Genomic DNA, 121,896 nt, shown 5'->3' on the forward strand with positions numbered 1-121,896 from the left:
GGGAAATGGCACTAAATGGTGGTCTTCACTTGCCCTTCTAGCTCTACCTGTCATCCTTCTCCACTTATGCCATGACCCTCAAAGCTGGTATCTCTTGCCTGTCTCTCTTACCTCCTAGCCTTTGATTGAGTTTGACTGATGATAGACAAGGGAATGAACTGGAGGATATCATGAGAGTAAGGGCAGAGTGCTCATAGGTCCAACTTCCTCCTTGCCAGGACTCTGGTTGGTAGTCTCTGTTCTCTTTGAATGAGGCAGGTTGTGTTTTCTAGCTAGAAGTTCACTGGGTTCTCAGGGTATCTCCATCCTTTCAGCCCTTTGGGCTCAGAGTGGTTGTGGCTTATCCACAACGCTTTACTATTCCAGTTACATCTTTATACATATGACTCATTGGGCTCTCTTCAACTCCTCATGTCAAAATATCATTTGTCTTTGTTCATAGCCCTAATAGCAAATGGAACCAGAAACAGCCTAAGAAAACAGACCTTAAAAGTGGGATTCTGTACTTGGGCGGCTCACATGTTCATTGAGCTGACGTGGGCATATTGTGTGAGCAGTACTGGTTATGGTTTGTAATGATCTCATGATTATGTAAATCACTTCTTGCAGCTTGGGATGGAATTGGATGCACACAGAGAGTACAGATTTTATATTCAATGTCCTTTGGTCTTTAGTCACTCTCTTGACAGTGCTGGTGAAAAAGTGGCAAAGACTGTGGTATGGCCCTGTTATCTACTCTAATGAGTATACAAAGCACATAAAGCAAATGAAAGTGTTGTATGTCCAATCAAGAACATAAGCAGAGAATTAAAAAGACTCTAAGGTCTTCCAGACCTGTATAAGAAAGTGACTTGATATCCCAGGTCACTTTTTCTTTCTCCCTGATGGCTTCCTGAAGAGTTTCTGATGGCTAGTTAAAAAGGTATGACATTATAGATCAGTTTATGGTTGGGTCTACAGAATATTCTGGAATCAACCAAGAATGCTGACCCTTACCTGTACATCTACTTGGCAGTGATCCTAAACAGATGGTGGAGATGGCCAGTCCTCCAAGTGGGTAGAGCTTTTGGAAGTGAAGAGCTTTGAATGAGCAGCACTGAAAAACCTAGTGACAAAGAAGTCTGGAGAGAAATAGAGGGGTGTAGTTCTGGAAATGGATACTGAGTATGAAGGTATCTATATGAAGATATACATACATCTGAGAGTATAACTAACTAGCTTGGCAAAAATGAAGATATTCTAAACAGACATGTGTCTCTCAATCTGATATATCAGACAGTTGAAACAACAGACCTCCCAAAATGAGAATTTCCCCAGGAGTCTCATGCTGGGAGAAGGAAAAGTCTCCAGAAAGAGATTTCACACAGTTCTAACAGCATGCCATGTCATCTTACAGGATAAGACTAAAGTTCGGAAAAGATAGGTCAGTGGGAGGGCAGAACTTCATCTCAACTTGGCCTGCTTAAGCATGCATATATTCAGCCCTCTATTAAAGCTGTGGTTTTACTTCAGGACTCTGAAGATGGACTTGGCATGGCCTCTTTGTCCTTCTTCCAAATGTGGCCACATGGAATAACTCTTTTTTTTTTCTTTTTTTTTTACTTTTAATTTTGCCCCTTTAACTGGCTTATGGAGGACAGGTAGCCAGACCTTACTTGGGGCACAGATTATGACCCCCCCCAAGTTTGCTAACAAGAACACTTGTTACAGATAAAGCTTCAATCAGATTGTCAGGGTGATCTGTCTGAGTTAAATTGGTCTCTTTTTAGTACATACACAACCAAACACTGTTTAGGTCTCATTGAGTTAACCTTGTACTAGATTCATGTGTGGTTACAGTGGTAAAGTTCATACATCTGTTCAAGAAAAGCATTCCCTCACCAAGACTGACCTGGCTTTCACCATTACCAAGACCATCCTGGGGAAAAAGCCAATATAAACTTCTAATGGAAGATCATTCCTTAAAAGACCTGCAACTGTCTGATAGCAGGATGCTTACAATGAACCTTTCCTGTTATGGAAAAGGAAAGGTTTGTTCACAGGAAAATATGCCTGTTTTGTTCATGGAAACTTCTTTCCTTACAATGTTCCAATAGACACTTTCATTAGGGGCCATGTGGACAATCTTATGTAGTCTGGTGCTATTCTATGTATCCTTGGCTGTAATTTATCATTTTATAACAAGAGAAACACAGCATGGGGCTTAAGGCTAAAGAATTTCCTGGTATGTCCTCTCATCCATAAGGAGTTGTCTGGAAGCATGGCCTGAGACACAAACACCACTTCCAGGTTTCTGTGTCTAGTCTAGGTGCTTCAATTTGGCTCAGCTGAGAACTTTTACTTAGGATCTTCCACAAGGCCTCAAGCTAGGCATTGGCCAGGGCTATAAACATCTCAAGACTTGTCTCCCAGGAATAACTACTCCCACTCATATGGCTATTGGCAGAAGATGACAGCTTCTTGCCAGACAGATCTCCCAAGAGAGCAATTCACAACAAAGCAGCTGGATTCCATGAGAGCAAACAAACAAAAGAGTGAAAGAAATCAAATAAGACACAGCTTTTTCTTTAGCCTAGTCTTAGACAGTGACATTACCTCATTGTGCTGTATTCTATTCATTAGGAGCAAATCCGTAGGTCTAGTCCATATTCAAGGGGAAGGAATACACACACACACACACACACACACACACACACACACCTATCTATCTATCTATCCATCCATCCATCCATCCATCCATCCATTTAGATAGATGATGCCAGTTTGGTTATACCTCTATCCAGAAGGCAGCAGCTTGTGTGGGCAAGGTACTATTCTGCAGTAGGCAGAATATGGCTAGAGACCTCCAAGGGGGTACCACGATGCCATCTCCACCATCCAGAGAATGAATAGCTCTGGGAAAATATAGAAGTATCCACACCACTAGAGCAAGAAATAATCTGATTTGGATATGGTTGCCTCTTCCTTGTCTCCTTTTTTGTTTGTTTTGCTTTTTATTTTTTGAGACATGGTTTAGCTTTACAGCCTGTCCTGAAACTCACTCTGTAGACCAGAATTCACAGAGATCTGCCTGACTCTGCCTCCCAAAGCTTGAATTAAAGCTCTTCCTTGTATTCTCAAGCTCAGGGGCTTTGGATGTTGTAATGCCCAAGGATGGAATGTTTCCCCTAAGTACCATAACTATGAAGAGAAACACAAAAGAGAAGGAGAAGGTCACTGTTTTTCTAAGGTACAATGGGTATGCCACCATACAATGGAGGCAAGAAAGACGAAAATTAGGGGTATTGGTGCTTCATACTAATTGTCAACTTGACTGGATTTTTTTTAGTAATCTAAGAGATGAGTGAGGCATACTTACGGATGTGTCTATGAGGCTGTTTCCAGTGAGGATTGACTGGGGAAAGAAGACTCACCCTGAATGTGGTACCACCATCTCATTAGGGGGAGGGTCAGGTGAAATGAAAAGAGTAAAGGAGGAAGCTGGTGGTGTGCCATCACCCCCCTCCTTTCTGGCTTGTCATAACATGAACTGTTTCATTTTGCCTTATCCCACCTAAATGGACCCATACCTCTAAAGCTGAGCCAAACGACTCTTTCTTACATTGTTGTCATCGGACATTTTGTCACAGTAGTGCATCAGTAAGCCGGATGGGACCATGACCTGATAATACTCTTCCTTGGAATCTTGATCATATGGTCTCCAAATGAAGCAATGATGTGGGCAAAGGGGAATATGGAATTGGGTAACAGAAGAAGGGAATGATAGCTATCACTTTAGGAGAAAGGATTAGGTAGAGAAATGGGGACTGTAGAGACTATAATTTAGGATAATTGTATCTTTGCCTCTGTTTTCTCCCACCACCTTCTAAGAAGAGCACATGTTGTGATGAATTGCTATTTCAAGTGAGTTCATCTCCCTGACATGACATAGTAGTTGAGAGACTTCTCAGAGGCAAGGAGGTGAAAGGGGTGGACAGGAACGAGCAGTGGCCACTTACTCCTGTCCATCGCCCTTTGATCTCCACTACCCTGGTGTTCCAGAAGGCTGATGTCTATGGGTCTGTGAAATGGGGATCTGAGAGGAATGGGCAAGACTTCAATTGGTGGAAATAGTTGTTTATTCTTCCTGCTCCTTCATGTTGGTGGATATTAGAAGTTACTCCTTTTCTGTCAATGGTTGGCAACTGTGACTAAGTGTGGGTCCTTTCAAAGGCAGTTTCTACAATGACAATTTGAATTCCAGTAGCTAATTTGGTAACTGACTCGAGGAAGCAGAGGGAATGAAGAAAACCCAATAGAAGGCTTATTAACAATCTAGTTATTGTCATGGGAACCTGGGGTGTAATCACCTTAGGGATGCTCTAAGGGAAGTTTAGTTGTACCTCAGAACAGTTTCCCAGAGCCTAAGAAATTTGAGGCGTTTCTCCATGGACTTCTCATCCACAATCTCCTGAATCTATTTCTGGGGACAACAACTCAATTCATTCTTCTGCTATACCTCTTAAATGTCTTTCCACAACTTTAGAGAAACCCAGAAGCAACAAGGTCAAGAGGAATATTGATTGGTCCCCTCTTGTCCTTGATGTAAGACACAGGAAAGGTGCAAGAAACAGTCCATCATATTATCTGAAGGTCAGGTAGACTGTGGGTCCACAAAGATGTATCAAGATAACCAAGAAGATGCCTCTCATCAGCATCTCACTCTTACAGACACAGGAGTCCCAGGTCTGCTTCTTTTATTTGACCCCTAATAGATTCCTTGTTTGTTTACACTGAGGAGGTGGACATCTTTGAAAACAGCTTCTCCATCAACTCTCCAATCATTCTAATCATTTTTGTGCTGAAACCCTTACAGCTAATGAATGTGTCTATAGAAGGAAGTACACAATGAGCTCAAATCTAGATTATGGTTACAAATTAATGATATGGTCAGCTTTCACGATAACTGACTCATTTGAATCGAGGTTTCTTTTCTCTGTGTCTCCCACCTGATAACATTTATTTTTGAGATTCTAAGGAGTGAACACAAAGCGTTGTGCATGCTAGGCAAGTGCCTTACCACTGACCCATATTCCCAGCTTCTACCTATGACTCTAAATGGGAGGGAAAGAGCCCTCCATAGGCTCCCTTACAGCAAGGTCATTTACATGTGATCTGGGCTCCACCAATCAGATATTGTATCCCGGAGACTCATCAACAGAGGCCCAGGGAGGCCAACTCAGGAATCCTGGTAGCAAACCAGTGGCAGCTTGGACAGCTTCATTTAATCCCTGAGAGTCACAGTATCAGAGGTACAGCAATAATATCCCATGCCTAGCAAAATTCTTGTAGTGGCATTGGAGAAATCACAGTATGGTTTTGGGTGTCATCCTTGGATGTGTAGATTCTAATCTGAGTTCAGCTGCCCTTGCAGTTCTGAAAGCAAATAAATGTTTCTCAAGAGAATCCTCATTCTCATGTTTTCTGTGATAATAGCCAGAATCTGTCTCTGTACTTTAAAAAGTGTCAATAAATAGGATACAGTGCTTTCTGAGTGTGTAGTATCAAATTAATTGGTGGATTTAGAAAGTAGAATCAATGATTGAAATAAAGTCATATAAACAATGGGAAGTGCAAAGTACTAAATTTGAACAAATTTATTGCCAAGTGAATCATTTATATGTGTTTGTCTGTTTGTCTCTCCATATATGTATAATACTAAACTTGAAACTTTGAACAGATTTATTGCCAAGTAAATCCTTTATATGTGTCTGTCTTCTCTGTCTGTCCACACCCACCACGATTCTGTGTCTCCTTGAATTACCAAATCCAACTTTGGTTTCTTTATAAACATGTGCATGTGTGAGTGGTATGTATTCATAGTGTGTGCATTTGTGTGTCCATGCACACATGTTCTAGCTTATTATTCTTTCTAAAACTGTCCATTTGCCTCTATTTAGCTAGGTTTTACTCCTCAGAGTATTGGTTATCTGCAATTCTCTCTTTCTTCTGAAACTTTCCCTTATCTAGAAGTAAAAACTGAGACTGGTTATATGGTGCTATGCCAATACAAAGGCTCAGTAAATATTTACTTCCACGTGTCAGCTCAGAGTACTACATTTTTTTTCTGGCCTATTGTCCCTTCTTCCTGTTCTTCTAGAATATCTTGGCTAGACAGACAAGATAAGTAAACGCAAACTGAATCTGGGCCTTTATATATATATATATATATATTTATATCCCTGTATGCCTTTATTTTTAACTCAGCTATCTGCTTAATTACTAAGTGACTAACACTATTTTTTGACATTATAAGGAAAACAAAGATCTAGAGTCTGCTTTCAAGTTTTGGCTCCTGAACCAACAGCATAGATCTCATATAGGAATGTAGGGACAAGACCAAAATGCTGCCACAACAAGCCCCTCAAGCGATCTCATCTACACTTAGTTTGATGACCCCTGAAGCAGACAAATGGTCCTAAACCTGGACGTTCTGTAAGAAAGCTAGCTGCGAAGTCCATTTTTAAAAATTTTATTTTATGTGTATGGTTGTTTTGCCTGCAAGTATGTCTTTGTATTATGTGCATGCCTGTGCCAATAAAGGCAAGAAGAGGGTGTCAGATTCCATGGGGCTGGAGTTACAGACAATCGTGTCCTGCCACATAGGTGCTAGGAACTGAAACCAAGTCCTCTGAGAGAGTATCTGAGAGAGTATCTTTAAGCTTTGACCCATCCCTTCATCTACTAGAGTTCCTTTTAATTAACAAAGATGTGGTTTCTTCATCAACCAATTGAACCAGATGCTCTGGGAACAAAGTCCAAGGATTTTGAGTTTCTCACAGCTCCAAGATGCTTCCTATCAAACATCTGGGGTTGACACTAACCAAAGTAAACATACTCAGTAGCTGTAATGAAAAACAAGTTGTTGCAGTATTTTAGAAAAGAAACAGCACAGCAAAGGTGTAGATAAATAAGGAGTGATTTGCCAATAATGCTAAGTGCTGTCACAAACTTCCAAAACACTGGGGAATTAGAACTATTAAGTTGATTCTGACTCCTGTAACAGCTCAGGGAAATCATAGACCACTACTTTATGTAGCCACTCAAGAGACCCAAGTTCTTTCCATCTTATGGCTCCATCTTCCCCTATATACTTGTGCATGTGGTAGATGAAAACATAGTAAGGATCTCAGCCCACATGGTTTTACCTAACTACAGAGGAGGGGAGGTCTAAGAATACAGTCCAGACACAAACCCTGAAAAAATGACCATGAGAGGTTATCAGGCAGCTCTCCCTACATTACCATCTGTGATTTTCTCCAAAAGATTGCCAATGACAGAGGAACTCTGCATTCTCATTAGTAATGTGTGGAGTCTCCGTAATTTACAATATAGAGGTAGAAGTCACAACTCACACCTACTGCCCCCCCAAAGTGGGGATAACTTTGGGATATGTTAAAACTACAAATGTTAGGAAGAAAGTCCCGAAAAAGCAAGGAAGAAGAGGTGATTGTTAGAACTGCCCCGAAGCCATGGAACAAATAATTTATAAGTCTGATTAAGATAGGAAAATTACCTGATAAATATGTACATGAATGTTGCATTTATGCACTTCTGCATGATCAACTGAGCTCTCCCTGTGCAGGATGTGCCATACCTCAGTGCACCTGGTATCAGAATCTGCCAAGCGTTTCCCCGTGTCTTGCCTATGGCAAGTTGTAGGGGGTAATGATGGGCCCTGTATTATTCTGTGGGAGGTCAGCAGAATTATTCACAAAACTTGTGCACCCTGAGTTTCATGTAATTTAGGTAAATTTCTTTAAATGTTGATCTTTTCCTGTACTAATAATGATTTTAAAACTAGTCAAATGATGGTCACTGAAATCAGAGCTCATAGTCTTTCTTTTATTCCTGGTTTTAAGGAAAGCAGTGAGAGCAGCCAGTGTTTAGCAGGAAGAGTGCAGCCTTTGAGGATGCAACCAAAATCACACAAGATATGTAGTTGCTGTAGACTGAGCAGCCAGGTGGGAAAAGTGATTGGCTTTTACAGTTTACAGTGCAAGCTCTTTTATGAGCACAGAGTCTAAGATGATGAGACTGTATCTTTTGGAGTAAAGGAGCTGTTGTTTATAGCTGTGCTCATCTACACAAACAGATTCTACTGTAATCTTCACCCTCCTCCCAACATAATAACTACAACAGGTAGGAATTTTAACTTTCGGAACAAAAGGTAGTTGATGGCAATATGGCACAGCTCAAACATGCCAGCAAGGGTCTTTGCACTCTCGAAGCATATGGTGTTCATCCTCATGGTTACAAGATGGCTCTTACACGTCCATTAATCAATGCTTAATTGCAGTCAGGATCAAGGAGAAGAACACATGACAAAATTATAGCTGAACCTGTCAGGTTTTTCAGAATATCAAACCAAAGTTGTCTTATTTTTGGAGCCATAACTGTGTCCTAGTTGGCTCCTCCGGATGTGGGGATGGCAAGAAAGGTAATGTTGAGTGCTAAATTTTACCAAGTCAGAGTAAACTGGAATTTTTTTTTTTTTTTTTTTGCTCATTAGGAAAAAAGGAAGATGGCACCTAAGTGATAATGATAAATCCCTCCAGGGGTCAAAGCAGAGGGAGTAAGCTATAAGCTCCTGTACAGTCACTGCCAAAAGGCTTTCTTTTCTGTCTATAGACCACACCTTTGACATTGTAGGTGACTATAAGATTGTGGCAGAATATGGACCCACCAAAGCCAGGAAATCAAGTCCTTTTTTACAGTTCTATACTATCTCTAGTGGTAACAGGAGGCCTTTCCTTAATCTTTTGGGAGCTTCAACTTAGGTGAAGCCTGATTCCTGACTCCATAAGGAACTGAATTTCAAGACAAGCCAATATGGAGCAGAGCTGGAGTTTCCTGAAAACAACAAATATGGTTAGGGAAACTATTTTTTTTATGAATGAGATGATAGGGTGCATTTAGAGGTGACTTGATGGATGGTATTTTGATGAGATAAGACCTTGGAATCATGGACGCACAGAGGTTAGGACATGTCTTTCACTATAAATGTGGTGTCTGCTGAGGTTCCTGGAAAATTACAGGCTTGCAGCTAGGAAGGGAAGGAAGAAAATCCATATGTACTTAGGCCTTAAGCAGAGCTTACATTTCTGTTAAAACTGTTTTATTTGAGATATCTTTCTACAAAAATAGTCTTTGTGTTCTTGCCTTTATAGTAGATGTTGTTCATCATGTTAAATTGGTTTTTAAACTTTATTCGTATTTTATGTGTGCAGGTGTTTTGCCTGAACATGTCTATGATCCACATTCATGCTTGCTGCCAGCATAGGATAGAAGACAGCAAATCTGGAAGTCGGGTGACAGTGAAGTGTGGGTGATGGGAACCTAACTAAGATCCTCTGGAAAAGCAACTGGTCCTCCTAACTGCTGAGCTGTCTTTCCAACCCTGTGTTACAATTCTTGACTCTCATCTGCTGGCTTCAAGCAAACTCTGGGGTGTGAGGGCTACTTTTCCTTCCTGTGTCTCATAACTTTCTCTTTCTATCAACTTCACTCTCACTATCGCAATTTTAGGTAAACCAACTGCGGGCTTACTAGGAATGTATGCTAGATGTTGACATGCAACAGTGAACTACACCAAAGAGTTCTCACAACTCTTACTTAGTGAGGGAGCCATGAGCACTGCTCGGCCCATGTCATACATTCCCTTCAAGGCAAGCATTAGGGTGAGCAAGTGTGTGGTCCCATTGTATAGACAGGGGTATGGAGACCTAAAGAGAGTGAAACCTGTCCAATTCACATTGCCAGTCATACAAAAAGACTCAGTCAGGACCCCAGCTCCTGAGGGTTAGTGCTTTCTCCTTTGTTTCCATCTCTTGATGTTCTCCAAAGAGGAAGCAGAGCTGTGGCATTAGGTAGGACTGAGTTGAAAACCTGGGTTCCAGGAAGAGGAAGCCCAGGGGGAGAAAGTGTTGTGATGTCCACCAGAACTGCCATTGTTGGCTTTGCCTGAGAGCTGGTGGTCCTGAGCATTTCCTGAAAGGAAAAATCTGGTTCTTTCTTATCACCAGGGACTAGGGAAAAGGCATTTACCCTACAGCACTCCCTTGGAATGTTTCTCTGTCTTCTCCAGGCCAGTCTTGGCCACTGCCCTTCCTCCACACAGTACCTGGGTGGTCATATACCAGACCTGTCTGCTCTTCATTCCCACAGGGCTTTGTGTGTGACCCAGGGGTGGGGGAGTGGCATTTTCCGGAAGACTTTGCTCTGTCCTATTCCAATGGGCCCCACCCAGTCTTTCCCATGCATTCATTCCTAGCTCTGCCACTTATCCAGCTTTCCTTCTTTGCTGTCCTAGGCAGCCATGTACTTAATGTTCAATGCTAAAAGGAATTTACATACTTCCTCTTATGGATAACTCAAGGGCTGAGCTCAGGTAGGAAGCTGAGACTTCACACTGAGTGATGACTATCCCCTGCATAGTCTCTTTTGTGGTCTACCATGTCCTATTTATGTTGTAGTCTGTCCAAGGGGGGCTGAAGAGATTGGGGCCTCTGTGCAAGCTTATCCATGCTCCCTGTCCCCTCTGCCACCACAGTTTCCCAGAGATAGAGGATCCCTCCTGTGATGCATGGATTCCCAAGCTCTCAACCCCTAGCTCTGGGGCTCACATCCTTCAGTATGCTTTTTACCTCCCTCCTGTCTGTGAGGTCCTTGCCCACTCACAGTGCTTGAACTCAAGCCCCCTAGGTCCTATTGGGAAAAGTGAGCTACTTTTTTTTTCTTCTGTATTAGTTACTTTCTTTATCATGGCCACAAAATACTTGTCAAAAGCAACCTAAGGAAGGATGGGTTTATTAGGCTCACAGCTCCAGTGTGAGGGAATCATGATGGAGAAGGCATGGCATCAGCACACCTCACATTCTGATGTAGGACATTACACAAAGCTGTGGACAAAGCTTCTGTCACATTGAAACTCTTAAGCTGAGGTACTTGTTGAAAGGCAGACAAGTAATAACAGCTTGTACCTTTTGAATATTTATTATGTTAAATATGTGCCAGGCACTGTTATAGGCTCTTGGTGTAGTATGTCTCTGGATTCTCACAACTGCATAGGGAAAATGCTTTCTCCAGAGGCCCAGAAAGCTTAACTAATTTCCTCAAGGCCCCACAGGAATTCCAGAGCACAAGCTATTAATCAAATTTTACATATATTGTGTCTCTAGTGTCATCTCTCTACTCCCCCCACCCATCCACATGGGAGCTCATAGCATAGACAAGACACCACTGTCTGTCCTGTGGATCAATTAGACGGCAAGATTGCACCTGCCCCAACCTTCAACACTCAATTATCATCCAAATGTGAGCATGGGAATGGGAAACTGGGGAGAAGTGCTGAGCCTCAGGCAGGCACAGAAAGGGCTTACCAGAGACAGTTGGTCATGTTCTGCCTGGGGTGGGGGTGGTGCAGAATCAGGACCTACCCTGCAAGTGGTGGGATTGTGGGGTAGTGGAAAGGGAGACAGAGCTAATGACAACCTCTGTCAGCTTTCTTCCACGTTGTCTAGAGTAGCCTGGTTGGGTTTAGCCACCGTTTCAGGACTGCTCAGAAAGGAAACTAGCAGAAGAATTAGTCCTAATTAAGGCAGGAGGCACATGGAGCTGACGCCATAGGAAGAGCATGAGCTATTCCTTAGCCATTTCACTAGGTAAGAGTGGGAAGCAGTGGCTCAAAGGAGAGCCTTGGATTAGTGTGGGTGTGTTGGGTTATCAGGAAGCCACCGAGAACAGGCTGTAAGGTGCCTTTGAAAATGGACAGGGATTTCTTCCTTATGAACAGAAAGTAAGGAAGTAGAAATGATCCAGGCAGGACTGGAGGTCACCCTACAAGTGTCCCCTCCCCGTTGAGGTCCCCATTCAGGTACTACTATACCATAAGGCCATTATTCCAAAAGATTCAGATTTGTATGCCATCCTCTTCCTTCACAATAAACCTGCATAGCTATACAATGAGATAGGTGTCTTAAAAGGTGTTCAACTTTCTTTAAGAAAATGGAATAGATGTTTCCCTTCAAATTAAATAGTGAGATGATCAAATGATCCAGCAACCATACTGTTGTGTATATGCATAAAACACATGAAATGTGCATGTTGAAAGAGACATCTGCAGTCTATGGTCACTGCAGCATTAGTCACAACAGCCAAGATCCAGAAACAAGCTGTGTCTGTCAGTGAGTAAAAGGATAGAGAAACACACACACACAGAGAGAGAGAGAGAGAGAGAGAGAGAGAGAGAGAGAGATGGTGACATAAAAATGTGTTATGTTGAAGGAAGTAAACCAAGAAACTGGGCCTCTGACAGATAAATACGTTCCTTTTTACTTATCATGAAAAGCCAAATCCACTTTGTGGAGAGAAGAAACCTGGCTCTTGGTACAATTCTTCGGACGATTTTGGTAATGTGGGATTATACAAACTGTGTCTACCTGGCTGATTCTCAATGGATGAACTTTCCTCCATAACAAGACTCACAGAATAGAAACTCAAATGGTCATTACCAGAGAAGAGTTAATAGGCTTGGACCAACATTGTTCAAAAGGTATACATTCCAGACAAGAAGAGAAAGATCAAGAGAGTCATTTACTATATCATGGATATCAGTACCAATAATATACACTTGAAAATTGCTGCTGGAGAATTTTAAGTATTGTCACCTCAAAAAACACAAATTAACACATGTGGTAAATAGCTTTATTTAGCCACTCTACAAAGTATTCATATCTCAACACACCAGTTGAAGGTGGGTATAGCGGTTCACACCTATAATCCCAGTACTTGAAAGGTTAATGCAGGAGAACCTTGAGTCTGAGTCTAGCCTGGGCCTTGTCTTCTGGGGTTTTGCCCTGAGGTTGGGTGATGGAATAGTTTTCTAACAGAACTGCAAGAGTTAAATAAGTTACAGCTGTGACTAAAACAATGCCTAGCTTTCAACAGGTGATACATAAATGTTAAAATCCAAATAGCTAAAATCCAAATCCCATTTTATAGGTAAGGGACACTTGAACTTAGATAGGCAAAACACTTAACTCCAGGTCACCAGTTAGCAGCAGAATGACTTCCTCTTTACAACTTGATTCTACATCAAACCTAGTGATGATGGTTGCTCCTGGGTACACACACTCCTGCCCATTCTCCACAGCAGTGATAATCTTAGTCAATGCCCTGTCTTTTAGACAAGATAAAAAGGTATTCAGTGAGCAGGAATTGAGAAAAGGTGATCAGAGTCATAGGAAAAAGGGAAGAAATGTTTGCTAACACTTGTGATCCAGAATAAGTCAGAACTCGGCAAATCTTTTTGTAAAGGGCCATACAGTAAGTAGCTTGCACTTTGCAGGTCATGGCAATCACTCATACTAGCCATGGCAAAGCAGCCATAGATAAGAAGCAAACAAATGCTCACTACTGCATTTCAATAATACTTTATTGTAGACAATTAAATTTGAATTAAAACAAGATTATAATTCCTATATTATGTTATTGCTCTTGTCCTGATTTTACCAGCCACTTAAATGTGTAAAATAGAGGGATGAGGAGGTGGCATAGTGTCCAAACACTTATCTAGCATGCATAAAATCTTGGGATTGATCCCTATAAAACAGACACACACACATACACACACACACACACACTGCATGCATACACACACTGCATACACACACTATATCTTGAGAATTCTACAAAAACAAGCAGCAAGCTAAATTCTTGAGGACTTCAGGTCACTGATGCAATTGTAGAGGTCTGGATTCAGTGACTTCCTGCCAGAAGTGCTGAGACTCATTGTACACCCAAGGATATGGAGGTTCAAGGGTCTTTACTGGCCTTAGAACACAGCCCACTGAGAAGCAGACCCAGGTTCTCTGCTCACCTGCTCTGTGATGCCCTTGGATCCAGCTTCTCTAGCTCCCTCTGCAGTTGTCTTCCCATGAGAAAAAGGTAGAAATGGGATGAGGGAAGCTGCTCTGATGATCAAGCCCCTTCTATTGTGCCCATGGTATTTTCTGTATGCAGCTCTATGGGGAGGCAGCATCAATTGCTCAGGACATGGAGCTCTGGGAAACAATAGATCCCAGCTGGAGCATGAGACAGGCATCACCACAGAAAAAATAGGTTTGTGGCTTGGGGAGATAGTCCTGTCCAAACAAAGTTCTGATCTCTACAGCAATCCTGGCAAGATCCACCCTTCTTCACTCAGTATGGTCATCAGCTTTCCATTATAACCACACAAACCCGGGGCAGTCAACTTATGAAAAAGGAAAGTTTATTTTGACCTATGGTTTTGAAGATTCTAGTTGGTGATTGTGGTTTAATTTTGCTTTTAGGCTATTGGGGTGTTGGCGGTGTGATACATCAAAAGAGTTCTTTGTGAGGCAAAACTATTCAGTTCATGGCCAGGACACACATAGAAAGACATGAAAGAAAACAAGCCATGGTCCTATTGCCCCATCAAGGACTTGCCCTCAACCCCATCTCTTAAGGTTCTTACCACATCCCCATACAACCAAGCTTAGGATTAGACCTGTACACGGAACTTTGACGAACATTTAAGACCCAAACTCTAGCACCTCACCTCTGGTCGGCAAAAAGGAGTTGGAAGACTTCCACAGAGGAGTAGCCTCCACGGGATAGGCAGAAAGCTGGGCCTGCCTTGAGGGTCTTGGCATTGTATTAGGCAAGTGGCAAGGAAATACGAATAAGATGTGTGTGTCTGAATGATGACATTTTGCCATGAAGTTTCCTAGATGGGACAGCTGGGGATTCAGAGAGGCTTCTTGCTCTCTTCCCACCTCCTGTACCTCATCCCTCAGCCTTGGCTTCCGCCTCTAGCTATCACACACTCTCGGCTAAGCATGAGTTCAGGCTGGGGCCTGGAATGAAGTCCTTTCCTGCTCAAAGGACACTTCAGAGCCTCAGGAGTGCCCAGAACTGGAGCCACCACAGCCAGGCTTTGACCAAATTGGTGTGGCTTCCTGCCCTCAGGTCTGAGCTTGTTCACTCTTCACTGGAAAAGAAAACACCCCCATCTCATGCAATGGGCACAGACTGTCTTGCAAGCTGCAGCAAGCCAAGCCCGTCTTAGTGGCTTTGAGGGTGACAATAGACCCAAGGCATTTGCCTACTTTGTATTCTTTTAAAATTGTTTCTAATCAAGCAATCTCAAAGTAGAAAATACATGAAAGGCAGTGGGGGAAAGACAAAGACTTCCCTTAATCCTGCCTTCTAGTAGCAACTGTTCTTCCTTTCCTTCCAGTCTTTTTCCTATGCATGGGCATATTCCTTATCCAAATGGAGCCACGGGATGACTTCTTGTGCATTTCCTCCTTTTTCACAGTTGCTGAGCATGCATGTCCCTGCATCAATATACATTTTTCTTTGCCACCCTTTTGTCCACCTGTTTTCTGGCAGGTCCTCTGTCAAGGGTGTGCAGAGCTGGAACAGCTCTGCTGTGTACTGGACTCTCCGGCCTTAAGTGGATCACAGAGTAGCTCCTTACTAGTAAGACCTTTTGGGTGGGCTCGGGTTTTGCAAAAGGAAACAGCCCCAGGCTCACTATCTGAGGTAAAATGTTCCTGCCCAGCCCTTCCTGACTCATGCACCATCCTAGACTAGTCACCTCATCCCTCCAGGCCTCAGTTTCTTTATCTGTAAAATGGAATGTTTCAACTGAAGACTTTGCCAGCTCCTTGTTCCATGACTAAGCATCCAGAGACTCTCAGGCAGATTCTAGGAGCAGCTAAGAGCCCAGGCAGCTGAGGGGGACATTGCTTCTCCTGTTGTATCCTCTGGTTCCAGCTGGAGTCAGGCAGATGATGGCATGTCTTGATGTGGAAATTTGAACACCACTTTGGCAGTCAGCACCCTACCCTAGCTGTGATTCCCAGGGCTCTGCAGGTGGCTAAGCTGTCTCCAGCTTCCTCCCCCCAACTACACACACAGGGAGAGGGAGGTGGCTGCTCCATTGCCAGCCCATAGCTCACTTCTGTTCTGCCTCTCAGCCACGTATTAATAGCCAGAACCAATGGCCAACAGCTGGCATTTACAATCTTAGATGCAGAGCACATGGCTGACCTTTGCCTGGGAAACTGGGATCTGGGGTTGTGGGTAGGATTCAGGCTCTGGGAAAGGTCTTCCCTGTCTCCCTTTTCCCCTTTCCTCCTTTGCTCCAGAGACAGCAGCAGGCTTTGGTCAGTGTGCTTTGAACAGTCCATTGTGAAAACTGGAGACTAAGGCCACTGCTGCTGGAGGATTTAAGGAAGGAGGAAAAGCCTAGAGCACAGAGCACCAGCAGCAGATGACTTTCCCAGAGCTGGCCTGCTAGGCTCTCATGTTCTCCTGGTGGAGCAGGATGACAATAACAATAACAGCAAGAGCAATAAAGCCACCAGGCCACCAGCACTCACTCCACACTGGACAATCAATGGGGTCCTTTATTTAGCCTTGATTGGTCTACTGGAAAGAGCTCAGAAAGGTGAACCGGACTGGCATCAGTCTCATTTCACAGATAAGGGAACTGAAGCTCAAGTAGGGGAAGCTATTTGCTCAGAATTCTCTGTCCAGTGAGCTGCAGGGCTCACTTACAGTGAGCTGAAAGGACTCAGGACTGTCTGCCCCCACCCCGCCCCCCAGACTGATCTTGTGAGGACACCATCCTTTCACCTCCCTGAATTTCAGTTCCTTGGTTACTCAGGAATGAAGGGTCTCCTACTGCAGCACTGCCCATTACACTGAGGCAATCCCAGAGTCTTTACCACTCTGTCAGTCCCCACACATGTGTGTGCTAAGGACCCTGCTCTCCAACAACACATACAAAATGTTGACTTGGTGCCCAAAACAGATGTTTAATATTTTATGGATGAGACCAATGACACAGATCCTGTGGGTTTGGCATATAGTTACTATTGCTCTCAGGAAATGATGAGTGTTTTTGGACCATGCCCTCAGCAGTGTAAGCCCCACCACCATCCACCCTGCCATTTACCAGCTGCATGACTATGAGTAAGTGTCTTATCATGTCTGTGTCTCTTTCCTCATCTTCAACAAAATAATACTATCTCTTTCATAGAGTAACTTTTAAAGGCTGAAGAGCTGGTTGGTAAAATACTATTGCATAGTGTGTGCCTATTCATGTTGGCAATTATTTCACTATCTGGAAGGAAATGTGGCCCTGAGAAACCAACTAAGCTCAAAAAGTTAGAGTGGGTTTTCTATCATTGTCCTGGCTAGTTTTATGTCAAGTTGACACAAGCTATAGTCATCAAAAAGGGAGAAACCTCAATTGAGAGAATGCCTCCATACGATTCAGCTGTATGGCATTTTCTTAATTAGTGATTGATGGAGGAAGGTCCAACCTACTGTGGGTGGTGCCCATCCTGGGGCTGGTAGTCCTGGGTTCTATAAGAAAGCAGACTGAGCAAGCCCTGAGGAGCAAGTCAGTAAGAAGCATCCCTCCATGACCTCTGCATCAGCTCCTGCCTCCAGGTTCTTGCCCTGTTTGAGTTCTTTCCCTGGCTTCCTTCAGTGATGGACTACAATATGGAAGTGTAAGCCACATAAACCCTTTCCTTCCCAAGTTGCTTTATTTATTCGTGGTGTTTCATCACAGTAATAGAAACCCTAACTATGACAGTCATCATGTCCAAATGTACAGATATTGAGCTCAAAAAGTAACCCATCCCGGCCTGGTTTTAGTGCTACTGCACAGTCAGTGGCAAGCAGAAGGAACTGGAACCAAGTTAGCTCATGCCAGGGACAATATTGGGAAGTATTCGACAGCTACACACTTATGTTCTTTTCTTCAGCTTTTCAGAGTAATAAAGCCAAAATTCATGTCTACATCTATGATTCTGAATGTAGTTTTACTGAATTCTAAACTGAGAGAGGTGAAAGGAAATAGTTATCAGATCCCTAAACATCACTCCTAATTACAAAAATTATAACACCAATAAAAAATTAAGATAAAAATGTTAAGATTATATGAGGCTAAATCCCTAGATCCATCTATTAATCAATTGCTCCTACATAATTTTATCATATACAGAATGTGGTTAAGTAGTAATTAGGTTTAGTGAGCCATAGATTAAGTTGTCTAAACTTGAGAATCAGTAGCCAAATGGGCCTTTAAAAGACTCCTAAGAGAAATGGGGGTATGGACTGAGTTCTGACTCCATTCACCAACTGTGTTAGTCAACTTTCTGATGCTATAACAAATACTTGAAATAATCAGCTTATAAGGAGCAAAGGTTTCTTTTGGCTCACCATTTTAAAGGATTCAGCCCATAACTGATTGGCTTTGTGTCTATGACAGCGCAGTGTATCATGGTAGAAGTAAGTATCAGAGGACAGTTCATCTCATGGTCAGGTGAGAAAGAGAGAAGGCAAGACTAGCATCTCACAGTTTCCTTTGAAGACATGACTTGAGAGCTGGCACAGGGCCTCGCCTCTTAAAGGCACCACCACTTCTTACAAGCATCCATCTGGAGACCAGGACTTTATCACATGGGCCTCTGGGGGACAGTCACCTGTTCAAACTATAGCACTGACCTTACAAGGATGAGAAACATGCATGGATTAAGAAGATATGCTGAGCTATAGATTCCAGACTGGACTACACTTGTCTCCAGGAAACATCTTATATGTCTAGAAGAACCCCCAAATAGTGTTAACATTAGTCATAATTATAGCATTGGTAATATTAGGAGGAACCAAAATATTTTCAAGCCTTATGATTTATGTATTGTATTAGCTTTGTTCTTCATTTAAAGCAAATGAGGCTTTAAGAAATTAAATGTTTTGTCCAAACTCACAGAGATAGAAAGGGCCAATTCTGGGACTTTAAGCCAGTTGATGTGTGTGTGTGTGTGTGTGTGTGTGTGTTAGGTGTACCTGTGTGTTCAGAAGTCAACCCCAGGTGGCATTCATTGGGAGACATCTACTTAGTTGTTTGAGGTAAAACCTGTCATAGAACCTGGGGCTCTGTGCTTAGACTAGGTTGACTGCCCTGCAAGCCCTGGGAGCCTGTCTCTGCCTCCCCAGAGCTGAGATTACGAGCATGTGCTCCCACAGCTAGCTTTTGTCAGTACTCTTAGTATGGCACAACTAGTTCTTGTTGGTACTCTTATATGCCCCACTGCTAATTTCTGGAACTCCATTCTTAATACTGACTTTATTGGTTGTGTGGTTGTAGCTATTTGTAACCATCCCCATCCTGAGCAGCTGTCTGAAAAGATAATCTAAGTGACCCTCTAAACTGCATGCATAAATATTTCCATTAAAGTTTTTTATATCATTGTAACTAAAGGAGGAAATTTTAGTGAATATCAGCTAGGATCTATTTAAATAAATTATTCGGTATCTGGTCAGTGGGAGGCTAGATACAAGCAAAAATGGTAATTATAAAACTTACATTGAAAAATAAGTAATGAAGAATAAAAATAAACTGAGTGTGATGGCCTGTAATCTCAACACTCAGGAGGCTGAGGCAGGAAGATTATTCTAAATTTGAGGCCAGTCTTGACTACTTGGAAAATTCCAACCTAGCTGAGATATAGTGTGGTACTTTGTCCAAGTTGGTTCTGTATTTTGTTTTCTTTTTTATTGTTGTTTTGTCAACTTGACACAAGGTTGGATCATGTGGGATGAAAGACCCTCAATTGAGGAAATTCCCTTATTAGATTAGTGTCTAGGTAAGCTTGTGGGCATTTTCTTTTTTCTTGGCAGATGATTGAGGTGGAAGCATCCAAACTACTGTGCACAGGGTTGTTCCTGGACTGGTGACCATGGCTTATATAAGAAAGAAAACTGAGTAAGCCACGAGGTGCAAGCCTGTGGCATATGTTTTAGTTCCTGCCTCGGAGTTCCTATCTTGAGTTCTTACCCTGATTTACTTTTATTAAGGACTTCGATATGGAGGTGTAAGCCAAATAAACCCCTTCCTCCTCAAGTGGCTTCTGGTCATAGTGTTTTATCTCAGCAATATAATCCCTAGCTGGGACAGACCTGTATCAAAAAATTAAAACAAACAATAAAGGAGACAAACAAAACAGTGTGCACACACACACAAATATCTGCCCACATGTAATAAAAAACTGAAAAGAAAAACATGAAAGTAAAACATTAACCTTTAATCATAAAGAGATCTCATATAAGAGTTTTTGTTCTAACAAAGGTATTTTCATCATTGTAGAAGCATTAAGTTGTTAAGAAGAGAATTAGAGGCATGCTGGGGGCATTGTGAATTGTGAATAAAAGCTGGTTGTGTGTGTGTGGGTACCAGTTAGTTCGGTGGTGGCAGAAGAGTGACTGTGTATGTAAGGGAGGATTGTTGTGCCTAGGACATAGTGCAGCTCAACACACTTGCAGACATTAGTCAGACTTTCAAGAAGTCTGAACTGGCCAGCTTCTCCTCATCTCCTCTCCACTTTCCTCTCCTGGGCCAACTCACTTCAATTTGAATCAGGCAGTGAAGCTCTGAGAGCAGTTTCCCATAGCATCATAGAGAAGAAAACCTTGACCCTGACCCTGGCCCACTGGGTAGTCATGAGAGTTTCTGTAGCTTAACCAGGTCGTTATCAGCATCCCCAAGATACAGGCAGAGATACATATTGGACAGGATGGAGAGGAGGTGCAGACACACACCACAAATACTTCTTTAGAGGAAGTGAAGTACAACTGAGTAAAGGACAGAAAGTGAGAAGCAAATGCTGAAGTGTGGGATGGAGAGAACTTGGATGGCTCTGCCAGAAAAAAGCATCACAGTTAGTTTGTCTCCTCCTGCCCTCCATCCATAGGGCATCATTACAGTGGCATGAGCCGGGCTTTCAGAGAAGATCAGGTTCTACTGCTTCTTTCTAGTTGAGTATGGACAAGCACCTTAACTTTTCTGGTCCTCCCATTCTCTAAGTAACTGTAGCCAATCCCAAGCTCAGACTTAATTGAGATGTCCTGTGACAGCTCTTCTCTGGGTGTCTGGCTGGTAACATTAAAACGAACCCCATGCTACCCATTGCTCATGAGATGGGGCTCTGTAAAACCACTAGCCCAGGCTCTTCCCCAGAGTGCAAGGCATTAACAGCATTTATCCTTAACTGCTGTTATTCTTTCTTCCTCCTTGGCAAAGGAGCAAGAGAAGCTTGCTTATTTTTCCCAAGGGAGCAGTGTGAGGGGGCTATCCTGACCCTGCACCAGAACCAGTCGTCCAGACACCAGGTTGCGTGCAGTGAGAATAGAGACACATCTGGGGCCTGAAGGAGGCCACCAGGAGCTGACACTCTGTGGGTGGGGGAAGAGAAAGGGACAAACCCAGGCTGATGAGGTGGCAGGTTGTGCAGCAAGAGCCAAGGTGCAAAAGGGGGGATTTTCAACCCCCCAAGCAGGCATATGCAGTCTGTCACTCATGGGAAGGATTCTAGTCCAGGGAAAGCTCTAAAAGGAAAGTGAGAGGCTGAGGCATCAAGATGAAGATGGAAGAAAGAAAGGGATTGGATGGACTATTCTGATAATCACCACAGGATCCAGAATCACTTAGGAAGCAAACCTCTGGTTATATACCCAAGGGAGTTTATAGATTCGGTAAGTTGAGGAAGAAAGACCCAGTGACTGTAGGTGATACCACCTCACAGGCCAGGATCCCTGGCTGAATAACAACAAGAGAGTTAACTGAGCACTGGCATTTTTTTCTGCTTCAGATTACAGATGTGAATTGACCAGCTCTCCCATGCTCCTGCTGCCACAGCTGGAGCTATTCTTGCTGCCACACCTTCCCAGATACAATGAGCTGTGTGCATAAATCATGGAATATATCGAGCGCTTTCGTCCTTGAGATGCTTTTGTCAACCATGGTCATTGTACCAAGAAAAGTAACTAGAAAAGATGGAAGAAATGGTTGTGTGGTGGAGGAGCAGTTTCTGGGAAAGGGAGAGCACTTGTCTTTTTCCTGCCTTCTACATGTGCATCCACTGATGCTCAGCACAGGTGTGTTAGGGTACCACTTTATGGACCACTCCACCATGTACAGGGCAGTTTGTTCATGGTATGTAGCAAGGATACTTCTGGCTCATTTGTCTAAAGAGACACAGGACCTCCCCTTGAGTGTTCCTGCTTCACAACACCAGAGCACAATAATGTTAATTTTCTATACACAAATAAAAGCAGTGACAGGGCATAGCCTCCTAGGACTGGAAAGGGGGACAGAAGCTAAAGCTTGAGTAAAATTGAGATGAAAGCCAGTTTTGTGTTTGTGGACTTTCCCTTCAGTTTCTTCTAGTTCTCATGGTCTCATTTCTGGCAAGGAAAGATCAGCTAAACTTGTTGACCCATAGGCAAAGGAGACTGGTCCTCTTTAGACACTCTGTGAGGCACCAGCTAAGAGAAAATTATAGTTGTGGCATCATCTGAAGGACACCATGGTAGTAGCCCTTTCACCCTCTTCCCAGGCTTCACCCACCTTCCTCAATTGGGTCACTTGCAGCATTGATGTGAGTTGCATGAGAGAAAGAAGCCATTCCTCAGCTCCCACTTATAGGGAGGCAATCAGTATGCAGGGGCTCCTTCCTTGCTCCTGTAGGCAGCACCATATGGGTCTACCGTGCATGCAACAGAGATTATCTCCCAGGCCAGGCTGTTTCTCCAAAGCTCTATCAGACACCAGTTGTGTCTCTTAAGGCTCAGTGAAGCTAATGTCCATCTGTGGTGGACACAGGCACTGCTCCTGAGCTATCTCAGCCTTTTGGTATATTTTACTTTGAGACAAAGTTTCACTAAGTTTCCCAGGCAAGCCATGAACTTCCAATCCTCCTGCCTCAGCCTCTGAGCTGGGATTAGAGGCCTGCACCATCATTTTTGGCTTTAATATGGTATTTAAATGAAATTGTTTGATTCAAAAGTGCTCTATTTTAGTTACTTATATAGAACCCCTAGTTGAAAAAAATTAAAATAACATGTCATCAAAATGTATTATATATGCATAAAAATGATTAAAGAATGGATTTTTTAATTAATGAAGTGACCAATGATGCAATGATGAGATTGTTGTTATGTGATTTAAAAAAGCTTTTGTCTCACAGAGACACACACTGAAATATTACAGATTGAAAGATGTGATGTTTGTCTCCAGATGTGGAGAAGGAAGCAGAAGACATTTGCAGATAAAATGGGTTAAAAATCATTGTTGAAGCTGGTAGATGACCACTGCGGAACTCATTATACATTTCTCTATCTGTATAATGTCTGAACTTTTCCATACTTACAAGCATTTCTTTTTCAATTTCCATCTGCTTTTGGTGTCTTGTGCACTGTTCCATTAAACTTTCATTTATTTGAGGAAAAGATTTGTCAATAATCCCACTCTGTCTTCTTTCCATTTTCTGTTCACTTGCCCCACGCCCTCCCTCCCAGCCCCCTCCATGTCTTCTTCCTTCATTTCTTGTTCTGGTTTTGGAGTTCAACCCCCAGTTTGTCCTGCACAAGGCTGTGGCTTTGTGATTAATTAGGTTGTGGCCAAGGGTGTGGAACGGGAGCAGTGGTCTCATTAGCAGACATAGCCCATAGAAATGTCACAAAGAGAATCTCAATGCTCTATTTCTTCCACCACATGAATGGGAATGATTTCAGAGAACTTGGAAGCCATGTTGTAAACTGTAGAGACATCTTCAGCCTAAACTCACCTTCCCAACTACTGGGGGGTGGTGATGGGTGTTAGGTGACTCCAAAATAAAACTTCCATATGACAAAGGCATTATACATTATGGAATCAAAATTCAACAATGCCAAAATTAGATCCACCACACAAAAAAAGACAGATATATCTGATAGGTGAGATGAGAGGGGACAGGGAAGTTCATAGAAAGTCATAAAAAGATTGAATTTGGAGAATGTGTCAGAAATACCCACTAGTTTTTGGACCATGTTATATTCCAAATCTTACTGTAGATTGAATATGGACATTGTTACATGGTGTCCTTTGACTCTCACAATGGGTATAAAAGGAATACAATGAAGAACTTAAGCTCAAAAGCAGGGAGTAAATGGCCCAGGTCACTTACCAAGTAAATGATGTTTGAAGTTAGTTGATCTATTGAGAATAATGAGTCTTAAGAGACAGTTAACACAACCTACAGAATGAGGAAAGAGCTAGGCCAGAAGAAGGGGAAGGCTCAAATAAAGAGGCATAGGGAAGTAAACTCTGCTCATCCATCATGACCTGGATCAGGTGCCTGGGCACTACAGAGCCTTTCTGTCCCACACTGGTTAATATCTGCCCTCTTTGAATCTCTTTATTATCTTCTTATTCCTCTTTACTTGTGTATATGTGTTGTGGTGTGTGTGTGGTCTTTGTGTGTGGTGTGTGTGTGTGTGTGTGTGTGTGTGTGTGTGTGTGTGTGTGTGCCACAGTATCTATTGGGAGGTCAGAGGACAATTTGCAGGAGACTGTCCTCTCCTTCTACCATTAGGGGCCTGGAGATTGAATTCAGCTTGTTAGGCTTGACAGCAAGTGCCCTTACCTACTGAGCCCTCTTGCACACCCTATACATTATTTCTCATCCTGTATATTGCAAGCTGCCTTAAAATATTATTGGACTTCTCTAAAGTGCTGTAGTTTTGGCCCTTCTTGCTTGAGGTTCTTGGCTATGTTATGCTAATCTGATGCTTATGCTTCCCTAGTCTACATACAATCTACAATTGCCTTAGCATGGCAAGAATAATCTTCTGTTGTTGTGCTAATAACTGAAGTTTACTGTTGTTTTGAGGCATTGCCAAGACTACTCTAACTAATACAGTTTAATCCTCTGGCATTATCAGATTATTCATTGTGCTCAGGATTTAGCTCATGTTATAAGGCATACCGGGCATCTCTACCTCTGAGCGGCCTGTCTAGGACTCCTCCTACCATTTTGCGTCCTGTAGACCTAATGTACATTATGAATCCACCAAGGAGCTTTCACCCACTGTCTGGTAAAGCCTTAGTGTCCTTTGTATCACTGTGATCTAAGCAGTCATTATGAGCTTTTAAGCGTCACCCATTTAAAGTCATTGAATCCAAACTTCTCCCCATGGTATACAAAGCTGAGCAAAAGCTCATTTCCCAACGTCTGTGCCTCTAAACCAACTAACAGTCCTCATAGAAAGTCTTAGCATTTGCCTTGTACTTTGACAAACTTTTCTTTTACATTTATGAAAATGTTGCTCAAATGGCACCTCTTCAGATCAACCTTCCCAAACAATGATTAAAGTTATCCTAGATCCATTTCCTCAATGATAAAGAGAAACTAGTTTGGGAATTGTTGTAGCACTAGTATCTAGAGTAGGGCCTAAAATATAGAGATGTTTATTAAATACTCTTGAACCATTGAAGGTCAATGACCTGCCAACATGGATCTCAGCCACTCTCTGAGATGAGAAGGCAGGCCATGTTCATCTTTGTCTCTCAGTGTTTAGTCTGTGTGCTGCACACAGATGGCATCTATTGTGCTCCTGGTTGGTAACAGGATCTGTCATATTCCTAATTGACAATTGGAAGGCTTTTTTCTCCCTTCATGCCATGGTGTGTATATTGGTGCTTTTTATCCTCTACCATCATATACAGTCACAACCACACAACCACATTCATTGTAGATGTCTTTATTCCTCTCTATTTTCCCTCCCTGCCCACATCCTCTCCTGATCCAGTTTAGTTCAACAAGCCTTTTTGTGAGCCATGGAGCACCATCTAGAATCAGTCTTCTGTAGTCAGAGAATGGTGGCTAGCCTGGCTTTTCCTACTAGTTCTATACCTGTTCCTTTTCCATGAGTATTGGTGTTAAGCCCCATCAGAATTGGGCTGAAGGCTCATGACTCTGCATTGGGCCCAGAAGTTTTACCCTTTGGGTGTTTTGAAGAGAAGTGGTTACTGTCTGCCAGCTGGAAGGTTTTGCCTTTGAAATAGATTATCAGGCGTGTCCAGGCAGAAAGGGGCTCTCTGACAAAGACTCTGGAAGACAGGACTCGGGAGACATGCTACTCATTTGGATCCGCTCACAACTGTAGGCAAATCACTCAGGAATCTAGTTTCTGTCACAGTACAGGAGATATAATTAGCTTCTTTAGGTAGAATGTGACAATGTTAGGAGAACTGAATGGAGCCCAACTCACAAAAGGAGTGAGAGCAAGAAAAGACCTAAGCCATGCAGTCAGATCCTTAGGTCTGGACCAGGCAGCAGGCATCTCTACCATCCACTTGAACCTCTTTACCATTCTATAGAGTGAAGCGATGGTATTATATTCATTGTCTTTCTGGTTGTAAGTCACAGAAACTATTGTGGGCTAACAAAAGCAAAATGAAGGTAATTAGTGACAAGGGCTTGGGTGCCCCACAGCAGCCAGTGAACCTGCAAAGTGTCAGAAGGTAGGACATATTTTATGCTTGTCTTCTAGTCTCTGACTTATTTGTCCTTCTCCTGCTTTTCCATACAGACAGACAGAGGTATATGGCTGTTCCACAGCATTCAAGTTTGTGTTAATGTATGTTCAGCTACATTCTACTCCCAGCTTTCATGACCAGCTCTAACAGGACTAGGCTTGTATCAGGCTGTGCCAATGGGATCATTTAGTCACCCTCATAGAAAGTGGGGAGTCACATAGTAAATCCATCAAGTCAGGAACTAAATTTCAGGATCAGAGGAGGAATTGTGTGGGTTGGACAACAACAATAACAAAAGCAACAAAAATAAAGGTAAAAGCAGGCAAACAAACAAAAAGTATCCTACAAGGAGTGTAGGAACTGAATAAGCATTCAGGTGCCATGGCAGTGAATAGCGTTCATTTCTAGCCAGAACATACTGCTAGTTCATGCTGAATCCATAGAGAAAAAGAGATAGCACTCCACAAATTCAGACTGCCCAGTGAGCAGTCAATATCTAGGTTTCTGCTATTAAATAAGCCTTCCTCGTTTTAAGAAAACTGTGAATCAGTATGTCCCACCTTCCACCTTACTAACTCCAGTTCTTCTCCTCAGCCAGCTAGCAGCTATAGAGTAACAGCTTTCAAAGGAATTTCTTTCTTATCAGAGTTTCCCTTTCCTACCATCTCCCAAATCCTCCCTACCTCCCCATCAACCCAACCCATGTCCTCTATTTCTCCCCTGCTTTAGAAAACAAGCAAACAAAAACAACAAACCATAGTAAAGTAAGAAAGAACTCAAGAAACACATTCTCATTCTCTCTCTCTCTCTCTCTCTCTCTCTCTCTCTCTCTCTCTCTCTCTCTCTCAGCATAAAAACACAAGATAAGAAACCATAATATATAAGCCAAAAGCCAGGAAGAAAAAAAAGCACCTGCAAAGCAACATGAGACAAAATTATACAATAACACTCAGTTGTTCATTTAGTGTTGGCCATCTACTTCTGGGAAGGGGGGGGGGCTACCCTTATGTATGGAATACCCGGTGTTATTCCATTGTAGAGAACTAATTTTTATCTGTTTTTAATGAAACTGGTGGTTTCGCCAGATCAAAAATTAGGAAGGAACAAAAGATGATGGATGGTAAGGACAATTTTTATAGTGGTTGTGACCTTAGATTTGTCACTTGATAAAACCTACAACTACCTGAGAAGAGTCCCAATGAGACTACATTGATTTGCCCTTAGACATTTTTATAGACGTTTGTCTTATTAAGTCAGTTATGTGGGAAGATCCAGCCCACTGTGAGGGACACCATTTCCTAGTCAGGGAGCCCTGGCCTTCATAATACTGGAGAAATCAAGGTAAGCAAGAGAATGCAAGCAACAAAACTCTGTGGTCACTGTTAGCTGAAGAATAGCTACTTAATCAAGGTTATTTATTTATCATGAAGATTCACTCATTGCTAGTTATCGGTTCCTTGAACTCCACCAAAATGATTTCATCGTGTTTCTCACTAGTGCTCATTTGCATGTATAGAATTCATCCTATGACTGTGAGAAAAGAATGAATTCCATTGAGAGTTCAATTTTAACTGGGATGGTATCTTTACCTTCACCTTGACAGCCCAAGTCTCATCTGTGAAATAGCTCCGTGAAAACACTGAACACTATTCAATGTTTGTACAGTTCCACAATCCATCCCTGGCTCTCCTAGCCTTGCCCTTCATACTTCCATTCGCATTTGGTTTAGATTTTAGATTTTATTTTTCTTTGCGTAAGAAGAAGAGATTTATTATCACCCACCAGAATCCACCAGATCCCGGTGTTTCTGTAAGAACATCTAGTCTGCTCATGTGAACAGGTTGCAGGCTGCTAAACTGGTCATTTTACAGAGAGTACTGCCTAAAGGAGTTCAGCAACCCTCAAGTTGCCTACATGCATCAACTGTGAGCTCATGTGGCTTCTGAAACACCCCACAGGCTGTGATGGGAAAAGAGAGAGCAGCACTCACTCAGGCATTTGTACAGTGCTTATTTATGGATCACGATAGATAAAGCCAGAGACTGGGCTATGTCAGCCACTGCACCTGATACACTGGTGCCCAACACAGTTGTGTCCCTGAACTCAGGCAGCTCATATAGTGATGACTGATCTCTCCACCAAGCAGGCACCCCAGTGGCAGATTCTGATGTCTTCTTTTCCTAGGTATTCCTAAACTATGGAGATGATCCCCTTATCCTCATTTTGAACTCAAATCTTCCAGAGGTTAAGTCACTGATAACATCAGAGCCAATGCTCAGATTTGGGCTTTCTCAGCTCAAGGCTGATGACTGCATTCTGGCTTCTTTCCAAACCCTGTGAGCTCATGTCAAGCCCCACCAATTCAAGCTCTCTTTTCCAGTATCCCACATCCATAGTTTGGCTTACAAAAGGTGACTGATCGAATGCATAATTGATACCAAAAGCCCGAGGTAAATTATTTTAAGGATTTCACCTTTATAGAGGGACGACAGAGACACTGGGGAAGACATTGTGGCCTGTGGTGTGGGCGAGGTGTTTGAAAAGGGGGTGACAGGGGGCTCAGAGATAATCCAGGAATTCCCAAGGACTAGCCTGACTCAGTAAGTCTGTTATTGAAAATGAGTCATTTGTGGCACCAGGGCAAGCTGTCTCAGCCCCTCACTGAACTATCGGGAAGAGACAACAAGAATCCTAATAATAATTTCTAGAGTATTTGCATGTCTTTCTATAGCTTGCAAAGCATTTTCAGTCGGCTCCCACCACACACCTTTGAGCAGTGTTGTTTACTGAACTAATCGCAAGAGTCCAGCTAGGCAGGGTCTGAGGTTATCTAGTTTGGTGTTTCTTCCCCCCTCTAGTTTGTTTAAGAGTAAAATTTTTGTCAGAATGGACTCTCTCATGGTCTTCTACTTATAAAAATGACTGTGTGGAATTTTTATTGTAGAATGAGAACAAGCGAGGAACATAGCTCAGTGTAAATCCTCCACTCTGGACTCTGTGTCCTTTTCTGAGGGGCTCCCAAAGGAACCCCTGAGTTCCACAAAAACAAACATCATTCCTGGTGGCTACCTATTTCCCTCCTGCACCTCCAAAGAGAAATAGACAAAAATCATTCCCCATCCATAGTTCACCAAACCCACTAGGATTTTTATCCCAAATGATGGGGCCTTTAGAATTTGAAGTAAATGGTCGCTGGGTCACAAACAGCAGGGTGACCAGCTCTTTCCAGCTACTGGAAGGTTCTAAAGTGTCTGATATTCACATAAAGCCATCTTCTTCATCTCAGAGAGGCAGATCCTTGAGTCACACCCCTGCAGCCACAGACTGGCTAGGTTCAGTGATTTTGCAGTCCCATCACTGTCTCTGAATATGCTGATATAAGGCTCTCTCTAACTACTAAACCTACAAGGAAGTTGTGAAGGGGCCATGATACTGTGAATCAACTAAATGCCATCTAACTGATAATACATTACATTTTATGGTATGTGTGTTTTCATATAAAAATCATTTTTAGAACTTGCAATGGCTCTTGGCTTTCTACAGGAAAAAGTTCAAAGTTCCTTGCCATCTACAGCATGGCCCCTGCAGACTTCTCTAGTCATCTGTTGTTCTGTCTCCCTTTCAGTCTTTTCATCTGCTCTAATATCCAAGCTGGTCCAGTGTGTGTGTGTGTGTGTGTGTGTGTGTGTGTGTGTGTGTGTGTGTGTGTGCTTATGCACAAACATACATGCCTACACATATCCAGTATTTAGGAGATTCAGGACTTTTCTTAAGTAAATTTTTATTTAAAAAAAAAAACAACTGTATTTTACATACCAATCCCAGTTTCCTCTCCCTCCCATCCTCCCATGTCCCCACCAACCCCTCATCCCACACCCTATCTACTCCCCTGGGACGGTGAGGCCTCCCATGAGGGATCATCAAAGCCTGTCACATTATTTGAGGCAGGACCTAGGACCTCCCCCATGTATCCCTCCATAGGGAATGGGATCCTAGAGCCCATTCATGCACTAGGGATAAATACTGGTTCCCCTGCCAGAGGCCCCATAGACTGTCCAGGCCTTCCATGCAGGACTTTCAAAGCCATTTCTTTCTTATCAATTCTACAAGGTGGATAATATTATTAAGCCCACTTACACTTGGAAATGGGCACAAATATCCTCATTGCCTGTTGAGGCCATAATGTAGTAAACAACCATACAGGACTAAGAGATAGGCATTCTACTCTTGAATCCCAGCTACTCCTTGACAGAACTCCCTATAGGTGACATGACCCTTCAGTTTCTCAAGAATTCTTTCTCATTTACACCTGGTTCACCTTCTTGGGGTGTTTTATTGGTGTTCCCAAGAAAATACCGTGACTTTTTTTTCTTCATATCGCAGGGCAGGTAGTGTCCTAAACACACACACACATACACACACACACACACACACACACACACACACACAAAGCATGCGTGCTTAGTTATTTTCAAAGCATTTCAACAGTTATTTAGTATGTGTGTGTATAGATTTATGCCATGGTAGGCATGTGAAGGGTAGAGGACTATTTGCGTGAGTCACTATGTGAGTTTCAAGTCACATGTTTGGTGGCAAGCACTTTACCACTGAGCCATCTTTGCAGTCCTGGCTCTATTTTACAGTATATTTCATGCTGTATGCAGCAGCTGTCTTGTGATTGTAAACTAGTGCCTGGAGACAAACCTGGTTTGGCTTATCTTGGTACCCTTGGCACCCATTATGTGTTTTATGAATAAATGGATGGACAGGTGGCTGGGTGCATTTCTCTAACTTTTTCACTTTCTTTCAATAAATCCCAAAACATCGTTGTCATGATTCCCTTCAGGGTCCAGCCACAGGCATGTTTCCCATGTATCGCACTCAGCAAGAAGTCCACTCAGATTCCCTTTCAGTAGTTCAGATTAAAAATAAACACGACTTTTGATGTTTTAATTGTGACTCGCGGTGTATTAGAAAAGATAGGGAATTTCGATTTAACATATGATCTCCTCCCCCCCATTCCCGTTTTCAGCCTTGAAATGTCTCCCTTGAAGAATATGACAATGTGCCTCTTTGAGATTTCTCAGTTAATACATAAATGGCAGTGTATTAAAGTTCGCAGCGAATGGAGCGAAGATGCAAACAAGAAAGAAGTGACCGCGTAAGTGGATGCGAAGCTGGATAAAATGATGGAGGGAATGTGTGTGTCAGCGTGTTGGAGGATGGGTGGGGACAATGGTGGAGGGGGGCGAGCTTAAGAGAACTGTAAACAGGACTTATGGGATGGTGGATGAAAAGTTGTACAGATGGATAAATGTAAGATTTGGTGGTGGACGGAGTATGACTAGCTTAGTGCATATAAAGAAAAATAGGTGGACAGGGGAATGGATGGAGGGATGTGTGGATTCCAGAAGGATTTAAGGAATTGGTAGATGGATTAATAGATATTTGAGATCATGAATGAAGTGTGTTCGTGGGTGGGTCGAAGGATAGAGGTACCTTCCTGGGATAAGAGGCTGACACCGTGACAGCATGGACTGGTAGAGTCCAATGTGATCCCCATAGAGTCAGATAATAGAGTCAGATATGATCCCCATAGCTCTATATCACTGTGTTTCCCTGAGCAGAGCCACTGAGCATTTTGAACTCTTAGAGGGAAAAAAGACAAATTCCCCACTTTTTAATCCCCACCCTGGCCTGGAAGGCACAGTCTTCACTCTCAGCAGGATCTCCTTTGTCTCAGCTCCTCCCCAGGAGACTTCCAGCTTCCTGGGAAACCCAGACAGTCTTTCCCCAGCCAGGTTCCCAGAAGTTTAGTGGCACAGGAGAGGCCTGAAGCTGAACTCAGAAGGGTGAGGTCACAAGACTCAGTCATTCTCCTTGTCCCAGGCAATGCTCCCCAAAGGCAGGAGGGCTGGCCAGAGAAGGAAACCTGTGGAGTGGCCTCGGGGGTGGAACGTGGGCGGATGGGGGCGGCAGCAATTCTCAGCTTCCTGGGAGAAAAGGGCAGGGTCTCAGGGTCAGCAGCGAAAGCAGGCTGGTGTATCTTTAAACCTCTGTTGGCTGCTTAGTCACAGCCCCCTTGCTTTGGGTGTGTCCTTCGCGCGCTCCCTCCCTCTTAGGTCACTCTTTTAGCCTGGAATAAAAACGGCAGCCAACTTCCGAGGCGGCCTCATTGCCCAGCTGCCCCCAGCCCGTGACAGGTTCCATCCATCCTCCTTGTCCCCGCTCCCTGCGACCCTCTTTAAGAGGCGACTAGATTCCTCGGTTCCATCCCGCACACCATGGACAAGTTTTGGTGGCAAGCAGCATGGGGACTCTGCCTCTTGTCACTGAGCCTGGCGCAGCCACAGATTGGTGAGTGGCCCTAGCCTGGGCAGCGGGTTGCGAATGCAAAATGCCCACTCCAGCAGGATGCCCCTGGGTTGAATCGCCCGGGAGGGAATGCGGTGAAGTGGGTTCAGAGAAGCAAAGCTGGGGTTTGGGGCTACGCTGTGGGGCAGAGTTGGTTCTTGGGATGCGCCGCTTTGGTGAAAGGAAAAGAGAAAGGGAGAAGAAAGTTGGTTGGGCAGGTTGCCCGCTGCAGATTTTGGGCGAGGTCGCTGGTGCTTGCTGGAGCACATGGTGCAAAAGTAACTGTACTCTTGGATGCACGCAGCCGGTGTCCGGACTAACAGGCTCTGGTGCCCAAGGGCTCAGCAAGCAAGGCTGAGCTTGTTGTGGGTGTCAGAGCAGAGCCAGGGACTGGGGCAGAGCGGGAGCCCGGGACCTGTAGAGCAGTCCTCAAGGTGTCCACAGAGTTATAAGCCAGAGAGCCCCCGTGATGAGCTGAAGAGAGAAAGCCCGGGCTTAGCCTGGTTTTCAGGGATCTTACAGTCCGCTTTGGTCATCAACTGCTTTAGCTTGTGGGAACTTGAACTGGTGCTGTGTCCAAGCTCTGAGCGCCCAAGAGGTTCGATTAAACCAGCTGTCCAGTGCTTACAGTCCTTACAGGTTCTGCCAGCCTGGGCAAAGTCAAAAAGCAACACAGTTCATATTCACTTCCTGGTAGCTTCAGAGCAAGAGAGGACCTGTACCAGGGTACACAAGGACTTAATATCACATCTAAATGAGGGTGGTGGCTGTGAAGGGGAAGAAGCTGGAGTCAGGTATTCAGTATGGCTCAGTCCCAAGTATTCCCTTCCTTTGTCTATGTTTGAACAGATAATTCCGCGAACGCCGTGCACAGTTAATTTTTTTTTTTTTTTAAAGAAGTGTCAGCTAGGGCATTAAGTCAGCTCAGCCTACAGTTGGGTGGAGGTGGTCACCCTGGGGGTTTTAGGCATTCTAGGTAGAGATTATAAATTTTGAATTCTGATGCAGAAGTGATACAAATAGTAAGAATAGCAACATGACTCCATTGGCTGTTTATTTGTACCCCTTTTCTGTGCCATGCTGGGTATTTCACATATGCTATCACTTTTACAATTTTATCTTCATGGTGATTTGGTGAGAAGTGTTCTATTACCAAACCTTTTTTCTTTTTTCTTTCTTTCTTTTTTTTCCCCCAGTAGGGGAAACAGAGGCTCAGAGAGGGTAGGTGACTTCTCCTATTCACAAACAGCAAGGCGTGGTACTGGGTATGGATTCAGGTTCATTAAATTCCATAGCTTAGACTGTCATGGGATATCTGAACACATGTGCTGGACGAAGCCAACAGACTTCAGGGAAAGGGGCGTTCTGGCCAGCTAAGAGTACAGTGGAGGCTTCCAAAGGGAATCAGAGCTCCAACCAGCCCTTGGAAGGCAGAAAGGTTCAGGAAGGGTGGAGGAAGGGCAGGGAGAGCCCTGGACCTGGCCTCCAAGGAGAGGAGAAAGGTTAGACGTCCACACACGTTTTGCTGTGGCTGAGGAGCTGAGCTCCTGTATTTTCCTAGCTTGTCTCCCAGATGTTCAAAAAAGCCTACTCCCAGGTCCTTGGATCCCTTGTGTCCCCGGGAGTCAGGTCCTAGAGACCAGCAGGCTGTCTCTGTTGTATAATATATCCCCAGAAGAAGCAGAGAAGAGAGCCCACAGTAGTGACTGCCTGGGTCTGGTTTTCATGCACTTGTGAAGTTTTTTGGAAAGGAACTGAGACTCGGAAATGAGATGTGACTTAGAGGATGTGGGTCTGGGTAGGCAGAGCGGAGGAGAAAGGGCGGGGCATCCTAGTTGCCCCATTCTGGTAGTGACTGGTTTTGGGAGATGAGGAAGCTTTGAGATTGGGCAAAATTTTTGCGGGGCAGGGGTGGAGTGTCAGGAAAAACTGTTCAATGTTTATCAGAAGTCAAAAACTAGAAATGTGTCCTGAGGTAGCCCAGCGACCCCAGGTACCCTGTGCAGTGGAGGAGAAAGGGGCCCTGGGCAGAAGGGAATGAGTCTCCATGTGCGCATGTCCTTTCCTCTAAGGCCAGAGAACATTGTTAGGAAATTGCACCTCTACTGTTGAGAAAGAGGGGTGCGTTTGAGAATCTTGGGGCTTAGGGGCTGAAGGTGTGTCTCTCTAATCACTCAGAGCATTCTGGGTACCCTTTTCCATTGGCATTTAGAGCCCTGGCTGAGTGTTCCCGTGGGGAGAAATGAGGACTGGAGTTAGACTTGATTGATTCAGTTATTCCCCTGCACACATAGGACATCTACATCCTTCCAAAGCAGTGATGAGCTGATGTGCTGGGGACTCTGGCAGCTGAGGGAAAAAGTTTCTATTTTTCTGCCAACTTCCCACTACCCAGGAGGGGAGGCTGGACCACATGACATTCCTGGTCTATGACAGATCTCCTTCCACTCGTTCCAGAAAAATTTCCTGATTCACCGTCACAGACTCAGAGATGGGGACTTTAAAGATCATTTAGGGGAAAAAAAAAAAAAACCCTTCTTTTTCCCAAGAGGAAACAGACAGGAGTTGGTGACTCCCCCACTCTGGTAGGGTGTGGACACCCCTGAAACACTCCAGTCTCTGGGGATTGCAGGAGTCCCACCCTCTCCCCTACAGTAAGGAGGGTATGGCCAATTCTGGGTGTGGCATAACAACATTTTATCACCTTCAGTACTACCTTACACTCTCACCATAGTTTTGTATTTTATGGCCCATATACCAAGTTTGAATTTAAGAAAAATGATCACTCTATCTTTCCCTAAAGGAAAATGATGCTCAAGACAGCTCCATCTTGTTTTAGGGCTTCTGATGTCACCGCCATAGCATCACTGAGAAGCTAGGAGTATCCCATTTTAAAATCCTGGCATGTCGCTATTGCCACTCACCATCTGAAATCCCTAAGAAGCTCCCACTGCTCAGATTCAGTTGGATTTAGCAGTAAGTTTTCTTCCACAGCCCTGAAATAGCCATACACATTAGTATTTTCCTGACCCCACTTTCTTGAAACAGAAGGCTCAGAAATAATGGGACTCACCCAAGGACATAGGGGTAGAGTTGTGATGCCACATCATCTAACATCACCCCATCACCACTTTTGGAGGATTCCAGAAATAGTGAGTTGTCTCTCACTGTTCCTGTCCTCTGAAGTCAGCAAAGTGATCATGAATAGCTTCTCTTGCTGCCCTTTAGCAGACTACTGTTGGCTAGTCTGCCTTGCCCTCCTCTGTCCCTTTCCCCAGGCTCAGCCACAGCTGTCAGAGATACCAACCTCGTTATTTACTGCTGGAGTAAGTCAGTTACTTTATCAGAGTCCAGTTGCCCCTTTAGACATGCTCTCATTTGTAGGTTTGGCAGAAAGGGAGAGGTTTCCCCTTGCCTAAGAGACAAGTCAGGGCAATGCCCTCTGCCTGCAAATTAAGAAAGGGCCCACAGACACTCCCATGCTTTCCTCGCAGGCATTTCAGATGCAGTGACCCATAGAGAACCGCTGTTATGCACTCTTTGGACAGTTATATATACCCCGTTTGAGGGGGAGTCTTGAAATCCCAGGCAGTGGGTTGACATGGCTTTCTACAGAAGTCATCATGGATCTTGAACCAAAATCCTCTGAGAACCCCCAGGAGACATGTGGCCACTGACTCTGCTGCACTAATAAACGGAATGCTGCAAGAGGAGAGATGGCTTCCCCACAGCCCATCCTGGAACAAGGTGTGAGCTGCAGTCGTTTTCATCAGTACCTCCATTTTAGCAACCCCACCCAGAGCGTGAGAGGGAAATGATTCTTGTGAAAGAGTGATCTGAGGCAGGTGGCAGCTGCTTCCTGGCTCTGTGGAGTTTTCAAAGGGGATCTTCTCTACTTCAGAGAGAAATTCTTGGGGTTTGCACAAGAAGGTGATGACTCAATTTTCTTTGTGCTTCTGCTTGAAGGAGGACACACACTTTTTTTTTTTTTTTTTTATTGAGCCCTCACTTAGCAGGTTGAATTTTTTTCTTGAACATATACTGCTGGGGCTAGTGTGGAATTCAGTGACAGAGTATTTGCCTAGCATGCACGAAGTCCTGAACTCAATCTTGTGAACTAAAACCCCAAAACAAAACAACCAACCAGCAAACAAAACAACCCACCTTAGCTCCAAACTGTCCAGCAAGGGTTTGGGGAGGAAGGGCCCTTAGGGAGGAAGGGGATGAGTGCTTCTGCTATCGGCCCTCTGCAGCCCCATGGATTCCCCTGATGTCAAGGATTCTATTTCAATACTTTTTTGTGGCCCTAGACCCCAGTGTTGACCCACAATGAGAACCACAAATGTTGAACTGAAATAATGTCTGAAATAGAGAAATGTGAGTTTTCATGTATAGAGACATGCTGACTGACACACTGAATGAGCATATGTGTTTATGTGTATGTTGATGACATTGTTGTCACTCTACACAGGGTGAGGAAAAGGCTTGACTGGACAACTGCTTAGAGTAGGGCTTATATGTCCTCTTTCCAAGCAGAGGGTTTGCCTGTCTGTGGTTTTGGTGGCTGCTGGCCATGGGGCTGGTCTAAGGAAAGGGTTAGTGAATGGATGGGTGAGAAGGGAGTAGGATGCTGACACCAAACCCACACTTAAACCTCAAAATGAAACACTGTCCAGTCATGAGCTGCTGGTCTGAGACTTAAGTCCTTGGGGTTGTGGCCCACACAACCGCTGATCCACACTTGCTTCTGGCAGGTGGCAGCAGCAGGGAGAGAGGCAGAAACACTTCCCAGAAGATTCTGGCATTTTCTATGGTTTGTTATCCAAAATGACATTACTATACCCCAAAGTGGCTGATCTGCAGGAAGCCTGGCAGCTACCAAGACACCCCACAAGCTTCCTTTGCATAGGGCTTGCCCAGTACAGAGTTGCTCACAACTGGGGCAGGTCCTGCCTTCCCTTGGATAGATAACTTTCCCGCCAATGCACAGACAGAGAGTCAAATACAGGGATGAGGGGATGATATTGTGGGGGCTAGACTCACTGAGCCACAAACTCCATGAGGATGGGGTACACCAGCTGCCTGGGTGTGCCCTCCTGGGGCAAGTGTCCCTCCTTTGTGCAAGTGTGGGCAGACAGATTCTAAGTGGGTGGGGATGGCTTGAGTCACCAAGGAGGAGATTTGCAAAACTCAGGTCCCGAGAACTTTCCTCAAGTCTTCAGCCTTTGAAAGTAATGGTTAATTGCAACACCTCAAGGAGGAAGGAATCAATCACAGGAGCTGTGATTTTGAGTGTCTATGCCTTTGACAATGGCTGGACATTTGTGCATTTTTGGGAGTCCTTACACCTTCTATATTTGCTTTTTGGTAGCTAATTGCAGGTTTCTGAGATACCATTTACTGATGTTAATAATCATAATATACAGAAGACATTTCCTTTGTCTTCTATATACTAACTTGTTTAAATTATATACCAATCTCACAAAAACAGTTCTTTATTATTCCCTTTTCACATATGAGGCAATGAGGCCCAAAATTTAAGTAAATAGGCCCAGGCCACATGGTTGTAAAGTGAGGGGGCCAAGATTCAAACCCAGATCCTGTGGTTACAAGGTGCTCATATTGCTCAGAAGAGAGTATGGATGCATCAGATCAGGAGTGACAGGCAACTGTGAACCCCTTGATAGTGTGCTGGAAGCTGAACTCTGGTCCTCTGGAAGAGCAGAATGTGCTCTTATGCACTGAGCTAACTCTCTAGCTCCTTGCCTTTCATTTTAAAACATGATGTCAGAGAAGAGGACTGGATTTGCAAAAACTGAAAGGGAAAAGATCATGTAATGAAAACTTTCCCATCCATTCTCTGAGTAGTTCACATATTCTAATACCTCAACAGGAGTTTAGTCCCTTCTTTGTGGTGCGGCCGTTGGGGAGGACATAGGCTTGGGGAGGTAAATTAATGGATGCTGATATGAGTATTTGTTCATGATCACTTCATTATTTCTCACCTGGGCAAAGGTCGACTTTGCTGATATATATATATGATATATATATATATATCATATATATATATAGTAATTATTATTATTATCTAAGACTGTGGCTTGTGGTTCAAGAAAACTGAGGCGAAGAACAAATGAATAGAAACAACACATTTAACTCTCTGCTTATGAACTTCTGCATCCAAGATCTTCACTCTACAAACTGGAGTTGGGGAAGGAGGGAAACTGAGAAAAGAGTATTCCAGGAGTTAGGTTTTACACATCCAGGGCTCTTAGTTCATAGCAGCTCTGCCGCCCAGCTCTATGGCAAACCAGGTGACCTGCAGTCGGCTTGGTGTAGCAGGTGAACATCATTCAGGGAATAAGATCCTTTTCTCTGGGGACCTCTGGCTGAGAAACAAGCCACCTAGGAGAGAGGATGTGAAGCCCTTTGGGCACGTGTGGCTTAGTCTGTAGGAATGGATATAAGCCTTTAGCCTCATGACAGGAACTCATTCAGGATTTCCTGTCTGTTTCAGTGTCATGCATCTCTTTACTATAAAGCAGGTCTTCAGTGCCTCCCAAAAGCATCCTGCCCCCCCCCCAGCCACAAGCTAGGCAGAGCCGTTTTTTATTTTTAAAGGGTAACAGTGAAACATTTTGCAAGTGTTCACTATCTTAACTAATACACAAGGTAGAAGAGTGGTTGTATGCAGCTGGTACTTGCCGTTGGCCTTGACAGTCATTTCCCTATAATCCTGACCCCATCTCTGTGGGTTCCAAAAATATCAAGTATGTATTTCAGGCACAAATGTTGTGAAAGATGACTGTACCCTGTCCAAAAAGCTATGTCAAGCAGAGATGAGTTCCAACTTGAAGCTTAGAGAGAACTATTTACATCGTTGTCATTTATGTAGCTACCAGAGAGTTGTAGGGCCTCCCCACCTACCAAGGGAGGACATGGACTCAGGGAAGCCCAAAGAGTACAGGTCATGCGTGGATGGATAAGGTTTTGAGAGGAAACCTACCAACAGTTTGTCTTTGCCTTGAATTCTCTTTGATGGTGCTACTTCTTTTCACACCTTAGAGGCCAGGCTCATTCTTTTAGAAACTCCTAAGTGCAGTTACTCTCCACTATTCTTCACTAGTAGAACCTCCTGATCATTCAGGATGATGGCTTAGTCTGTAAAATGCTTGCCTTGAAAGCACGAGGCACTAAACTCAGTCCTCGGCTCCCACGTGAAAAACCAGGGTTAGCAGTGTACATTTAGAGTCCCAATGCTGGGAGGATAGGAAGATCTCTGGAGGTTTCTGGGAAACCAAGCAATCATATTAGACAAGTTCTAGACCAGTGGGAGATCTATCTCCAAAAATCAGTGTATACCACTTCTAAGAAATGACACAAGGTTGTCCTCCTGCCTCCGTATGCACATACATGCATCTGAACACACATAGTCATGCACATATACACGTGGGTGTACAATATACACAAAACAATAAAGACTTACTTTTAAAAGAAGCAAAAGAGACTCTCTTTAGTTGTAGCTGTGTATCTTCAAAGTGCCTGATGGAAACTGCATGCCTTATGAATATGTCAGCATATACCATAGCTCCCAGCTGTGGCATATTTCCCCAACTATAGTAAGCTCTCAGCATATATTTAGACAGTTAACTGAGTAAAATTTTGGACTTAATCGGGAAGAAATCACCATCATTAACTATTTTAGATCTTTTTGGTATGTTCTGGCTATCTTTGTTTTCAGCCTTACCTTTTCTTTTCAGTCTATAGAAAACATCCCCCACTTAGTGTTGCTTGTAGCAAATCTCAAACTCCTTGAAGTTTCTTTTCTGGGCACCCTCTTCATCTTAAGTGGATCTTTCTTAAGGTTTTATGTGTCAGGCAAGGCAAGGAGGTTAAAAAGCCCATTAGATTTTGTCCAGTGAAGTAGGCCTCTTGATTTCCTTTAGGTCTGGCTACTTCTATGATTCAGCCCTTACCTTGAAATCTGATCTTGCACATAATTAATTTCCCAGCATCAAAATCCCATTCTCAGCAACACTCTGAGAACAGATGTTGGGTTTTGGGTCCCTGTGTTAAAAATGGGCAGTGGGAAGGAGAGAATAAGTGTTGTTTCTTCCTGTTGATGGTTTCCAGATCAAGGAGCTGCTCCATGTAACTGGAATAAGGAACTTGTCTTTGGGCAGGGTGGTACCAAGACTCCGTGGCTAGGAGAGAGATTTTGGTTCATGCTCCCTCTGTCACATAAGAGCAGGGTGAGCAGTTGTGCCTAGAACAAGTTTCATTTCATGTTTTCTAAAGTTCCAGCAAGCACAAGTGCTCCTAGCATAGAAATGATTCTTCTGTTTGGTCCCTGTTGCTAACTCACTATACAATGCTTCCCTACCTCTTTCCTTGATTTTTTTTTTTCCATGTGTGAAAGGAGACAGTGAGACCTAGGTGATCTCCACAGTCCTTTACAGGACTCTTGCTCTGCAAATTTATCGCTGAGTTCACTGCTACCCATGCTTCATAAAACTTAGGGAAAACAATATATTATACTAGTATGATACCAAAAATGTGGTGCCCAGTGTTGAATAAATGTCAGAGGTAAATTATCAATCTATGCAAGAAACATGCACAATGACCCAGTTACACTTCATAAACACCAGTGAACAAAAGTGACTCCTGGGGACAAGGTACTTCCATCCTTGTATACCACCAAATTCTTCCTTTTTCTTGGAAGTGGGCAGATGCAGGTCCAGGACAGAGAAGCTAATAATGCCTCCCAGCCACACAGCTTCCACTACAAAGAACCAGCCCCAGGATCATGGACAGGATTCGAAGGAAGCACTCATTGCTTCAAGTGTTAATTCAAACAATGTTGTACCAAATGGCCTGGAATTCAGCTTCTGAAGGGAAGACACTACTATGTCCTTTATTCTCAGAACCTTGGATTTCTCAACCTCCCTCAAGGAGACTTTACAGAATGTCAGTGCAAAACAATCCATGTACTCAGTAAAAGCACCCACTATAATATGTGTACATATTGGCTGCAATGATAGCTCAGTGGTTAAGAGCAGTGGTTGCTCTTCCAGAGGATCCAGGTTTTATTCCCAGCACCCATATGCCAGCTCACAAGTCTCTGTAGCTCTTGTTTCAAGGGTTCTGACACTAAGGGTACCAAGCTCAGGCATGGTATATAGACACACATGCAGGAAAACACTCATAAACATCAAATAAAATGGTGTTAATAACATATCTGTACACATTACATATATTATGCATGCATATAAAATATAAATTTTTATATTTATATAAAATATAAATATAAAACAGTTCATTGGTTCTACCAAGAGCTTCCTTGATCTTTGTTAGTTTTTTCTTTTTCTTTTTTATCAATCCAGAGAAATTCTTGCTCAGTGGGGGGAAAAAGGAAATCACAAATATTGTGTTACTGTGGAGGTTTTCAAAGTGGATCAGAGGCTGATCACTCTGTCTTCAGTCAGGTTGCCCCTTTTCTGCTTGTCCCCCACATCATACTCACCTGGGATCCACTAGCTGAAATAAAATCCCAGATGGGTTCTCATGTCATATTTGTGCCCTTAACTGTTAACTATGGCTCTACTGTCTCTGCTTCCAACCAGTAATAGACTTCGTGTTACTCTAAGAGAAGTGAGAACCCACGTGCGGCCAGCAGATAGCCCTTCTCCTTGGTCACAGAATGACTATGGGCATGGTCCTTCCTGTATTATTGCTTCTGTTTCCTCCGTTATAAAAACCAGGGTGACAAACCAATTAGTTCATTCTACAGAATTCAAATGGAGGGAGGCCGAAGAGCTCTTTACTTCAAACATCTGCATGTTTGTAGAGGAGAGCTAAACAAGACATAACGGAGTGGCGATCAGGAAAAGCAAGGTGTGCCCCTGGGATGCTGGTGTGTAGGAAGGTCTCAGGAAATTAGAGAGTAGGTGAAAAAAGGGGATAAATGAGAGACAAAGAAGGTGAAACATAAGCAAAACGTTTAAAGGCATATGGAGAAAAATACAGCTTCATTGGAGTTAAAGGAGTCAGCTATCTACATGAGACAGTTCAAGTTGAAGAGATGCAAGGCAACAACTTCCAGGTGACAGTAATAGTGGCATTGTCTATAGGGTCCCATTCTGCATTAGAGACTCAGAGGAAGCCCTCAACCCTGACAGACAGTGCTAACAGAATCTGGAACAAGGTGAATTCCTTCATTGTAGTGAGAACTTCAATGTCTTTACTTGGTTCCAAGAGTAACAATTCAAGTGGCTGCCAATGGCATCAGTAATGGATTGATTTCTACTCATGTGACATTTATTAATGATCAATAGAGGCTGCCTGGGGTGATGTGTTTTAAAGCCTAATTTTTAAACAAAGAACACTGTGATCTTTTAGTGATGTCTACCATGGACAAAATATACAGTATTTAGCTCTGTCCTGTCACTCCAAATGTTACCATACTAGAGCACCAGACTTTTCTAGTTTATGTTTGTGAAAGTTGGAAGTAGAATCCTCTGAGAGTGTAGTCATTCTTGAGTCTAGATAAAGAGCCATACTGGTGACATCCACCCCCTTCCATAACAGTATAAAAATAGTCTTTTACCCAGAGGACAGGTTCAGTCACTTGTGCCTTCTCTTTTGATTCATGTTCATTCTGTTTTCCCATCACCCCATGTCAAGTTAGATGCTTGGAGCCAGGAATCTCCTGTTTGAACCAAGGCCAGAGTTCCTGGCAAAGGGCCCTTTCTTCACATCACCTTCATCTGCAAACTGAGAAAACAAAACAAAACAAAAAAAAAAAAAAAAAAAAAAAAAGTGATGCCTCACCCCGTGAGGGTGATAGGAAAAATAGCTGGCTAATGGGAAAAAAGCCTTTGAAGATGAAAGAGTTGTATGTGCATGTTAATTACAACTTTTATCAGCCCCAGAGCCTCTGCATTCTCAGCTGCCACTGGGTGCTTCTCTGTGCTTCCCAAGTGTAAAAACAGCAGTGACATTCCACAGACTGGCCCAGCTCATAGCGACCAAGGTCCAAGTCAAGAAAGCTGACTGAATTCTGAGCTCAGGCTATAGCCAAGCCACTCTGGCCACTCAAGTTTCCCACTACTCATCCCCAAGGGAAAAAATAGGCTCCCTACCTGGGAGGGTAAGATAAGATAGAACCAAGGTATAAACAAAAGGCTCCATGGAGAGTCTACTGGAAATAGCCCCTGGGTAAGATTAGGACACTCTGCTCTAATTCCCAACCTGTGAAAGGCTAATTGTGTGACCTTGGGCTATTGGCTTTATCTGTCTAATGCTTCAATATACTGTGTGAACCACCTAGGATAATAATCCCTCTGCCTCCCCTTGACCTCTGCACTTTTGCTTGCTGGTGTGAAAATAGGTTTGTTCCCCCCCCCCCCATAAAACTACAGTGCTACTATTACCTGGGTTGACTTTCACATTTATCTGTGTCTCCTGTTGCTGGTTGACCCAAACCATTGAAATCACATTCTTTGGAATGCTCACCAATCTTCTCAGAGCTTGCACCCGCTTCTTATCTAAGAGGGCTCATATTGGCTCAGGCTTCTTAGTTATGTCATTTCCAGAGGCATGAGAAGGCATCCAGGCTGGCAGAAGACTGAGGTGGCTACATAGATGAGTCTCCGTGCTTTTGGTGGAATAACTCAATCACAGCACTGGAGATGAGTGGGATGGTTACTGTGTGATTTTTCTGTGTGAGAGTCACCTTGAAAGGTGCCAGCTGAGTTAGATTCCCACAGAAGCACCAGCATATGGCTCATAAGATGGAGGAATGGAAAAAGAGAAGGATCTAAGAGAGGAGTTGTTGTGGCCTAGGTATCACAAGCCAAAGCTGCCACCACGTCAGAAGGAAATGTTGGAAAGCATATAGCCCCTGTGACTTATTTGACATCTAAAGGAAGGAAACCTCAAGGTTTCAAATGACTTACGTGAGGTCACACAACTAGTTAGTTAATCAAGGTCTTCTGACTCCTAGACAAGTCTTTTTCCATTTCTCTTCCTTGAAATAATAGAGTTACTAAGCACTGAATGGCTACTTTGAGAATACCTAGACTGTAAACAGGGTGGAAGTCAAAGGAACAGTATGTTAGTGGCACAGTACTGAGTAGTATAGGTGATTATACTTTTTGGGGACCATTGTTGCCTTAGACCTGTGTACTTTCTTGCTTGTCTTATTTGGTGTTCTTTGGATCTATTATGACTTAGGGGGTAACTGGAACAAAACCCCAGAGCAACCTGGCCTGGCCATTGGGATTCTGAGTAGAATCAATGGTCATATGTTCAATGGGTCAAGAGTCAGCAGTGTGTGTGCACCAACAGTGTCTGCTGGACCCTGAGGATGTAACTTGAGATACGAAGCATGTTTTATCAGGGCTTCCTGAAGCCAGCAGGAAGTTTAGGAGATGGACAGTACACACAAATACACACACACACACACACACACACACACACACACACACACACACACACAGCCCTTACTTAGTTACATGTGTCCTGGGCTATCAAAGAGACACCCACAATCTAGTGAAGGCATATTCTAAGGGGAGAGCCCATCGGTTCCAAGCCTCTTGAGCTTGAGTCCCATAAGGTGACTAGCATACTGGCATTGCGTTTGCAGCATCCCTTGTCCTTCCTTCCTTCCTTCCTTCCTTCCTTCCTTCCTTCCTTCCTTCCTTCCTTTCTCTCTTTCTTTTTTCCCCAGATTTCTTAGAACCCTGCCAGCTCTGTGTGAAAACACAGTCTGATGGGTGTGGTCAAAGTTCCTCAGAGTGGTATTAGGCAAACCAAGCCCTACTTTGGTTGCCTCACTCTGGTGTTGTATAAAAGCTCTGCAACAGACCACAGTGGAAGAGAATCATGGGATCTATGAAGTGACTTGAACTTTTAGGAACGTGTGCTGGAGTGACAAAGGAAACCAAATTCTGGAGAAACTGAAGGTGCCACATGGTGTAGCATTGGGGAAAATTCATAATTCCCTTACAGGTTGTGATGTTAAGCCTGAGTGTAGCATTAAAACTTTTGGCTTGGATCTAAGGTTTGATAGCATATGAGTGTGAGGTGTGTTGAGTGACTTCCAGTGTTTGTGCAGGTACATCTTTGCGTTTAGACAAGATGAATAGCTATCCACTCTGTGATATGACTACAGGGTCCTCGATGCTGCTTTACCCTCTGGTGATCATTGACTTCTTGAAGATGACAGTTCTTTCAGAATGGTGACGTGGATGCAGTGAGAAAACAAGCATTCAAACGCAAACACGGGTGATGATAAAAAATATATTTACCAAATGGTATAGGCAGCGGCTGCTCCAAATGGTCCATTGTCAGCAGCCATATGTGATGCAAGAGAGAAAAGTGAAGGGTAACTGCTCCATCATGGTGACAACACCCTTCTCATCATCTCTTATTCAGATGCATCTCCTTGGGTAGGTGAGATAGGGATGAAGTTACAACTGTCACAACCCACCAGAAGCAACACCCCATCGAGGACAAACCTCATGCTTGTTATCCACCTCCTGCATCTGGGTCCACATTTGTCAGGGCATCTGGCCAGGCATCTCTGTGACAGAGCAATCAGCTCTCACAGAATAACTTCTCCCACAGCAAGAAATGTGGGGGTAGGTGATTTCAGGAGCTCAGTGATAGTGCCAAGACTCTGGCACTCTTTTCCTAACCTTGCACCCCACTGTTCTCATTGTCTTCTAACAGCAGTTGGTCTTCCTCATGCTGCCCAACTGACACCCACAGTTTAAAGCATGAAAGCTACACCAGTGTCCATCAGCAAAAGGGATGCTTTATTCACAAGCACCTCACTTTTAAAATGGAGAAATGGCTTTCCCAGAGGGCTTCTTTCACTGGACCAGGGGGAATCACATGACTGGCTGTTGACAGAAGTTTCTGTCCTTCCTTCCCCTCACACCCCGGGTTTCTTAGCCCTTTAGTCTCAAATAAACACACAGAGGCTTATATTAATTATGAACTGTTTGGCTGGTAGCTTAGGTTTCTTATTGATTAGTTCTCTCCATTTTTAACCCATAACTACTAATGTATGTATTTCCTTATGGCTTTATCTTATTGGAGAGTGCCCAGACATCCCACCTTCCCAGTAGCTACATGGCAGTCTCGCAGAGGCTCACTCTCTCTGTGTTCCTCTTCTCAGAATTCTCCTAGTCTGGTAGCCCATATTTCCTGCCTGGCTACATCCTACCTGTTCATTGGCTGAAACAGCTTTATTCATCAACCAAATAAGAGAAACATATATTCACAGCATACAGAAGGACATCCCCCATCAACTGGCAAAGAAAGCTCAGGCCACAGTGACTGACTTAAGCCAATCATGATCCATCTGCACAAGTTCTAGATTTCTGTGCAAATTTGAGTTCAGTTAGATCTATATTGTAACAACATGTGCTATAATGTGTGAGGCCCCAGAAAGTATCTATCAATCTGATAGAAGTGTTGTTTGACACTCAATATGGGACAGAGCCAAAAACACAGAGCTAATTTCTTATTTTTTTTCTGGGCCACATCCTCCAGCTTTTTCTGAGAAGCTGCACCTCATGGCTAGGCTTTATGGGGAATTTGTTACAATTTGAGGCTATATTTTTTTCTCAATCTCAAAATGTATTGTTTCTACTCTTCCATAAAAGGAAACCCATTGAGAAATAACCTTAAACTTGTTATAATTCATAAGAGATAGCTCTTGAGCTCATCTTTTGCATGCTTGAGCACCTTATTACTGGAAACTCATGACTTGCAGCCCATCTCCGCACTGCTGGAGCAGCCCCATGCTCGAGGACCACTTCTCTTCAGTGATCCATTAAAAGAGAATTACCCTGACCTTGGGTGAGCATCTCTTCCTGTAAGTTCTGAGATGATGACCCCCAAGGGAGATGGCAGGCTTCTCCTTCCTATTACATTTTTCCACTGGAGTGTTTTAATGTGTGTGAAGTGTTTTCAGCTCCATTATCTAGTCCAATATTTACATTAACTTCGTAGTTAGCATTATTATACCCCCCAACTGTAGCAAAGTTTTAATGATTTTCCCCAAGTTCTCTACAAGTCAAGTTCAGAGCTAGTTGGTACTCTGGGGATTAGAATAATAGATTTATACCTTTAGAACTCGTATCTGTGTCTCCATACTACATTAGCACTCATGGGCCCGTATTTTGCTTTCTGGCATCTGGAATTGGCTACTAAATTTTATACTAATATTGTTTTTCTCAGGTGTGAGGAGCCCTTCCAACTAGTTTCTTTGAATTCAAAGATCAAGGGTTCAATATACTAACCTTTTAATAAATCTGAGAACAGACAGGGTTTTGTTGTTGTTCTTTTTCTGGGCTAATCCCCTGTCCAGGACATTTAGCTCATCAGTCTAGCATCCTGAGGAAGGCCTTCAGGATTTAAAAAAATAGTTGACTGTATTATACATACATGCATACATACATACATACATATATATATGTATTATACATTCATATATATATATATATATATATATATATATATATAATAATTTTGAGTCATTTTAACTCCCCAATCTCTTCTTTCATTCCCATCTGTCTCCTGTTGAATTCTTCCTTCTACCTAATGAGTCCCATCTTGCAATCAGCTCTGGTTTTGTGTGTGACCCACTGAGTTCAGTTATAGTTGCCCCCATGAGCATGTTTGAGAGTTTACTGGGACATCAGCAACTTGTCAGTGGTATACCACTGAAGTGACTCCCTGTCTCCCAGCAACCACTGACTGCTGATAGCTCCTTAGGGAGGGGTAGAGCCACATTATCATCTCCTCTATCCATGATGAAATGTTGGCAGGCTCAGTCTTGTGTAGGTTACCACAGCCACAGTAAGTTAATGAGAGTTACAGCCATGTCATGTCCAGGATGTCTTTTTGAGGCAAATATCCCTACCCCAGCTCTTACATTCTTTTCTTCTTGTAGTGATTTCCTACTCTTTTTTGATCACCTAAATAAAGTTCACGGATATATGACTTTATCCAAAGATGTTTAAAGATGGACGCATGGATGTAATTGTTTTATACAAAGGAAGGAGGCTATGTTTTTCTCTACCTACTGATGAAGGAGCTACAGGAAACAGGTTCTCTTGCGCTAACATGACTTGGGCTTTATTTTGAGGTGAATTTCCTGACTGTGCACCTTGCTGAGCTTCAGTTTGGTTAATTAGGTCCTAACTCATCCTTTGGTTCCCAGCTGAAACTACTACAAAGGCTTGTAGTAGAATGAGCTCCTGGATACCACCATACCTTGTGTTTCTATCATGACTCATTGTGCTGTGCTGTTGACTTGTCTAATGTCTGGATTCTCCACCGGGCCATAACCTGTGTTGGGATTGTGTGCCTTGTGTATTTGTCCTGATCTCAGTAGCACAGTGCCCAGCATACGAAATCACTGGAAGAATCCTTGTTGAATGAATGAGGTTGGAACTAGAATTCCCTTCTCTGGAGTTTTGTGATTTACTTTAGTATTGGAGAGGTTTGGGTGAGATTATGGTTAGGCATGGTGAGTTTAGGTTATTTGAAGCTCAAATTTTTGAAAAAAAAATTCTTTCTCTATTATCTATCTGGCTATGAGTCTCTACCCTCTCTATCAATGATATATCTATTTGTATTGTTTATCTTTAGCCCCTATTGATGAGTTTATTGTTTATCAATTAATAGAATCTCTTTAAACTATTTTTATATTCTCTCTTTCTCTCCCTCTCACACACCTGCTTAAGTGAAGGGAGCTTATCAAGCAGGCTGGCATCTCTCTCCATCCTTTTTTCTGGCTATGTGTCACCCCAATGCCTTCAGTCCTTCATGAGTGAGATTCCTTCATCGAAGAGATTCTCTTCTGTGGTTTCCTACAAGGGTACCACATGGGAATCTGAATGTGTGCAGCCTCTGACCACTAGGAATGGATGTGAAAGACAGAGAAGCATTCTCCTTCTTCTAAACACAGGGCTGTTGGGCTGAAGTTTGCAGAAGTAAGCTGTGGATACTCCAGGCACTCTTGGTGGACTAGGAAGAGAAGCCCCCAGGTGCACGTGGAGCATTCTCTCTCCTTACAAACAAGTACCGTTAAGGAAGTCCTTAACCTTAGGACTTCCTTAAGCTGATGTCCCATGGTAAGGGAAAAGTGCCCTATTAAGTACGTGAGTTTCCTGTTTCTGCTTTTGGAGTATTACAGTCATCAGCCACTTCTGAATTCTGCATTGTTTGCAACTTTGGAAAGCTCATCTGGTTTCTCCAAACAAGTTCCCCCAGACCCTCTGGAAGACAATCAGAAATAGGACCCAACTTCAGTCACGGGGCCACAGAGCAATGCCTCTTAAAGCCAGGCATTTTCTCTTTTTCTAAAGGCAGGGCAAGAAAATGTTTACTCCAGATCATACAGTTAAGTCTGGACTGTCAGGATCATCCGGTGTCATGCATACTGAGAAAGCAATGTGGGTCCTGGTATCATGGCTGGATTTGAGTTCTGCCACTCGCCAATCATGTTGCCTTATGGATGCACTTAGCTACTCCGTGCCTTGTTTTTCTCATCTCTGAAACAAAATTTCAACTCGTATGGCTTAAGGACTGATGTGATGCTGTGCATGAAGCCCTTGATTGAGTTTCTGGCATGGATCAAACATTCAGCAGTAATAATTATGATCATTGTTATGATCCCAAGGATCTTAGGCGTCTCTCTTCCCCCATTCAACCTGAACTGTGCCCTTGGCACATTTGGGGAACACTTCCAACTGCCCTGGGAAATTTTTCATTCCCTTTCTGAGCATAATGTTAGCCAATGACTTCTCATTTCATTTGGTGAGGTCAGTACTTCAGAGTGCTGACACCGGCATGGGCTTACTGGAACACTTTCTGAGCAGATGAAGCAGCCTGCTAAGTTCCAGGAACCTTGGATGTAGCTGGTGAAAGAAAAGTGGGAAACCCACTCTGGGTCCTGCCTTTACTTGCAAAATTACAGTCAATCTTGCAGGCTGCTTGTCTCAGCAGGATCAGCCTTTCCTGTCTCTTGTTCTTCCAGTTGGTAGTGGAGCTGGAGGAGTGGCGGGTGTGCGTGTGTGTGTGTGTGTGTGTGTGTGTGTGTGTGTGTGTGTGTGTGGTGTGCATGGGATGTGAGCATGCTTGTGTATAGTGTGCATGTTGAGGCCAGACATTGATGCCTCCATGTCTTTGTCATCCTCTGTGTTCCTGCTTTGAGACAAGATCCCTTAGGAAACCTCGATCTCACCGATTTGGTGAGTTAGCTGACCAGCGATGTCCAGACATTCCCTCATTTCTCCCTCCCCAACATTGGGGTTACAGGCACAGGCCTTCTCACCTCACTTTTCGTGGATGTTGGAAGTCTGATCTCAGCTTCTCATGCTTATGTGGCAACCACTTTACCTGCTGAGCCATCTCCCGCAAGCTCTAGAAATGCTTTTTTGCAGTATTGTTCTGTGGCCTCAGAGCACAGAGGAGCCTTTAAGGGGTAGTTTAATGCAATAGATAGCTTCCTCCTGCTGGAGTTTCTCAGGGCCCACACCCTTCCCACAAGTCCCAGCTTGGGGGCCAGTTTCTGAGTGTGTAAAGTAAATGCCTACTTGTCTGTCATTGCGATGTTCAATTTTTTTTTTAACTCCAGAAATACCCGTAATTGCCTTTAACTGCTTAGTTCTGCTCTCCTCCAAAAGCCACTCCCAGACACACCCCAAAAATGAGCAAGGCTTTTGCACCTTTTAATAGGAGTATTTGTATTTGACTCAGCTTCCCATCTTCCTTTTAGTCCCTGAGAGTCTGGCTGAATGTTTTTAGGCTGCTGTTTGGAATGAAACAACAGATTATCAAAGCAAAGATGACTTTGCATTGTATAGAGATATAATAGATTCAGAGCTCATTCTTATGGTTTCCTCTTCCTGTTGGAAAAGGAAGTTTACTGAGCAGGTATTATGGTGTAATTTTGGCTGGCAATTTGCATGCATTTATTTATTGTCTTACACCCATCTATTTTTCTGAGTATATATGATTGAATAAAATTTCTCCAGAGTCAAAGGAGTGAGAAATGGGGGCCCCTGGATAGGAATTGCTTGTTTAAGATGCCTCAGATCCTATGGGCCTGTGCTAGCAGCTGATTCCCAGTTGCCTTCCTCCTCCAACACCATCCCACCAGTTTCCACTCCACTTTATGGGGTTAATTCCATTCTTCTGCTCTCAGGATTCAGAGGCCTAGAAAAGCCAAGGTCTCTTTCTTGCCTTCAAAGAATTTATATTAAAAACTTTTCTTTTTTCTTTCTTATTTTCCCTAGTTCTTTGCTTAAAGAGGCCCAGTTGCAACAACTCAGACTATTAAGGAAGAAGAGGGTAATGGGAGTTTTCACCCTTTTCTCGGGGACAATGAGGCCTTGAAGACCACCAAAATTTAGGGAGCCAGGGAACCAGCCCAGGGTGGGGACAGTTTCCCATTGTTCCAGCTGAGCAGCTCTTGAAGAATAGTTTGAATTGGCCCCAAATCCTGAAGTTCACTGCATGGAATTCTGGGGATGTCTGTGGTAATTTAGGAAGATTCTCTCTAAGGAAATTAGCAAGTTTGTTGTGTTTCTCTTAATTGAAACCATTCTTTGCCTCCAGCTCCATTGATGGGCGGACTTGGGCCCTGTGTGCAGAAGGTTTCATTTGCGGCAATTCGAGAACAGGATGCTGTCCATGCTATCTTTTTGTTTTGTCTGCTCTTTCACTCTGCTGGCCAGTCCACCCTGCTTGAAATATTCATTACACCCTAGTTATCCAGACAGAGGAGCAAAATGCCACCATCCAGCAGGCAAGAAAGAGCCACTGGAGTTCCTGGAGCATTGGGAGCATTAGTCAGAAAGAAACACAGACCTCTTCTAGACAAACAGGCCTGGGTTGGAATCTAGAATTCCTGGAATCCAACCACTTCTTTGACAAAAAACACTAAGGTCTAGAGAGCTGAAGTAATGCTTCAAGTAACCACAGCTTATTAGTAAGGCGATGACCACTGAGCTCCATGTCAAAATAATGCTTCTTCCCACTAAACCAAAGAGACATTTGTTTCATGCCATATTCTATGTCCACTGTGGATGTAAAGATGAATGAGGCTGACTCTATTGGGACCCACACTGTTTGGATGGGGAAGATTTCTTTTTAGTATGATGTTCTTTATATAAAATGTTTGAATCTCTCTAATCTGCCAGATTAATTCAGTCCTATCATCCATCCATCCATCTTTTCAGTTTTTCATCCACAATCTCTCACTCACAGTTTGAATTGTAAGAAGCCAAATATCTGTGTAGCTATGGTCTTGGTTCTGGTTCCTAATCAATTTGAGGGCTGGGAGTCCTTGATTTTAATCAAGGATATAGTGATTGACCATAAATGAAGTTGACATAAGAGGTATGTTTACCTATAGGCTTCTTTGGAGACACCTTCATCTTTGAGATATCTTTGAAATATTGGCCAGCAGCTACCAAATACTTTGCCAAGTTCTTCAGCTGTGCTTCTTCCTTTCATCTTTAAAAGTACTCCTTGAGGAAATCATTACCTTCACTTTACTGATAAAGTACCTGAGGCTTCAAGACTAAAAAGTATGATGTGTCCTGCATGTCATAGCTGATGTAGGGCCCCACTTTTGGACACTGATCTGGTCTGGTATGATCTTTACATTTCATAGGGTTAAATCCCTGCCATTTTCAAGTATCAGGAACTAAAGTAAAATGGGCACAAATGATCAGAGTCACCACCCTGCCTTGGTTTTCTGGCTAAGATCTACAAAGGACAGATAGAGACCTATTTTCCCCAAGCCTGTAACCTGTAGCTTATGATCCAAAGGGAACTATTGTCCTCAAACGGAGGACTTTCAGTTGTCATATACTTACCTTCCAATTCTCTCTCATCTGTCTTAAGGAGTCCAAATTCAAGGAGCATATTTTTAATCCTGGAAAGCAAAGATGAATTCCAAATTTAATTCAATCTTGGGATGGAGTCGGGGAAGAGATTTTTTTTTTTTTCTGTTAAATATATTGCTTACATTTCTCATGGCTAGGACAGAAGGGGAGTTAAAGGAAAGATGACCTCTTCTGGCTTTTGGTTAAAGAGAGTACAGTCCACTACAACAGGCAAAGCATGACAGAATTTGTGGTGGCTGGAGCATGCATCAGGAGCTGTACATATCTGGGAAGACCAGGGGACAGGGAGCAGGGAATCCTAGCATTTCCTTAACTCTTTTCATTTAGTCCATAACACCAACTCATGGGATGGTGCCAGCCAAAATCAGGGTGTGTCTCCCTTCCTCAGTGAAGCTTCTCTGGAAAAACATCCCAGACGTCCCCAGGAGTGTGTCTCCCAGGTGATTCCAAATCCAGGCAAGTTGACAGTGAAGATAAGTCATCACTCCAGGTGTCAAATCCCAGCCAAATGCAATAAACAAACAAATAAAAGCAGCCAACGGTTTCCTAGGAGACTTAGCCTAAGACCACACCAATTACTTGCCTTGCAGCCCCACCATTGTTTTCTGTATGACACTATTGGTCATGCTGAAACTGCTCATGCATAGGTTAGTGTCTTATCTATTTGCTGTTTTCTCATATATACATTGATGGCAGGGATTTGTCCTTATCTCCTGCACTCAGGATCACAGCTGGCGCATGCATCCATATGTTATGGTTACTCATGTGAGTCAACACCTTTCATCATGCCCTTATTATAGGATGGTAAATGCTTTGGGAAGTACAAATTTCATCCCAAGTGGAAGTTTTTTTGTTTCCTCACCAAGAACTTTCTAGAACTCTTTGTAGAAGAGGCGCCCTCTGACAGGAGTGTTCCCTTGTCGTATTGTCAACTTGACAGGCCCTTGTCATAGTGAATGACCATTTATTTTAAGGGCAATCAACACCTTATTTTCTTTTGACACCTTGATTGAGGGGTTATTTGTATCTTCCTGCATTTCCAGACCTGTGGGTCTTTGTATGAACCATATTCCTTAATAGCAGAAAGTTGGGTTTGGCCCACTTTGTGAGCATGTAAAAAGTGCTCAAGATTCTTGCCCAAACCTTGTGGCTTGACTTGGATGTAAAAGCATATTAGAAATTAGTTCTGGGACCTTGGCATTTGAGACTGGTATTGCCATTACAAATGCAGTTTCACAGGCTGAAAGCACCGGAGGAGGTGTGAATTATAAGCCCCCAGTTTACTGGATGATTGAGAGTCCTCATCCTGGGAATCTTTTGACCCAGATTTTAAAAATCTCCTCACAGTCCAGCCTCTGCTGCATTTGTTTTTACAATGTTTTTGTGCACAAAGGTGTCTGAAGAGTGAACAGCAGTCAAGTCAGGCTTTTGTATAGGGACAGACATCTCCACACACACCCCTCTCTCCCTGTTCACTTTAGCACACTGCAAAAAGGAAAAAAATGAGAAAAGGAAGATAGCAAATTTGAAATGTCATCTGATAATTTCTGTGCCTTCAACTTTGGAATTGGTGGGGACCTAGGACTCTGCCTAGTCATTGTTATGCCTTGTTGCTGAAAACACATGTTTTTATACCTGTGTGACTCAACTGTTTGTTGATATACCTGAACACAGTGAAAAAGTAATCTAAAGGCATAAATCTTGGTTTGAATTTTTTGTTTAAGATGTGGTCTTCCTATGTAGCACAGAATGGTCCAGAACTCATGATAATTCCCAACTGTGCTGACCAGTTTTATATCAACTTAACATAGGTGGGGTCATTGGAGAGGTGAGGGCCCCAATTGAGAAAATTCCCCAGACTGTGGGCAAGCCTCTAGGCCATTTTCTTAATTAGTGATTGATGGTGGAGAGATCAACCCATTGTTGGTGGAACCATTCCTGAGCTATGGCCTCTGCCTCCAGATTCCCACATGGATAGAGTTCCTGCCTTGGCTTTCCTCAGTGGACAGTCACTAAGACTATGTAAGCCAAATAAACCCTTTCCTCCCCAAATGGCTTTTGGTCATGGTGATCTAATGATAACAATAGTAATCCTAACAAAGACACCAAGTTAGCCTCTCGAGTTGCCCCAGCTTAAAACCCCCTTTAGTCAGTATTGGTTACAAGGTGAGCTACAGATAAAAGGCTGCTTGCAGGTAAGTAAGTGTTAAGGTTTATGGGCAACTTAATTTTGTTCCCAAACTCATGGTTATTGAGATGAAGCTTTTTGAGTAACAGGAAGAGGCTACTGGGGGTGGAAAGCTGCCCCACAGGTGGCTTGTATTTTAAGTGTGAATCTCTGTGTCCCCAGTAGGTAACTGTGGCTTTCACAAACACAGTCTCAGCCTCCTGGGGTGGTTTCCAGCTTTTGCCACTTTATAATAAGATGTTGGGCTAGTCGTACCTCACCTAGCTCTCTGATGAGGAAGGTCATTTGTTCAACCTCCAGAGGCTGTTCAGAGTCTGATGATGTAGAATCTCTACAACACCCATGCTACCATCCCACACAGAGTAATAGCTCAATGCTGTCTGGAATCTTTGCACTTTCACTCAAAAAGATGCTAAAAGAGACAAATAAATGGAAGGAAAATCAAAATAGGAATCACCCTTGACTGTAGCTGTAGGCTACAGCTTTGTAGGAACTGAGTGGCCGTTCAAATATCTCCCTTAGATGACTCTGTCTAGAAGGATAGTAAGCCTTACTTAGTTACTGAGTCTTGAAATCTTGTCAGGTCCACTTTTTATCCAGCCACAGTCATATACACAGGAAGTTCTCATTTTGCTGTTTCCTCTCTGCAAGGTCCATTCATGTTGATCTTGTTGATGGAGGACTTTAAGTCGCAAGGAACTTTTATGTTTGACACAAGGGGAGACATGCAAAAGTTATAAAATATTAAGCCTATTATTTCTAAAGTATTTTTTGCATGATGTATTTTACGTGGGACAACACTGAAGCTTCAGAACCCTGTGGTGATTGCTTGTTGTCTGTTTCTACAGACATCGTGTGGGGTGACTTTAACCCTGACCAAATGATGGTTATCATTTAATGACTGGCCCTTACCACAGAGTTCCCCAGACTGGTTTAGATATTTCCTTAGGGAATTTGGGGAGTGCCTGGGTCACTGTCACGGAAGGCTGGGTACTAGAGAGAGGACAAACAATAGGTAGTTTCAGGCTCTAGCTCTACCTTAAAGCCCTCGTTCTGGCTCCACCTCAAGCAACTATACATTTACTTGTCTTATCTATCAGATTTTTACCAGTACATCATGGCAGTCAAGGGAAGAAGCTGAACACCACTACTGTTCTCCATGACTGCCATTTTGCCCCTCCTTGGCCTGATGTCAATCCAAAGCAAAGGGCAGCAGAAACCAGTAGACCAAGAGGATCCGAGGCAATGTCTGTGTTCAGGGTCTCCCTGAATTTCTCATTTGTTAAATTTTTCATCTGTAAAATGGGTACATAGTACCCACTCTCCAGGCTTCAAATGGTGTTGCATATTTCGTGAGATAAAGTCCTACTTGACAAGAAGATAAAAGTCTCAATTATTTGAGTACATTCTGTCCTGTAAAAAGTCTTCACTCCTATGGGAATTTTGAATACCTTTCTGAGAGTTCAGTATGCCTCAGGTACACACCCATACTCCGAGCCCTGCAAGTCCCAAGGATGTCCTAGTTTTTATGTTATCAATTAATTTTTTTTTATAATTGAGATTTCCAATGACTATACTTTTGGTTTGGGGTTTATGATTTATATTCTTCCTTTAAATCGTTTTTCAATTGGCATGTATTTATTGTACATGGTTTTGGATTATGTAAATTCATTTCCATACAAGTATACAAGGTATTTTGAGCATATTCTCAATTTATCCCAGGAGGAAGGAAGACTAGATGTATCCGGGCTGCTATTGTGAGTTGTTCAAGGTCATGAGCAGGATTTGGGTGTGACCAGTGCTTCCAGCTCCCAGGTGTGGGTTCTGGCATATCAGCATGTCAGGACCCACTAATCTCTTCTGAAGTGCAGATATTAGCAAGTAACAACTTCATCTTTCACAAGGTACCTCTCATGATCTTCCATTCTCTCAAAGTGCTGCCTCTAGACTTGAGCAGAAATTGTACTCTAATTAGATGATGTAGAAGTAATTACAGCTGCCCAGAAAAAAAAAATGTAATTGCAAGACAAAATAGAGCTATCATTTTTTCTTTTCCTAGCTGCAGCAGGAAAAACCCTGTGTGGGTTTCTGATGCTTTGTCAGTTCACTTACCACATCCTGGGTTTGTGCTAGTCAATCTGGTAAATCAATAAGATTCAGAAGAAATAAAGAGAAAAAAAAAAAAAACAAAAAAACAAAAAAAACAAAGGTGTTGAGACCAGTGGACTTCCTGTTGCCGTGGCAACATGCAAGGGTACATACACACTGTGGTTTCTTGCTCTCATCTGTCTTCCTGGAGGCTTGTTCCCCAAGGACAACTTGGCCTTACAGAACTCTTTTTGTAGTAAGGTTATGCCTTACTTCTGGGTTGGACCCAGAAGGAGGGGTGGAATCTTCAGCAGGTTCTCACTGCCCATGTCCCCAACAGTGAGCAACAGGCAAGAAGAAGGCTTCTTCCCAAATTCTGAAAACTGCGAAAGGTATTTCTAGACTATGCAATGCTTCAGCTATTCGGAGGACTTGGCAGAAATGGCCAGGGGTGACAGCTTCAGAGAGGGTTGTTCTTTCATAGAGTCCCATTGGCTAATGATGGACTCCTTGTTCCTTAGACAAGAGACTGAGAGGTCAGGGTGTTTGTTCAGCCAGGCCCCCAGACATTGGGGTGCCTTTCCTCTCTAAGAGCCAAGAGATGAATAGCTCAGTTAAAAAGCACCCCAGGACAAGTTCTGGAGGAAATTCCCTCTCTCCATATGATTGTGCATGACTGTTTTCTCTGCTCATTAAACCCTCAGCCGCCTTGGGGGCAATTCCGGGAGAGACTGAGTCACTAGGGACTCATGGTCTGCATTGGGCAGCCAACAGCAATCCAGGCACTGACAAGGATTTTGGCCTCGTTTGGAAGTGGATGTTGAACAATATGCTCTTTCATTAGGCACCCATCACATGGGAGTCAGACGATAGGGTGGATGGTGTGGGGACAATAGGAAGGCTGCCAGCCTTCTTCTGCACTGGCAGGCCTGGTGGAAGCAGGGACTACACCAGCTTGAAAGGCTCCCAAATGGGAGCTTCTGGGTTTCAAGGACATCAAAAGAATGGAAAAAAGAATGACTTGTTCATGATGCGCTTTAGAATGATGCTTCATGACCATGAGTTATGGATTTATTGGGAACAACTTGCTCAAAAACCTTATAAAAATCTTTATGTGACAGGAGCACTGTAGTGGGGTCAGGATTCTGCAGTTAAAGTCCCCTGAGGTTGTGCTTCCCTCATAATGGTCTACGGGACCATGCTCAGACACTCTTGATATTATTTTCTCTTTTCTCAAGGCCCTGCATTGTCCTACCTCTAATTGTGGATGATCTAATTACCAGAATGTTTTTGTTTTTAAATTGACACTTTCCCTCCCTGCTTCTTACCAGAATTGGCTCAATTGGTTAGGCTCACCAGTTGTATCATCTTCTGTGTGGGATGTAAGCTTGGCCAATCAGAGGGCAGTAATAGAGCCTCAGCTTGTATATCATGAACACTGTGAAAGTGAAAACCACATGACATGCTCACCAGTGCTTTGGGCTGCCGCTCACTGCCCAAGAGGGTGGCTGTTTCCTAGGAGTACTGTCCTGTTAATGACCATTAATCAAGGGTGTCAGGCTCCAGCTAGGTCATAATAGAGTATCTACTTGGTCAGTCTAGACCTTTGGGATTGACAGTAGACATCTCAGAAGGTCACAGTACTCTCTGTTGTGGTGAGCCAAGGTATGGACCAAACCTGAATGCCAACTCTTCTCTCTAGTTCTGCCTAACCATGGCTGGAACACTTGAGGTATAAAGGACTGAACACTGGAACTGCAGTCAGGACTGGACTATTCTAAGTTCCAAGAGTATCTTAGCAGGAGGAACGAGTAGAATCAGAGAGAGGTGGCCAGCTCAGGACTTCTTCCCTGGGAGAGGGTGGAAGCTCTCATCCTAAAATCATATTCAGTAAGCTTACGGTCTCTTCTCTAGAGCTCTTTTAATGATTGCCTCTCCACACTTTATAAAGTTCATGGATAGCAAATGGGATCCTGATAGTGTCTGAATCCCTTCCATGTCTAAGCTACCATTTAAGACTGTGACGGGATCAACTTGACTGTTCAGTCTGTGCCTGGCTCTACCAGTTTCTTAAGACATCTCAGTGTATTAGTCAGCTCATACATAAAATGGGGTTAATGAAAGAGCCCCTTGCATAGGATTATCATGAGAATGAAATAAAATGTTAGGTGTAAACTTCCTGAAAACTAAAATGTTACCCAGAATAAGTGCTGCCATTCCCACAATCCACGTAAGTGAACTGTGGGAATTGGGTAAGTCACTGAGCTGCAGAAACTGGCCTATCTTCTATTTCTACTATCTCTAAGACATTGACTTTGCTCCACACACAGCCTATTGTGACCCAAATCAGCAGAAAAATACCTACTTCTGCCTCGTAACTTTTGGGGAGATGGCAGCAGGAGACCAGGAACTTGGTTGGTTCTTGCTAGCAACCTTTATTCTTTGGGGGCCATCCAAGAGATTGGGAGAGCTATCCACCTCTTTTGACACACTGTGTTTGTAAGTGTCCCTTGGTGATCTTCATGTGGTATATGTGACTGTCTACCTATAGAAGGTCTAGCTTCATAAATGCCCCTCCCCTAAACCTGTGTGAACCTGGACATATTGTACCCATTACAGAGATGCTGACTTCATTATGTAGATAGATAAAGCCAGTTACAAAAACACAAATGGTCCTTGGAATCAGTTTTTTTTCTTGAACAACAGCAAGTGTTCATAGAACAAAGCTTCAGGCTCAGCCATTTCTAGTGGCCAGTAGAGAAATATCAACAAAGCCTGGCTGGTAGCTCCTGGCAGATAAAGGTAGTCTACCTACCTTCTAGAGCAAGAACCACCCCCATTTACCTCTCAAGCAACTTTGGGAAGATGTGTATAATGGAAACTTGATTGGAAATTACATAGTGGCTCCCTTTCAGATGGTGTTATGATTTTCTCTCACTTAGGAAATGACTGGGTGTAGGAAGAACTCATTTCTCCCTGACTCTACAGTGTAAGCAAAGTGTTAAATCACTAAGGTGATTTCCCTAGTGAAATCTATCTTTCTTGATCTGAAAGGTTTAGGAAAAACCAGACATAAGGTGGATGGTGCCATCAGTCATTTGTGGCTTTTCTGAGAGTGATTTTTAATCTAGTCTATATCAGGCTAGAAGTCTTACCCTTCTATTTGGAAAACTTTGGATACCACTTTGTGCTTTAGTTTCTTCATCTCTAAGATAGATTTTCCAGACTCTTCTCTAGCAATGAGTACCCTACTTGGTTATCTAATATTAAATGGTCAGCCCTGGAATCATAAGTAACATTAAATAAGGTGAACATGATATATGCATATATATATATATATATATATGCATGTATACACACACACACACACACAAACATATACATACACACATAGAGACAGACAGATAAAGAGAGAAAGTTAAAAGGACCTTGGGAGGGATCATGGATAGTATGGAAGAGAGTCTAGAGAGATGTAAGGGGAAATTATATAATTATATTTTAATTTCAAAACAATAAAAACTTATAAAATGACTTGGCCAGTGTGTTGGTGAAGTTTCTAAGGCAGTTAACAAGTATGCAATATCACAGCTTTAATTATAAGTGCCCTTTTTACCAAATTTCATTTAGTGAGTGCCATAGACTCTGCTTCACCAAGGCTGAACATCAGAGAGATTAAACAGCTACATAGCTGTGTTACCTGCAAAGAGTGGCAGAGTCTGAGTAGATCGGAACTAAGCTAAGCTATCTTACCCATGTGCCCAGGGAGACACTCATGTCCCCTTTTCCTGGTCTTCCTGGGGATAGGCAGACCAGCCTCTTAGATGAGGGCCTAGGGATGTCCCTGACCACCTCATCCTGCTCATTGACTGCCTGAGAACTCTAAAGTAATGGCATGACTCCCTGGAGGCTTCTTTCAGAATCAGAAAGTAGCCTCAGTCTAAATCTTTCACTGAGTCCATTCTGTCTCTCATAGGGAAAGGTTTTGAACAGTTCAAGTCATTGCAAGATACAGGAGACTTACTGGAGACCAAAGGGTTCAGCAGAAAGCATTCTTAGTGGATCTTCATAAGGAACGACTTGTTGGAGAGGAGCCATTGTGATTTAATATTAGCTTCTCAATGCACACACACATGGCATGTATTCCCACACATGTGCATGAATACATATGGGTGTACATGCATATGTGTTCAGGTGTTTGCACACATGTGGAAGTCAGAAGACCGACATGTCTCTCATTCCTCAGACATTGTTCTATTTTCTTTGAGACTGTCTCTCCCTGACATGGTTTTCACCATGAAAGCTAGGCTAGCTGGACAGGAAGGCCTGGGTATCAGCCTGTGTGTGCTTCCTTAGCACTGGATTCCAAGAGTGTACTACCCAGCCGGCTTTCTTATAGGACCTCATTCTAGTTATGGGCCCAGCTATCCTCTCAGCCCTGATGTTTGCCTCAAAAGTCAGAGCAGCTCCCAGATCCAGATGCTTTTGATTCTGAAGAACCAACTGCAGATAGATAAACTGAAGCTCTTCTCAGTGCTATGAACACCATTGTCTGCCAGAGATGTTCTATGGTGCTTGCTACGTCCATCTCACCCTTGCTCTCGTGATACTTGGAAATAGTGTTGGCTATGCATTTGCAGGATAAGGAAGCCAGGAAAGTGACCTACCTTGGGGTTAGGAGTAGAGACATGTACTTCATATTTTCTGAGAATTTCTTATTCACCCAGCAATCATTTCAGATGTCTGTAGCATGTCAGGCCCCTGGCTAAGCTAGAAAGATGAATGCTGAGTTTCTCCGTCTTGTCCTGCCGTCGATGGACCACATACACACATAGTCAATCTCAGGCACATTTACTGAATAACCATCATATGTGGACACACTGTCTCTTAAGTAATGTTGCTTTGTGCTCATGGAACTCAAGGGATTTTACTCAAAAGTCTCAACTTGTATTGGTTTCTCTTTCATTTGCATATTCCATTGGCCAGGTGGCAAGCTATGATTTTCATAAGAAAGAAACTGCCTCTCATCTCCAAACTATTGTCCAAGACTCGGCCTTTATTTTTAAACCAGGAGTTGACAGCCACCACCTGGGCCTGTAGCGGGCAGCTCAGGTTGCATCTGACTGAAGTCCCCAGCAGCTTCACCTGCAAGAAGCTGATTTTGCAACACTTCTCTTTTCCTTTGTATGCTGGAGCAAAGAGAGGCCTGGAAAGGCTGTCTCTCTGAGTGACAGGGTCCCTTTGTGAAACTGGCCAACTGAGACCTAAGCTGCAAATGTCAGTAAAAATAAATAGCATTTCAAAGGGCCCTTCTGCATTTCCTTCCTGTGTGTGCTCATTGCTTCATCAGCCAAGAACTGCATGAGTGGCTTCGGAGAACACACTGGGCCCTGTAGATAAGGAATTAAGCACACAAGGTGCCTTTTCTCCGATGCTTCCAGCGTTTCATGGTTTTTGTTTTTAAAGTACCTGCTTGCTGATGATACAAACCAAGGAAGAGAAACCAACTTGCGTTGGTTTATGCCTTCTCCAGGGCAACTTCTTGTTTCTTTGTTTTGCTTCTTTCTGACACCGCTTTGTTGTGTCCGGAACCCGCTTCCTGCTCTAGGAGAAGGCAGCTGTCACTTGTAATAACCATAATTCATTATAATGGGCCCTATTTTGTCATCATGAAAGCAGTTGTTTAGATGTGCCTCTCCCCTGTCCTAAGCATGAAGGGCCCTGAGCACGTGGAACCCTGCTTAGAAACCCTGTCTGGGGGAGCTTAACACATCTGAGAGGAGTTCCTACCTTAGCCATCTAAAAGCTGCAGTCTGGTGGAAGTTGCTTCATTCTTCCTCAGCTTCTGTTTCTTGACTTTTAAACACATATATGCAAAGCTTTTAGGGTACTGGTGGCAACTGTACAACACAGAATTCTAAAGGTTCAAGATACCAAAGGACAATGCAGGGTACAGGGGGAACCCTCCTCTCCCACTCTGAAATGTAGAACAAAGTTGGATTCAGGAGGAACCTGTAGTTTTCTAGAGAGAAACTCTCCAGTCACTTTCTTCAGCAATCCCCTTCTCTGGCTTCAGTTTTCTTGTTGGGAGATGCCTTGAAGTTTGGAGAGTCCAGAGTCTAGGTTGAAGCCACTTCTTTCTGACTCCAGACCTGGTTTGTAACTCCTCACCTGGTACCTTGGGCACTGCTGAGAGAAAATGTTATGGAGTGACAATTCAAAAGATAAATGAATCATCCATGTGACTATAAGGACAGGGCATTCCATATAGAAAAGAAAACAGATCTGGCGAAGCTTAGAGTGCCTGATGGGAAAACGTTGTGATTGGAGCAGAGCCAGAAACTCCCAGGCTGGAAAGGGAGGGAGTCCGTGGCCTGATCACATTGGTCTTGACCAGGAGGAAGTTTATTCTGGGTGCAGCTGCATATGCAGTGTTCAAAGTGATATGGCCAAGAGCAACACCAGTTGATTGTGGAAACATGCTCATGATGTAAGAATAAGTGAGGAACAGAATCCCAAATACGGAACTGTATATGTAATACTATTGCATTTGTGGTGTGTGTGTGTGTATGTCTGTGTGTGTGTAGTTGTCTTAGTAGTTGATGTATTCCTTCATTACTCCCCTGGATTTGGTATCTCATGAGTTTTTATATTAATTTAAAGACTGGGCTTTAAAAATCTCTGTTGATGGAGTTATTGTAAGGATGGGGATCCTTTATGATGTCATGTCTCAGATTTAAGCTTGATGTATCTTTGGAAAGCCCTAGTGAATTTTGAAGGCTACATGTTTATTTGGAATTTTGTTGATGTTGCTGAGATAAGGTTCTTCACAGTCTCTGTGGTTGACCTGTAACTCGCCATGTAGCCCAGACTGGCCTTGAACCTAGGTGACTCTCCTGCCTCAACCTCCCAAGTGCTGGGCTTTCAAGTGTGAGCTACCATGTGCAATTATTTGGTTTACATGGGTATGCAAGTAGGTTCACATTTATATGACTGTTCACACATGTGCACATGCATGTTGAGGCAAGAAGGGAACATTGGCTGTCATTCCTCAGGTGTCATCCACCTTGTTTTTAGACATGATGTCTCTCATTGGCTTGGTACTCATCAAGAAGGATAAGCTGGCTGGGCAGTGAGCCCAAGGGATCTGCCTGTGAAATCCAGCCCTAGTATTACAAATGCTGACCACAATAGCCAGCTTTTTATATGTGGATTTGGGAAAATTAAACTCAGGTTCTAATGCTTGCAAAGCAAACACTTTCCTGACTGAGCCATCACCCTGCTGTTTGTTTCTTATGTTTTGTTTCCCTGTTTCTTTCTAACGTCTTCACTTATAAGCACTTCTCACCACTGATCTAATTTTACACAAGTTATTCATGCAAAAGACTCAAACACTTCCTTTTGATCCCACAGATTTGAACATAACCTGCCGCTACGCAGGTGTATTCCATGTGGAGAAAAATGGCCGCTACAGTATCTCACGGACTGAGGCAGCTGACCTCTGCCAAGCTTTCAACAGCACTCTGCCCACCATGGACCAGATGGTGAAGGCCCTGAGCAAGGGGTTTGAAACTTGCAGGTACGAGACCAGCACCCTCACTGGGGAAAGCCACCTGGGGAGAGTCAGGGCTTACAGCTAGAAGGCTCTTCCCTGACAGTTGAATGCATTCTTGCCTTAAGAGGCAGCCCTACCTATTAATTTGACCAAATCAACCTGGAACCGGTATGACAACTGGAATTTAAAGTCAGCTTGAGGCACCTTTGTGAATCATGCATGTGTCAGGGCGAGGGAGTCACGGGAAGCCATGGGGTCATATCAGTTGCAGCCCTCTTGCTTATATGCTCCTGTAGCACTCTTCTGGCTTTGAAGAAACATTCAGTATCATTGTCGGAACCACAAGAAAACACAAACCAAATAACAGTGTTTAAAATAAATAGGTAGCTGGCAGAGTCTTAGCTGTGCAGACTTGACACAAAGCATGTTCTCCAACCCCCGCCCTCTCTCAGCTTTTAGGTTGTCTTCTATGTTGCTATGGCTTGACAAAGCAAGTCAAGGAATATGGAAGTTTTAAGGCTCCATAACATTAAAATAAGTTGCTATCAGAAACCTTGAGAAGTTTTCTACCTAAGGCCCAAGAGGACTTCCCTCATTTTGTTTTACGATAATCACAAGAGGCGGGTGTACCCTGCCTCTTGCTTTCTTGTTTGTTTTTGTGGCCAGTGGTATGTATGAATGGGACACTTAGTGACACCCTCAGTCACGTGGTTAGTGTGGTTTGATTTCACTAGAAAATCTGGGTAGTCTCCACACCTGCTCTGAATCCCCACCTCCTACTCCAGCTTAGGTAGTGTGATTCCCTTTCCTCTCCAGGGCTCACACATGTGTACACATATGCAAACAAAATACCTTTAAAAAGTCTAGCTGCAGCCCTCTTTATGGAAGCTATTAAACGGGAGTTAATTACATCTATCCTGGCCCTTAGTTACAGACTCAGGCACCCACCTCTTGAGTGGTTCATGAGACTCTTGTTTTGTCCAATATAGTAACAATTAGCCACATACAGTGAGTTACATTTAAGTTCATTACAGCTATGTAATGTGAAAATGAGTTCTTTGATGGCACTAGCTACCTTTTACATACCTGGTAGCTGCCTTATCAAATGGGATAGATTATATAAAGAATGTTTCCATTGTTTAAGGATGTTGTCTTGAGCAGCACCAGCTAGACATCTCTGTTTCTTAGTGTTCAGAGCTATGTCTGGGAGAATGTTAAAGGATGGGTGATGGTTCTGTAGCTATAGAACCTGACACACTGTGAAGAATGGCCAGACAGTTAGCAAAACCACTTATTCAAGCCCCAAAGCTATATTTTAAAATGAGGCCCTGACTAGGTCACTGGGCTAAAATAGTGCTTTTAGGAAGCTGGCCTATGATTGTGAAAGGCAGTTAAGATGTATTTGTGAAACACAGAGATTTTTCATCTGTGAGAGCCAGAGGAACAAATAGAGTGCTGAGCAGCTGGGAGTATCCTCGAGACATCCTTGATCTTAATCCTTAAACAGTCGGTTTATTACTAAGACTTTTTATAGATGAAGCAGCAGAGGCTTACAGCTTGTCATGGATCTCACTGCGTGCACGTCTCAGCTTGGTTGTGATCAGTCTGAACGTAATGACCAAGCCCTGGCAAGGGACTGAGAAAGGGGAGGATGCAAGGACTTGCTAAATATGTCTTTCCTCCTTGCAAACAGCCACTCATTCATGTCATGTTCATGTACAGAAATTGTAATGTTCTCAATTCACTTGTAGTAAGTGCATATAAAAGTGTCAAGTATTATGATATAGTAAAAATTCACAATAACTCACCAAGGGAATGTAAGAATGTATTTAATTTTAGAATGTCCAACACACACACACACACACACACACACACACACACACACACACACACACACACGTCAACATGAGGCAGGAGGACATGGTGAAGAATAGTTTCACTGTGAAGTATTATTTAGAAAAAAATATATGAAGAAAACCCTCTGCTTCAGTAATCTGTCATTGCTCCCTTAACTGGTATTAACTGTTTCAAAACTCACTTTCATAATTTCCCTCAGGTAGCTATGGAATCAGATATCTGCCAAAATACAGAAGGCATAGTCTTACAGGCTAGGCCAAAGGCTCAGCAGGGACTTCTGCCTTGTCTGCCCCACCCTGATAAGTGACAACTCTCAGGTCCATGAGAACTTCTTACCAGTTAATTGTGTGCAGTCCCACCAACAGCTAAAGGAGACTTTGGGGGAATTAGTCATCTAGCTTCCATTGCAACACCAACATAATGAGAGACTTGGAACTTAGGAGTGTCTAAGTGACTCTCATTGCCACCGGTCTTGCAGTGTGCTGCAGTCTGTGCTGTAGCCCCCTCAAGGGAGATTAAAAGAAGGTGCATTTTAGCCTGCACTGTACTTCTCAAACCCTGAGGGACTTAGCATCTCATGGTTTGTTCTCTTGCTGTCACACCACCCCTTTCCTTTTGAGTAGCATTTTCTCAGCCCACATGCTGTGTTTTGGGGCATTTCTTGCTTACATTTGGCAGCCACTAGGATGAAGTGATGTGTACTATATCTGCAAAGGCCTCCAGCCCCAATGTACTCCCAGAAATACCTAGATAGATGTAGGAGTGGTGGTGTGTTGCTTGAAGAACTTTGTTAAGTGAGCCACTGCCGTCCTCTTTCCTAATTGCTTTTACCCTCAGTTCAATGATGGCCACTTTTGTCTCCATGGGTCTGGATTGCTCACAGAGTCAGACATGCTGTGTGCTCAGCACAGGGGCAAGGCTTCATGTGGGCAATAGTGGAGTAAGGAGTGAGGGGCTCAAGGGAGAATGGAAGGAGAAGAAAGAAGAGGAGGAAGAGAAATGAGGCAGGTCTGTAATCTTAGACTCAAAGGAAGGCTAATCCACTTGCTAATTTAGGAGATTGTATCATTTTATGTCATTTTTGGAAAAAACAAAGTTAATTCAGTGTCAAATCAGTACAGCTTCTCTCTTCTGCAACTCAGGCTTTTTGTTGCCTTTAATAACACTGCTGGTCATAGATTTTACATAGAAGGGATTTTTTAAAATTTTATTCATAAATCTTTTTGTTTAAAAACAAGAAAGAGCATCAGCTCTGGGTCTTTAAACAAAATCTCTTTGCTTCTGTCAGCTTCAATCTCCTTCACTCTTCTGTGGTGGTAATTTTGGATTTTATGGAGCTCAGTTGCTGGAACTCCTAATATTCCTAAGGGTGAATAAGTGAAATGTTGTGCTGCATTAAATGTCATTTGATGGGAAATTATGAAAAGACGCCCTGGCCATGCATGTTAATAACTTCATGTTTTTCCTTTGGCAGGTATGGGTTCATAGAAGGCCATGTGGTGATCCCGAGGATCCACCCCAATGCCATCTGTGCAGCCAACAACACCGGGGTGTATATTCTCACATCCAACACCTCCCACTACGACACATATTGCTTCAACGCCTCAGGTGGGTACTAAATGAATGATCTTTGGGTTGCCTGTGGGAACATGATTGGCTGTGGGAACATGATTGGCTGACAGTAGTTCAGTAAAAGCCTGGGTGGAGCTTCCTGAAACTTCCACTCAAGATGAGTCCTAAGAGTCGTTACAGTAGAAGGAAGATTGAGATTCTTGTATTTATGGTACTAATGTGCCAGGCTTGGGAAGCAGATGATGAAGATTTAAATATCAATTCTTTTACATGAGGTTGGAGAGAGCTAAAGAAGAAAGCACCATAGGAAGGCACAAGCTCTAGGGATGCTGTCATTTGAGAGGTGAACAGGAAGGGTACATCTGAGGAAATGTTTAGGGGAGCCACAACCAAAGAAAAGGAGTAGATCGGCAACAGGAACACCTTAATTCTAACCAACAAATACCATGGAATTGAAGGTGAGAAATACCCAGTCAAGGACAGAGCTGTAGGCAAAGAAATTAAAGAGGTTTAGAGGAGGGGTGGCTAGAGCCTTCAGTGTGTTGGGAAATAGAAGCAGTTCCTGAAGGAAAAGTGGTATCCATCTATTGATAGTTTGGGGTGCAAGCCAAATGGCTGAGGGTATTATTTTAAATGGAACTAATGAAAAGGCAAGGAGGATATGATAGACCATTGACCTTCTTGAAAATGCCCCTTAGCCAATGGTTGAGACCACCAGGAGTAAGAAGGCCAAGATAGAGATGCTGGGCTCCCTCCTTTGTCTGTGGAACATTTCCCAACTATGAGCTTAGAAGTCATGCTTCTATTCAAGCCACCATACACACACACACACACACACACACACACACACACACACACACACACACACACCAAAGAATTCTATGCATTACACATTTTCAGAGTCTTTTGAGAAGAACTGAGATCATAAATGTCAAAGTTTTAAATGCCAACAATCAAAAATCTTAGTTCTCAAACTGTATCTTCTATTCCCCCAAAGAGAAAGAAATGGCTTTGAGGTGAACTTGTCACATCTTCTAGGACTGTAAATTTTCCTTATATATGGAAGGAAGATGTTAAATAGGCTGGAAAGTGGCTAAAGACTTTGTCCCTATAATACCATAGCTAATATAATATGGTGGTAGGACATAAAACTATGTGGACTTTTAAGGTAATAGGGGGCATCAAGGGCAGCAAGAGATTATGTCAGTGTCCTTAGACTGTGCTACCTACTCATTGTTTCACAAACACTGAGGATTAGGGTGGGAATTCAGAGGAGAAATCTAGAGTTTGGGGAAGAGGATGTATTGAAGCCAAGTAGTTGAAATACAGTAAACGAACCCAAGAATGCATGGTCCATGGAGAACACACACACAAGACAAGGAGAAAAATTGCAGCAAGTTTGCCTCTCCCTGTCATATGAACAAAACACACACACACATGGAGTTCAATCAAAATGGGGAAGTCCACTCAAAACTATATAGGTCACTGTCCATACTCAATGTAATGAACTAAAGCACAGATGGATTAACAGGAAGTAGACATAGAGCACCCTGGGCTAACCTCTTCCATCTTTGTGCAAGGGGTCAGGAATGAAGGGGTTGAACAGGTGGCAAAGACTCAGCTTGGTGTGATCCTACAAGCTGCTCACTCAGCTTGGTGTGATCCTTCCAGTTGCTCAGACTTTGGGTTCTATTTTTGCTTCTCCTGCTGAGTCTTGTTCAGGGAACGTACACAGTAAATCACACAGCTGTGTTCCCATATTGTCTCGGCTGCTTTACAAGTTGGTGTCGCTTTGAGTTAAGGTGCTGAGAAATTTAACTGCAGCAGGCAGAAGCACGTACTGTTTTATGAGCAGGAATGGAAGTGATGGAGGCAAACAACTGTTCTTCCTTTCCTTCCCGTTGCCCCTGAGTTTGGGTCTGTCCCCAATACAGGGTCAACAGTGTTGATGAATCAACTCTCTTCTCCTTAGAGAAGCAGCCAGGTGCTAGTTCAGTTGGAAACCGGGAGAAGTACTAGAGATCTGCTTCATTCCAAAATGACTGTGTTAAAATAGCAAAGTTGAAAAATAGTACTACTCATTTTTTTTTCTATTTTCTATATGTTGATAAGCTTTTATAATAAGTCTAAAGATAATATTTATCTTCACACTATTGTGCTAAGTAAATTGAGGGTCAGGAAGAACCCAAAAGTGTGTTTCTTGTCTTCAAGGAATTAACCATCTTCTTGAAGCAAGAAGACAGAAAATACAGAAAGGAGAGGCTGGAATAATGAGGCTGGAGATAAGCAATTTCCATATCCTGGCACATGAAGTGACGAACCTGGCAGCTTCCACCTTGCTGCCAAGAATGTCTTTGGAAGAATTTATAACCTAGCCTAGGGACTGCAACCAGGAGGTCCCAGAGGAAGGAGCCCTGTAAACTAGCAACAGGGAGAAGAGCCAGCAATACTATAGCAGATAACTTTTACAAGCTTAAAAGAGTATTTCTGTGAATCCCCAGGGAAAATTAAGGCAGCCCTCAGGAAAAGGCTTTGTGATCTTTTATTTTTTTCTTACCACATCTCTTAGTATCTAAGGCCCAACATGAGTGAGCCTGGTAACTTCTGGACACCAGGGACAAAGGCAACAAAATCAAGCCCAATTTTCAAAGCTTGATTTCTGTAAGATGTCTCATTCTCTTCAGGTAGAATTAAGGAGCAGATTTTGCATTCATGATTTCCATTCACTCGTTTCTTTCAGAAATGTTTGGAAAATTTACTTGTGGAACACCTACAAGTTACCCTGGAGGAATTACCCTTTCTACCTGGCATCCAGAGATTGACACCAAGACTGAATAATTGCTATCTTAGCCCTTTGGAGCCAGTAGCCAAACTTTCTGAGAATACAGCCCCGAGGAAAGCCAGTTTAGTGTTTCTTTAGCAAGCCCCTGTGCTCAGGGACAGCCAGAGCAGTACATTGCTTGAGAGAGTGAAACTCAATCTAATGAGGTCACATGAGTGGACACTGGCACAAATGTGTTAACTGCATATGTGGGTCACCATGCATCTTGGCATCCTGGCCAGATTTGGCTTCTCTATGAAATTTTAGGTGAAATGGAGCATGAAGAGGCTCCGTGGGAACACACTCTCATCATTTACAGACTAGCTTCAGTGTTGTTGACATGCCCGGCTCATTATAACTTCACTCCTGGAAACTCACAGGCCCATTTCTGGAGATGCTACATATCAAAATACCACAAACAACTCACAGATAATCTCAGTCCTAAGACAAAGAGAATAGAGACTTCCCAAATCTCTCCAGTAGCTACATTATCAATAAGGGGATTTTGAAGAACATTTTTAAGGAATAAAGAGTTAGAGAAATATATTTGACGACTTATAAATTCTTTGAAGCCAGGGATAGAAGCAGGCTCATCTTTTTTTCTGCTTTTTTTCTTCTATGAGCTGGCCTGCAGATGCTGAGTGGCCCTTAGAAAGAATCAGTTAACACTTTAATAACTACTGAGAACATTGCTTTCCAGGCTTCTGGAGCTGTTGACACTGCGGACTCTTTTAGGAGATAGCATCTCAGGTGTGCTTCCTTGGAGACCTGAGATCTTTCCTCCTTTTGACAAATACATGTTAAATGTCTCTCTGTTCTCACACAATGTTCTGGCCCAAGCAAATGAACTTACTATGGCAGGGTGGAAAGCAGGAGGTGGGTGGTGTGAGATTCATATGAATTAGCAGTAAGTAAAATGAACAATTTTAGATCGTAGTGCACAGGCAGAATAAATGAAAAGGTGAGAGGCCATGGTGACAGGCATCAGGAAGGGGTATAATGCTGGCCTTACCATTGGTAGCTTTTTCATTTAAAGGGTCTCTTGTGAATTTTTTCACAGCAACTTTTGCAAGAATACTTTTCCTAACATTCACACTCCCCCTGTTAAATGTTTACAGCATCAGCAGCTTTTGCTTTAAAATAAGTGATTGAAAACAAAACAAAACAAACAAACAAACAAAAAACCCAACAGTGTCTATGTTTGGCAAAATATTTCTAGTAACTGCTAAGTAGCCGCTACCTATTTGCCCAATTTCTGTTTCTACCTGTGTTATGAGTGTGCAACAGTTTATGGCAGGGAATTTAAAAATGTTTGAAACCTGCTTTCCTTATGACAGCTGTCTGCCAATATTTGCCCCTGGCCCTCCAAACCTCCATGCATATGTATGTGCATCCACCCACCCATCAAGCTCTTTCTTCCTTTCTCTGTTAGAAAGCAATACTAGAAGAAACCAATTAGAAGATACTGTCTCCTAATATTTAAGCTATTTAAGCAGACATGCATGCCTTAAAAGCTGTAATGCAGCTGGGTGTGACGGCAACACTTCTGTAACCCTGGCACTTAAGATGTTTAGGTGGGTAGATTATGAGAGTAAGAAGAGTCCATGTCTCAGAAAAGCAAATGAAGGAGGTAGCCCTATAGTATACCAATGGAACCATCCTTTACATTAAAGCCATTGCTTTATAGCTTTCTGGCGTGCAGGAGCTCCATACTTACTGATAGAGCACATGGGCATGACAGGGTGGTGCTTAAGTTGCTGTTGTCTGCTTTTAAGTCTGAAGTAGTAATGCACAAGTCAGGAATTGTAGGTCCTGGTTTCTGAGGGTGTCGGGAAATACTGGCCAGAAAGCTCCTAAAAACATCTGGAGGTGACCATGTAGCCAAGTCATAGCATGGAATCCTAAAGAAGAGGTAGGTGGGAGTAGAAGATAAATGGAAGAAAAGAAAAAAGAAGTCAAATGATATATGCCTAGACAATGTGGGTGCCCATGCCAAAGGTGGCCAGCCTAGACCATGGGTGACCATGGCAAAGATGTCTAGCCTAGCTGCCTGCTATGAAGCCCAACACATGGAGGAAGTGCTCATAAATTTAGGCAAAATAAATGAAGCCATTGATCCTTTAATAAAAGACTGGGAATTTGTTGATTATTAGGTAAATTCATTGCTTATGTTATTTTAATTTTCATAGTCTTTTGATGTTCACATCGATCATGTGGCCATCACAGTTTCTCAACATCTATGCTGATGTCTGGAATCCCAAATGATTTTTCATGATTGTACATGGCTTCGTTATAAATTTTTTCACAACGATTACACATTTCTTTTGCAATTGAGATTTAGAATCCTCTTTTATAATATGCTTAATTGGAGAAGAGCCATGTCTATCTTATTCCTAATTAAACATGAAACATCAGACTTGCTACAGTGCCAGATATAGAATGCCTGCCTGCCTCCCTCTGTCCTTGTATAGCCCAGTTTATTTTCCCTAGCTCCAGGATTACAAATATCAACACACTTGTCCTAGAACATATGTGATTCTTAATGAATGAAGTTGCTGCGGTGGGAATAACAAGTTTATTGGAACTTTTGAAATTAAGATAGTAAAAACACATCAAAAAGGGTAGAGGAATTCCTCATAGATTTATCAAGTTTCAAGAAAAGAAAGTTATTTAGGACAAATTAGAGTAAAACTATATTCTAACTGATTAGTAGGACACATTAGCTGTGAGGTGAGGGTTTTTTTTTTTAAATTACTTGTTTTTATTTCATGTTTTTTTGTTCTTCCCCATAGCACCCCTGGAAGAAGACTGTACATCTGTCACAGACCTGCCCAATTCCTTCGAAGGACCCGTTACCATAAGTACGTACCCCTCCTAGTTTCAGGTGATTTGTCTCATTCTTGGGAAAGGCATCTGGTGTGTTCTCTACTGATACTATTCAAATAGGCTATTAAGTTGTTTCCCTAAGGGGAGAACAGCTGTGTTTCCACACCCCATTCTCCTTTTCCATGCTGGCTTGAAACTTGTCTGATTTACCCCTATGCCCCATTCCTGAAACATCAGTCATTTGAAAAACACTTTCACACACTGGGAACCCATCTATGTACTCCACTGCACCATCGTTTACTTTATCACCCTCTTCTAAATAAAATACATTTGCTTTTAAAAAGAAACTGCTAATGGAAAAAATGCTACTACTTGCCATAAATTAAAGGTAACCATAAAAATCAATGTAAGTGCAAGATAAGATAAATAATAGGTTTCAACTTCTAGCTGTTGATCACTGTGCACTTGAGCTGCATTCTGTCTAATAGAGAAGGCTTGAGTAGTCTCAGAGATGCAGGTACCCACATGAGAATTTTCTTGTTGCCATAACTGAAGTGCATAATTATGAAGGCCACGAGTTTCCTGGTATGTGTTTCAATATCATCTATACCACACCCATCTCAGATCATCTACAAAAAATTGCATGTACTGATTTAGAAGATGGAAAACACTCATCAAAACTTCTCAACAGGCTAACTTATAAACATTATTAAGCTTATTTCTGCTTCCTTGGAGTCAGTCCCCAGCAGGGTGTGCAGACACAATGACAACAGTAGGTGCAATGAGCTCTCCCTAGACTGTGTAAGTCCAGAATCTCACTTGGCCTGTATGCTGTAGCAGCCAGAGGATGCTTCACATCCCAGCAGCTACCATGCAGTACTAGAGCCACACCATTTCCTGAGCTTCAAGCTCCTCTTATGTATAAGTTGTAACATATAAGTATTATCACGTGACTAATGAGTCTTGTGTGTGTCAGATCCATATCAGATGCTTAGGAAATGGCCAATTCCCATGGTTCCTGAACATTTCCTCCAAACTCTAGATTTCTACAAGTTTGGTCAATACCATGGTTTGTGTATGCCCACCCCAAGGTTCATGTTTTGGAAACATAACTCCCAATTTCACACGTTAGTAGTAGTTGGAGTTGAGCTCTTTGAGAAGTAGTTAGGATTGGATGGAGTAAAGAAGGTGAAGCTCGATGACATCAGTAGCTTTATAGGGTGAAGAAGAGAGGCCTGAGCTGGCTCACTTTCTGTCTGACCACAGGATGTTCTCTGTCATACAATGGCAGACAAATAAAAGCCCCTCAGGAGATCCTAAGCAGAATTTCTCAGCCAGGACTCAAGGGTCATGAGCAAAATAAACCTCCATTCTTTATAAATTGTCTTTGGGTTAGAAAGCTGGGCTTTTGCACACACATGGTACACATAAATTCAGACAGGTGTGAGCACACACATATTAAATAAATAATGTGTTTTTAAATGGTAAGGTAATATAAATTGCCTTGACTTGAAATACAGCAGAAGAGTATAGACCTTAATAGTCAGTAATCTCATCAGATCTTCCTCTGTAGACACTATCAGGGTGACTGAGACCTTGGAATGTTTTCCAACATTGGTTTTTACTAATAGCTTCATTTAAGAAAACTAGATAAGTGAAACAAGAGTCCTTAGTACCACACTTGCAATTTAGCAGGAAATATTCCCAGTGAAGTGCAAATAAATAGCTGTGTATAGAAAATGGCTGAGGCTCAAGACAGAAAATACATTTTAAGGATGGATAATAAATTAGTTAAGTTTACCTTTTCTCCTCTGGTTCATTCTGGTCAACTGTTTATTAAAGCAAAGACTCGTATGTGTATGTATATTTGTGTGTGGGGGGGTAGGTGTTTACCAATTTTAAGGTTGGATTTCCTTGAGGATGATTGAAACTCTGGCAATGTTTAGACAAACCAGTTTTCCACCCAGAAGTAGGTGTTTGCTAAAAATGGTAAAAATTACCCCTTAGAAAGAGTCTTTCTAACGGATTGCAAATATATCTTCTTTGTAAAGGCTTTACAACTGCTATTTCAGATCCTTACTGGAGATGGGTGGGATTAATAGTGATAACATTTACACATATTTCAGAAGGGATTGCACAGGGTGGGAGAGGTATCACCGATGGAGCCTCCAGGTATTTTTAACTATGTTGGACACTAATCATAGTGATTCACATGGAGCTCATGACCCCATCCAGGAGGCAGTGCCTTTCCTTTACTAATGAGGACACTGAAGCTCACAAGGTTACCTTGTCCAGAGAGATCTGAAGCTCAGATTCAAATGTGGGGGCTTCCTAGTACCTCAATGTTCTCCTCCGCATTTCCAGAGCACCTTATCCACTACATCTCAGCACTTACCCTCTATATCTCAGCACTAGACATACAGATATTTTATTTACTACACATGCTGCCAAAGCAAGCACCAGACAGATGTGTTTAAAGCAAAAGAAAATAGCTTCAAAGTCATGTCATACGACGATGCTCCGTCTTTCCTATATTCAAGGTAAGTATCAACTGTGAAGTTCTGAAGGTGCCTCTCTGTCCTCTTCAGCTATTGTCAATCGTGATGGTACCCGTTACAGCAAGACAGGCGAGTACAGAACACACCAAGCAGACATCGATGCCTCAAATACCATCGATGATGATGTCAGTAGTGGATCCTCCAGTGAGAAGACCACCTCAGAGGGCTACGTTTTCCACACCTACCTTCCCACTATACACTCAACTGGAGACCAGGATGGTCCCTACTTCATCAGGAGCACCCCGGCCACCAGTAAGGAGAAGGGAATTGCTGTGTTTGTCCGATAGCCATTCTTTGACAGAATGCCAATGACCCTCGTGAGTGATGCACACTCCAGTGTTTGTTTTCTGCTGTCCTTAGATGTCTAGATCTCGGTGATGTCATTTGGGTGCCGGGCTCCTGTGCCTGTCCATGTTTCTGGTCAGTGAGCACTGACACTTACTGTTCTTCACACTGCCTGCATCTTCAGTTCTGTTCCTCTTGTCTCAGCATAAGGTGTGTGCCGTATTGGAAGGGTTTCCCCGGAGAGGTGCCTCTTTTCTCTCGTTCCTCATGACTGAGCAATGCCTCAGACCTCTTACAAGAAGAATCTCTCTGGTGTTGTTTGTTTCATCCTTATTTTTTTTTCACTATGCACAAGACTATTCTATTGAAGTTACAGCTGCAGAGTGTCCACTCCATTCCACCGGTTCCTTTTATAACCCTGCCTTGAAATCCTGTTTAAACCTGATTTATTCTCAAGGTTCTGATTGTGTAATAATCCAGTTATATATATTCCTTAACCAGAATTTTCTAAACCATTCCGTTCTTTTGGTCCAAGGAAACAAATGTGAAGGGGTTTCTTTTTTCAAACATAACGTTTTTATTGATTATTTGGGAATAATGCACCCTGATCCCACTCCCTTCCCAGTCCTCCCAGGTCCAACTTCCCACCCTTCAGATCTCTGAAGAAAAAAAAAAAAAAAAAAAAAAAAAAAAAAAAAAGAAGAAGAAAAGGAAGCAATATACCAAGCCCACGTTGTGTTGCCCATATATCGGCTGGAGCATGGTCAAACTCAGTGGTGTGAGGGGATTTCTGAGCACCTTCGTCAGCTGCAGAGTTCTAGATTTCAGTATGTTAGGGAAGATCCCGAAGCTCTGGGTATGTGGGGTTGACAGCAGGGGAAGGCTGTACCTGCAGCTGCATTAGATGATATTGGGTTTGGGCAGCTGGGCTCTGGTAGAAAGGTGCTCAGAGCTCCTTATCTCCTCCATTTTCCTCTCTGTACTTCCTCTATTGTTTGTTTTAGAATGAGGTTTCAGTTGTCTGGGCTCCTTCTGTGGCGAATTACTCAAACCAAAAAGGGGAGCTAAGTCTTCACTGGATATCCTAGTATGGTGTGGATTTTCTCCTTTCCTGGCTGCAACTCACAAGGGGTGGTGCTCTGGCTTCTTTGTGGTTTGGCAGGAATGTACTGGCTTGTGAATATTCAAGATAGGACTCTTTTTTACTCAGTCACTCAGAAGCCAGGAAGCCTCCACAGCACTCTGATATAAGTTGAATTCACTCAGCAGTGTTTTCAATTTCTGTTATCAAGTTGCTGAGTGAGGGGAAGGGGTGATGCAAACAGGTGCAGGATTCCAGTCATTCCCAGAAAATTTTTTGAAGTCTGTCCAAAAAAAAAAAAAATCCTCCATCAGATTCTGGGGGCCTAGTGATAGCTCAATGAGTAGAGTGCTTGCCTTGCAAGCATGATGACCTAGGTTTTTTGATCCCTGACATTCCACGTAAAAACTTGACCATGACAACATGAACCTGCAACCCTCATACTAGGGAGACAGAGACAGGAGGAGCCCCCAGTTTGCCGGCCAGCCAGTCTCGTCAAATGAGTGAGCTGCCGGCTCAATGAGACATAATTATCTCAAAAATTAAGGTGGAAAGCAATCAAGAAAAACATCATTATATCAACCTCCGGCCTACACATGTGCACACATACACAGACTTCAGTCTTACAAACAAGGCATATCTGTTCAAGCATCCCACGCCCTCCCAGGTCATTCATTCTCTGATGGTAACTACAGTTAGAGAGTAATATCAAAAAGAAGCCAGGGCAAGTGAGGTTTTTATCCATTCATTCCATATCGTGTGTCTTCTCTGCTCCAGACACTGCAGTAGTTTATGAGGGTCAGAGGTGGATCCACCTTCATGGATACGACATCCTAGCTCAGAAATCAAAGGAAAGGAATATGTGAGGCTTAACATAAACAGAGTTGAGAATTTGAGGGGAAAAGGAATTTTGCTACAGAGCACTTAGCTTAGTTCCTTTTAATGGGCGAGGAAGAAAGGCTAATTCGCCCCCAGGTTAAGTTTACTTGGACATAGCACTGATAAGCTTCTGCACAGAATTTACTTTCTGAGCCCAAAGAGGAGCTTCCCAAGGGCTAATTTATCACTGTTGGGCAGAGGGTTGAGACATAGTGAGAGGGAGTGGATGCAGATTAACATGCAGGGGAGCAGAGGTCAAGGGCTAGGCTGGCTGAGGACATGGAAAGAAGCTGTGCTTGGTTTCACCAGCTCATTCCTCCCTTAAGGATGCTCGGTGGGTGGCAACAGGGAAAACTAGCAAGAACAACAGGCTCTCTAGACTTGGGTTTTCCCACTGGCTGTTGATTTATAAATGTTGTTTTTGGAAGAATCTGACTAGAGGTGTGTCATCAGTCCCTTCTTATTGGTCATCTGGAATTCTCTGAAATCAAGAAGCCTAAACTAATTTAGGAAATAGGCTCCTGCCTTGGAAAGCTCCACTTCCTGTCTTCTGGGTGTCAAATGAAATAATTTGTTTTCCGTCTCGCATGACCTTACTTGGGTGGGGCAAATTGGAAACTGATGCCTAGACTGACACTTCTTTCATTGTCTCCTCTCACACAACTCCATGTAGGAAGGCAGAAGTCATACTCATTTGTTTCTATGTGTCCGTTTCTTGTTAGCTGCCTTTTCTGGAGTACTCCAGGGTGAGCACTAGAAACTGAGCATCTTTAGTGCAATTTCTGGTAATGAGAAGTCTGTAGACTCTTGTGGGTGCCTTACTGGGAATATTGTGGATAACTCTGCTCTCACTGCTGGGATCTTTGGCATTTTTTATTGTGTGTTGTCCCAATTCTAAACTGGAGTTCACATGGGATCCAGTAGATTCTCTGTGCTATGTGAAAACTACCTGCAGTATGAGATCATAGATCTTAAGAGAGGTGTTTGATTTAAAATGTTTTTCTTTTTAAAGCTCCAGTGGATTCAGACAATTATCCCAATGGCATTTGCCTTTTTGTTCCTATGGCAAAACATTCTGGAAACCAGTCTAACTTGAAAGTCAGATGGAAGACCTTTTTTTTTTTTTTTAACTTAATAAAAAACTTTTTATTATCCTTTCTCTAACTTGAATAGAGTTCAACAAGTCTTTGCTTTTATGGGTTTTATATGAGAAAGTGATAGGCAGATAGTGGAGAAAATGTCATCTAGTGACAACATTTTTAAATATGGACTCTCTCCAAAATTCTCCAACTATGAAGTGTAACTTGTGTTCAATAAGTGTGGGTGGAGCTTTGAAATGGCCATTGTCACACACTACCTGGGTACAATGCTGAACAAACAGAAAAGATGCAGGCATCCACAAAGACCTAAAGATAAATGAATGGAAGTCGTTGTAAGCTCTACTGCACTGAAGACCTCCAGATCATGGCTGAATGACTATGCCATAAGAGAAGAGCAAATCTCTCTCCGTCGCAATTGATTTGCTGCTTTAGTTTTCCCTGGTCATGATTTGAGGGGGTCTGAGTAGAAGACTCAGAATTATTGAACTGATGCCCTAATCTGCCTTTTTGATTCTGTCCTAAGATTCTGTGAAATGTTAGGAAGCTGGAAAGATAAAAGTGGGCCATAACTGCCCTTTTTAAGTCCTATTCTATAGTAGAGATATCGCATATAGGGCAGGGAGTACAGCCTTGATAGAGGACAGGGGAATCTCACTAAATGATATTTTCATAATTAATACAGTTGCCTCAACTGTGCACTCAAACAGCCATGCAGCAACTCAGAAACAAAATAATTGGATATGGTTTTGGTTTGGTAATTCACAATCCACGACTCAGACTCAGGAGCCTACAACGACAGCAACTACAGGTAAACTATTGCATCTTTTGCTTGCCACTGCCTTCAGTGAGGTATTAAGAATGGTTGTTCATTGTCATAACTAGACAGCATCCTTGCTGGCATCAGGTTCTGATATCATTCAGTAACCATGGAGACCCATGGATCTAGTGCCTCCTCAATGCCTTACTTTCATTTTGGCAACATGACTCGGAGAGCCATTCAGGAGGTGACCTCTAGAAAGACATCTACTGACCAAATTATCATATCAATAAAAGAGAGAAGTACTGAGGCATGAATAGTAAGCAGAGATTTTTTTTTCTTCTTCCTTTGAATACTGAAAACCTTTTATGAAAGATCTAAGAAATGACAATGGCCTGTTGCCTTATATTAGCTTCTAGTGGTCACAAGTAAACTCTGGGGATATTTGGTCATTAGCTCTCAGGCATTTTGACTTGAAATCTTTGCCTGGGAAACTGGGAAAGAGAATCAGTCTAAAATAATAGGAAGTAATAGAGATTTCTTCATTTAACTTATATTGACAGGTAATATGGCCAACTTTCTAAATAGGCATTCTCTCTGTAGAAAGGGTATCATAAAAATAGAAACTTGGCCTTAGACATTTGCTTACCTTGTAAGACACTGATCAACTATATACTTCCTTCTACAATCATGTAAGGAAACTCTGCTGTCATTCTGTGTGCTTAGCACATCACAGTGATTAATATCATGCTGAGGTGGGCAGGTGTATGGAAGAAATGGAGGAATAAGGAAAATGCTATTTGTTATGCTGACATGTATGATTTATCTTCATAGGACAAATAGTGTGAACAAAGGGATTCTGTGACTGTGTTTCATCTTTAATTGTTTCTCGGCTTTCTTGAAAACTGGCAAAAGAAATTTCACTGATTGTTGTGAAACTTACTGATGGCTTCAGCTTTCTCTGCTTGAACTTACTCTGGTTTTTTTGTTTGTTTGTTTTGTTTTCTATTATTTCATATTCTCATGTGCATCATGATGACATAATTGTTCAAATCAAGACTATTGCTTTGGTATTGGTGAAGTCATTGGATCCCTTAATTACTTCCTTTTTTTTTTTTTTTTTTTTTTTTGGTACATTTGGTACATTGCTCTTTCTTGCAAAGTATAGCATTGACATGAAAATGATTATGGGCAGTGTCTCTAGGGTATATACACCTTCCTTGGAAAAAGTTGGGAAGCCATCTTCTTCTGCGTCCCTCTTCCTGTCCCATTCTCACTTGCATTTGGGATTCATGGGGTTATATGCCTGCGACTTCCGGCAGAATATCATACCCTAAACTCCTGGGAATGATATTGGTTGGCCACCTTCCATTTTGAAGAACATCAAAGGGTTTGGGTTCCTAAGAGCTGGCCACTAAAATCACAAATGCTCAGATTTGGAGAGGATCTTAAATTGTTTAGTTCAATCTTAAATTGTGTAAAATATCACCTGATGTTTTAATTCTAGTTTTTAAAAACACATTCTATTTCTGAAATTCTCACCACAGGTCTTAATTTGGCTTCCTGGGGAAGGAGACAAATATTCAACCCTTGTTTCATTTTATAGACGGGAACTTTAGATAATTCTCATGCATTTTTTGAGACTTCTCTGTTGCTGACTGGACTTCAGACAAGTATCTGGCACCGGTTTTTCATCTTATGATGAAAGCATGGACCACTTGATGTTTAAGGTTCCTCCACCTCTGACATTTTATTGACTTCCATTTGGGCTCCTGAAAGAAACAGAACTTTTCTTGTTTTTCCTATCTTTCTACTACCTATGTCAAGAATAGATGTCTCTTTGGGTAGGGAGAGAGTGGAAACATTTACCATGCTATTTCTAAAGGAACTGATAATTAACATTTCAACAATCAATTCAATCATGGTTACAACAGCCTTGATGACCACCCCTGAAACACCGCCCACGAGGCAAGAAGCCCAGAACTGGTTTTCATGGTTTTTTCAAACATCAGAACCCAAGAGTCATCTTCATACAACAACGAAGATGCCTGGTAATAAGTTACAGATACTATATATTATATGCCTGCCTGACAGCCTTTAATAATTCTCATTAACCTATGGGATGTGGTTAAAATCTAAATGCCATTCTGTCTTACAGGTGTATCTGTCAATTTAGGAAATATCAACTCTGACATCTTTATTTTGTTTTAATATCACTAATACATGATTTTTCTTCTCTATACTTTATATTAGTAGATATATCCTAGGATAAAATTAATTAGGAAATTGTAAAGTGGGGTAAGTTTTTGGTGGTAACACAAAATTTCAACTTTAAAAGATTATCTTGGCACATTCTCAAATTAGCAAAATCAAAAAAAAATTATGAGAATGTAAAATAACAAAGGCATAGCTACCAAAATATGGTAGATTTTTATCAATTGATTTAGTTAGACACCAATAGTAAGAAAACCAAATGGTGATCTCATAAGATAGCCTCAATTGCATTCGAAAGTTAGAAGAATCCTTTTTTAGTAAGAAGACACCTTTTGCAGTATATATACTGAGAAGAGGTCAAAAATTTCCATTTTCTTTTTAAAAATGGCATCCAAATTGAAAGTGAGAAATTCTCAAAATCTGGACTGCAGTTCACTGTCATCAGTCCTTTTGGTTGATCAATAAATGACAAGAACATTTCTGTTAACTGACCTTTTCTTCCTCCATGGGAAGTTTTATAGAGGATGAATAGTGTTCCTTGTATTCACATTAGGAACACAGCATGTGATGAAAGATAAAGACTGAGAGACCACAGGTACCTTTTTAGAAATGTTGAAACAAAACCCCTTACTTCATATAACCAATGAACCCTGATAAGGAGTAATAATAAAAGAAAACAAATGAATTTTAAAAATATGTTTGTAACTATAGAATTTTAGGAACTTGACATTGGGGTGTTACTGAAAGTGTCTTGACTGTGCAAATAGGGATATGCAAAACCTTCCCATTCTTGTCCTGACACCTTAGCTTTAATAGAATATTATAAAGATGGAATAAGAAAGACATCTGAAAGCAATGCGGAATTTGCATGGATCTGTGTTTTGTTGTGTTTTTCTCTAACTTCTTAGGTAGGCTCTACCTGTAGTTATTCTTAGCCTCCTTAAAGAATGTTGAGTTGAAAGATCATAGCCAATTGTTTTAACGTCCAGGTATCAGCTTCAGATATGAGGCTATATAGATATACAAACCTACTTTTTCACTTTCTTCTTAAAATCTTGGGAACTCCATAACGCCTCCCATGCCTGGCTTTCCTCCTTGGTTGAAATGGGTTCCTTGGTAGCCAGCTCAACTACTAATGCAAGTCACCACAACAGGTACGGAGTCAAATACCAATCCAACAGGCTGGGAGCCAAATGAGGAAAATGAAGATGAAACAGACAAATTCCCCAGTTTTTCTGGATCAGGCATTGATGATGATGAAGATTTTATCTCCAGCACCAGTAAGAATAACCAATTACAGTAGAACCATATATGCAAGGTTTGCTGAGGGACCTAAGTGATGATACAGTATCTCTCTTGGGAAGCAGATGACGTAAAAAATGAGTGAATCTATATTTTACTTTAATTCCATTCTGATGAGATTTTGGAGGAGGAGATAAAATGGAAACCAATACATATTGCTGAGAAAAATAGATCCCAAAGTTTCCAATACTTCGTGTTCTGTTTATCAGTATCTGCTCTAACAGGTGTGACTAGAGAATGACATATTAAAACACCATAACAAATATTCACTGTGTCCTTGCTGTGCCAGACGATGAGAACAAAAAGATGGAAAGACCAAAATGTTTACCTAAAGGAGGCTCATGGACTACTGGGGCATGTTAATGTGACTTGGAGGGCAGGGATTAAAAGTTGCATATGACTCTGAATTGAAAGCTTGGGAGGCCTTGGAATGGCTTAAAACATAGAAGCCAGAACTCAAGAACTTCCTTAATTAAGCAAAAGAAAAAAAAAAAAAAAGGTTGAAATCAAAAGAAAAAATTCAAAAAGTTTAAACCACTTGCTGGACACTAATATAACAGAATAAGAGTAGAAGGAAGAATAAATTCCAGCTAAGCTTTAAAAAGACAGTATTAATAAATAAAAGCAGATAGTGACACCACTATGTAACCATATGCAAATTTGTGAGCTCTACAATATCTCCTAAGGACATTGAGAGAGAGAATGGAGAATGTAGAGAAAAATGTCCCGTTCTGCCCAATGACTGATTTCCCTAAACTTGCCATAAGCTAAGATTTTGTTGGACAGAGATGAGAATCATAAACCTGATTCAATTAACAGTTGGAGAAGGAATTTCCGGGTATTGCATCAGCTACCTTAGACAGCAAGAACTTTATCCATCCCATTGGAGGATTTAATTGCCAAGTGAATAGCACCTAGGGTAGGTGCTAAAAAGCAGCTTGTGGCTTGAAGACATCTGAATGTGTAGCACTGATACAGCAAATACTAGAGACAAATCAGATATTCTATGTCCAGATTTAAGTGGTGCATTTCTCAGGCTGGAGTCTCTGCAGAGCTTAGGAACATTAGCAAAGAACCCAAAAAACCCCACACACTGAGCATTACCATGACAGTATCTTCTGGATTCAGGATGTAGCTTCCCTAGATATCAATCTCAAAAGAACCACTTACAAATGTGTTAATATGGTCACACTCCAGGGGATGTAGTTGTCATGTCATCTCCCCCCATCTTTATAGTGTGTATTCAATTTCACTTTTCTACTTAGCACCTAAGCCTTTTAATTCAACAGGAAAGTGGGATAACTACCATCTTTTTATGCTTATTAGAAATGTGGTTAATTACTCTCAAGTATTTTCTTAACTTGTGAAATGGTTTTGTTATCTGGGTATCAAAGTAAAAGTTGAAGGAAGATGAGCTTGCAAATAACCTTCTCAAAAAAGATATAGTTTCTGGCATTGTCAAACCTTTTGTTCCAGGCTTCCTATTTTGCATGATATCGGGGCATTGGTGAACTGACATGTCTTTGTTTTCCAGTGTGTTGTGCTGATGGTGGTGATTACTTCTTATTCTTTTCTATGAAAGTGTACATCTTGGTCCTTTTTCAGTGGCTGTGAATGGCTTGCTTATAAGATGTTCTGTATTTAATGAGAATCTCATTTTGGGTTATGTTCTGGAAAAAAAAAGTTAAGCAGAGATTCTTTCCAAAGACCATCTACATGAAAGCTTTGGCTCTTGTGGTTATGTCCCCCCCTCCCCCGCAAAATCACTAACAAAATAGTGATTCCTGTGTACAACTCAGCTATGAACTTCTTCAGCTTGAGAATCTACAGCTAGTGTACGTTCCAGTGATACCAACAAATGGCTTAAACCTTCCAGATGCAGAGGGCTCCTACAGTTTGCATGGATGGGCTAAACTCTTCACATCTTTGGTCATTCTTGGTGGAGGGCTAATATCTTCAAAGCTGTTTTTCCTGCTGCTGCAACCTCCTTGGCTATTTTATCCAGAAGATCTCATGTTCTAAATGGAAAGGACATTGAGATACAAAACAACATGGTGGATGAAGCTGAAGGCTCTCTCCTTTCTCTCCATTTCCATTCAACCATCTCTACATCCTTGTATAGATGAGCTGGTGTGTAGACGACAGAAGAATGAAATGCACAAAGCAAACAGTGAAGGCTCCAGAAATAACATTTTTCTAATTGCCTCAATCATCATTATCACAGTTTCATCCACCCCACGGGTTTCTGACCACACAAAACCAAACCAAGACTGGATCCAGTGGAAGCCAAGCCATTCAAACCCAGAAGTACTACCTCAGACAACCACCAAGATGACTGGTAATGAGTTATGCACACTTGTTAATGATATTCTCCCTCAAAGCCTATGATGCTGTGAAGGTCAAACATCCGGACTCAGTGGGAAATTTAGTTAATGTCTCATCGCAAATCCTTAGTGAACTTTCATGAGGGTACTTAACTCCACATGGGATTCATTTACCAACCATACTACCTAGATACAAGGTATTTTATGTCATTTTGCTATAAAAATGAATCCATATGGTTTATGGTACTGTTTCTGACAAAGTGATTATTCTGGAATAATAGGTAATATTATAGAAATTTGTACCTGTTTATTTTCTTTGGAGAAGGATTAGTGAAATCACTCAGATTTATTGAGAGTAAGTGCTTAGAGATAGTCCTTAGGCATGGGACAAGTAGATAACATGTTCTTTAGTAGAAGAAAAGGATTATTAAAGACTATTTGATTAAAAGTCACAGTGTACTTAACCATCATCACAACAGATGTAGACAGAAACAGCACTATTGTTCATGGAGAAAATTCGACCCAGGAACCACAGCCTCCTTTCAATCACCATGAGTATCAGGATGAAGAGGAGACCCCACATGCTACAAGTACAAGTAAGAAGGATGGTGCTCTGAAGTTCTAGTACCCAAGTTAGCAGAGATGTTGTTAGCTGTTGGCCACAACTTTTGTCTCTGCAAAGTAATTTATCTGCATAGCCTGAAAGGGGCCAGATCTGCCCACAATTTTTTAATATAAGGAAGAAAGATGACAAGTTGTCAGGCTTTCTGAGAGAAGAAAATGCTTCCAAAGTGAATATGAAATGCCATTTTGTGTTAATGATTCCTAATGATTCTGTTTTGATGGTTGGTGTGTGGTTTTGGAGATGTGTTCTGGGAATATGTTCCTCAGGTATTTAGTGTGGGATCTGGAAGGAAAGCTTCATGTGTGGGCAGATCTTTGAAATTATCTTCAATGAAGACCTGTGATACATCCAGTTTCTTATTTCCACACTCTCTTCCTTGCCCTGTGGTAGAATGGTACCACTGTGTCCTTGGTGGAAAATCAGGCCTCACATGGTTTCCTTTCAAGTGCTAAGCTACCCGTCTTTTGTTAAAAAGAAAAAAAAATCAGGACAACGTGGGAAAGGCCCTGATGCTCTTATTGTTATTTCTACTTACAGACAAATATCTCAGGTTTTTCAAAAACAATATTGTGTTTCACCACTGGATTATGAACATAGGACAAGAAAACAAAGAAGTGAAATGTATTCATATTTCATCTGTATCTCAGAGGGATGCCTACTTTATTTGGACTAAAACTAATCCTTGCAATAACATCTTGTAGCACTTTTAAAAATATGGCTCAAGCACCATTTTCATATTCTTGAATATTCCTAAAAGGGAAATATAAGAAACAATGGTGTAGGAATCAAAGATCTGAGAAATTCCTGGTTCTAGGGATGTGTTCAGTCAATCAAGGAAAGTTTGAGATATGGGTTAATAAGTTCTGGGCATTGTACTGTATGTCTGACAGATGTTGCCTACTTACCCCAGTTAATTTGATATATGCATAAAGATTAAGGGGTTGAGTTAACCAAGAAATAGACTGTGAAAAAAAAAAAGTGTAGAGAGGAAACAGGACCCATCCCAGTCTTCCCTGGGTTCTAATAGCTCTCTTATAAATAATTGTAAAACAGTTTGCATTTAAGCAGAATGCTACTTAAGAAGCTTAGATTCAATGCATCTAATGTCAAAATATGATGGACTTGGGACATCCTTCCTAGGGTATATTTAAAAATCTAGATACAGTTAACAAAGAGAAGTTATCATCAGTGATTGCAAAATCCACAGTGGTAACCTGTAGACTTCATCAAGAGGACATTACAACTCTAAAAAATAGTCAACCCTTATGGTTTACAGTGGAAGTTCTCTGTTTTCCTAATCCATTCCTGACTATACTGAAAATGCCAGGGCATGGTTGGACACTTGAAGGATCATTATATTTATACAATAAGTGATAGAGTGAATGTAGACATATGTGTGTATTTGCGAGCACACATGTATACTTACTTATTCTTTGAGTAGCATAGAAGTCTAATTCTTAACTTTTACTTTTAAAAATAACTATATTCATACATATTTAGCTTTATTATTTGTTGAGAGATAGTGACTTAACTAGTGGAAAAATAACTAAAGATTTGGGTCTCCCTCTCTTTAGATAATCAGTTAATCCCAGGAATGGTTTGGAAAATGAAAAAGGCAAAATTAGCATGAGTTTCATTTTAAAAATATATTTGCTATTACAAAATCACACACATAATTTTCTAAGATAATGAGATACAGTGAATTTTGTAAGTCACGAAAGTTATTTTGGTTTGGCAATTTATAGGCTCTAATTTTCCTGATGAGTCAGAAGTTTGCTATGAACTGTTACAGATGAAAATGTCAGTGGCTTTCTGACTTTTCCAGGAAGCACCCTAATGGGATTCTATCCCAGTCATCTTGCCTTTATTAAACAGCATTTGAAAGGTTAAGCCTATCTGATACTGTTATCATTTATATAATTTCCCAACTGGCTAGAATAGTTTTTTGTTTTTCTTCCACTGAATTAGCTTTGTTCAGAAGAGATTTTTACAATTTAAAATGTCCCTAGACAATCACATGACAGTAACATCCCAGGCATTCCCACAGCTTGCATGCTATCTTGTTTCTGCTGAGTGTGGTGATAAGTCATGCAGCCCATTTGCAGATGTCTCCTACTACAATAGTGTTGTGGGTTGCCATGTAACACATTTCCCACTACAAAATCATTGGATCACAGAGATTATTCTTCCAACAGAAGCTCTCTCTGGCAGAATATGAGGCCATAAACAATATTAAAGTAAGAATAAGACTTAAAATTCATAATCTACAGACTAGGGTCTAGTCCTGACTTTGTGCTACTCTGGGTACATCATTTTTAGCAAATGAAACTTCTTTTCCTATCTGGAATATTAAAGGATTGGAAAATTAAAAATTTTATTTCTAGAATCATCTACCTTTCAGGATATAAGTAGCTTATCCCCAACTACTATTGTCATTATCTATCTATCTATCTATCTATCTATCTATCTATCTACCTACCTACCTACCTACCTACCATCTATAATGAATGTATGTATACATGAATGTATGTGTTTATCCATCTTCTATGTAGGTATGTATATAGCATTTATCTATCATCTATGTGTCTATAGTATATGTATGTAGTATGTATGTATGTAAGTATGTATGTATGTATGTGTGTATCTCTCTATCTACCTACCTACATATCTGTCTCTACCCTTAATGTAGACAGACATATCAAAGGGTTTGTTAAGAACCTGGACAATATGGCTCACCATCAGCATTCTCCTCACAGCCTGGGCAGCTCCTAGTAGTACAGCAGAAGAAGCAGCTACCCAGCAGGAACAGTTTGAGAATGGATGGCAGGGGAAGTACTCCCCCACACCAACTGAAGACTCCCATGTAACATCAGGGGCAACTGGTAATGGAGGGTTTTACAATGTGGGTGGAAACTACCTTCTGAGTTCAATGTTGGGCATTGAAAACGTGACACAAAAAAAGACACTGAAGAAATTGTTCAGGGTGTTCAGTCTCTTAATACATCATATTGAAGTAAACATAGATCCAGACTGTTAATGTTCTTAATAAGCTACCTGGCCAGACATAGATAGAAGCACATGAAAGAAACAGATTTAATCTCTAAGTGTGTGATTTTCACATCTAGTTTGAGGCATCACCTACTGAGACAATGACAGAGACAACTATCTAATGAAAACTCCTTTTCTGCTTCCTAAAAAATTTACTATATAACACAATTCTGCTTTTTCCTTATATTTTTGTGAAACAAAATATAAGATATAAAAAATATAAGAAAGAATTTTATTAGAAATCTAGTGTTGTGGGTAGATTCAAGCATTACAAGAAAAAGAAAGATACCTAGGTGATGTCATCTGAACTTTTGTTCTTACCTGCTTTGAATATCTCCTCGAATGTACAACTGTTTAATCCCATTTACAAATAAGTCATCTTCTCCATTCTGGAACTGTGGGGTTGTGGGAATTAGACCTAAGTCTTTACATCTCTGAAGGATGCCAGATGATAACGTGTCTCTGCAAGACCCTGTGCATGATTCCTTTGTCTGCATGACATTAAGCATTGTGATTCACCCTGCCCTGCAAAGTGTGTGAATTCTACATTACCATTTGGTATCAGTGGGAAATATCTCCGTGTTTCCATCTGCAAAATAGATTCTGACACATAACCTCTTTGCAGTGCATGGCAACTTGTAAATGAATCACTAGCAGAACAGTGGGTTTGGTGACTGGCTCCTTGGTGTGTTTGTTTCTGGGGAATGCTACTGTAATCTTTCTTCCTATACTTCTCCAATGGCACAGAATGAAACAAAGGCATAAATCACATGCCATGTCTCATTGTTAGAAGGCAATGTTTCTGATGGACTCCCTCTGTGCTTTTGTGATGAGTAGCACTTTCATGCTCATCCCTTGGGAAGCTTTTACCTGATGTACTCTGTTTATCACCACCAGCTCATGCATTCCACTGCGGGTGGTACTTGTCTCAGAGTGACATCATGCACTTGAGCTTTTACACTGCTTCCTTTAGGGGACTGTGGCAGCATGTGTTGACAATTACTTCATCTTCCCTTGATGCCTATAACTCATCCTCTATCCATTACAGCACTTAATGCTATGCTTCCTCCAACTTGCTGGTGACCACGAAAAGGAGCACAAATAGAACTAAACCTGGGAAAACTTTCTAAACTGATGCAGCTCCTTTGTCCTCAGTGCTAGGAACTTGTTTTCATTATCTTCTCTAGAGAATAAAGTGGTTTTTTTTTTTTTTAAGTCAGTCTATATATCCCTGCCCAAATGTCAATTAACATTTTGACAATTGTTTGAACTGCATGATGACTACAGCCTCAGCCCACAACAACCATCCGAGTCAAAGAATGACAACACAGAGTCAAGAGAATGTCTCCTGGACTGAGTTCCTCAACCCAATCTCACATCCAATGGGACAAGGTCATCAAACAGAAAGGAAGGGTAAACAGCATCTGAGACTTTTTAATATATATTGTTTCTTAGAATCAATTATGTGTCTTTTCCCTTTGAAATGTACTGTTGATTTTAGTTCAGTCTACTTTTCTAAGCATCCTGGTGTACTTTCAAAAATTAGGTTGCTGATACAAGTTGGTAAGGAGCAGATAGATATACACCTCATCTATGTGCACAGTTCTAGTTAGAGAGTGAATAATTTTCCAGGAAGATTAAGGACTGGTCAGTCTTAGGCTGATAAGAGTGGAAGTTATTTAAACCTAGGGCACAGGTGCATTGTTTCTTACTTTAAGATGGTCTTTCTTACTACATGTCCCATCAATTCTTGATGATCCTTCTGCCTCAGTCTCTTGAGTGCTGGGATTGCATGTACTATCATGCCTGGCTAAGAAAGGGATATTCTTAAGATTCCTTTCCTTTTTAAGTACAAAGATTTCAAAAGAAAACATAAATAATGGATCCAGTGACTGCATCCATTATAGATTCAAAGATAAATTATTGTTTTGGTAGACAAGTCTAAGTGGTAAAAAAAAAAAAAGAAAGAAAGAAAGAAAGAAAGAAAGAAAGAAAAAGAAAATGGTGTGGCTAATGCAAGTAAACAATGGGATAACTCAGAAAACTGTAAAGTTATTTATTGTTGCCTCATTTAAAGATAATGTGGTATTAAAGGATTTAGTATTTAGACCATTCTGGGCCCTCCTTGAATGACTATGAACTTAATGAATAGACAACTTGCACATGAGACAAAACTTCTATTTTCTTAATGCCTTTCATTTTTATTTACACGCAAGTAATTTAAAAGCAGAAAGCAAAATGTATTATAGTTTTGCAAGAAATGAAGGTTGTGAAGTATTTGACTGATTTTCGTATTTAAAAGCAACTTTCCTGTTTAAAGTAAGAACAGCAACCTGCTTGAGAGAAACATCAAGAATGGGTGGCTATTGTCCTCTTAGGATTCAACAACTAGAAGACTGTGTTTCTACTAATGTAACATCCCAAAATAACCAAAAGCAAGGTTTTGTAAATTTTTCCAGAGAAGTTTCAGTTAGATGTATTTTCTGGATATAAATTACCAACCATATGTGCTACATATATCTGACTGAAATACATTCTAATAGCTCAATGAGTATATCTCCATATTGGATAGCTACAAAATTATCTCCAAAGTAAATCCAAAAACTTCTGTTTTTAAGAAATACTACCTTATGTTAAATATTAGTTAACACATATCCCATAAACAGCCACGTATGTGAGATAAGGATTAGATGCATAAGACATCATGGAGATACACAGATGTATAATTCATATTCATGCTTAAAAGAAGCTTCAAAGTCAGCAGACAAAAGAAAATATTAAATAGCACAATAAATCTGAAAAACTTGAGTCAGTAATGGATAGAAAACTTATGTTTTCAATAATGAACACAGAAATCTAGAGGACCACACACTTCCCAGAGACTATTAAAGAACAAACGTCTTAATGTGATTTAAAAAAAAAAAAATGTGAAGACCTGGCTAGTCAGAAAAAGGAAGTAAGATGGAGGATGTTTTAAAAAGAAGACTCATGTGAACAGATCTATAAAGGAAGAAAAGTCAAGGAAGGAGTACATCACTGTGAGTAGTTAAATGTGTCCTAATAGAGAGGAAGTGTTTAAATGGCTGGGACCATTTTGTTGAGTTACTGATGTGCCATAGGCATGACCCAACACACAGTTTTATGTACTTAGCTCCTGTGGGTGGAACTCTGAAGAGATTTATGGTAATAAATAAATAAATAAATAAATAAATAAATACATTCAGTGAGATAATTCCAGAATCATTATTAGGTGTCCCACCTGAAGAAGAGAGAAAGATTACATGTCATAGGTAAATACATCAAGAAAAAGATGTTAGATCTCATAGGCAGTCCAAATATCCAGATAGGACTATAAGAGGATTTCTGGTGGTTAGATAAGGTTCAGGATTCCTCAGGAACTTGTGAAACCAGTTCCCATCTGTCAAAAGGAGTCATTTCTCTTAGCTATGGCAGGAAGGACATATGACTCTCCATTGACATATACCTGTGGCTGCAAATCAAAGCCCATGCTGGCCTCCAAGATCCCTCCATCACAATTCACAAGTACTTGTTACATTTCAAAGTCCCCTGTGCCAGTCTCTTGGCTCTCCCCTCCCCATAGCTACTCACCCTCCTCATATTCCTTATTTTTTTTTTCACTCTGTCAGTGTTTTGTTATCTATCTCTTGCTATCTTGCTATCACCATTATTCTTCCCACTCCCCCTCTTTCCTAGCCCCTGGCTATGTCCAGTCTGCTGGCCATGAACATCTACTTTTTCCTTTCTCTGCTCCGGACTCTTCCAAATGCCTCTGGCTGTTCTCTCTCTCTCTCTCTCTCTCTCTCTCTCTCTCTCTCTCTCTCTCTCTCTCTCTCTCTCTCTCTCTCTCTGTCTCTCTCTCTCTCTCTCATATCTACAACAAAAACCTTAATCATGTGATGAACTGGTGGTCAAGTCTGCAGTTTCTTTACATCATTTCCTCACATACACGTGACAGCTTCAATCGTACAATGACATGGTAGTTATCAAAGAATTTTACTCATCCAAGGAAAAGTGAGCAAGGGTAGATGCAGACACTCATCAGACAAGGCCATTTTCTGGTAGGGTATCCATTTGAAATTTTGAGTGGGGTAACTGGCCTTTCTTCTTTAAAATCGGGATGGTAGAGCGAGGCACAAATTTTTTCTCTAACAGAGATCTTGTCTGTCTTTACTTTTCACATGTAAAGACTGGAGTCCCCAGGGAGGTGCCCCATATCCCAGTGTTTCCCACTGAAGCCATTTGGAACTGATTAGATCTTCCCAGAGGCAATGGTGTGGGTAACTGAGAAAATTGTAGAGTTAACAATATTGATGGTGTTTAAGGGCTGTATGGCCTCTATTTCACTCTGAACTCATTTTTCCAGCCAGTAACAGAGCTGTGATAACCATCAGAAAAAAGGCAGTCTTTTTAATTACCTCAGGGATGTTTCACACAGCTCAACACTATAATCAGAACTGCCAAGATGGTTCTTTCTTGTATTTATGGGAAGAATGACTCTTGTTTGTCTATGGGTACTTCCTGTTGTCTCAATGTAGTTATAGTGGGTTATGTATATATGTTCTTGTGTTTCATGTTTACTTTGTAAAGCAAAAACAAAAGAACAAAAATAACCAAATAAGATAATCCAATGGCTATTTAAAAACTTTTCATTGGTGTTTTGTTTTGTTTGGCCTGGTGAGCAGGAGGTGACAAAATGATGCTTTTGTGTGTGTGTTATTTGTCTCCATGTGTCTGACTGTACTTGTCTGCCTTGGAACTGAGCAAATCACACATGGGCTACATTTCTGTCCCTTTGCAAAGACTGTGAGCCTCCTTGTGTGCTCGTGCGACTTCCTTCCAGACTAAACAAAACAAGCAAACAAATATGTGCACATATACTGCGGTATTCTTAAAGAACCAATCATTTGTCACTGTCTGAACATGTGGTGAACTTGTTTCTTTCCTCTTATCAGGTTGAATGTAAAATTTACTTGGCTGTAAGACAATGGTCTTTGGGCAATAGCATAGGGAATAAGGCAGTAACACAGATTTAATTCCCTCAGATACGGACCTCAGTCATAGTACAACCCTTCAGCCTACTGCAGCTCCAAATACCCATTTGGTGGAAGACTTGGACAGGACAGAACCACTTTCAGTGACAACTCGTAAGGACAATGACACACAGCTCCTTTATTGACCTGTCTTCCTGCTTCACTTCTGCTCACACTGGCCAAGATGTCACATTTGGTGGTGGAATGGTGTAGTCTTTGTTAGGTGGCTCAGCTTAGTCAGGGGGTGAATCTGTTTTTATTGTCTGTCTTTCTTGTGGGGGTTCTCTAAACCTGGCTTTATCTTCATTCAGGGTCTCCTTCAGAGCCAATGATTTTTTTATTATTATTATTAACAAAAGGATATGAAGGCTTAATCATCTCCATGTTTCATCTCTAATTCTTCATGTGAATGACACTGAAGACCATCACTAGCAGAGTGGTTTCTCTATATTTTAATACACTCCTTTCGATTCCCACACATCTTCCAGCCAAGGAAGGAGAAAGATTGCTTTAATGATGGTGTAATATGAGGGCCAGATTATCATAGTGATTAGAGAAATTGCATTTAGATTTGAGAGGAGGAGCAAGGCATGTTGTTAATAACTGACCAGGGTGGCGGAGTCCCTGGGATTAAAAAGAACTATTTCCTGACATATTTTTCTATCCTTAAACATCTTCCAAGAAGAAATATGAAATTTTTAGTTCCCTTAATTTTTACTGTGTGTATAAGGATAGCCCAAGGATCAACTTAAGTCATTCACAAATCCTTGGAAGATTATCAAAGAAATCCCCAAATTAAGACAGCTTCATTTCACTTCTTGCTACATATAGTGGGGAGAGTCCTTTATAGGAACCCTTTAGGCATAGGGGAAAAAAAAGCCAGCATGCATGTATTGACCATCATTAATGTAAACATCAGTGTTAGGCATCAAAGGAGAAAAAAATAAGCCTATAAATGGCTCTTGCCAATGCAGGACTTGTATTTCCATTTTGTGTTACTGTTGGCTTTGGTTTTGATGTTGGAACTGGGATTTAGTGAATGCCTCTCTCTCCTCGTTATTTTCATTTGGTGGTGGACATGGCTCATGTGCATGTTTAATGCAGCCTTTGCACCCGCACCTCAGAGGTCAGTCAGTGCCTTCCTTGGAAGAACACAAAAGAAAAGAACTTAAAACCATCAAAGTAATTTCAGATTTGGGCAATGATTCAATCTCAAATTGATCCATGTCACTGAGGGTCCTGTGTTTGCCCAGGCAAGCATTTCCTTGGTGCAGTGAAGAGAAACCCTGTTATAGGTGAGATCACAGCCTACTAATAAAGCAGTAACTAGAATGCAATGCTCTCTACAAGGGCACCATGTATTCCCCTGTAAAATCTCTCTGACTTAATTGATGGAGATGAGCTTTTTCTTTTGTGTTCACAGACACACAACATAACACTGTTTTCTTTATGACTTTTCTTTGTTCACAATTTGGCAAGTTTAATGGTTGGGGAAAAACTGAAATTAAAGCTTCACTTTCCAGGCCTCTGTGATTTTTGTTTCCTGGGGATACTTGGTAAAGCTGGGTCAAGGTGCTCCAGGCAGGGCAAAGTTTTGACTTGGGCTTCACTTTGGAACTGCACTTAGAGAAAAAGAAGCTAACTAGGGATAAAGTATAATTTTTCTATATATTTCTATCAATCAGCAGATGACAAAGGGCACAAGTGTCATTCTCCCTTTGTATCTGTCCAGCTGCTATCCTATAGCTAGGTTATCCATATAAATGGGCAGCAAAGGACTTGTGTCATGGTTCCTATCTAACACTAACTTCATCCCTCATTGAAACAGCACAGAGTCATTCTCAGAACTTCTTTACATCACATGGAGAACTGGAAGAAGACAGAGACCACCTGACAACTTCTATTCTGCCATCTAGCAGTAAGGATCAAAAAGCCCAACTGCCTTTGGCTATTTAGCAGAAATCAATAAGTTCTGATATCTTTGGTGGTGGTATCCATTGCTGATTTTTATACATTAATCTTAATATATCTGGTGTTTCTGGTGGTGGTCTCTGATTCTCCTGCTTTATAGACCCTTTAGAAGCCATTGTATATTAGGTGCAAACTTTTCTGCTGAATTGGTTTAGAAAATGATGATTGTTTCTATAAGATTTTCTTGAAATTCATTACATTAACATTAACATTACTTCCATTTTGAACCACAACTCCACAATATTGGTGACTAAGAGGCAATGCCCTTCTGGCACACAAATGATTATGTCAGGTCTTTTGGATCTTGAATTTATTATTCCAGTTGCAGACAGATGGAAATCTGTTTCTTCCTCTTCCTCAGAGGTGGATCCAATTGAGGAAAAAAAACAAAACAAAACAAAAAAAAAAACAAAAAACAAAAAACTTCAAAATCCTATAGTACCTGAGTTGAGTTCAAGGTCACAATGGAATTAAGGTCCCCTTAATGACTCAGACAAATCTTGTAAGAAATGCCTCTTGTGGGTAGTAGTCACCAAAATCTCTTCTGTTGAGTGTTATCTGGCTGGTATCTTTTGTAAAACATTGTTTTTATTCAGTACCATTTGCTTTTGGTCTTGGACAACAAGTAGAAAGATGTCTCAGCAACTTTTACCTTCTGAAGACAAGCACACGGTGGGTGGTGACCATACAGGTGTGGGCTTGTCATTGACTCCACCTCCACACAGCTAGGAGTGGAAGAAGAGGTACAAGCCTTCCCAAAGACACAACTACTTCTCTGGAAGGCTACACCCCTCATTACCCAGACCCAATGGAGAATGGGACTCTCACCCCAGTGACTCCTGCTAAGACTGGGGTCTTTGGAGAAACTGAAGTGACTGTTGCTGCAGACTCCAACTTTAATGTTGATGGCTCCTTACCAGGTAACTTGGCCATTTGTCATCTGGTTTGCTTCTCTGGAGAAACAATATCTATTTTTTCCTATTCTAGGGAATATTTTCTGGGCAGGCTATGATTAGATTACTTTGTGCCATGGGAATGTTTTTCACCATTGGTCATCAATTATAATGCCAGCAAACTTATTTGAGATAAAATAATGCTTCCATTTCATGGTGTAATCTCCATTTATTTTTTGTGACTTGGTGCTCATGGTAGACTTTCTTGCTTTGTCTTTTCTTCATTCTGTGGTATATTAACTTGAACTATGTGAAACTGATTCTTCTGTGGATTGAAATAGTTGAATATTAGCAATTTCACTTAATTCAGCTAATATATTTTGCCTATTTAGTAAAGCTTTACCAAACATTCAAATGGTTTTCATATACTGGTATCTTTCCTCTGAAATTATCTTTAATTGGTGATGGACTGGTTCATTTCATTTCTGGTGATGGGTTGGTATATGAACCTTTTCTACGTATGATGTACTTCACGATTCATGATCCTCACTTTTCTGTCATGGACCCAGCATGGGACCTTTCTCTCAAATAAGCAATGTTCTCTATGTCTCTTCTTTATTTCTTTGTTTGTATTAAGAAACTAATGCTGTAGAAAGGGGAATGAGCTTTCTGTGGCTATAGTCCAGGTACCTCTACCACTCAACCACTAACACATTAAAAACCTTAAACACACACACACACACACACACACACACACACACACACACACACACACTCCCTCTCTCTCCACTCTCCCAAAAGACAGGAAGAGGATTTCATGAGAATCGCATATGCAAAACAGATGGTAGTGGTGAAGTTCTGATTAACAAAGGGAAAGAAAACCCAGGATGTCATATGCATGGCATATTTCTTTTGGCTTCCCACTCCAGGGCTTCAAGAAAAGGAGCTTTAAAAATACTAAATTCAGCAGAATTAGCAAGCCCAAGCCCCTTTACACTCTGAAGGCGTTTGCTTAGTGTCCTTATTAATAACCTTCTTTTCTTCATTAAAACTTCCAAGTGCTGCTGTCAGATTCCTGCAGAACGAATCAAATCTAAGAGTGCCAGCAATGTTCTCATGCAAAAATGGTCCCATCCATCATGCCATTTCTAGTTTCTTAGGTGGTTTGCTGAATCTAACTGCTAGCAAGTAAAATGTTTTATACCAAATTAGTATGCACATGGGCTGATCCCACCTGATCAGTGTTAGAAAGGCAATGGTGTCTGTATTTCCTTCTGTTCTCTGTGAATTCAATGATTAGTAAATGGCCTAATTCTCATTCCTTGTTTCCTTCTAGAAGATTAACAAAGGATATTTCTGTCCATACATATTTCTCAATCTATACTCTCAATGTAAACCACTGGACCATGCAATGCATGATGCCGATGGGCCTGGTGATGGTGATGGCTTTGGGAAGCGGTGATTTTGGTGGTGGGACTCTCATGTGGTGTTTAAGCAAGTACTGTTGTCATTATTATAAGCATTATCTAAGGGGAAAAAAAGCAGTCTCTCATAAAGTTAGGAGCAATTCCAAGCAGCCCTCTCTTAACCAGGGAATGGTGATGAGCAGCTGAATGTATTCTCTTTCTAGGCACCATTGTGATGATCTGTACCAACCTTAGGAGCCCTGTGTATGTTTCTTACATGCTGAATCTAAGATTTCATCTTGGTATTTAAATTTAGCCCCTCTTGAGTTTGTCACAACCTATAGTTTTCTGATGATAGATATTTGAGAAGATGTGATCATATCAACAATTTTTGAAAATGCAGAAGTAAATTTGGAAAGAAAAGTTATCAGTTGAGATTTATTCTGATACCAGCTCTGTGTCAATTATGTTATTTGACAGTTCCTTTTTTCACTTAAGTTTGACCTTTCTTCTCTCTGGATAGTTTATTTTTCCCTTTGAGTCTTTGCCTTGTTCATCCCTAAGATTATTTTGTTTCAGACTCAGAGAAACCTCTTTCATTGTCTGAGTCAGAGTCCTGTTTAAGTGATTATATCCCATTATCATAGCCCTTATCCAAGCTAAGAAGTGTCCCATTCAAAACCCAGCCCCCAGGAAAGCATCATAGTATTTCCCTCCACAATATTCCTTAGCTCTGCTCTTGGATTTCTACACACGCCATACTTTTAGTGATAATTTGGGCCTGTGCTGCCTCAGTTTACTTAATTTTGATTAAGGCTCTAGTTCACTCATCAATGTCTTAAAGATGAGCAGTGACTTCTTCGATGTTTTTCTAAAAATACACCCCACGGAAATGAAGATGACAGTGTGAGTGGACACACAGTACTGACTATTTTTTATTTCCTATTATTATAGGAGACCAAGACTCATCCATGGACCCCAGTGGGGATTACCACACTGTAACCAATGGATCCGAATTAGCTGGTGAGTTTGAAATGTTTAGTCACTTACTATTATGATCACTGAACCTAATGGTTGTTAATGAAGCATGAGTCAGTGTCCCTAGAGAATTGTTTCACACTTTAAAAAGAGAACACTTGTATTTTGAGGGATAAGGAGGGCTTATTAAGTCACTTTGCTCAACCCCACCCTGAAGTTTCTGATTCAGTAGGTCTGGGGTGGAGCCCAAGCATTTGTGTGTCTAATAAATTCCCATTCACCCTGATACTGCTGGGTTGGGTACTACACTTTGAGAACCAACACTCTAGAAAAGGAGCTTCCATCTGAAAGGGTCTGGAAGAATACACACCAGTACTTTCATGCTGGCTATGGTTGTATCAGCTTGACACAAGCTAAAGTAATTGGAGAGGAGAGAGCTCAGTGGAGAAGATGCCTCTGTAAGATCTGGCTGTAGACAAGCCTATGGAGCATGTTCTTAGTGATTGATGTGGGCGGAGCCATCACATTGTGGCTGAGACCATTGCTGGGCTGGTGGGCCTGGGTGCTATAGAAAAGCATACTGAACGAGCACGAAAGAACAAGCCAGTAAGCAGCACTTTGCTCCATGATCTCTGCATTAGCTCCTGCCTCCAGCCAGGTTTGAGTTCTTCAATTGTGATATGTAAGCCGAGTAAACTCTTTCATCCCCAACTTGGTTTCTGTCATGGTGTTTTATCAATAGTAACCCTAACTAAGACAGCCCCCCATCTAATATTGCCCCCATTCCAGAATCACTAGGAGAACTCTTTTGACATAAAATAGCTTGTGGTTGATTCTCGTTCCTCTGTGTATAAACTGAGCAAGATGATCACAGGGTCTGAGATTCAGTGTCTTAGCTGATAGTGCCCTTTCAAGACAAATGACAATGAATACCTGGAAAGTATTTAGCATAATCCTGGTACCTGATAAAGTAGCCAGCATTTCAGAATTTACTGTATGCCAGAAAAATTAAGCAAAGCACATTTCATTTGTACATTGAAGTACATAAAACTGATATTTCAGTCGAGTAAGTAAGCTCAATGCCAGGGAGTTCATAGTTAATTTTCTATTAACTCATCTAATTACCTTGCAAACCCTGTAATATATGAAAACAGTATTATCACCTCCTTATTACTGATGAGGAGAATAAGGAAAGTGAGAGAAGGTAAGCAGCTTGCTAACTTGATATGACCAGAGAATGGTGGAGCCACGTTTTGGGCCTGGGGTCTTAGATTGCCCCTCCTAAGTCTGGTCAGGAAGAAAATTCCATAATGACCGTAATTACAGCCAGACATGCATTATTAAATAGATTGCTGTTGGCCATGACTCAGATCAACCCCTGAAAACATTACTCCAGGCAGCAAAATCTGACATGAGGCAAGCTTACTTTTAATCCCTGATGCTGGGGTTAAGAGAGGTTTCTGTCAGCATTTCCTACCATGAGCTCCTGATCATCACAAATCTATGTGGTCCACAGGGGACAGGAAATCCATATAAACTAGCACCCTCTGGTGTGGGCTTGAATAAACCTGCCTCCAGGTTTCAAACAAATCTGAGGATGAATATTTACAAGGTGGCATTGATAACATCCCTTAAATGTAGGAACTCTGGGGTGTAGGGCTCATTAGAAATTACCCTAAAGTACAGACAGATGTTTTGAGCTCACTGGGGTCCTTAGCACACTTACTTGGTCTTCTCCAGCTCTTGTTTCCTTGTCAGTAAGAAGAAAGATCATGCCACCTACCTGAGTAATCGAGGTTCCATGTGGAACATGGTATTGAGGTTGAGGATGTAAGCAGTTAAATTAGAAGGCTTAGCTTCCAAAACCAAGAGACCTCTACTACTGTGAGTGTGGTCTGTGGACCAGTTGCAGAGACTGCACACAGAAGCTTGTTGGGGAAGGTCTAATCTTGCCCTATCCAGACACAAACTGGATCAGGGTCTGAGTTTATCTAAGCTCCTCCCCCCACTTCAGCTGCTTTGTATGCTCCATTCTCCACTGCCCTTCTCACCATTAAAGCCAACTGAATGATCTCTGCCCATGTCTGTGTTGGAGCCCCGTGTCCAAACTGGTGTGCCCAGTGTCCTGCTTTGCAAAACTTGTTCCCCAGGCCTGTTCTACCCCTGAATGGATTTATGGAGCTCTTGGGCGCAAGGAAGCCTGCTGTTTCTGGCCTCTTGGGCTTTTGCTTGAAGTGAGAATCAGGTGGGTGGGAACTAGTCTTTTTGCTTTAGCTCCTGTGCAGGTGTCTATTGTTCAAACAGGAGGTTTCATCCTGCACACACCTAGTTCTTTCCTTGCTGGGAGCACTTCTTTGGAAAAGGAAAATAAATAGATTATGATCTATTAATGGCCTCCCTTTCAAATATCAAAGGCTGCCGTGTGTCAGACAAAAGAGACCAGTAGGAGTGACTGTGCCTTTACAGTGGTTTTCAAGGCCAAAGCTCTCCTCCAGTTTTGACGGTTGCTATGCCATGTCTTGTGCATGCACAAACCTGCCAATTGCCCAGGACACCGGCAGGTGGGTAGAAAAATTATCATGGACTCCTTTGAGGCCTGTGAAGCAGAGCCCACTCTCAGAACAGTGCAGGGTCGGTGGAAACAGCACAGAAGTTACTTTGCTCCATTTTGTGGGAGCTTTAGCAAAGCACCAAACTGTACAACCTGAAGCCATCGTATGTAGTTAGATTGCAGCATCCACTCGGCAGAGTTTAATGTTTGGCTCTCTCAGAAAATGCTTTCTTTTAAGCCCAGCCATCCTAGCCAACGGGCTAGCCAAAATATCCTGCCTAGGTTTTTCTCCCCTTGGTAGCCTTCAAGATTCCAGAACAGATTGCTATTTAGTGGCAAACAGTAAAGGAAGAAAGAAAACAGAAAACTAAGAAATTTCTTTTGAAATATGATGTCTTCCTTGGTTTGAAAAGGCATCTGGATTCTGACTCATAGGTTATCTGTCTCACAATGCTTCCTGCCAACTTGGGCTTTTTGTTTATTTCTTTGTTTTGCCTTTTAACAGTAGAAAGCATTTATTTTTCTATTATGTTTCACTGTATTAGTATAGACTCCAATAACCTTTTATTTGTAGTCAGAAAAAGCCAGTACTCCCCTCTTTCATGAAAAAGAAATAATGTGCACATCAATGCCTATATATGTCCTAGTTTGCTTTCTATTGCTGCGATAAAGATGATAACCCTACCTTTCCTTGGGTAGGAAGGTTTATTTGGCTTCCATATCCTGAGTCATGGTCCACTTTAGAAAGTTGGGGCAGGAACCTGGAGGCAGAAACTGAAGCAGAAACCGTGGAGGAATGCCACTCGTGGTTTGCTCTCCATGGATTGCCCAACTTGAATTCTCATACCACCCAGGACCACTTGTCCAGAGTGGCACTGCCCTGGTGAGCTGGCCCCTCCCGTAACAGTCACCAATCAAGAAAATTCCCCCATAGATTTGCCTATAGGCTAATGAGATAGAGGCATTTTCTCAATTGAAGTTCCTTCTTCACAGACAACCCATGCTTGTTAGTATCAAGTTGACAAAAAACTAAGCAGCACAAAGCATGTGATTTTTAGATTCACTTTAGACTTTCTGAAGCACATGAATACATTAGAAATATTATTAAAATGAAGATGTTGTTTCTGGAGGATTGGAACTAAATTTGAGATTTCCTCCATAGTGATGGGGTCCTGCTAGTGTACAGGACCACAGTTTGTAGGCAAGGTCTTAACCACAGAACATTACAACTACACATAGCTACTACTATCATATACCTCTGGAAACCTCTGTAGAACAACAATGAAGGTGTTTCTGTTATGATCCTCCTTTTATATGTGAGAAGACAGAGACTTAGAGATGATAACTTGGCTTGGCATAAGTTGCTAATGAGCTAGGTCCTAAACCCAGGGTGGACCATCACTGAAGCTCATATTAAAATATTGCCCATCAGTGTTCCTTGTAGCAAAAATAACATTTGTAAGCCTTAGCTTAGTCACACTGAACTTTCCTGGGAGGTGAGAAGAGAGATGATATCTTTTGTCTAACATTTTGTAGATGTCTGCATCTTGAATCTATTTATAGCATCTAGTGAGGCAGTGGTTGGAGGGTAGCCCAGGACAATGCTCTGGAAGAACTCCTGGCTATACATTCCAAACTTGGGCTGAAAGAGCTTGTTGCTTTTCTCCTTAGGACACTCAAGCGGGAGTCAAGACGGTGGGTTGAGCACAACTTCTCCTCCTGAGAGGAAACCTCAGATTCCAGGTGAGTTTCACCCTATGAAACAAATGTAAGATAATTACAGCAAGATTCTCAGAATGTCCTAGAAGAGGCCTCACCAAGTGCACAGCAGGCACCTCTTTGCAAGCTTAAGGATAAACAAAACTATGATAGCCTTTTCGTAGAAAAGGAGGGGCCTCTCTTTTTTCCCCTCTAAGCCCCTCATATCCTGGATGAGTTCACATTGAGGCCTTCCTCAAAGAACTAGTATGCCAGTTACATGAATGATCCCCCAGAAGACTCCCATGGCACACCCAGGTCCTTCCCATCTCAACCTAGTTCATCTCATATTTCTAGGACTGGATATGAAATGTGTAATTCTCTTTGCATTGATGGGAAGGACAGGGAGGAGATAAGGGATCATTGGTGTTGGGTGGAGTGAAAACATTCTTCTACTCCCCAAACTACTTTTCCTTGAGGAACAGTCTGTTCATTCAGCCAGAAGAAACGTTTTAGAAAGTATCACATGTACAGGGAGGGAGCTTTGACATCTGGCTGTCCCGTGCTGCAAGATTTAGCATTTGATACAATTTCTTCTTTGAGCTCAGGGTTGAAACTGAACATGTGCAAAGGGGGGATTCCACAAAGGAAGTTTCTCTGAATGTTGTAAATTACCCTTTTAATGTTTCCTTTGGGGGAGCCCAGAGCAGCTTCTCTGTGGCTTGCTCCTTGCTTCAGCTCCCTGGCCACCCGAGAAGGCAGAAAACTTCCAGGGAGGAGAAGACGGGAGATGGACAGGCTGAATTCAAGCAGGGGGATTCATCCTAGCATGTGAAAAGGGAATGTGGAACATAGTGGTGGAGATTAGGCAGAATGCTGGGGGAAATAACAGAACTAGCATCATCCCAACAGTGTCCCTGCTTTCAGTCTGACACAGGAGGAAAGAAAGACTTCCAAGAAGTGGTCAATGACGGGCAATTTTCTGTCTTTCTTTGTCTTCTTCTTGTCTTCGTTTACTGCACACATCTGCAACTGAACTGATTCAACTTGTCAGTCTTATTGAAGGCCAAGTTTAAAACATGTGCATAACATCATAACATTGCATTGATCCACAAGTGCTGCATAATTATCAAATAAACTTTAGAAAATACAACTTAGCAAGTGGATGGAAACGCAGAGCACTTACTGTCTATCCCACTACCCAAAATTATTTAAGTCTTAAAGATGTTTGTCCTAATGTTTTTCAAAGTAATTTATTTAAAAACTTCTGTACAGTTTAGTTAACATTCTCTGTTGGTCAGTTCCACTCTCCACGTCATTAGATATCTTTCCCTTGAATTATAGCACATAACAAAAGTGGATATATCTTGATTAATTTATGTAATGCCTCACCATTGGACATTAGATCAGTTTCAACTGCCATGGTTAGAAATAGCATGATGATGGACATCTTTACAGCCAACTTTGAGATCCTATAACTTTCTGGAAGTGTAACTTCTGAATCAAAAAGCATGGGTGTTTTGGGGTCTGTTGACAAGAGCAGCCAAATAACTGAAGTGAACGGCAGAAATCTATCTTAACACTCACCATAAGAATATGCTTTACCCACTGGGTTAGGAACCCCATCTTTGTTTTAAATGAAATATGAGGCAGATACTTTTACATAGGCAGGGAATATTTCTGTTAAGAGAAATATAAATTTCCTTTAATCTACTTAACACTTAACCAAAAGCATGTACAGGCATTGGCAGCTTGTTTGATTTGTTGTTGGAGATATCTTTTTTCCAGCAGGACTTGACTAACTGTGGATAAAAGATTAATGAGAAGCCTGTTGGATGGAACAACTACAACCAAGTTTGTCTGAGAATATTCTGACTGTACCCATTGGTCAGACCACTCTGCAGAGTTGACTAGGGTTTTGTTTGGAGCAGATCAATTTTCACTTGCATTTTTAATTCCATAAAGCATTTGTGAAGCTCATGCATGTCCTTTGGTTCACTCTCACCAGAATGGCTCATCATCTTGGCATCACTTCTGGCGCTGGCTCTGATTCTTGCTGTTTGCATTGCTGTCAATAGTAGGAGAAGGTAAGAGAGACCCCCATTCAGCTTTCCACTTTGAGGGATATTGTGGAACTTGGACTTTACATCCATGATGCTCTGACTATAGCCTGAAGCCCTGGTACCCTGGGGTCATGCATGGTTTTCGGTCTGACACCAGTCTTCCTGCATCAAGATTGTTCTTTAACAAGATCCCAGGGAGTCCAGTGCATGTCTTAGTTTACGAAGCCTTTCTTAGTCCCATTCTTCAAAGAAATAAAACATCAGAACTCCTCCTTTTAAACGGTGGTTGAATCTTACTGTTCTTAGATTTTCATGAACAAACTCTATAGTGACTATCTGATAAAAGTTATGAAATATATTACTGGGAAGTCACATAAAGTGCATATTCAGCCATTAGTTCATTAAACAAGCATTTATTAAGTTCTTTTATGAGTCACAAAATGTTGTATAACAAATCAAGAACTTGTCATCTTCTTTTGACCATTGGAAGCTTATGGAATCTTCTAGACTCTGCCCAAAGTTGTCATGGGTCCTGAGTTTATTTTGTTGTTTGTTTCTCTGTAAGGATGTTATTTTGTGTTTTCTGAAAGTTTCAATTGAAGAGATTCAGGGCATTGCCTAGGAAAATCTTTATCACAGTGGGGTCTATGAAGCAATGATAAACTTTCCTAGGCAAGAAAATAAGTTCAGCACCACAGAACAGGCAAATGGGCTGCTCACATCCATGAAACCTCTGCACTCCACCTTAACAAAGGCTCAGTATTATTACTAAAGTTTTATATACATACATACATACATACATACATACATACATACATTTCATAACCAGCCTCCTACTAGAATTCCACCCCAGGTGAAATGCAGGATCATAGTAACTCTAGCAGCAGGAGATGTGAACTTAATCCAGGGTACTCCAAAAAACATCTAAGTCTACATTCTTCCAAGACACTTTAAAGATTCATTGTTTTTTTCCAAAGTGTCTGCTGCAGACATTAAGCTTTTTTGTAAACAGCCTTTGGAGATGCCTCATGGAAGGTTAGAGTCTTCTGGCTAAACTGGGTTGCCTTTGCTGTGTCTCCAAATCACCTTACAGCCCTCCAAATGCCTCAGATTCTGAGATGTCTGGGAAGAATTATACCCTTCTTGTTGTTGTTGTTGTTGTTAGAAACAATAAGCAACTATTTTCAGTGCCCAGCATAGTCTTTGTAGGCTTTCTTATCATCTGCAGAAACCAAGTAATGCTGTTTTATTATATTTGGGGTTAATGAAAGTGCTCAATCAAGTCACAGCGTTGCTACCTATACTTTGATAACATAATGAAAATATAATCATGAACGCTGACCACATATGGAACCAAAACTGGGAGGGGGGGAAATCTAAGAGATCACCTCTGGGCTCCTATGACTGGATAGAAACAGGTTTATTTTTAGTTCAACTTAGATATGTAAGTTGGGGAAGCCCTTCAAAGAGTTTTTCTTCCTCTTGGTTTTCTTGTTTTCTCTTGGATTATTCTTGCTCAACTAAATATGAATTTCCTTTTATTTGGAATCAGCCTTTGATTCCAGATCCTAAGATGTATCACATATACAGTCCATAAGCTTTGCAGATGTCACTGTAGAGATGTCCCTGATGCTGTTGATGTGGGGGGGCTCCCCAAAACAGCTCAACTGTTCCTGAGAGCAGTTGGAGTCTGCACATTGTCACATTGTGACATCTTATCCCAAATGGTTCCCTGCCTCCTCAACAGCAGAAAAAAGGACCTCATGGCCTCTCCTCTTCTTGTCCCCAGGCCAGCCATCACCCTAGCAACAGGAAAACAGGGACAGGCAGAAGCTGGCTGAACCAGCTTCTCACCAAGAAAGCAGCTTCATGGACACCATAAATTACTGTGTCCTGATTTGATAATTGAAAACAGATTTGCCAAGCTGCTGAAGGGTGGTTAACAGCCACACAGGCCCCTTAATGTGTGTTGTCTTCCTAAAGCTAATAGCCCATCTCTAATCCTGTTAGGAGGCAAGAGCCTTTCTGCTTTAAACACTGCATTTAAAAGAGATATGGAACCCCATTTTCATCCAAGAAATTTTGGTGGAAAATGAGGCCTCCAGAGGGGATTCATTTATTCAACACATCTTTTGTAGGCTTCTATTGCTGTTAGTCCTCATGAGGAATGAGAGAAAATGATGACCATGTTTCTTCTTTAAAAGTCTTGAGGCTTAAATGTACTGAGCCTCAGACCTATTATGAGCTGTAAAGATGGTTCAGCTAGTAATGAATTGCTGAGCACAAATGAGGCCCTGAGTTTCATATTCCCAGAACCTACCTAAAAAGCTGGTCATTCATGGTGGTGTGAGCTAACAATCCCAGCACTAGGGAAGCAGATCAAAAGTCTCTCCCTGGAGCTTGCTGGACAGTCAGTCTAGCTCCAGGTTCAGTGAGAGATCCTGCCTCAAAAAAAAATAAGGGGAAAAGTGACTCAAGAAGACATCTAACATCGACCTTTGGTCTCCAATCATGTGCACTCAGGAGCCCACAGACCTGCACATGCACAAACACACATGCATGTTCACATACACAATTGCACACACACACACACACACACACACACACACTTGCACGTGCATGGGCACACACACACACACACTTGCACGCGCACGGGCACACACACACACACACACACACACACACACCTACCTTACTGATTCCATCTAGCCACTATTGATAACACCTTGGTGGTCAATGCATCAATCACAGATACTAACACTGAGGGTCCATGGCAAAGTTCTCTGAGAGTCACAGCATCTTAAAGGTGCTGGGGGGGGGCTCAGAGAGGTGGCTCAGCAATCATGAGCACTGGCTCTGGACCTCTGTACTTTGGCAGTAGCAAAATTACAGTTATGAAGTAGCAACAAAAATAATTTTATAGTTGGGGGAGTCACCACAACATGAGGAATTGTATTAAAGGGTCACAGCATTAGGAAGACTGAGAACCGCTGATTTAGAGTAACATTTGGGTCCTGCCCACATGCACCTGCATATTTTTATACACAGAGCACTTTCCTTTGTTTCTCATTCTATCCCTCAACTCTCTGGTTGATAAGCAATAAGCTAGTGACTCCTAGTTATGTCAGGCAATTGTCCTCTAAGAAAACAGTCTATGCCACCTAAGAGTTTGGAATAATACAGCAGTGTTATTATTCCACCAGTGCTTAGAGGAAGGCCAATGGTGTGCTGTGGCTGTGAGGGTCAGAGCCCCAATCCTGGCCGCTCTAGCAGTGGACTTCCCCACCCATTCCCAATAGGGTAGTTAAACAGGCAAGTCACGGTGAAAAGCAGACAAAGGGGAGGTAGCCAATTCTGGCCACATTGGGAAGAGGAACAAATAAAGCTATCCCATGACAACCCTTCCCCCAGTCCATCTTCAGAGTCCAGACATGAGGTTAAGGTTTAAATAGAGGACAAGAGGTATGGTCAGCTAAGTGATCATGGTGAAGGCATGATCCTATCCATCGTTGGCCCAGCATTGTCATAACTCCAGACTGCCCCGCATGGACAACTTATGGGAACTATGTGAGCTCTCTATCCCAAAGACAAGTTCCCCTCTGGCTGGTCCCAGGATTCAGCCTTTTTCTCCCCACAAGTATGAAGTTCTTGGGGGAAATTCCCATTTCTTGGGAACTCTTGTTTCAATGGTCTGATAGCCCAAAGGACGGGCACAAAGGTCTCTATAGGATGTTGTCATCTCTGTCAGGTTGGTTACCATGGATATGGATGCAGCTGAAGAAACCACTAGAGTTCATATCACATGGCTTTTATAACATTAACAACCACGGCCAGCACTTCTGAATGTTTACTGTATTCCAGGTTCTCTCCTGATTATCCCAGGCCTTATTTCGTTCAACCCACATTATTCATAAAGCAGTAAATAGCAGCAGTAGACCAACTATTGAATTCCCTCTGTTTGAAGTACTTGCCCTGATCCTGTGAGGCTGATAGTCCAACAGCATGATTCCACAAGTACATGTATAAACTGAGGCTCAGAGAAGTCAAGTAAGCTGCTTCAGGTCACACAGCTTTTTAAGATTTCAATACAAAGCCTTCTAAAGCCCTTCACCATGCATCCTGCTGTCTCTGTGGACCTCACCTATTTTCCTACCCCTCATCCATTGTTTCATAGTTGGGCCCTTCTCCACACCTGTGCTGGGAGATACAGGATCTGCTTCCTGTTGAGGCAGTATGTTTTTTACTTTCCCAAACAGGATATTAAAGTTTATGGCTTTGGCAGTCTTTCAGGGAAGAGCCCATGATCACAAGTAATAGATGCTCTGACTCTAGACCTTGAAATGTCCAACAGCAAAGAGAACCATTCCAACTTCATTGTTGCCAAATCTTCAGCACTGACAGGGCCAGGCAGAGGCTGACCTTTTCTATCCGAAGCTCAAAGTCTGAATATAGACTCTGTTGTTCTTAATTCTTCTGTGACTTCAAGCAAGCTCTTAGAATGCTCTGTTCCTCAGTTCCCACTGCTGCAGGAAGCTGTGGATGAAGGCTGCTTTAGTAAGGGTTATAGCAAACTACTTGTATTGGGTCTGGAACTGACCATGCATTTAATGGTGCTCATCTATTTTCCCTCGTCATTGTTGTGAAGCTCTAAGACTTTGCTTCCATTAGCCCAATCTAACTGCTATATGTACAGCAGTGACCAGGTTACAACAAAGGGGAAGCTCTGAGTCAGGCTGTGCGGGGCCAGGCAGTGCTATGAGAATCACAAGGACTAGGTCAGAGCCATGCTTTTCCACAGAAGCCCTTCTGCTGCCTGAGAACCTTGAGTAGCATTACTAAGAAATCTCAAAGTGACAACAAATGGTCTTTCTTACATTCACGTGTCCTAGAGCAGGACTATGTGAAGGTTAAAACCTTAGAGAAAGGAATCAGGATGGCCTTATCCTTCTGAATCAGTATTGGTTTCTTATTCTCTGTCCATGTGATACTGTAATACTGACAAAGCTGTGAGGTGTCGGCTGAAGGAGGAAGTAGTGGAACTTTCTTGAATACACAGATCAGAATGATTTATGATCACAGTCGTCACAGTTTATCTGAGGCTGCAGAACTTGAATGCTTCACAGGCAAATGTTTGCACTGCACGGAATGGGGGACAGAGAACCAGGGCTCCAGAGTAGGAAGAATCAGGGTTAGCATCCTGACTCCTTCATTGCTTGTTAACTATCTTAGAAAGATTTGGATTCTCAGCATCTCAAGAATTTCTTTCACTGTAAAGGGGTTGGGTGTAATAATAGCTTCGGGTACCTAAAGTCCTGATTCTCAAAATTGACTGAAGCAGAAGCCAGTGTAGTGGCTTATAGTTTTCTTCCAAGTACCACAGACTGAACCTAGAGTACCATGCATACTGGGCAAGTACTATACCACAAAGCTATATGGGGATACCTCTTTTGCCTTCTTATTTTAAGAATGGGTTTCATTAGTTATTCAGGTTGGTCTTGAACTCATTTTGTAGTCCAAGAAGTCCTTAAACTTGTGATCTTCCTGTCTCAGCCTCCAGAGTAACTGCAATTAGTCTGTTAAACCTCAGATCCTTCTGATTTCTTCTTCAGCAAGCAGTAGAGTGGATAATCTCCATGTCTGAGAAGTTCCCAGGTGCTTTTGCTGCTAGACTAGGGACCTCACTTTAAGAAGTTCTGGTGTCACTGGGCAGTAGTGGTACATATCTTTAATTGCAGCACTTGGGATGCAGAAGCAGGCAGATCTCTAAGGTGGAGACCAGCCTGGTCTACAGAATGAGTTTCAGGACAAGTAGGGCTACACAGAGAAACCCTGTCTCCAAACAAACAAACAAACAAATCCTGGTGTTAAGAGTTAGGAAGACTAAGTAGAAAGGAAACCAGGCTCAGTGCTTAGCACATGGGAAGACCATGATAAATTGTACTGGTGATCATGGTGATATCCCCTGTGGTGTAAGTCATAATGATGATGGTTGGTTGATTGGTTGATTGTGCATCTTGTCTTATATAATTTTTTTAAAATCATCAGGTGTGGGCAGAAGAAAAAGCTGGTGATCAACAGCGGCAATGGAAAGGTAGAAGACAGGAAACCAAGTGAGCTCAATGGGGAGGCCAGCAAATCTCAGGAAATGGTGCACCTGGTGAACAAGGAACCATCAGAGACTCCAGACCAGTTTATGACAGCTGATGAGACACGGAACCTGCAGAATGTGGACATGAAGATTGGGGTGTAGGCCTACACCAGTAACTTGGAAAGACACCAAAATCACAGACATGTCAATATTGGGAGCTGGGACCCTTAACAGATGCAATGTGCTACTGATTATTTTTATTGGGGGTAGTTTCTGCACAAAATTTTCTATTTCTTTTACATTTTGTTAAAAGTCCATTCCAATTTATGAAAACAGCATTGCTTTCTGAAATGAGGGCCCAAAGAATACTCCATTAAGAATTTAACTCTTCCAGCTCCTTCTTAGAGGTCTTGCATTCCCAAGCAATGCTATGGATGGCTTCTATCAAATGCATATTCTTGGTCCCTATTGAACCTTTTCCCTAACCTAAGTCCCAGGTAACTGCCACCAGCCAGGGACTTACCCCAGGGCTTAGCGGGATTGGTGTCTGGGAGGAAATTTGAATGGGTCCATATTGCCTCTCCAGCAATCCAGTCCTTGGGCATTGCTTTCCAGCACGGTGGGAGATCAGGTGTACTGGTTACATACCTTTTTTTATAAACTCTCCTCTCTGCTGGAAAATTTTCAGATGCTTCTGAGAGATCCCCAAATGGGTGACGCTATTTATCTGTAGTAAGCTATTTATCTTTGTTTTTGAAATATCAAACCCTGGAGGTCCTTTGTTCAGTATGATTTTTTTTTTAGGTTACTTTGTCAGAAGCATACCAGGTTATAAGTTGATGCATAATAAACACCTGTCCATCTTCCATCTTGACCGGTTGTGCTGTGATCCTTCAATTTCTAAATCAGCAAGGTTTAAGTCTTCATAGCATATCAGGATGACTTTAAAATGGTCCTCCTAAACCCGTGCCAGAGCACTTATGCCCCAACTCGGGTTCACCTGGCTGAATCTCCTAAAAAGTCAAGGACGGAAACACTGTTTTGTATCTAAGGCTATCAAAAGGGTTTCTCTCCTATTCTGGAATGTGAGTTGTGAGTAGAAAAGCTTTAGTCACCTGTGTGCTTTGGCTACCCTTTTCTCTTCCGTAAAGGGCACATTAAGTTTCTATGTCCTTCAGATTTTGAGGTCTTATTTCATAGAAACTGATCCTTGTAGTGATTTCACAAGACAGTATGGTGCAGACTTGTGACACCTTACAGTAAAAGGAGAAGCCAACAGAAATTAAAGTGTATACAGCGAGCAGTAGATTGGCAAAAGGAGGGTGTGGTGTACAACCCATCCCAGTATTTCCATGGATGTGTTTGTTGACATTTTCACAAACCAGCTTGTCCTCAAAATGAGGTGCCTGGAAATCCCCCAGAAAGCTATAGGGCTGCCCACTACTGGAATCTTATCACCAGATAAGCAGGCAAGCAGGCTTATGGCTTAGTCAAGGGAGAGTGGTGTTACCCTAACCTCAGTTTTTTTTTTTTTTTTTTTTTTTTTTTACATAGTGGGTAAGTGATGGCATTTATCCATCTGTCAGAATGTCCCATTGCTCCTGGATCTTCCCTAGTTACTTGTAGAAGAAATTAAATCTATAAAGTAAGGCTTTCTATAGGATGAGACTTCCTTTCTAAGTCTCCCATGATGTTACTGTTGACTAAATTTATATGTTTAATTTTTTTCAAATAAAATAAAAAACAAGAGAAAAGTTTACCACCTAAATTTTGTTTGAGTTTATATCAAGGGTGAACTCAGAATTTCTTGAAGGAAATATACAGACTTTCCAACACTTATTCCCAGCCTCCCTCCCTCCCTGTTCACCTCTCCCCAATGCCATGGCTCCCATAAATTTCCTTTTTCTTCCTTTGTGAATTCTATTAGTTAGTTCCATATTTAGACACCTACTTTTCTTCCTCTTTTCCAGTTAAAGTACACACTAGGTGACTCTTTGTTCTTCTCCACTGTTAGAATGTCCCCTGTCCTTACAGCTTTCCTGGCCTACCACACCCACAACAGGCTCACCTGGGCTCTTTAACCTGTATGCGGCAAACCACTCTGGAATTGGGTATAAAGGACTCTGCCAAACTCTTCCTGCTCCCTAGCTATCCTTTAGAGGCACAAGGAGAGCCATTTAAGACTCAGGGCCAGAGATAATTCTCTACCCATTCTAGATATGCTCACTAGTTGGGTTGGGGTAGAATATTATTTGCCATGATGGTTCTGGTTCTGGTAGCATAATCTGATTTTGTATTACTCATACAATGACTGTCAGGTAATACAGGCTAAGTCATTGAACTGGGAGTTCATTAATAAAAATAAGGGGCTGGCTTTTAGTGATTTTTGTAAAGTAACATGAACACTTCAAATGTCATTTTTTAAAAAAAGAAATTGTAAATTTCTCATGTATCTTGAAGGTTTTCTTTAAATTAGCCTTGAGTAAAAGTCAAATGAGTCAAAAGATACCTTCATATCTGTATTTCTTAAAGTGGATGTTTCCAGAGCCTTTAAGAAAAAAAGATTTACATTGACATCCATAGCACCAAGAACTGGCTTTATAGCCAACATCCATTGCAACATCCAAAGATTGTTGCAACAAAGTAGAAGAAAGAGCCACCTTCTTTGGGAAATTAAAAGACTCAGAAGAACAAGAATCAACCATTTTGTGTAAATCCTGTGTTGACTTTCCAAACACAGCCAATTGTTATGTATGTACAATGATTTTTGTTATGGTTTCTTTCATTTTTTCAGAGACCACCCTCCCTTTCTCTGGTTTTTGTATATTTATTGATTGATCATTAATAATGAGGTGCATTGGAAATAATGAAAGTGTGCATTGGAAAACATTAAAAGGCCATAAGAGATGGAACCCACAGTCTCTGATGTGAGGGGTCTGGGCAGTGGCACGGGGCGGGGGGTGTCAGAGAGTAACTGTCTGGATGTCTGAGTGATATGGAAGGACTCAGAAGTTTCTGAGGCATCTGGAAGCATGTTTGCATTTTCCTTTTTTGTTTTGTGTACATGTGTATAGAAAAACATGCTGAAGTGGACATGTGTGTGGAAGCGTGAGGTTGGTGTCAAGGTCATCCCTGCTGGCTCTCCCACCTTGTTCATTGAGGCAGAGTCTTTAAATCAAACCCAAAGCTCTCCAGTATGGCTAGTCTTGCTAGACAGCTTGCTCTGGGGTTCCAGATGAAGCACTATGCCCACCAACATTTTATTATTATTATTTCTTTTTCTTATCTTACATATCGATCCCAGTTCCGTCTTCCATCCTGCCATACCCTCAATCCCCCTCCCATCCCATTCCCCACCCACTCCCCAGGGAGGGTGATGTCTTCCATGAGGGATCATCAAACTCTGTCAAGTCTTTTGGGGTAGGGCCTAGGCCCTCCCTCCTGTCTCTAGGCTAAGGGAGTATCCCTCCATAAGGAATGTGCTCCTGAAGTCCTTTCATGAACCAGGGATGCATGTCAGAGGTTCACTGTCAGAGGTCCTTTAGACTGCCCAGGCCTTCTAACTGAGACCCACATTCAGGGGGATCTGGGTCTGTCCAATTCTGATTTCCCAGCTATCAGTGTGGGGTCCGTGAACTCCCCCTTGTTCAGGTCAGCTGTCTCTGGCCCACCAACACTTTACAAGAGTTCTAGGGATCTGATCTCCAGTCTTCATACATGTGCTGAATTTTAACCCCTGAGTCATTTCTCCAACCCTAGAACTCTTGATCACTTGGCTTCTACCTCCCAAGTGCTGGGTTGCTGTGATGTACCACTTAAAGAGATCAACAACAACAGACAAACGTTTACATGAACTTTCATCACTTGGATTTAGTGTTGAGGGAAAGCTTGACACCTGCCTCCAGAAGATGTATTCTTCAGAATCATCTAAAGTAAGTCAGATGCTGTGAAGTGTGACTTCCTAAAATGCCCAGAGCTGCCTTTGGCCTCTCAGTTTAAGAGAATAGTGAACATGCCTCTACTCCATCCATCACGGCAGCTTCTTAACCACAGCTGGGGCTGTAGCTCAGTTGAGAAAATACTTGCTTGGCCTGAGTTCCATTCCCAGCACTACACATATTGTAGTAGTGCATGTCTATAATCCTGGCCTTTGAAAGGTAGAGGCAGTGAGATCAGAAGTTCAAGGCTGTTCTTGAACACATATTGAATGCTAGGCCAGCTAGGATACATGACCCTCTCTTAAACAAAAGGACAAGATAGAAATGAAAAGCTATTCTGAAAAGGAGCTTGAGAGGAGAAAGGAGAGCAACAATACTTTGAAGCTAGGAAATAATGGTTAATTGATAACTGGTTGAAAAATTTGGAACTGTTCAACCCTAAATCAATTGTTGGGAAATAATCAAACTTATTAGCTGAGTACCACAGAGGCCCAGAAATTGGCATTGGTAGTTAACCTGCAAATGATGAGGAGGGTAGATGAGCAGGTAGAGCCCCAGCCCCCTCCCCTCCTCTGTGCAGTCTAGTTTATTGTCCTTTCAGTTTCCACACAGAAGCAGAATTATATCTCTGGAGAGGGTAAAATAGTTAAGGGCAACAAGGGAATCACAGTTGGCAATATAATTCTCTCTCTCTCTCTCTCTCTGTCTGTCTCTGTCTCTCACACACACTGAAGCTGTACATATGAAAATGTTCAAATCTCCTGGTCTTCTCCTTCTTGGCTCCCAGAACACTGGCAGAGTCCTATTTCCTTCAAGAAGATCCACCTTTCTAGGGAATTTTATAAGCCTGAAACAAAAGTCTGAAGATACTAATATGATAGTGCTTCAGGGAAACAGATAGGGGCTGTACAGTAAGGGTCAAGTTGTGGGTGACATCAGGCACCCAGCTTTCTATGCCTTGCTCTGCACACTGAGAGACAGAGGTTCTAAGTCCTTGCAGAAAGCACCTAAATTAAACACAAGGACTAAATCAAATAAGATAAAGCCACTTGTAAGAGATAGAAACAATTCATGGATAAAAAACAAAACAAACAAACAAAACTCATCATTAGTAGCCTCAATAAGAGAGGAGGCAAGGCATGCAGAGAGGACAGATCACTTAGGTTAAAAAAAAAAAAAAGGACATTCACGGTGTATCTCAAGATGGAGTTTTCCAAAACGAAAGGACAGAGTTTTGAAATAAGCACAAGAGCAGGTTTGTAAGAAAGTTCAAGAAACATCTTTGCAAAGCCAGTGACAAAGACATGGAAACAGAGATACACATTCCAAAGACTGAGCTCTGATAGGAAATCTAATGTGCAAATCACAACGACACCAAAAGAGAAAACTATGGCAGTGGAGAGGAGTGATCATGCAAAAGACAAAATAAGAAAATTTCCTAGAATGTATTAATATGAGTGTCTGATTAAATACCAGATGAATGTTTAGTAAAATAGACAAAACTGAAACTGTGGGCCTGACACTGTAGAGCTAGATGAGATACTGTGCACCCAGAATCCCAGCTCTTAGGAGTCAAAAGTAGATGGGAAGATCATAAGTCTGCTAGGCCAGCGACACAGAAAGACCCCTGTCTCAAAGATCAAATCAAACAAACATAAAATAACCAGGAGAAAATCAGACTTCTCACTCATCACTTTGGAAGAAAGAAGGCCAAGAGACACAGTGGAATAAAAGCTTCCTGCCTATGGGGAGCTTCCCAGATGGAATGTGCCCCAAAAGACCTTTTCAGAGGCTTGGGTAATTCCAAAATAACCTGACCTTCAGACCACACTGAGACTGGGAGAGTAGTAAATATCTGTGTACCTGTAATGCCATCATCAAATGAAGGGCACCTAGAATTGTAAAAGTAATTGGAGGCCTTCAAGAATACAAAATTGGAACTTTTCACTTGAACTAAATGAACCTCATGAAGGCATTCTGTTTAGCCTGAGCTAAATTAAACACATTTAACTATACTTCAAGAAATTTTCAAGGGAATTGTTTTCAGGCTAGACTTGCAACTATGTTGAGATACAAATTAAGGGTAACAGAATGGAGACATTTCAGATATGCACAGTATCCAAGCCCATTCACTCACTCTTAGGCAACTCCCAGGGGGTGCACTCTACCTAAAATAAGTGTTACTAAGAAAGGGAAAGATGTGATCTTGAGGAAATAAGAATTCTTAAAATGGTGGAGAGAGATCCCAGGGGAAAATGGTCCATCTAGTATAGGGGGAAATCAGTCCAAATTGGAGAACAGACTAAAAATGGAAAGAATACTTTTTTCCCTCTGTTGACTCCTAATTAAAAAGGAATTAACATTTTGGTTGTGTCAGCTAGCCGCTGATGTAAAATTAGATGCTTAAAATAAACGTTTGCTTATTCCTCCCAAGTCTGCGGGTTGATTCCGTACATCTGTCTATCGGGGCTGGCTCAGTTAACTCAATCATGTTTATGTTGTTAATAAACTGCTCAGAAAGAAGCTGCCTGGTCTAGGATAGCTTCATTTTGGATGCCAAGAGTTTGTTTCCATATGCCTCTCACATGCTACCAGCTGGCTTGTATAGGCCTAGCAGAGACCTAAGAAGTAAACGTTTGCTTATTTGCTTACGTAGCTCCTAGTGGCCAAAGCCCAGAACTTTCTATCATTCTTCAACCATATGGTACTGGCCAAAGCCAAAGCTCATCTCAGATTGAAAGAAAGGAAGAAAGAAAGAAAGAAAGAAAGAAAGAAAGAGAGGGAGGAAATGAGGGAGGGAGGAAATGAGGGAGGAAGAAAGAAAGAAAGAAAGAAAGAAAGAAAGAAAGAAAGAAAGAAAGAAAGAAAGAAAGAAAGAAAGAAAGAAAAGGTTCTATTTCCCACTGGGAAAAGTAGCAAAGACACCTTCCAAAGGAAGCTGGGAGGGAGAAAGCCAATTAACTACAAGAGCTTTTAGTGTCACCAGTTGAAAGATTTTCATAGCTCAAGGGTACCTCTAATGTTTATGTTTATGTTTAAGAAATGTTGATCCATGTTGGTGATAACACTAGTATGGAAAACCATGAACAACTTAATAAATAGCATGAGATTGGAAAACGAAGAAGCAGGCATGTGCAAATACGTGTGTTTGGGAGGATATGCCCACAGCATTAAGAAAAGCATGAGCTTTGGAGTTAGTATTAAATATTAAGTTTTAATATTGATTCTCTCACCTACTTTGTACAACCCTGCTCACATGTCTTAAATAATTGGAATTTTAGTTTATCATCTGCAATAAAGGTGTGGACAGGAAAACTGTCATAGGGTTACTCTTATTAGGTAAGGTACTTAGTATTGCCTGGAATTGTTATAGGCTCTCAAAAATGTTAATTCAGGGGCTAGGGAGATGGATCAGTCAATAAAGCACTTGCTATATAGGCTTGAGGACTCAAATCCTCATCTCCAGCATTCACTTAAATAGCTAAGAGCAGTGGTGGCACTAGGTCTGTAAACCCAGAAATGGCAGATCTCTGAAGCTCATTGGCCAGCCAGGATAGCTTAATAAACCAACTTCGAATTCAGTAAATGAACCTGTCTCAAAATCAAGGTAGAGAAAAATCAGGGATGTCAAGAACATTTGACATCAACCTCTGATCTCTGCATTCAGGTGCATATATTCATATGAACACATCATACAATACTAACTCATAGCACACACGCGCGCACGCACGCGCACACACACACACACACACACACACACCTACCTGCCATGCCCACTTATAAAAAGGTATTTAGTCTCTGCCTTCACCATCCCTTCCAATTTCCTGAACTCTGATCCTAATTGTGTAGCTATCAATTTAGGGTGACTATATACAGATTATTTCAGAATCCAAGGCACCTTATGAAGTAAGCTCATTGATTTTCACAGAAGAGCTTTTGTTTTCAAAGCAAGACCTAAGAGCAAGGAGTTACCAAAGCAAACAACTGGCATCCTTGATGTAATATTAGTTACCCAAGATGTGGCTACACATTAACCAAATTGGGTACCCACCCATGGCTTTGATGTCATCCTCAGGAAGTTGTCTCATCCACCTTTATCCAGATTGAGCACACTCCCCCTCCCTAGTAGCACTCTGACCTTGTCTGCATGTTGCCGATATAGTTCAATTCTATCAATTTTCCCATCTTTCTATCTCTTCTACTATGGCAGACTGCTTGAGAACAGGTTCTGTATTTTGTATTTCCAAATAGTGACAAAAGTCCCAGATCAAATATAGCCTCAACAGTTACTATTTACTACTGATCACTGATCACTTGTGGATGTCTGTGGTTATACACTCAACTAGTGAAGGAGGAATTCTTATCCCATTTTTAATGGATGAGTCAGCTAGGAACACAGAAAAATACACTGTAGGCTCCAAACCACCCAAGTAGAAAGCCGTATAGTTA

At 41.9% G+C, this 121,896-nt stretch overlaps 1 protein-coding gene across 6 annotated transcripts; it reads left to right on the forward strand.

Annotated features, from left to right (window-relative positions):
• The first annotated feature begins 32,585 nt into the window (after positions 1 to 32,585).
• Cd44 (CD44 molecule (Indian blood group)) lies at positions 32,586 to 114,383 on the forward strand. 6 transcript variants are annotated; one of them, XM_051184058.1, is made up of 19 exons: positions 32,586 to 32,800; positions 65,420 to 65,585; positions 68,893 to 69,026; positions 74,604 to 74,672; positions 77,226 to 77,447; positions 81,223 to 81,348; positions 83,232 to 83,348; positions 84,666 to 84,791; positions 87,038 to 87,151; positions 87,617 to 87,733; positions 90,519 to 90,644; positions 92,104 to 92,223; positions 95,874 to 95,975; positions 97,690 to 97,779; positions 98,558 to 98,752; positions 101,086 to 101,154; positions 105,332 to 105,403; positions 107,367 to 107,445; positions 113,467 to 114,383. In XM_051184058.1, exons 1-19 carry the CDS (start codon positions 32,728 to 32,730, stop codon positions 113,669 to 113,671), a joined length of 2,322 nt encoding a protein of 773 aa, XP_051040015.1. In that variant the 5' UTR covers positions 32,586 to 32,727; the 3' UTR covers positions 113,672 to 114,383. The 6 variants fall into 6 exon arrangements, with proteins under 6 accessions (XP_051040015.1, XP_051040017.1, XP_051040016.1 ...); XM_051184059.1 differs by having other exon boundaries at positions 32,587 to 32,800; positions 98,636 to 98,752; XM_051184060.1 differs by lacking the exon at positions 87,617 to 87,733.
• The last annotated feature ends 7,513 nt before the right edge of the window (positions 114,384 to 121,896 follow it).

The sequence above is a fragment of the Phodopus roborovskii genome, unplaced genomic scaffold, assembly GCF_943737965.1.
Source record: "Phodopus roborovskii unplaced genomic scaffold, PHOROB, whole genome shotgun sequence".
Taxonomy (NCBI): domain Eukaryota; kingdom Metazoa; phylum Chordata; class Mammalia; order Rodentia; family Cricetidae; genus Phodopus; species Phodopus roborovskii.

Excerpts from the sequence above, each read along its gene's own strand:
- Cd44 (XM_051184058.1), top strand. The coding sequence starts at position 32,728 with ATGGACAAGTTTTGGTGGCAAGCAGCATGGGGACTCTGCCTCTTGTCA. Across the intron at positions 32,801-65,419 it reads CCTGGCGCAGCCACAGATTG|ATTTGAACATAACCTGCCGC; the intron begins GTGAGTGGCCCT and ends TTGATCCCACAG. Across the intron at positions 97,780-98,557 it reads TTCTATTCTGCCATCTAGCA|CTAGGAGTGGAAGAAGAGGT; the intron begins GTAAGGATCAAA and ends ACCTCCACACAG.